Source organism: Nelumbo nucifera, chromosome 1 (genome assembly GCF_055504915.1).
Source record: "Nelumbo nucifera cultivar China Antique chromosome 1, China Antique-T2T, whole genome shotgun sequence".
In the NCBI taxonomy this organism is placed as follows: Eukaryota; Viridiplantae; Streptophyta; class Magnoliopsida; order Proteales; family Nelumbonaceae; genus Nelumbo; species Nelumbo nucifera.
Window position 1 is genome coordinate 126895081 of NC_142649.1, and position 144179 is coordinate 127039259.

At 39.8% G+C, this 144179-nt stretch overlaps 4 protein-coding genes, 2 long non-coding RNA genes and 1 pseudogene across 12 annotated transcripts in view; 6 read left to right on the forward strand and 1 right to left on the reverse strand.

Annotated features, from left to right (window-relative positions):
* The first annotated feature begins 19319 nt into the window (after window positions 1-19319).
* LOC104613119 (phosphoenolpyruvate carboxylase, housekeeping isozyme) lies at window positions 19320-27860 on the forward strand. Of its 4 annotated transcripts, none has more exons than XM_010280819.3 (11): window positions 19320-19680; window positions 20028-20335; window positions 20953-21344; window positions 21531-21615; window positions 22757-22979; window positions 24286-24389; window positions 24544-24631; window positions 25048-25202; window positions 25846-26844; window positions 26951-27337; window positions 27434-27860. In XM_010280819.3, the coding sequence occupies exons 2-11, from the start codon at window positions 20171-20173 to the stop codon at window positions 27728-27730; spliced, it is 2895 nt and encodes a 964-aa protein (XP_010279121.1). In that variant the 5' UTR covers window positions 19320-19680; window positions 20028-20170; the 3' UTR covers window positions 27731-27860. The 4 variants fall into 4 exon arrangements, with proteins under 4 accessions (XP_010279121.1, XP_019055983.1, XP_010279120.1 ...); XM_019200438.2 differs by having other exon boundaries at window positions 19462-19617; XM_010280818.2 differs by having other exon boundaries at window positions 19502-19760.
* Window positions 27861-33053: 5193 nt separating this feature from the next.
* Window positions 33054-33759, forward strand: LOC104613118 (dof zinc finger protein DOF1.5-like). The gene has a single exon (XM_010280817.3). The coding sequence runs from the start codon at window positions 33146-33148 to the stop codon at window positions 33626-33628; it is 483 nt and encodes a 160-aa protein (XP_010279119.1). The 5' UTR covers window positions 33054-33145; the 3' UTR covers window positions 33629-33759.
* Window positions 33760-42913: 9154 nt separating this feature from the next.
* On the forward strand, window positions 42914-60659 carry LOC148803800 (uncharacterized). Its single transcript, XR_016080114.1, has 2 exons — window positions 42914-44149; window positions 51934-60659. It is a non-coding gene; the product is annotated as an uncharacterized LOC148803800 (long non-coding RNA).
* A 10292-nt stretch (window positions 60660-70951) lies between these two features.
* On the reverse strand, window positions 70952-71362 carry LOC104613117 (protein AGENET DOMAIN (AGD)-CONTAINING P1 pseudogene; annotated as a pseudogene).
* A 501-nt stretch (window positions 71363-71863) lies between these two features.
* On the forward strand, window positions 71864-97795 carry LOC104613116 (uncharacterized). Of its 3 annotated transcripts, XR_016080115.1 has the most exons (5): window positions 71883-72350; window positions 83976-84610; window positions 96552-96879; window positions 97211-97359; window positions 97448-97795. It is a non-coding gene; the product is annotated as an uncharacterized LOC104613116 (long non-coding RNA). The 3 variants fall into 3 exon arrangements; XR_016080116.1 differs by having other exon boundaries at window positions 71864-72350; window positions 83976-90600; window positions 96552-97359; XR_737888.3 differs by having other exon boundaries at window positions 71887-72350; window positions 96552-97359.
* A 17177-nt stretch (window positions 97796-114972) lies between these two features.
* LOC104613115 (heavy metal-associated isoprenylated plant protein 28-like) lies at window positions 114973-116344 on the forward strand. The gene is made up of 3 exons (XM_010280815.3): window positions 114973-115128; window positions 115517-115592; window positions 115688-116344. The coding sequence occupies exons 1-3, from the start codon at window positions 115000-115002 to the stop codon at window positions 116044-116046; spliced, it is 564 nt and encodes a 187-aa protein (XP_010279117.2). The 5' UTR covers window positions 114973-114999; the 3' UTR covers window positions 116047-116344.
* Window positions 116345-140403: 24059 nt separating this feature from the next.
* Window positions 140404-144179, forward strand: part of LOC104613114 (14-3-3-like protein D) — a 7546-nt gene continuing 3770 nt past the window's right edge. Inside the window, exons 1-5 of one of the 2 annotated variants that reach the window (XM_010280814.3) lie at window positions 140404-140615; window positions 140730-141036; window positions 141144-141231; window positions 142451-142560; window positions 142640-142788. In XM_010280814.3, the coding sequence (XP_010279116.1) occupies window positions 140543-140615; window positions 140730-141036; window positions 141144-141231; window positions 142451-142560; window positions 142640-142788 (727 nt within the window). In that variant the 5' untranslated portion in view covers window positions 140404-140542. The remainder of the gene's footprint in view (window positions 140616-140729; window positions 141037-141143; window positions 141232-142450; window positions 142561-142639; window positions 142789-144179) is intronic. The other variant, XM_010280813.3, reaches the window with a different exon arrangement.

Here is a 144179-nt window from a genome sequence, read left to right on the forward strand (position 1 = left end):
GCAGACAGAACGCCGCTTGGCAAGGGATCCAAGTAAAGCCACTGGATCCGGTAGGTACGAATGTCAGGCAGGCACGGATGTCAGGCAGATCTCCCTGCAGTCTACTGAGCTACCGTACATCGAACTACCTGGGGCAGATTTGTCTTGCACCGAGGTGCCGAGGTACACCGAGGTGCCTGCATTGGAGGCGAGCCTTAAGCAAGTTCAAACAGAAATCTCGACGGTGCTGCCTCGAGGTGTTTCTCCCTCGGGACACTTAGCCAAAATCCGGGGTGCTCCCTTCTTAGGAAGGGAGATCTCGGGACCCAGGAGGAGCTCGGGCCCTAAGAGGAGTTCAGGATCTCCCACACTTGGTGGGAGTCAAGGTTGGCCGGGCGCTAGTCGCCAGCGAGTCGCTTAACCCGCCGAGCGGCCAATGTTGGACTCGGCGGGTCCCTCCCGTCGAGTCACGGTTGTGTTGTTAGGCTAAGTTGTTCGTCGAGCCAGGTCACACACACGTGGCCCTGTGCTACGAGGTCGGGCCAAATCACCCTCCATTAATTGCCCCCCACTCCCCGTGCTGGGGGTGCTAACCTAACGCGGGGAGTTCACGGTGCACTGGGTAGATTTGGCTCGACACTTATGCCACCCTGTCGGGCAACCCGTTGGCCAGACCGGTCTGGCACTCGACTCACTCGGAAGGAAAAGCCCGGGCTGCATACAACTCACGCGCGGACATCACGCGATCTGGACTTCACGGATGCCAAAAACTGCGCTAAACTGATTTTACCTCGAGAGTCTCATAGTCGGTTTTCAAGAGAACCGTCAAATTGCTTCGATCTTGACCGTTGGTGCCCAGGCCTAGCGGCTATAAATAGTGGGGGACCCTGGTCATTAAGTATTCTTCGTCTAGCTTGAGCTCGTGTCTAGTCTTTAGCTCGGGTCTTCTAACTCGTCCAGTTCTAGTTCGGTTGCATTTTTCCTCGGTGAGTCCCCGAGCCTCCCTTTCTCCTTTTTCAGTTCATTTCATTCAATGTCTAGGGATAGTCTCTTAGACGAGCCTGAGGTGGGTACCTCGGGTCAAGGTGACCCCGCTGTTGCCCAGCCGTCCCACAAGGCACGGGCGACCTCGGGTAGGCTGGCATCCACCTCCCACCAAGGTCGGGTGCCAGATCAGTTCGGTCCGTCCACTATGACGCTGGAGAGACTTCAGCACCTCATCCAGCACTTCAACCTACCTCAGGAATACTCATATAGTCTTCCTACCGGCAACTTCCCTTTGGAGCATGGTGTGGATGAGATCGTGATCTTTAGGGAGCAGCTCGTTGGCGGGGTTCGTCTCCCTCTTCACCCCCTTATTCCCAAGGTGTTGAGACGCTTTAACGTCACGCTGGACCAGCTCCATCCAAACTCTATTCGAAACGTGGTCGGGACTATCTCCCTTTGTTTCGAATACAACCTTCCCTTAGATATAGATATCCTTTGTTCTATTTTTTCAATAAAGAAGAGCGCCTCGGGCGTTCTCCCCGAGCACAGGCGGACCTACTATCTGTCCCCTCGCCCGAGCTTCAAATTGTTACATAAACTCCCAAGCAAGGTCCCAGCCTGGAAGCGGGACTACTTTGTAGTTCGGAGCAGCACGGGGTGGCCCTTCCTTACTAACTGGAGTGTGGCTACTCAAGACCCCGACATTACTCTCGATAGGAAGACGAGGGAAACACTCCACTCATGGGCTCAGGTTGGTTCAATCACAAAGATTACATTGCCGAAGAGAAGCTCATTCAAGCCAGTTTGAGCCCGGGTAGGTCTATTTTTACCTTAGCGTCTCGCTTAATTAGCTGAGTGTTTTCAAGCTTACTAACGCCGAGCTCTATTACAGGTCCCATTGAGGAAGAGAGGATTACCGGTCAGAGGCTCCTTCGCCAAATGAAGAAGAGGAAGAAGCGAGCCGCTAAGAAGGCACGCGTAGAGCCCTCAAGTACCCCCACCCCTGAGCCCGACCTCCCATAGGTTTCTTCTTCGGGGCCCGGGCTCCCACAGGTTCCCATCTCGGAGCCCGAGCTCCCTAACGCCCCTCCAGTGATAGATTTGGAGGGGGACTTACCATCTCAGGAGCCTGAGGTGGCGGCAGAGCTGGTCGCTGAGCCAGCTGGGGCTGTTGCCGAAGTTCCTAATCCCATCGAAGTTGCTGCTAAGGCTTCAGAAGAATCGGCTCATCACGCTACTGAGACGGCGGTGTCCGGCTCGGGGAGCCAGGAGGAGGAGGAGAGCATCTTGATCCCCTAGTGTAGCCTCAAAAAAAGTAAAGAGGTTGTCTACCCCGCGGAGGTTAGAGACTGGGCCGATCTCACCCCTGGTCAGCTTGGGGCCCACGCTATGGTGGTGAGTTCACATTCTAAGAATCATCATTTTCCCATTCTTTCGTTCTTTTCTCTTTGGTACTGACCGACCTCCTTTTGCCAGGTGAACACCGCCATGCACTCGTTGACCATTCAGTCTGACAGATATCTGACGCGGGGTTTGGCTGCTGAGGAGTCATCTCGTGTAGCTCATACTGATCTGAGGGCAGCTCAATGTAAGATCCATCAGTTGGAAGGTGATGTTGCAGCTCAGAAGAGCTTCATTGAAGTTCTGTTGTCAGAGAAGGAGGAGGTAGCCCGCGAGAGGGACAGGCTGAAGGTTGAGGTGAACGGGCTCAGAGCAGGCCAGGAGGCCTTAAAGCTCGAGGTGGAGAGCCTCAAGGCGGGTCAAGAAGCTTCGCAGCTCGAGGTGCAAGAACTTAAAGATGCCAAGGGGGCCTTGGAGCATGAGGTGGAGTACCTCAAAGCTGATATTAAGGAGAAGACCGAGATCATCAATCAAGCTCTCGGGGAGACGAAGGTCCAGGCCGTCATCGACTACATCAAATCATCTAGGTTTGACGATGTGATGTCATAGGTCTACCGTAGGGGGTTTAAGCTCAGCAGGTGGTTGATAAGGCATCCATACCCCGACCTCGACACAAGTGCCATCACCACCTGGAGGATCACAGACGACATGGCCCACCAGGCCATGGATGACCCAGACCTTTAAGAGGAGGGAGGCGATGAGGAGGCTGGTGCTATCGACCTGGCTGACACCCCCGAAGAGGCTCCGAGTGAAGTCGACAAGCCTTCGAAGTAGTGTGCTCCTTGTATTCTGGGCCTGCAAGCTCAGTTTTACTTTCTCTTTTTCTTGATCCTTTGTAATGAAAGCACATATTATGTAATGAGAGTACATATTTTGTTAAGTGTTTGTGTAATTCTCTTCTGACGAAGTATTTGTCTTATCCCAAGCTACCGAGCTAGCGAGTTTAGTTCTTGAGGTGGGCGTCCCTTTACTGTTGTCACCCCGAACTGTTTCCCTGTACTTAGTAGGGGTAACCATAATATTTTACAACGTACGCTGAGGTGGACATAGTAAGGCACGTGCCCGACCTGTCTACTTGGCTACTTAGGTTGGTATTTACCCCTAGCCGTGTATACCGAGGTAGGCTATGAGTCAAAGAGTTTGTACCCGGGACGCCTTTTGTCCTTGGCATACCAAGCCTATGCTGGCGAGACGGTTAAGTCATGCATAGCGCCGAGGTCTTTAGTTAGTTTGGCACGTTGGTCCTTAGGCTAGAGGGAGCGACTCGTGGTCTACTCAGTTCGGTGATTTACGGGTAATATTGTCTTAGGATGACAATATTCCACGCCCGAGGTACATGTCTCCCTTCTAGGGTCTCGAGCTCGTACGTTCCTTCCCCGAGCACTCGCTTGACTCGGTAGGGTCCTTCCCAGTTTGGCCTGAGCTTGCCAACACCGGGCTCAGGTACCATAACTTTACGGAGTACCAGGTCGCCGACGCAGTGGTTCCGCTTCTTGACCCTGGCGTTATAGTACCGAGCTACCTTTTGCTGGTAGGTTGCGGTCCTGATGTATGCGAGGTCCCTTACTTCATCAAGTAGGTCAAGGTTGGTGCGTAGCTCATCCTCGTTCGCCTTATCATCATATGCTTCCAACCGTAGTGAAGGGACTTCGATCTCGGCTAGGATGACTGCTTCGGTGCCGTATGTAAGGTTGAAGGGGGTTTCACCTGTGGCGGTCTTCTTTGTGGTTCGGTAAGCCCATAGAACGCTGGGCGGCTCGTCCGCCCATTTTCCTTTAGCTCGGTCTAGGCATGCCTTTAACCCGCGGAGAATAGCCTTATTCGTGATTTCCGTCTGACCGTTTGCCTGAGGGTGCACCACTGAGGTGAAGTTCTGTTGGATTCCCATGTCTTGGCACCAGTTTTGGAATTTGATGTCTTTGAACTGTTTACCATTGTCAGAGATCAGTACCCGAGGTAATCCGAAATGACACACTATGTTCTTCCAAAAGAAGTTCTGCACATTCCGGGCCGTGATTGTTACGAGAGGTTCAGTTTCAACCCACTTTGTGAAATAGTCAACTTCCACCACTAAGAACCTCCTTTATCCTGTTGCTAGTGGGAATGGCCCGAGTAGGTCAATCCCTCATTGTGTGAATGGCCACGGACTAGTGAGGTATTTTAGGTTGGTAGCAAGCCGGTGGTGGATGTTGGCGTGCAACTAACACTTGTCGCATTTTTTGACGAGCTCGGTCACATTTGCCTTCATCGTTGGCCAGTAATACCCCTGTCGTAGTGCTTTCTGAGCGAGGGCTCTACCCCCAGGTGTCCACCGCATAGGCCCTCATGAGTATCGCGGAGGACGAGCTCGGCTTCAGAGGGTCGCAGGCGGCGCAGGTAGGGGAGCGTGTAGGATCTTCGGTACTGCCGTTCGTCTATCATGACGTATTTGGCTGCCTGACGCTCTATCCTCCCGGCGGCATTACGATCTGCAGGGAGGGTCCCGTGTAGCAGGAAGCTCGTGAGCGGATCAATCCAGCTCGACTCTGCTTGAACGACGGGATCGACCTCCTCTGCCCCCCTAAGAATGCTAGGCCGAGGCAAGTTCTCTATATACACAGTCCTCATGGTGTTATCTCCCGTGCTGGCTAACTGTGATAGGGCATCGACCTCAACGTTCTCTGATATCGGGATTTGCTAGATGAAGTGTGACCGGAAGTTGAGCAGAGCCTCTCTTACTTTGGCTAAGTATGCTACCATGGTTGGCTCATGAGCTTCGTACTCGCCCAGAACCTGATTGACCATGAGCTGGGAGTCACTGCAGACGACGATGTGCTTAGCTTTCACTTCCTTTGACAGATCCAGCCCGGCTAGCAGCGCCTCGTACTCTGCTTCGTTGTTGGATGCCGCGAACTCAAAGCGTAGTGCGTACTCCAATTTCACACCGCTAGGCGCGTACAGAACGATCCCAGCTCCGCTGCCCTGCCAATTTGACGAGCCATCTACGTGAAGGATCCAGGGTTCTTCATCCCAGTTCGGGCTTGGCCTAACTAGGAGAGATGCCGTGCTGGTTGCTACTTCACGGCGCTCGAGTTCAACCAGCCCGGGAACCCCGAGCTCTCCCGTACTGGGGGACTCGTGTTCTACCGGCCTGGGGACTTCGAAGCTAAAGGTGCATTTTGCGATGAAATCTGCCAAGGCTTAGGCCTTGATAGAAGTCTGCGGTTTATACTAGAGTTCGTACTCGCTGAGCTCGATGACCCACTTTGTCAACCTTCCCGAGACCTCGGGCTTGAGCAAAACTTGCCTCAGAGGTTTGTTGGTAAGGACAATGATTTTGTGAGCTTGGAAGTATGGGTGGAGCTTTCGGGCTGCTATAACCAGTGCATTGGCTAACTTTTCTATCTCTGGGTACCTTGTCTTTGCTCCCTGCAACACTTTACTAACATAATAAATGGGTTGCTGGACCCGATCTTCTTCTCTTATTAGTACCGAGCTGACCACCTCGTCACTTGCTGAGAGGTATAGCTCTAAAACATTACCCACTTTGGGTCAGGTTAAGACTGGGATGTTGGCGAGGTGCCTTTTGAGCTCGTCGAACGCGAGTTGGCACTCTTTGGTCCATTCAAAGCCTTTGCTTTTTATGGCCTTAAAGAAAGGCAGGCAGCGATCTACTGACTTGGACAAGAAGCGACTCAAGGTGGCTAACCGGCCGTTTAGCTTCTGAACCTCCTTTAATTTCCGGCGTGGTCTCATTTCTAGGATGGCTTTAATTTTGTCCGGGTTGGCCTCAATACCTCACCGGTTAATGATGTACCCTAGGAACTTACCCGAGGTGACACCAAAGATACACTTGTTGGGGTTTAGATTCATATTAAATCTACGCAAAATTTCAAAAACTGAATGTAAATCTTGTATTAATTCATGTGAAAATTGCGTTTTGATGACCATATCGTCTACATAACACTCTACTTTTTTGCCAATTAGTGGCTCAAACAGATTGTTTACAAGTCTTTGAAAAGTGGCCCCAGCGTTTTTCAACCTGAAGGGCATGACCTTGTAACAGTACAGGCCGAACTCGGTTATGAAAGTAGTTTTCTCTTCATCAGCTAGATCCATCCTAATCTAGTTGTAGCCCGAATAGGCATCCAAGAAGCTCAGCAACTCGTGCCCCGAGGTCGTGTCCACTAGACGATCGATCCTAGGAAGTGGGAAGCAGTCCTTTGGACAAGCTCGGTTCAAGTCGGTGTAATCGACGCACATGTGCCATTTACCGTTGGCCATTTTCACCAGAACGGGGTTGGCCACCCAACTCGAGTAATGAACCTCCCTGATAAAATCGGCTGCCATGAGCTTCCCGACCTCCTCGTCGACTGCCCTCCATCGCTCTAGGGATAGGTTGCGTATCTTCTGTCTAACGGGCCTAACTACAGGATCAGTGTTTAGCTTATGAGTTAAAATGCTGGGGTCTATGCCTGGCATTTCTGCCGCTGACCATGCAAAAACATCTAAATTTTCAAGTAAGAAACTTACCAATTGAGATCACAGGGGTTCCTCACTAGAAGAACCGATCTAAAGTACCCGAGTTGGGTCCTCTGCCGAAGCTGGGATCGGGACGGTCTCTTCGGTAGGCGCGGCTCGCTCCACGAACTGCTCCGTGGGTCGCTCTAGCTCAAGGTCATCTGCTACCTTTGCCTTTCCTTTGAGGGCGGCTACGTAGCACTTGCGAGACTCGAGCTGATCACATCGTGTCACTCCGACTCCGAAGCCTATAGGAAACTTCATCACCAGATGGTAGGTGGAGACTACTGCTCGTAAGGCGTGGGTGATGGGCCGACCTACTATTGCATTGTACGGGGAGGGGGTTGCGACCACCAGGAACTCATGGTTGAGCCTTACCACACTAGGCCAGGTGCCGACCTCCATGGGCACAATGACTCTCCCCAAAGGCCTGACCTCCTCACCGCTGAATCCCACAAGTGGAGTGTTTGTGGGCTTTAAGTCGCTCTCCTGGAGCTGTAGCTGATCGAAGGCAGTCTTGAAGAGAATATCTGCCGAGCTGCCTGAGTCGACTAGGACACGCCTGACCTCGAAGTCGTTGATCTTAATCTTTATGACGAGCGCGTCGTCATGGGGGTAATGGACTCCTCACGCATCGTCTTCGGTGAAGAAGATCGGTTCCTCCATCCTTGGCCGCTTTGGGGGGTTAAGCTCTTCTCTGGCAGCCTCGCGGGCTGATGACCGAGCTGCTGCCGAGGTGCAGCCCGCAACAATTGATCCTCCGACAATTACATGGATGGTCCCCAAGACTGGTCTCTCGTCGGGAGGCTGTCTCTGCGGTTGCTCCGCTTGTCTGCTGGACTCAAGAGCTTTCTTACTCTGCTCCCCATGCCGACCTGTTTTATTACTATTATTATGCTGCACAAAATTTCTCAGATATCCACGACGGATAAGTTCTTCTATCTCGTCGCAGAGATTCTTACAGTTTTCGGTACTATGACCGTGATCTCTATGAAAGCTACAATACATGTTTTTATTCCTAACATTGGGATCGGCCTTAAGCCGAGGTGGCCACTTCACATATGGGGCATCCTTGATCGCCATGAGGATCTCGGCCCGCCTTGTGTTGAGGGGTGTATAATCCCTTTCGGCTATTGGAGCTCGGAAAGGCTGAGGTGGCTTTGCCTCCCGTGCTTGGTCCTTCTTCTTCTTGCTGTCACTTGGAGGCGGGAGCTCCGGTTTCCTTTTTCTTTTTTCAAGGGCCTGCTCACCCTTTTGGTCAATCTCCTCCTTTGTCCCTATGAACCGATCTGCCAATTCGTGGAACTCGGTCACGGTCTTGGGTTGGTTGACAACCACGTGCCATCTGAACTCCTTGTGGGTGATGCCCCGCTTGGTTGCAGTGAGCCAAACTGCAGGATCTAGGTCGGGTATTTGCAGGCAAGCGTCATTAAACCGCTTGATGTAGTTTCGGATGGACTCTCCCTCCCTCTGGACTATGCTGAGGAGGCTTTCTTGGGTCCTCGGACACCTTTTACTGGTGATGAAGTGGGAGGTGAAGACCTGCGTGAACTGCGCCCAGGGAAATGCTCGGACGACTGTCGGTAGCTGTGAACAGAAGGACCTTGTTCCAGGTCATCGGCCAACACTTCAAACCGGTTTTCGGCAAGTGGAGGTCCGAACTGCGAGCGCTGAGGTGATACCGGCCTAACCGGTTGGGAGGCCCCCGACCTAACTACAGGTCGCGATGCGGGGGTAGGGGGTCTTTCCTTCCTTCCATGGGATGACACCGAGCTCTCTCCTCAGCGGGAAGGAAGTTCACTTCGGCGGTGAGGCTTGGTTGGCTGCGCAACTGGATGGCAAGGAGGGAGTGAAGGAAACTGTTGTTGATACTGGTACTGGGACACTTGGTGCAACGCTTGCTGCTGGTGGAACTGAAGTTGCTGGAACTGTTGCATTTGGGCCTGCATGGCTCACATGCACTGCATCAGGTCTTCGAGCTGACCTTGGCTGGCCACCGGAGGGAGGATGATGGGTTCTGCGAAGGTTGTTCCAACAGCAGAGGGTAATGGAACGGTCACGGGTGCCACCGTCAGGGGCACATTCAGACTAGGTACCCCGTCCATGGAGAGGGGGACGGTGAATTGCCCGATACAGACAGTGGGTAGCTGGAGTTGTTCCTCTGGGGTGTTCCGACGTCCGGAGTTGCTGGAGGAAGCCATGGTGATGATGAGTTCTTTGAGGGAAGTTTCACAGAAGTTAGAGGAAGGCCTTTTGAAGCGCTTCCCACAGACGACACCAAATGATGTTGCACAATCTGGGCACTCCGAGCTGGCACCTAGTAGTGATGGACGGCACCTAAGAGGAAGAAGAAGGTGAAGGGTTCCTTGGGAGTTCTCCCAAAGGGAACACTCTGATGGCTAAGTTAGAACTCTGGGGAAAAATCAAAGAAGACATAGAGAGTTAAGAGTGCTGAAAGTGCTAGCTTCAATACCTTCGCTTTGTGAGGGTTGGGGTCCTTTTATACTGGAACTTAGTCACATCAGGTGTAACCGCCAATGCCCTAGCCGTTACCGCTAGGGTAGAGGTGGCAGGTGCTGGCTGCTGCTACAGGCTGCTACTACAAGGTACGGACTTCGACAGGCGTGCCATGCTTTTCAGGGACGGCAGGCAAAACGCCGCCTGGCAAGGGATCCAAGTACTGCCACCGGATCCGGTAGGTACGGATGTCAGGCAGATCTCCTTGCAGTCTGCCGAGCTACCGTACACCGAACTACCTGGGGCAGATTTGTCTTGCACCGAGGTGCCGAGGTACACCGAGGTGCCCACATTGGAGGCAGCCTTAAGCAAGTTCAAATAGGAATCTCGATGGTGCTGCCCTGAGGTGTTTCTCCCTCGGGACACTTAGCCAAAAGCCGGAGTGCTCCCTTCTTAGGAAGGGAGAGCTCTGGACTCAGGAGGAGCTCGGGCCCTGAGAGGAGTTCGGGATCTCCCACACTTGGTGGGAGTCAAGGTTGGCTGGGCGCTAGTCCCCGGCGAGTCACTTATCCCGCCGAGCGGCCAATGTTGGACTCAGCGGGTCCCTCCCGTCGAGTCACGGTTGTGCTGTTAGGCTGAGCTGTTCGTCGAGCCAGGTCACGCACACGTGTCCCTGTGCTACGTGGTTGGGCCAAATCACCCTCCATTAGAGATGAAGATCTCGGTAGCAATATCATTTGATTTCTGCCAAGGTACTCAATGGAGATGGACAGCCCCCACAACATTCTCAGCAAAAGGTTTGGAATATTCAATCCCAAATCGCCACCGATCAGGTACTCACTGTCGGAGATCTAGGCCACTGATCAATTCCTTGTCTCTCTGCCATCTGCAACACCAAACATTTAGGTCCCTTGTACGTAAAGTTCACCTTTGGAAAACCTGAAACTCTCCTCCACTACCTACGCCACATATCGCATACTCTGCTGATATGGTTTCCACTCAGTGATGCCGTTGGATTCAGATAAGATCAGGTGTATTCCCTGATTAGGTCTCCTATCTTCCTTCCCACTGCCACCGCCACCACCGGGGAGCAAATGGTTGTCGGCCACCATCTCCTCCCCACTCGCTGCCGTGTTCGCCAATACTATTCCCAATCCACACCCATCACGTACAACCGCACTCTTCTCAGCCAAGGCGTTAGTCCCTCAATCACAGACCACCTTCCCACAAATTCATTCTTATTCAAGTAAATCGGTGGACAAGTACAAATTGCTTGATTTAGTAAATATTTTTGGTATTATTTTGAAAATTTGAAAAAAAAATAAAAGGTAAAATAGTCTTTTTAGTCTTTATTAACGGATCCTAACGATAAGGAAGTATTAATCAATTGTCAGAAATGATACACTTAAATAGTAAAGATACACTTAGTCAATAAAGGATAATTTAAAAAATTTACCCTTAAATAAAATTTTTGTCTAATATAACAACATGACAGTAATAGCAGAAGCCTTGGGGCAGCAATAATTAATGGAAGTGAGTGGAGGAGCGCTGGAGATGCAACACAGAGACAGAATACATCAGCAAAGGGGACTCACTTTTGACGATTTCATGCATTAACAAGAGGACTACACCCCTTGAAGGCTTGAACGTCAGATGGCATTACCAGAGGCATTCATAACCTGATAATCTTAAAACGGATTCAGATATATCTTTAATTTTAACATGTGCCAAGGGAAGTGAACATGCTGGCGGTGACCAGCAAGATGGGACACTTGGATATGTTTATGCAAGGTTCCAATCACTGGCAACGGTTTTTGCAAAAATCCAGGATTAAGGATGTTTGGAGTCAAACTACACCAGGTTTTACTTAGTGCAAGCTCTCTTTGTCAAATAATAATAATAAAATTAAGAAAAAAACCACCATATTCTCTCATTTTATCACCTTCTTCTCAAGTCCTATAACCAGCTTTTTTGGAGGCTTTAATTCCTCCATGATTCAACCCCCTCCTAATATTACAAGCAAATTAAATGACTAATGGAATGCAGGGATGCATACTTATACATTGATAGCATATGGTTTAGTGAAGTATTTAGAGGTGGATTCCAACCGAGCTAAATTAAATATCTGGTTATTTGAGTTTGGATCATAAAAAAAATGAGACTTGAGTTTGAGTTTAAAACTTGAATTCGAATTCAGATTGACTCAAAAAGCTTATATATTTGAGTTTGGCTTGGTCTGAGCTTAACTATCAGACAAGCTTCATATAAAAAGTAAAAAATTATACATAAAAAATAAAGAATATGTATACAATAATTATTTCTTATTTTATATATAAAAATTATGAATTATAATATATAAATTCTCAATTAGGCTTGTAAGTCTCATGAGATTTGGGTTCAGCTCAATTAACAAATGAACCTATATATTAGATTTGAACTTGGTCTTAGTCAAATAAAATTGAGCTTTTCACTAATCGAGATCGAATATTTCATAAAAAGTTTGAATTCATATCCACCCTTAGAAGTATCTATTGGGATGCAATATTAGTACATAAGAAATTCCACGATTCAATAATTTAATCTTTTGATTTTAAAGGTAACATCCAATTCTTGTGTATGAATCTTACCTATATGACAATCAATTAATTTTTACCTCCTTCCGATTTTTTCATATATCATCATGCAATCACAAATTGGAGGACTAAGAAGAGCCACTGCCATTTGTCAACGGTTTGGGTCTGCGTTGGGGTCAGTTAGATTCTACCGTGCATATGGAACATCTTCCGTGTAAGTATGGAAAATATTTTCAATGAATGTGCTTATGACATCGGTGTGAAACGCCATGTGTGAGGAGAAAGTCCGATCTCTACAAAACTGCCACGTAGTTGAATTGACTCAGTTTGGCACATGTCTTGGATTTATTTACTACGAAGTTTCACTTTCAAAGGTCATGGCAGAGTGATAGGTAGCAGTATTGAACTCCCCAGGGCACAAACAGAGCCTACAGGCCCGAGCTTCAAGTTTCTAGATGGGAGAGGCTGCATCTGCTTATTAGATAAGTGGAATACAAGTCAAAAGAGTTTTCTTCAATCAATTGTTCTCTTCTCTAAGCGTGCCTATATGATAAATTGTTGACCTTATCATATAGGAATAGAAATCAAAAGCTTTCTATCTCCAATAATGCAACCCACTTACAATTTTCTTCACATTGAAAAGCTATTTTTTTTTTATTAAAGAAATAAAAAAATCAATTCAGACAAGCTAAGGTTGTGTTTGGATGCATTTTGAGATTTGTGAAAATCCAAAATCACAAAACCCCAATTTTATGCTGTGTGATTTAGGGCTTTAAAAATTGTTGGTTTTAAATTGCCATGTTTCTAAAATCAAATCTTACCAAACACTCAAAACAATTGCAATTAAACACTCTACTTTGTTTCTCACAGCTCAAAGTTCAAAGGGAAAAAAAACTATCCAAACAGAGTCTTAAATTGCAATTAAACATGTCCAAAATGACAAATGGATTTTGTAGGCTATTACTTCTCTTATTTATTGATATAGCATCTTCCCGTGCAATTAGATGTACAATTAAGACCTGTTGAGGGCTTGGTATGATTCACATGGGCCATCGTTTGATGTAATTGTAAAATTTCAGGCTGATAAGCATGAGACTGAGCTAGAGTTTGAGTCTAAGATTGACCACTTGATTTTAAAAAACAAATGCCAAAAGTAAGATTTTTCTCGATCACCCATTGATAGGGGATCATCTCCCTTCTCCATGACCTAATAGTTAAAATTAAAGGGCAAATATAATGCTGCTATTTACCTTTATAAAAGTTAAATCAAAGTATTATAATACTATCTATCTATGTATATTCATCTTGAAATCTGTGCATACCATAAAAGTTAAGTGGCAGCATTATTTACATTCATATAAAGTTGTTTGTTTTTATCCTTCGTCTTGCATACCGTGCATAACATATGCTCTTGCACTAGCCATATATAATATAAATACTTACAAACGACAATTTTCACAAGTGATCAGAGGCATGGCTGAGTAATAAGTAGCAGTATTGACCTCCCCACGGCCCAGATAGAGCCTACAGGGCCGAGCTTCAAGAACAAATATAGTTTAAGTTTCTAAATGGGAGAGCTTATAAGTGGAATGAGGGTCAAAAGAGTAGTTGAAGGAATTCTTTTTCACGTCTCTCCTTGCTTCTCATTAACTGTGTCTGGTTATATGATAAGTTGTTGACTTTATTAACGCTGATCATCTCCAATTAATAATGCAACCAAACGATCAATGTTCTTCCATTCAAAGGGAATTCTTTTTCATTTTCTCCACGAGTTGAACATAATTAAAGAAACAAAAAACAATTGATAATATAATAGAATAACGCAACTATTGCTTAAAGAGCCTGTTTGAGAGGGTTTCTGTAGTAGTGATTGAGCTGCATTCTAGAGTTGTGTTGAGTATGATAACTTCATTGGAAACTCTATCTTTGGGCTTATGTAAGCTTATTTTCAACTTAATTTCACCAAACGAGTTTCATCACTTTTCAACCTTTCTGCATATGAAAGCCCTCCCAAACGGCCACTAAGTCTATTTACTGCTTTACATTCCCTTTGTTTAATCATTTTGAACGGAGGCCACATCTCCGCCTCACAAAGAGCCATTCTACAACGTTTCACAGTACATCTTCATTGTATATTGGGAATATCTCCCGATGATGATATTATCAGGACTGGTACATCATTGAGGGCGTTATGGGGCGAAAATGTAAACTCTTTTCAAGGTACGCTGTAACAATTTAAAAATTTTCTTCACAGTTTTTTTCATTATATTTATAATGGTGTGGGTTTTGAAAGTGACCAAGACAGAGGAAAAGAAGAAGAAACGTGAAAGAATATTTCAGGATTCATTGGATTGGGACGTCTGAAAAAGTCGGTGCCATTTCTTTGACTTTTTCACCAAAAAAATTGGTGGCCTTGGCAACAAGATCCACGATGGATGGTAGCTTGGTAAGGGTGGCGCGATAAGTCAATCAACTTATATTCACACAAATATTTAATGTAATAACATGAAGTTTCTCCTATCTTTCTTTTGTCTATTTGTGCTGGGTTTTTCGTAAAATTTGTTAATTCCCAGCTTCCCTAACGTCAACTCTTGAATTTTCTTGGTGTCAAATCCTGCAACTTAAATGGGCCAGACTACTTATTAGCCACGACTAGAAGGTTTAAGGAAACCTGGCTTGAAGAAGACTCAAAGCGGATATTCGAAATTAGTAACAATCAAGCAGGTTCAAAACATCATAACATATCAATGATACATATCGGTTTTTTGGGGTCATTGATACGAAAAATAATGGAGGTTAAAAGATTACAATTGTGTTGAATGTTAACATTTTATTGGGAGAATGACGGTTTAACCCAATCTTAGAATCTATAGGCCAAAAGTACAATTAGGGTAGATGTCAGATTGGAATTGATGCTAATTCACGGCAGACATTGATGCATAAGATGGGGGTAATTAATATTTTAAAATGTTGTAAATCTACAGTTGAAATCAGAATTCTACATTGGGCCTATCTGTACTTTTTTATAACAGAAAGCCTATCAAATGTTTTGAATGTTAATGTTTAGATCAATTTAAATTCTTGATACACAAATTTATACTACTAATAAAAGAGCAAATAGCCCCATTTTTTGGACTTTTCATTAGATATTTTTACCCCTTATCAAAGCAACATACAACGGGCATAAAAAAAGGGCATATATATATCATTTACTCTCATTCCAAAAACTGCTCACTTATAACTGTTAATAAACTGTCCACTTATAACTGTTCAAAAACTGTCCACTTGTAATAATTAAGAAATTGTCCACTTATAACTATTCAAAAACTATCCATAAATTATAAATAATTTTGTTTTAGAGATTTGCACGTATATATTTACTAATGTATACAAGAGTACCAATACATTGAACCTTAAAAAGCAACCATTCATGATGGAACTTTGATTCACCAAAAATTTTCAAGATTAAAGAATATATTTCCAAGTCCACAATTAAGTATATATGCATGATATATAATTAATTCTGTAGACTTTTCACGTCCGATAATTAATAGGATTTGACCATGATGTGAAAATACTTATAACCAATCAATTGGCATCATAATTCATAAAAGTAGTAACCAAGTCAGGTGGGTTTTCATCAAAATTCAATGTTAGGGTTTTAAATGGACAAAGTCTTTTAGGTATTATAGATTTTTTTTTCTAATTGATATTTTCTTGCCTAAATTAAACTGAGTTGACAGAAGGACCATAAACCTCATGTGTTTTTAAATGTCCAAATAAACAAAACCCTAAACCTTATGACTCAGTTTGAAAAAAGTATAAATACAAATATGTAAAACGCAAAACCTTATATTTTGTATTGTTTTCTATGTATTTGCACATATTTGTTGGTCAAGTATTTTGCTCATTTACTACAAATGCATTTCTTGGATTAAATGATGGCCGGGCATCATCTAATGTTGGTCTTGGCTATACCCAAGAGGTGATGGGAGGGGTGGAGTAGATGTAGATCCTAACCTTAGTTATTTTTCACACACAAGGTGATTAATTTCATTGAATCGTTTCCGCATGCTTGTCATTTGTCAACCCAAGATGTTATCATTTTATCAAGCATTAATTGTATATAGAAGATATAAGGGTACAAAAAAAAATTTAAAAATTAAAAAATGAAAACCGGTCAAAATTGTTCGAACAATTAACCATCTGGGTCAGTGATTTACTGATCAAAATCAAAATTTTTTATGAAAAACCTGATTTTGAGGGAAACCGGAATCAGTCACCTGACTGATTCCCGATTTTTCCAGTCCGACTGTCCGGTCTGGTCCGGTTTTGAGAACCATGGCAATTAGCAACGCATTTCCCTACTCCTGGGTTAATTTGAGTCAGTTTCAAACCTTTTTCAGTGTTCAATGACTCACAACACTTTAGCTGAACAACTCGTTCAATTCAACCCCATAGACACAAATTGCAGTACTCGAAGTGATTAATCAGAGAGATGAGCGACACTCAAAATTAAAGGGTATTTGGTTCTTGACCCTAGCTACCTGCCAGACCATTCTTTCTGTTAACCTGACCAGCCCACGTGGTTCACAGTGTTCCAAACTTCCAATCCAATTAACAAGTTGGGTTTTCCCAATTTAGTCCTTTTGGGGGGTTGCTCATTAACTCGGGTTAGGTTAATTTGTGTTGTACATTTTCCAGCCCGACCAGGAGATCAACCTGCCCAAGCCCTACTAGGTCTGTAAATGAATTGGTTTCTGATAGGATCTATCTATATTTTGAATCAGACCCTTTATTTTGATTGGATTAATTCCCATTTTTAATCCAGACCCTAATCCAATTATAAACGAATTTGATAGTTTTTAGATCAAAATCTGGTTTAATCAAATCAAAATTTAAACCTAGACTCTGATAATTAGGTATCATTAACATCCCTATGCCCAACGAAGCACCAGCCAAGTGAACATAATCATAATAGATTCTCAAATGCTTCAACTAGTTTCATTACCAAGAACGAACAACCCATGTGACAGAAATCTTGGAATTGTCTCCAAAATGGTACTACCTACTAACAAAGATTGTACCCCATACTTAAATGATATGGGCCATGCCTTTCCCAATCTTATGTACTACACCCATTTTCATATCAAATCCAAATGAGAAAAACGGAAATGGGTCCATCATGGCCCACTTAACCATCAATATGAACCATTCATTTATTGGACCATGCATGAAACATAGCCTCAAGAGTAGGGCAAACTTATAAAGCTGCTTTATACCTTCATCAGCCATAGATTTCTACTGACAAAGAAACAGAGCATGGGTATTTGGGTTTTGGGCCTTTTGGCTTCACCAATCAAAGTTGAATGTTCCAATCCAAAGTATCTCTCCAAGAAATTTCTATTTTACAGAAAGCAACCAGTGGAGTGGATCAGACGTTTTGTTTTGTTTTTTGTTTTTTCTTATTTCTTTGGGGGGGGGGGACCAAATATTAGTGGTTCCAAACACTGCCCTGAGGCTTTTCTTTAATAAAATCTATGCTTTCTATCAGCCATATTTAATTCTGTGACCTAAATAGTACTATAGAACTGGATTGATTATAGTTTGTTTTCGTTTCCTTTTTTTTTTTTATTTTAGAAAGTTGTCTTAACTCAGCTTTGTTTACTTGATTTAAATTATTCTTAAATGAATAAAAAAAACACTAAATCCTATAAAAAATAAACACAAGATATCTTAGTCAGGAGTTGCATTTGACCGTATCATCTCTGATAAATTAAAACTTGAATGAAAATAATAAAAAATGATTTAAACATTCATAATTTAATTTAATGATAAATATAACATGGGACAAAAAAAAAAAAACAAAACGATGGAACGGAATTCATAAACCGACCCCATATAATTGGAAAAAACTTACAGATCCTGTGGGTTAGAAGGTGTTGAAACCCAAAGTCAATCCGTTTAAGTCGGGCTCAAATTAGATGGGACCCTAACCAGTTAGCCCAATTTTTCTACCAAAGGTGCCAGGTTGACTGGGTTTACCCAGTCCCAAAGGCAGCTCTAGATGGGCTTCCCACTTTTTCTTGAAAAGATTCCAAATTTCAACTATAGCTAATAAGATCAATACATCATTTCATCTAAATTCCAACTTACAAGTGAGTAGTGAGTAATTATAGACATATGGGGGCATCTAGGATGTTAACGGGGTTGGGTTTGATTCGATCTGAACCGAATCCAAGAGTACATGTTTCTGGATCCAATCCATCATGTACTTAATTAATGAATGGCTATATTTATAGATTTTTGTTTTCACTATATAGAAATAAATTTTATGAATAATTCACTACAAAATAATGAAATATCCGTGACTTCATTGTTTATTCACGAAAGTTTCAGAACAAATTACGTTACCAAACGTCATAAAATCTCTGTTCATGTCTTGTCAAAAAGTAATTATATCATCTTTGTCAGTGTTTTAAAAATCGACGAACGTCTATACCATTCTGGTTGCTGTAAGTTATTTAATTAAAAGAGAAAATCTATGATAAAAAAAATATGGTATATGAAAAGAGTTTTGATCGATCAAAATCCATCCATGATTTTAATAAATAATACTATATTTTTTACCACGTTTATAATTCTATTTTATTAGTAAATTATTTTTTGGATATCATATCTATTTTATATCATAATCGGACCTAATTAAAATAGCTTGAACGACTATATTTACGTACTGAATACTACTTCAGAGATGTAAAATCGCATCTGAAAAGCACTCCCAACTGGGCACTAATTTCTTCTTCCCAAGTCCGAGAATAGCGGATCTATTGTCCAACCCAATTCCATAATTTGGCCTTTTGCTCCTAGTTTAGTGTGACTATGAACCGGTTCTCATTTCTCCTGGTTCGATTGCTCCTCCTAGCACAACCCGTTTTTTCGTGCCGCCTGCATTGTAACGGGCCGGGCTAGGCCCTGTAGCAGGCCATGCCTACCTGGCTTGTGGGTCGGCAAGATTTTTCTTTCTCAAAGAAATTGAAAATAATAAAATTAAAAATTAACAAAACAGTCAACAAAATGAAAAAAGAATCTTAAATATATACCATTGTTCATATACAAAATAATAAAGTAAAATTAAAATTAAGAACTTATATACTTATATATTTTATATATATTACCGTACCAGTCGGTGGCTTGAACCCTAGACCGAGATCAAATATGCGCCCCACAAATGTCCTACAGTATATCTTAACTGTGTATTCAAAATATCTTTCAAAGTTGTCAGTGGAAAATGTTCTCAATACACTATTGAGATATGCTGTGGGGGCACAGATGTGAATTCCCCTAGACCCGGTTCGCTACTGTAGAACAGGGCCGTGCCGTCCACTATGAAAAAGTAAAATTAAATATTGAACAGGAATGGCAGTACACAAATTTACCACCCATTACAAGATTTTGGATTTTTCATCAATCACCTTCCCTAAATAACATCTTAATTTTTTGGTAAAAAAAACATTTCAATATTTATGTTTCTTTAGTAGAAGGAAAAATTAAGGAATTTGCCATCTTCAAGTATTTAAGTTGGAGGAGTGTAAGGGAGAGACGAGGGGTATAATCAAGGCATATTCTTTGACACTTTACAGGGACAGGAAAAGAGGAGAGACAGAGTGAGCGAGGAATTCGAGTCAAAAGACACTATAAGAGAGTATTTTATTTTCTGGTATTCCCAGTTTTTCTGAGCTTAGTGGTCTTGTGTTTCTATAAATAGGGACCCAATTCTGAGGTTCGGATCATAATCTTCTCCTGTTCTCTTCTTCTCATATGTCTTTTTTATTTTTGTTTCTGCGAGAGAGATCAATATAGGTACTTTTTACTGTAATTCTTCTTCATTTTTCTGGGTCTTACTAGCATCACTATCATCTCTTTACAATTTGACGCCGACCCTTTTTGTAAAATATTTATTTTGATTCTCATTGGTTTTGCATTCTGTCTCCATTGAATTGATCATCTGGGTTTGTGTTTTTGTGGCATGTTGTCGATTCAATTCGTTATATCTTAATGTACTTTTCCTTCTTTTAATTTGTGATCTGATTGATAATCAAGGACGTGGCTCCTGATTCACTTTGGCAGGTTTGATCTCTTTTTGGTTGAGAAGAGCGTAATTCTCGTGCATTCTTAGCTTTTTTTTTTTTCCTGTGGAAGACGAGGAGAAGTTTCCAGTTTCGATTGAGTGGTAGAGGAACCGAGAGAGGAGAGAAGCAGGCAAGGGAGGAATGGCTCGGAACTTAGAGAAGCTGGCGTCGATCGACGCTCAGCTGAGGCTTTTGGTCCCTGGGAAGGTCTCCGAAGATGACAAACTTGTTGAGTACGATGCTCTTCTGTTGGATCGGTTCCTTGACATCCTTCAGGATTTACATGGAGAGGAGCTCAAGGAAACGGTAATCTATTCTTTCTGTCTCTGCAAAATCTTTTTTTATTTGTTTAAAAGATTTTTTTTTTTTTTGGGGGGGGGTTCAATTCGGGTCTATGTTAAAACCAATGATACCAAATCATTGAAATAGAGCAACATACGGATACCCATATGTGTATGAATTGCAGTTTTGAAGTTTTTGCTTTTTTTCCTTAGAATTAAAATTGGCTCATTGTTTGGTTGCAATGAATATCTTATTTGCAAAATCTATGACGAAAAGCATAAGATGAAAACACAATATATTATTATCGGTTTTGCAGTTTTATGTTTTTTATCTTAGATTTCCTGCATTTATTTTTATTTTTATTTTTGTTTTTCATGCAGCAAATGATTACTTGCGACATTGCATGTATGTTGATCTTAGCTTCATGGAAGAAAGAAACTAGGAAAGGGAGGCCCCTGGAAATTCATTTTAAAATGGAAATATGCATAAATGCTTGATTTTTATCTTCCAGCTGTTATATGAACAGGATTGTCTGACTAATAAATCATGGATTCTTGATCTAAAACTTTCCTGCTTTATCATATGTTTTTACATGCAGAAAACCATTAAGTTTGACGGTAGTTGTATTATATATTTTACAGGTTCAAGAGGTTTATGAGCTTGCTGCTAAGTATGAAGGGAAGCATGATTTTCAAAAGCTGGAAGAGCTTGGAAATGTATTAACAAGTCTGGATCCAGGGGACTCTATTGTTGTTGCCAAATCATTCTCCCACATGCTTAACTTGGCCAATTTGGCTGAGGAGGTTCAGATTGCTCACCATCGGCGGACCAAACTTAAAAAGGGAGATTTTCATGATGAGAACTCGGCAACAACTGAATCAGACATTGAGGAAACTCTGAAAAGACTTGTTGTGCAGCTAAAGAAGTCACCAGAAGAAGTTTTTGATGCACTGAAGAATCAGACGGTGGATTTGGTCTTTACTGCACATCCTACTCAATCAATTCGTAGATCTTTGCTCCAGAAGCATGGAAGGTTTTTCCCCCTCTTAAATACTTTTGACTTTTGACTTTACAATTGAAGAAAAGAAAAAGGTCATATGGTGTATGTGTGTGTTCTTTTGTATTATGGTCCTTGGGTTTGGATATCACAAGGTCTTTTTTCTGCGTTGGTTCTACTCAGTTTTCTTTCTATTTATCTATAGCTTCCTTTTGGTCTCAGGATAAGGAATTGCTTAACCCAGTTGAATGCCAAAGACATTACTCCTGATGACAAACAAGAGCTTGATGAAGCTCTACAGAGAGAGGTAAAAAATAATTGGTGCTATCGTGATTTTTTTCTTTTCATTTCTGTCAGATTCTTGGCTCCAATATCTCTTACTTTTATAAGGTACTTATAGTGAACTATCAACTTGAAAGGTCAATTCTAACTTCAGGATTTTATCTTTTTTTCCCTCCTTGGTTAAAACCATCAGTTTTAACTTGTGCAAGTAAATTGATTTAGAAATACTTGGTATTGGATAGCTTGCTAGAAGTCCTAGTGTCATTGTAGATAAAACACCTTCGAACCATCACTTCTCTGTTTCTACTTTTTAGTTTTCTCATACACTTTACTATAGTTTTCCATTTTCCTATTTAAAAAATCACTCTCCTGTTTGGGCCCCATTACCCTAATATACCTAAATAGTTATCTATTACTATATAAAGCGGATGCTTGCCTTGGTTTTGGTGCAGGTCATAAAAAATAAATTTGATTGTGCAACATTAACTTATATCTTTACCCTTTAATTGCACACATGCATAGCACGTGCCCTCAAACTAGTTATGAGAAAAGCTAATATCATTTATGACCTAACACCAATCTCAACTGTTGTTGTTCATTTTGACTGGTATCCAAACTAAAGTCATCATGTACGTATAATTTTCCACCCAATATACATAACCAAAATGGCAAAACTAGACTTTGTTATCATATTTTTGCTTCCTGAACCAAAACATATTTTGTTGTTATAATCATCATCTAAGCCTTAAGCCAACTAAATGGGGTCAGCTACATGAATTCCGCCCTGTTCAATGCCATACTCTGTTATAATAAATGCGCAAAGTTGTTCTGTTTGAGATTGAAATTATATTTGAAGGTGCAAAGTTGTTCTGTTTGAAATTGAAATTTTATTTGAATCTGCCAACTGGTTCGGTTAGTAAGGTCTCTAGCTGGTTGTAGCGGAGACTTGAGATCAGATTCTGTTTTCACCAAAGTTGGGGGGGGGGGTTTCATGGGTTTAGGGGATGGACTACCCCCTTTGTGTAGCCCCATTGAACTAAATAAAAGTTGTATTTATATTTAGAAGTTTCTGAAAAGATAGGGAATATTTTCTTGAATAAGCAGCCCTCTTTATTCTGTTTTTCTGCTTATCTTTTCTTGTAACCTTTCTTTTCTGTTTTTTACAGATCCAAGCTGCATTCCGTACTGATGAGATCCGGAGGACTCCTCCAACTCCACAAGATGAGATGAGGGCAGGAATGAGCTACTTCCATGAAACACTCTGGAAAGGTGTCCCGAAATTCCTAAGACGTGTGGACACTGCTTTGAAGAACATTGGAATAAATAAGCGTGTTCCTTATAATGCCCCTCTCATTCAGTTCTCTTCTTGGATGGGTGGGGACCGTGATGGTATGCTCCTTCTCAGTGAATAATTCTTCGATGAGCATTCTTTTTCTTGCGCTATCTTGGTAATCAAATAAAAATATAATTTAGAGTTGACAATTTTATTTACCAATAAAAATTATGAAATTCATAATGAATTACCTAGGGGATGATGTAGTAAATGGGCATCAATTCCATACTTAAAATGTTGAAAGTTTTTCTAGTTTGTTGGGATGTATAGGTTATAAAAACCAGTATGAAATTTCCCATGAGGTTTAATTTTATTGGGTGAAGCAAACCAAACCCACAGGAGAAAGAACATCTTTTCTTTAACATGGTTTCTTATTAAACTGATAAAAATGTTAATATTTTAAATGGGATCATCATCATCATCATCATCATCCAAGCTTTATCCCAACTATGTGGGGTTGGCTACATGAATCCTGTTTCTTCATTCTGTTTTGTTTAATGTCATATCCATTTTTATATTCATAAAAAAAATGGCATATCTATTTTTATATTCATCAAAAAAAATGTCATATCCATTTTTAAATTATTTGCATTTAAATCATTTCTTACTAAGACACATGTCCTTTTGATCCACCCCTACCCTTTCTAGCCCCTTCAACTTGCAACAGATCACTTCTTTACTAAGACCCATGTCCTTTTGATCCACCCCTACCATCTTAGTGTGCTTCCTCTCATTTTATCCATGCTTATATTTTAGGTGCAGTTTCTTTACTGCCCAACAGTCTGCTCCATAGGTCATAGCTGGCCTTACAACTGTTTTATAGAATTTCCTTTTGACCTAAGTGGTATTCGCCTTCACATTAGATTCTGGGTGCACCCCTCCGTTTTGCCAATCCTGCTCTAATTCTATGAATAAAATTCTCCTCAGTCTCTCCCTTGTTATGAACTATCGAATATGCTCACTATTTCTTGTGCTAAATTTAGTTATTCTTTTTGTTTGCATTCATTGTACATACATATATATGTATCATCATCATCATCATCCATGCCTTATCCCAACTATATGGGCTCAGCTACATGAATCCTGTTTCGCCAATCCATTCTATTTAATGTCATATCCACTGTTAAACTATTAGTGCTTAAATCATTTCTTACTACTTCTACCCATGCCATCTTAGTCTACTTTCTCTCATTTTATCACCTATTGGAGCTATACTTTATGCCATATATGTATTACATAAACAGAAATTCCAAAACGGTTTTTCCTTATATTAGTTCTCATTTAGTTTTATAAGGGTTAATTAGTACATGCATAATGTACTATGACGACTTCTCTGGTTAACATTCTTATTATGGAATGTAGGAAATCCAAGGGTAAATCCTGAGGTTACAAGGGATGTATGCTTGTTGGCTAGAATGATGGCTGCTAACTTGTACTTTGCGCAGATAGAGGATCTTATGTTTGAGGTATTAGAAAGTTTCTTTCAATCTTAAGTATCATTATGCTTCTCACATCCCAGTAAAGAAGAAATTTCTCCCTTCTATGGAAAAGCTTTTACATGGTATATTCATTACAGTCTGGTATTCCTATTCTAATTTATTTTGTTTTTCTTCCTTGTAGTTATCTATGTGGCGTTGCAGTGATGAACTTCGTGTCCGTGCAGTTGAACTCCATAGGTCCTCAAAGAAAGATGCTAAACATTACATAGGTATTTGATTGGTGTGAATGGGGGGTTTTTTCTTGTACATGTCTGAATTTTGAGCAGAGCATAAGAGAACATCTCATTTAGAAGGGCTGAGCCTGAGTCTGAAATAGTAAGGGATCTTTGCCAACATGCATGATTTTGTTTGTCAAAACAAAACTATACATATTGTCCAACACCCTCTAGATAGATCACTAAAACCTGCAAAAGTTTTCTGTAGCTGTATTTTCTGTGTGTATATTCTGAAACCCTATCTGTTTGCAAACAGCTTAATATTTTATTTATCCATTTTCCTTTAGAACTCTACTTTTCATATCCAAAAGGAGGATGTGCTCCACTTCAGGAATTTTCTTGCTTATTTCGGAAGGAGTGGTCCTTTTTTTTGGGTTTTAATTGCACTCCTATTTTTGTCCTGGTTGCAGAGTTTTGGAAACAAGTTCCTCCAAATGAACCTTATCGTGTTATTCTTGGTGATGTGAGGGATAAGTTATATCATACACGTGAACGCTCTCGTCACTTATTAGCCCATGGAATCTCTGATATTCCTGAGGAGGCAACCTATACCAGTGTTGAGCAGGTACCTATAATTCATCAAGTTTACTCATTTTTCTGGTTGGAGATAATTAAACAAACGGCCTTTGTTCTTATTGCTAAGTACAAAAATGTGCTTCTGTATTTTTATTTATTTATTTTTTGACATGGTTAGAAAATGGTGCTGTGATTCGATCATTTATAGCTTTGAGGACAACCTTGGTTTTTTTTGGAGAAGCCATATTACATGTGCTTATAAAGAAAATTTCTAGATAATCAATGAAACTAGTTAGAAAAGTAAAGCTATTTGTCTTCTCAACATGCTGCTTTCCAAATGGAAGTTCTTTACTCTGGTTAAAACTACAAGTATACAAAAGGTGTGATTCTGGCAAATATCTAATTCTCGGTTAATTAGGCACACCCTTAATGTTAGTCAAAAGGTATATCTTTTCGAATAAAAATGTATGCCATATTTTTTTTCTTTTACTTGGAACATACCGGATTGACATGCCCCAAACAGACCCATAATAAAATAGTATGAACTAAAAATTTTCACTAATGCAGTGTGTAAATTGTCACACATCATGAATAACGTGAACTCAGGGATTCACTCGATATTTTTTTTCTGCTCTCAGCTAGGTTGAATTACTAAATACTAAGTGATTCTTTCCTTTTATTTACTTGTGTAGTTCCTGGAACCTCTTGAGCTCTGTTATAGATCACTCTGTGCTTGTGGTGATCGGCCGATTGCTGATGGAAGTCTTCTTGATTTCTTGCGTCAAGTTTCAACATTTGGCTTGTCACTTGTGAGACTTGATATTAGGCAAGAATCAGACCGGCACACTGATGTCATGGATGCCATCACCAAACATCTGGGTATTGGATCTTACCGGGAATGGTCTGAGGAACAACGCCAGTCATGGCTGTTGTCTGAACTAAGTGGCAAGCGCCCATTGTTTGGGCCTGATCTTCCCAAAACAGAAGAAATTACTGATGTGTTAGACACCTTCCATGTCATAGCAGAACTGCCCTCAGACAACTTTGGGGCATACATTATCTCAATGGCAACTGCACCATCAGATGTGCTAGCAGTTGAGCTTCTACAACGTGAATGCCGTGTGAAGAAGCCATTAAGGGTTGTACCATTGTTTGAGAAACTTGCTGATCTTGATGCTGCTCCTGCTGCTGTCGCTCGTCTCTTCTCCATAGACTGGTATAGGAACAGGATCAACGGAAAGCAGGAAGTAATGATTGGGTATTCAGATTCTGGGAAGGATGCCGGGCGTCTCTCTGCAGCTTGGCAGTTATATAAAGCTCAAGAGGAGCTTATAAAGGTTGCAAAAAAATATGGAGTGAAGCTGACAATGTTCCATGGGCGAGGTGGGACTGTTGGAAGAGGAGGTGGTCCTACCCATCTCGCCATATTATCGCAGCCACCAGACACAATTCATGGGTCTCTCCGGGTGACTGTTCAGGGTGAAGTAATTGAACAGTCTTTTGGGGAGGAGCACTTGTGTTTTAGGACACTTCAGCGTTTCACTGCTGCTACACTTGAGCATGGAATGCATCCAGCAGTCTCACCAAAGCCAGAATGGCGTGCACTCATGGATAAGATTGCCGTCATTGCTACTGAGGAATATCGCTCTATTGTCTTCAAAGAGCCCAGATTTGTAGAATATTTCCGGCTTGTAAGCATTCTGAAAACCATATGCATCTTTTTGTCCTTTGTCATTGTTTAGCTTGCCACAACTAATGGTAATATTTAAATAATCCTATTTTTGTTTCTGATACCAGGCTACGCCAGAGATGGAGTATGGTCGTATGAACATTGGTAGCCGTCCATCTAAGCGAAAGCCAAGTGGGGGCATTGAATCACTCCGTGCAATTCCATGGATATTTGCATGGACGCAGACAAGGTTTCATCTCCCAGTATGGCTTGGATTTGGTGGAGCGTTCAAGAATGCCATTGGACAAGACATCAAGAATCTTCATATGCTGCAGGAGATGTACAATGAGTGGCCTTTCTTTAGGGTCACCATTGACTTGGTTGAGATGGTGTTTGCCAAGGGAGATCCTGGCATCACTGCTTTATATGACAAGCTCCTAGTGTCAGAAGACTTGTGGCCTTTTGGAGAGCGGTTGAGGGCCAACTATGAAGAAACTAAGAAGCTTCTTCTCCAGGTAAAATCAAGGGCTCAAGGCATCGTACTTCTATTCTAGTAGTCTTGGTTGAGTTATTAGGAATTTTGTAAACTGATTATTTCTATATTGCTGCAGATTGCTGGTCACAAGGATCTTCTTGAAGGTGACCCATACCTGAAGCAAAGACTCCGTCTTCGTGACTCATATATCACAACCCTGAATGTTTTGCAAGCCTATACACTAAAGCGAATCCGGGACCCCAGCTACAATGTGAAGTTGAGGCCGCACTTGTCAAAGGAGATCATGGAATCAAGCAATCCATCCAATGAACTAGTCAAGTTAAACCCCACAAGTGAGTATGCACCTGGCCTGGAGGATACCCTAATCTTGACCATGAAGGGTATTGCAGCAGGCATGCAAAACACTGGTTGAAGCTTTTTTTTTTCCTTTCTATTTCTCATATAGTTTATCTTTATCGAAGGGTAATTATAAATGTCATAAGAGAGCTGGAACTGAATATTTTGCTTTGATAAAATGTCCTTTTTCATGTCTGGTTTACCAATCCTTTGGCAAACTGTCTGTCAACATTGCATTTGTGCACTCCTAAGAAATTAGGACAACAAATCTCTTTTAGGTGCAGTCATAAAGACAATCCAATTGAGATGGAAAGGATTTCTATCAGTACTCCAGTCTGCATGTAGAACAATACTATTTGAAATCTTTGAGCAAGTGTTTTCATGTTCTTTTTTTTTTTATATCAAAAGATGAGCTACACAAACCTGGGGGTAGCTCTTCCCCTTGCATCCGCATCACAAAAAAAAAAAAAAATAATAATTTTCATGTTCATTTCTTAGTTGGGCACCCTCGAACCTTGACCCTTCCTGGCACAACCAATTTGTAATTGCCTAAGGATTTTCATCAGTACCCCAGTCTGTATGTGAAGTCATATCATTGAAATCTTTGAGCTAGTGCTTCCATGCTCATTTCTTAGTTGGGTACCCTTGATCCATCCTGAAAATGTATTTGTACTTACTGAACCGGGCAAAAGTAGTTCAACTGATATCAACTAACCATCAGTAGAAAAAGTAAAAGCTATGTTGGTTTCCCTCTATAAAATAGCTTTATTAAAGTTACTGATAGGGAACTTTTCTACTGACCATGTGTAGAAAAAGTAAGAAGTGTGTTGGTTTCCCTCTATAAAATAGCTTTATTAAAGTAAACTGAAGATAGAACCATTGGCAAACCAAATGCCACTTTATTGGATAAGCTTTCTGAACGTTCGGTAAGAACTGCGTAATCTAAAGCTATTATACTTTTAAGTCCCAAAAGCACAAAGCCTAAAAGCATGTTCGGGAGGGCTTCTGCATTTGGATTGAGCTGTTACAAAGAAGCAGATCATGTTTGAGCATGAGAGCATCCGTGTTCGGGTACTCAGACTCAAGAGTAGCTTCATATTTTAATCGTTCAAGTGGTGTTTTGATTTGAACACTAATTTGGGCTTTTCGGATTTTCACTAAACACAATTTCTGATATTTTTGTGTGGGGCCTAATTTGGAACGCCAAACGCAAAACCATGTCTCCAAATTGTAGCTTTATGCTTTGGGGCTTTAAAAGCACAATTCCTGAATCTTATCGAAACGCAACTTAATTCATACAGAGTTATGCACTACCAATTACCAGGTGATTTCCTTTGATGATGCGTGTGTCAAGTGATTTTCCTAAAAGTTTCCAGTAGCTTATGATGAAAAAGCAAATAGGTTCATCTTCATGGATTACTTTCTGATTGGCCTCATGTTCCAAACTCTTTTTCTTTTTATGGGCCCATCCTATTCCTATGATTCCGGCCCATCCAAACTCTTCGTAGTTCATACACAACTAACCTGGCAGAGTCCGTATACATAACTTGCAAGAATTCATAATCTTACGACAGACTTAATGCCAAACATGCATATAAAAAATGAAGTATTTTCCTAATTAATCCTTACATTGGTCATAATTTTATGGGTTCTTTGAACCATTACTTGTTTTTGGTTGCAATAAAGCAAAGAAATGAAAATGATTTCCTTGGAAAATGATACTTAATAGGAAAACAAATCTTATTATTAACTTTCCTGGTTTCTTAACTTGAAAAAACAGTGCTTTAAAAACTAACCTAGAACTAGAACCACTTCAGCGGTTCAGCCAATGGTTCCGGGTCAGCAGTTCAACTGTCCGGTTCAAATGGATCATCTGTGATATTGGCATGAAAACAATTACTCGGGTTGAATGAGTCAATAGTTCAACCACTTGAGTCAGCCGGTCGCCGGCAGGTTTTTGGGCTGAACGGTCCATCCGGGCCAATGACAGTTTTAAATCCTTTTGAAAAACATAAATCATTTTCCTACTATACAATTGGTACTTGTTTTTGAAAAATATCCGTTTCTCATAATACATTTTACGTGTTGCCAAACATGGTGTAAAACACTGTTCAGGAAATCGGTTGCTTTTATTCATTCCGATTTCCGAATATAACAAAACTGGAGTCCATATGTCAGAAAAATGCATAGAGTGCGGCAGACATTGATATCTTCCTTCACAAACAAAACACTGTTCTTCTTTTGTTAATTAATCGTGTCTTCTAAATTTCCGGTGGCAGTCCTTGACCCGACCTTCATCTGGCATCCGGGATTCCCTTGTTTTTGGGCGACCGTGACTCAGCCCAGTAAACAATCTCACTAGATCCAGGTTGGCTCCCTCACCTAAAGCAAACTTTTCCTATCAACTTTTAATATCTTTTGGATTAAAGATTAGTTTGTTTGGATTAGTTTTTGCTTTAGAGATTTGGGCTGCAGAAAATATAACTGTCAGAAAGTGTTTTGAATGTTTGGTGGAAGTTGCTTTTAAAAATAACAATCTGAAGCCAAAACACTTTTAAGTTTTAATTAAGCCACAAAACATAAGCCTTAACATTTGGATTTTGAACTTTTAGGCTTTAAAAGCAAAAAATGCTGAAGCTTATCCAAACATAATCTTTAAGTAGAATACCTTTTTTAGGCCAGGCATTTCCAAATTCTGACTATGTGACAAACGGCCCATTTTGTTTCTTTTTCAACCTTCCCATTTCCTCTCATCTGTTTCTGTTCCACTGTGACAAGCTCTCAAAGCTGCAGAAAAAAAATTTTCCCCTTTTTTTACCATGTGGAAACATGAAGTTGAGTAGAAGGAAATTCTTAAGGATTTGAACTAGTGTTTTCAAATCACTGTTGATCTGGTCGGTTGAACTATTCAAATCATTACCCGGTTAAGATCTTAGGTTTGGTTTGAGTAAAACTTGGAGAAAGGTCAAAACCCATTGATATATATAAAATATGTATTTTATAGATTGTAGAAAATAGAAAAATGTAAAAAAAAACAGAAATTATAAAAAACATTAGAAATTATAACAAAACACTAAAATGTAAAAAAAAAAAGAAAATTGAAAAATGAAAAAGACCCTTTTTCCTCTAACTCACCATTCAAAGGTGATTTGGTCATAAGAATTGTTATTTATGCTGACATGGACACCTCTGTTAACAAACATTAACGATGTACTAACAGAAGGTGAGCTTTGGAAAATAAAAACTTATTGACATGGTGAGTTTTAGACATTTTAAAAAGTTGTAGTGAATTTACGAGAAATGCTGAAAACTCATGATAAGTTTTAGATAACATTAAATATATGTTTACAACAGCCACGCCTCATAAATATATGCTGAAAACTATTTGAGGTTACAACAGCCCAACGTTAACTGAAACATTAAATATATGTTTCCTCCAACGGCTATCAAACTGTTGCATCTGAATTGGTGTAGTGCTTACCTGGCTTATTATGTGACAGGTTATGGATGTGATTCAAGTAAATGGTTTTCTACAACGCCTGATCAGCATTCATCCAAACCAAACATGTTTTAGGAGGAAATAGGCATATTATGCATGGATGCGGTGTATCTGATTCATCCTCAATCACATCACCACACCACACCTCAATACCAAACACCCACTAAAAATTCAGTGTCTGAAGTTGTATATCACCAAGCTTAAGGCCCCTTGTGTGAGAAGAAGCCATTAATTATTGAATTGGAGTAAGATGTGGACTAATAGGTATGGTACTAGTATGGAATTATGGATAGGAAAGAGTTGTTAGATATTAATAAAATTACTTTTTGGTAAATATATAATTGGGAAAGCGCTGCTGGTAGGCAAAGCTCCAATTCTCAACTCCCTTTATAAAGAAAAAAAAAAAAGCTTAAAATAATTAAGGAGAAGACTGAAGACTTTCCATGGAACATTAGTTAAAGCAATTTGTTGATGAGCTACAAAAGCAAACAACAATATGCTCTTTAAGTCTAATTTCCAACCCACCCAACACCAACTTTTCTTTACATTTTCCTCCATTCCAATATTCAAATGAAAAGATCCTCTAAAGTACCCAAAAAGTTTATCTTCTCCAAGTAAAAAGAAAAGCAGATGCTTCTTAGTTTAGTATTTTTATGAAAGTTCATAGAAATGAGCTTACTTTTGCATTGATTGAATAAGATTCCTCAATAAATAAATCCTATTTTCCTTGACACTGAAGCTCCACTTTCCATTTCAATTGAATGCACCCAAAAACCATATCCTTTATTTAATTTGTGGAAAGAAACATCAAGATTATAAAATCCATGTAAACCCTCAAAAAGATGACTTGAAAGTCGAAACAAGAACAAGAAGAAAAGAAAAGGCTTCAGTATAATAATAAAGTCTCCAACTTTGAGGATCAGACTGAACAGACTCTCCTTTTAAAAGAGAGTACTGTGCTCATAAAGAACTTTTTATATGGGCTCTAAAGTTTCTCATGGAGGTTTACAATGTGGTAGCTCATACACATACATGGAGCTGTATTTGGATTGGGTCCACCCAATAGAACTGAACTGATCAAATTGAATATGTCGGTTCTGGTTCTCCTTATTTTCTTGTAAATTTTGTTACATTTTGTCTAAAAGGGTAATATAACTTTGATTAAAAACATTTGTTTGATCAACATATAAACAGTTACATTTATTCTCATTTTTATTAAAGTTATATTTATTAAAAGTGAAGTTCCAACTTGTAATTATCATGGGTATTTATAGATTTCAACTGGATCAATCCTGCTGATTAATAATTAGTTTGGTTTTGAATTTATTTTATAAACAAATTATTAATCAGATCAGGACTGGTCCATCCTGTCCATCCTAAACTGCAATCAGAATTCATTCCCAAGTGAGAACTTGGCCTAGATTCTCATCAATGGAATGAAAATTGAGGATGTTAAATCTTATGGCCCATCTTACATCTAAGGGAAGAGGAGCCTCAAGAAACTGGATGGCTAATTAACATGGAACCACTGATTTCTAGATGAAAGCAACCAAATATTAAAATCGGAGAATGACATTATTGGCAATGGGATCCACAAAAGTAGATAATGAGGGTTAGTAAATAGAAAAGGTATATCTCTTTATGCTCCCATCCACCATCTTCATTACTTAATATATATATATATATATATATATATATATTAGGAGACCAACCCTGATGTGGGAACCACTATTGAGGTCTACTGTTACCACGTCACATGGTATGCTGACGTGGACTAAAAGCTCCACGTCCACTTTTACTGAGTGGGTCTTTTGGCATTCTTGGGTGACACAAGGAAGCTGTCTTTGCAGCCGTCACATGGCCTTTTTCAATGGCCTCTTTCCTCCTATATATACAAACATTTCCTTTGGCTTCTCCTTTGAGAAAATATCTCTAACATTCAATCTCTTCTACACATAGATCTCTCTCTCTCTCTCTCTCTTGGTTTGTGCCATGGCCGACGTAGATAGCAGCGGAGGTGGTGCGCCGGGAATCAAGCTTTTCGGCACGACAATCGCTCCGCAGGTGAAAGGAGTTGAGGTGAAGAAGCCAGCAAAGGCCGATGACACAAATGAAAAGAGGGCGGAGAAGACAATTCCATGCCCAAGGTGCAAAAGCATGGACACCAAGTTCTGTTATTTCAACAACTACAACGTCAACCAACCTCGGCATTTCTGTAAGGCATGCCAGAGGTATTGGACGGCCGGAGGGACGCTTCGGAACGTACCGATTGGAGCCGGGCGTAGGAAAAACAAGCCTCCAAGTCAGGGGACAATTGGGTTCCCCAACAACTGTGTGTTCGATGCTTCTGGGGTGAACCAGTTTGACTTTGAGGGTGTGATGGAGCAGTGGAGCATAGCCACGGCCAGGGGCGGATTCCGGCAAGTTTTTCCGTCGAAGAGACGAAGCAACACATCTTCTGGTCAAATATGTTGACTTTTATATTTCCTTGTTGCCCCAACGGATTTTAAAAAGAAACGAAAATTGCTATTGGGGTCATATATAATTGTATATACAGGCTTGTATGAATTAATTAATCATGTTACAATGTATTCTCCATTAAAATGGCCTCTCAAGCTCAAAATCAATGATGTGCTGAACAGTTCTTCTCTGAGGGTGTTTGACAAAGTCTCATGCCTTGCTATGAACTTCCATTTTTCCTCACTCACTCATTATTATATAGCTGTCTCAGATGGTCGATCGATTGTATTGCATATGCCTCTGGCCGGCCCCACCTAGAGATGAAAGATTGAAATCAAATCAAATCAAATCAAATATACATAATCAGGTGGCGGATCCGATAGATTAATGCTTTGAGATACTCTCTTGCATGTGTGCCATGTGCAGAGAAGATATGTTAGGAAGTGGTGACTTTCTTTACAAGGGTACAGCATAAAACATTGTATCTGTATCTTGTTGTTTTTGTGGTTAGAGAAGAGACATGATATCTGTATCTGGTATAACAATATTTAAAGTAACAAGAGAGTCAGAAGATACCAAAACAGGCTTCTTATTTTATGGGTATCAAAGGATTAGGCTTAGTTTCTGTACCTATAACATATCAACAGGTCACCCATATGAAATTCTAAATAAATGGTTTTCAGAATTATGCAAACAAAATCATAGCCGGAAAACCTGGAACTAGATCAATATTTTATACATGTGGTGAGAGACTTTTTCAGAGGGCCAAAGGTAGCTAGATGCGTAGAACCTCAATATTTGCTGGCTCTGGTTGTTAAACGATGCTGTTTCCCATTTAATGAGGGAATTGGCAAGAAAATAATGGGATTTCACATAAAAATGGAGAATGGGTGAGGGGAAAACAGGAAACAAAAGGGAAAAAGACTGCCTGTGGATATTCTTTGGAAAAAGCCCAAGAAAATTTTTGTTCAATGGAATTAGAATTCTCACTCTGTCATTCCCCAGCCAGCTTTAATTTGTTGGCCTTTACCACATGTTTTTGTGGGGGTCTTCTCCACCTTTCTTCATTTATTCTACTTCCATATCTAAAATCACTTTCAGTTTTTTTTTTTTTTTTCCTATACCTAGAAACTGTGGTTCTAGGGTTCTTTCTTCTTGGAATAAGCGACCACTCCACCGGCTAAGGATACAATTATCAATGTATGCAGGTTAATTGCGTTGATCACCTCCCCATATTATTCTGTGTGGACACTTGTTCAGAACTTTTTTGTTTTCTTTTCTCATAGTGTTTCTTCTCTTCAGGTTTAGAATCAAACACTATTAATAAACTAATACTAGAATAACCTCCTCTACTTATTATAATAATCAATAATTAATTTGTAAATAGAGATCCTAATTAATGGTTAAGCTTTAATAATAGGACTTCCTTGTAGCTCGTTTAGCATGTTTGAACTGTTCCTACTGCGGTCTTTTGTTTATTCATTTAGGAAGTGTTTGGCAAGTCTTTTTAGGAAAATCTTTAAAAATTTAAGACCTTAAAAGACTGATGAGCTTTTATAGCCTTTAAAGACCAAAGACTATTTAATTTCAATTTTTTTTTAAAGGTCTTCTTAAAAACTAAAATGACCAAAAGACCGTTTGACAAATATACTTGTCGATCTCTCTTATATACATATGAAACGTTAAGTATGGAACCCAGTAATAGTAATACATTCAAACATGTAAATAGTACTTATGGGTTCCACTTATACATTTACATTTACAAAATATTAAAATAAACCCACTCATATATTTTCTTATACAATATAGTGTAAATTACAGACCCCCCTGTGCTATGGGTCTGTGACAAATACCCCCCATACTTTATGACATTAGACAAAAGCCCCATTTTGTTAACTTTTCATTAAAATTTGCCATTACAATTCTTTTAATCCCCATAATACTACTCTTGTAATATCTATAAAGACAATTAGGAGAAAAATACTGTTGATCTTCCCTAACTTCACAATACACGAACAGCAACAGAATAATCCCTTCTAAGCGTAGGGATTGGGATTACCGTCTCTAAGAAAAGGCAATAAGGGAAGAGCTAACCGAATCCCAATCCCAACCCATTCTTCTGTCGACTGTCGAGACATATAAAATTGAGGACTCCACTTCCATCTCTCCTCCTCCTCCTCCCTTCGTGAAAAAGGCCATTAATTAAATTAATATAATAAATGAAATGAAAGAATCTTCTCTCTGAGTCTCCGCAAAGGCATTTTAATCGTGTAAACTCCAAGATTGATAAACAATGAACATAATTTATTAGCAGGGCTGAAAGCGTATAATCTAGATCTTTCCACAACCTTCCTATTTCCTGTGGGTGTTTCTCTTTCTCATGTCTTTATATTTTTACCTTTCCGTCTTTCACCCCCTCTCTCTATTCCTTAATAAATATCTAATCATCGTCATCGTAATCTCTCTCGTTGCCTCTTTCTTCAACTGATTTCTGTTTTTTTTCCTGTATCATCCATGGCCTCCATACCAGAAATGTCCGAGGCATCGTTTGTAGATCAACTAATCAGTAGTAGAAATAGAGATCTCTCTCTTTCTTCCTCTTATACTGGGTTTCACAAGCTCACCGAGGGGAGAATCCGATGACTCTGATCGGGAAAGTGAAGGACGGAGCCACGAGCGGATCATCCTCATCAACCCCTTCACGAAAGGCATGATCGTCATTGAAGGGGCTGGAAGGGGGTTTTTGTCTCCGTCCTTCACGATACACAAACACGAACAGCAGCGGCACTTATCCTCATCAACCCCTTCACGATACACGAACATGAACAGCAGCGGTGCTTATCCTCATCAACCCCTTCACGATAAACACGAAGGGGTTGATGAGGATAAACACGAAGGGGTTGATGAGGATAAACATGAACATGAACAGCAGCGGTGCTTATCCTCATCAACACGAAGGGGTTGATGAGGATAAACACGAACAGCGGTGCAAAATTAACAGAAGGAGGTGTTTGTCTCACAGTCATAATACAGAAGGGTTTTCGTGGCAAAACAAAGTAAAGGAGTGTTTGTGGGTCTTTATAATTTACCCTACAATATATCAATATAATCTCCATCTACATATTGGCATGTGATTATCACTTTTACAGTACACCAGGTAAGCAGATCGACTCATCTGGCTCAAACGTTTGCCTCAGTAAAATTTGATTCTCTTAAGATATTATTGTCTTCATGCGGGAACAAATCCCTAAAAATATTCATGGAGCCAATAATCAATGCAGCAACTAAGGCAAATTATACACATTTGGCTAGGGGGGAACTTGACCATATCATATACAATACTTGTCTATATCATATGTGGTATATGAAAAAACCCTTCATCTCCCACAACCAGTTTCAACCCCCAAAAAGTCCTCCAAATATTAATATACAACAAAAGTTTGGTGGTTGCCAGTACTGTCTTCTTGTAATGCACATCTTGTCGCTGTTTCAAGGCAATGAGGGAAACCTTTTCTTCCAAGTAACTTGTAAATTTAATATTCATAAAAACTATAAAAACTTTAATATGCAGAAAAAGCATAATTTTTAGATTATAAACCTAAAATAAAAACCAATGAGAATTTAGTTACATGCTTTTAAGAGCTATCAAACAAAGAAAATCTGGCTGCATGATACACAAAAAAAATGCCTAGTCTTGGATTTGGGTATTCTTATTAACTGCAGTCAGAACATCTTCAGTGGCTTTGGATACTTGGATAAATGTGGGGATCTTGGAGGTGGGTGAGAAACCTCACAACCATTGGTATCAAATATTGGTTAGGTGAATGATTCCATATTTTGAGTTTTAGAAAAAACACAAAAATCATACTCTATGTGGGAGAATAAAATCTATTCAAGGATTTCACTTAACAACTTAAACTTTTAGGTTGAATAGTTCTTTGAGATGATATCAAAGTCATTTTGACTAAGTGGTCTAGTATTCAATTCTCGTCACTCCCATTATAATCAATTAAGTTTCAGCACAAGGTATGGGTGGGCCTGTGCTGTCGACGTTTCAAGGCCATAGGCTTTCATGTGAGGGGGCATATTGGAGAACAAAACCTATTCAAAGACTTTACTTAACAGGTTAAGTTTTTAGGTTAAATGGTTCTTTGAGACTCTGGGACAAGAAGCCTATATCATGATATCAGTGAACACAGAAGGAAATAAATAAAGAGAGCTAATATTCTAAAAGATGATAGAACTACAACTAATGAGGTAAAAAGGCAAATTAAGAAACATGAAGGTTGAAGTTTAACTTGAGAGAAATATAAAGAGAATAAGAAAAAAAAAAGAGCAAAAACCGGGAAAAACTTGAGGTGTTGGTGTCTCATCGTAAGTTTATGAAGTTTGAAGGATAACATCCTTCACATGATAATCGACCAAACGAATTACAATGTGAGAGCATTATTCTATAATGGACTTTTGAAAGAGTTCACAAATGGAAACACAAATCCGATATCATCTGTTGGACACTCCATAAGGACTTCCTCTAAGATGCAGGAGCCTCAATTTTCTCAACTTCTTAATTGATTTTGGAGTTTCTTACTATGCAGTGTAAATTTTGTTTGCATTCGTATAACTGCAAAAGAGTGCAAATGGGCTGAGTATAAAAACCTAGTGTACCTTTGCTTGAGAATTGACGTTGTTTTGTTTGTTTGTAAGAAATAAGATTAGGGATGTCAATGGGTCAGTTCTACCAGATAGAACCGAACTAACTGATCAAATTTTTTATATTGGTTTTGGTTCTGTGATTTTATCCCGATTATTAATTGGATTGGGACCAGTTCTTACTGTTCCAAATCGATTAACTCCCTTGGATGGAGTTAATAATATATGCAGGTTTCTTAGATTTCTTGTAATTTTTATTATATTTTATGTCTGAAAGTAAAAGGATAAATTCGATAGAAAATATATAAGAAAATTTTGGCTAAAACATTTGATCTATTAACATATAAACAATTTATTATTTTACTGTCATTTTTATTAAAGTTATATTATAAAAAGTGAAGTTTCAAGTTGTTATTGACATAGATAACTATAGATGTCAATATAATCTGGGCCAGACTCCATTATCCTGATCAATAATCAGAACGGTTTTGGAGGTCTATGATGTACTGATTAATAATTGGTTTGAGACTGATACATCCTTACATGCGGTCCCCAATTTATATGAAATAGAATGGAGACAGGAAGAAGGTTAATTGTTTGAGAGGACCAAGATAGGAAGCAAATAGATGTTGTTCCCACTTTATATAAGAAAGAAATAAGGTAGGATGAAATATTGCAAATTTTGCATCAGTTTTTCAGATGCAAAAATTGCACTCACAATGGGTGTAAATAAAAAAAAAAAAAACAAAAAAAAGAAGGAAAAATTGCATCACGTAAGAGTGCAAAAATTACAGTAACAAATCCGGGTGCTAAAGTTTATACCTGGTTCAGATTTGCAGTTTATCTAACAGATGAGGTTCAAATTAGATATACCTAGATCTAAATTTGATCTATTAATATTCCGATTAGAATTATTGAATCTAATCCATTAATCTGATTCAAATTGCACTCATTTTGGATTTGGATATTGTGTACAACTATACATTTAATATGTTTAAACAAAAAAAATGATAAAAAAAATTATGTTCTATTAATGAAATGAACTACAAATGACTTTTTATGTTGTATATCATGAATAAATGACAAAACAACTTCCATGGACTTGAAGCTGACTCTTTAGCAGAGAAATAACATCCAAACCAACTTTGCTAAAGATTCATAGTAAAAGTAATAATTTTTTTGCAGAGATAAGCATAAATATTTAATATTTAAGTATAATTGGAATGGATTGTATTAGATCAGTTTGGGGTGGATTCGTATTTGATCCAATTATAAATTAATTAAATTTGAATCACCTTTAATAAGACTAGTAAGTGTGTATGTGCTTTGCACGTGGTATTTCTAGATGATGACAATGATAGTAACAATATATCCAATTTTTTTTATAAAACTCATGTATTTTTTATTTTTATATTTTTGTTTTTTTCATTATTAATTGGATGCAAATTGCAAAATTTGAATATGATTATGTAAACACCTCATGTTGGGTTAATATATCCATTTTTTTTTTATAAAACTCATGTATTTTTTATTTTTTATATTTTTGTTTTTTCATTATTAATTGGATGCAAATTGCAAAATCTGAATATGATTATGTAAACACCTCATGTTGGGTTGCAAAGTTTTGGGTATTATTGGCAAGCCTACCTACTTGGCTACACTCTTCTTTTTGTAATGTTTTATCTTCTTACTGTATTTTTTTTTTACTTATAAAAAAAAGTAAGATTTAAAGAGAGAGAATTTAATGATGTGAAAAGTAGTAATTCAAAATACATTTTAAACCTTACAATCAAATAGGGATTAAATTCAAAAAATGTGTATTTTAGTCAAAAGAAAGTTTCACAATCTTATTCATATTTTTAATGGTAGTGTAAATATAGAATTATAAATGTTTTCTATTTTTTGTACAATTTTTTTTATTTCTATGTGTATGTGCCAAAATAATTCTGTTTTTTTTTTGTAAAATTTATATATTTTTTTCTTTTTTATGTTTTTATATTTTATTAATTTCCATTATTTAATTATGACATTAAAGTTTGACACATTTGACCCAAAAGTTGAACTATTGATCTCTACCAAAGAGATAAATAATTTCATTTTTTATTAGTTTTAGATTATGTATTTAAATTTCATCATCAATAAAAATAGTTCTTATTTATTATACTTTTTTCAGTTTGATTAATAAAAAAATCATAAATGTGTCTAATTTTTTCTATATGGGTTAACCAATTTGATTTAGATGGTTGAATCACTTAATCATCACTTGGATAAAGAGTGGTTTGGTTTTCGAGTAAGTTTTAAAATATATGGGTTTATATTGTTAAAAGTATTGGGCATAGATTTAATTAGTAGCATTTATTAGTGAAAAAATAACTTTTAAGTATATGATTTAATAAGAGAGAATGAGAGTTAATACCTTAAATATAAGACTTAATGAGAGGGGATTAAATGAGGTGAAAAGCATTAATTGAAATTATATTTTTAACCCCCATAATTAGAAATGGATTAAATATACAAATATGGGCATTGTAGTCAAGGAAAGTTCCACACTCTCATTGGTACTTTTTACAATAATATAGATAAAATTCGAATTTGGGCTCCAACAGAGATATCTATCATTTGCAGCCCTACTAGACTAGATTCTTTTAAAAAGGGTAAAATCACATAGTGAAATGCCATCCTCTACATTATTTTGCTTGGTCAGTGCTGCTAACACTCTTCTAGCTACATACACGGTTTCTACTAACTAATTTCCACTCTTTAGGCTGAGTTTGGAAAGAGTATAAATGCAAATATGTACTGTACAAATACATACAAAATAATGTAAAATATAAGGTTTTGCACTCTACATATTTGCATTTATTACTCCTTCCAAACTCAGCCTAATTGTCTGGATCTTTTCTCTTATGATCAAGAAACAAAAGGCAAAAAAAAGAAAGAGAAAGGAATAGGAAGCCAAAAAGATCACATCAGTGCCTCGTAGAGCACACTCTCCCACATGCACATCTCAGCATGCATCGGGAACATTTTCCGTATTTATTATTGGTAGATGTTTCTGTTGGGATGTACTGTGGGACCTGCCCTGTGGGGCACCGATGTGGCGATGTGAATTCCAAGCCAAGGGCTTAAAACCCCCGAAGCCCAACCAGCCAGCCTGGAATCTCAAAGTACCAACAACGTAACCAATCTGATTAATTCGGATGTGGGGTGATCCATTTACGCAAACAGATAAGATAAGACACAAATCCTATTGGGTTTTGGATCAGATTTGAATTTCGTCTTTTAATAATCGAAATCCAACCCGATTATAGCCCTACTCATTAACATTAATGTTGGACAGAAAAGAAGGGAAACAAAAGAAGAGAGGAAGAACTCAAAAGACCTACCAAGCCCAACGCTGGCCCAACAATGGGATGGGAGGGGCCTATGCCCTGATCAACCCAATCTTGACCCATAGCCCTTGTACTCTCTTTGGAGCCCGGAACATATGGGCCCATAATCAGCCCTACATGAAGCTGACACAAGATTGACTTATCGAGATGAATGCAACAGAGATCTAACAGACCAGTGGGCAACAAATGAAAATGAGACAACTAAAACCCCACCAAGATCATCCAAACATAGACACCAAATGATCAAAATCCACTGAAGATGAGATTAATTATGTCCACCCTCCCTTTGCCCTTATCCAATGTTTTGATGTGATCCTTTTAATACAACTAGACCAACATGGTGGGCGACCAAATCCATTGAAAATTTGCCATCATAGGCCCAGAACTGAATTCTTTGTCATGGGCTCATGGCCCATTAGCATCAATTAAAATTCATTCACTCTCAACCACAGAGGACTTTCTAGGTCTTAAAATTCATTCATCAACGTTGATAAGTTTTGAGCCCAATCCCAGTCCATTTCATATGCAGGCCTGATGTGGACCCAGATCGTACGGGTTTGGACTAAAAACATAATCCCGAAATGGACCTTAATGGAGAGGACGTAGTGGGATGGCGTGAAAACAAGGTCTTAAAACTGTCATTGACGCATAGGGTCGGAACATTTGGCAGAAACCGGTCAAGGTCTTAGTTCCATTAACCCAAACTGTTATGTTCTCACCATTAAATTGGTCAGTGTTCCGATAATCCGAGCGGTTGAGTTATCAACCTGTTCGATCCAGGCAACAGTTTTGGCAATTTTTATTTTAATTATTTTGTATTTTTAAAATTTTTAAAATATCACATGTGGATCCATTCAGACCAAACAGTTACATCACTAAACCAAAAATGTAAAAGGATAAAATGTAGAAACCTCCCCTGAAGTTTCTTACAATCATAAAAATCTCCCCTTTAGTTTCAATTTAATAAAAACTTCTCCTGAACTTTTAAAAAACTAGACAAATACCTCCCTTCCGTCACTAACCTAGACGGAAAACGTTAAACTGATAAGTCTAATATTTCCAAATACCAACTCTACCCTTTTGTAAATTATTCTAACCCAAGCTAGTAGGAGATTGATCTAGAGAAGGCTCTAAGGATTTGTATTATCTCAAATTATTGTATTATGATTGGGAGTGTGCAATCATTCTCCTAATCGAACTCTAATACTTGTACTATAAATACATACACTAACGAGAAGCTCGAAATCACACAATTTCTACTCATCACTCTCTCCTCTCAATTATTTCTTCATTGTTATTCTTGCTTTTCACTTTTGCTATTATCATTCTTTCATGGTACCAGAGCCAATGGCTTCATCGTCCAACACCGGTTCAGTTCTTCCCTCTCTCGGTTCTACTTCACCTTCTACATCAAGTCTCTTCCAATCAAACTGGCCGGTGGCGACAATCATCTCTCATGGAAGGCACAATTTCTTTCCATATTCAGTCTACATGAAATTGAAGGCATCGTGGATGGATCTCTACCTTGTCCAACAAAATTTATCCCTGATCCAAGCGACCCAACCAAGACTATCATCAACCCAGAATTCACGACTTGTAACAGGTTTGATAAATTAATACTCAATTGGATTATTTCCTCTTTGTCTGAAAGTGTAATCAGTCAAATTGTTGGACTAAGCACTTCACCAGTCTGGAAAGCATTAGAGAATGCTTATGCGTCCCCTTCCCCAGTTAGAATTCTCCAGTTGAGATTTCAATTAATGACATTGAAGAAAGGCGATTCCTCCGTCACCGAATATACAAAAGGCAAAGTGCCTATTGGATAAACTTGCAACAGCATCAGAACCCATAACCACTCGTGGTCTGTTATTTCACATATTGGGCGGACTAGGTGCGGATTTTGATTCATTTATCACCTCTCTTACAACTCGTCCCGACATTAGTTCTCTCACTGTGGACGATCTACAAGGTTTTCTTTCCAACCATGAGGTCTAGCTTCAACAGAGACATCTTCCAGTTGAATCTCTGTTTCAACCCTCAACTAATCTTGCCAAGTCTTAGTCTCATCCCTCCAACACCAATAACAACAACTTTGGCCAACAAGGTAACCCTTCTCAATTTAAGATTCAGAATAATTCCAATTATTCTAAGAATTATAGAGGACGAGGAAGAGACCGCAGGGGTCGAGGGAGAGACAATGGCAATTATCAAAATTTCAGACCTCCTAATTCCAATGGTGAATTGAGATGCCAACTATGTAACAAACCTATTCATCATGTACTCAACTGCAACAAAAGATTTGATATCTCATACACCGGTGAGCAAAGTCAACCTCTCTATAATGCGTATCAAGCAGGGGGTGCGCCTAGTACTTTCGATCCAGCATGGTATCCACACACTGGTGCCGCAAATCATTTCACGCCAGACTTGAATAATCTGCAAACTCGTTTAGAGTACAATGGTTCAGATGAGATTCACATTGGGAATGGAACAGGTTTGTTTATTGCACATGTTGATAACTCATCCTTTACTTATAATGATCGGCTATTTAATCTAAAAGTTATTTTTCATGTTCCTAACATTGCCAAAAATTTTTTCTGTAAACTAGCTTGCTCAAGATAATGATTGCTTCTTTGAATTTCATCCCTCTTTCTTTCTTGTTAAGGATCGATCCTTGGGGAACACCCTTCTGCATTCAAGACTTGGTCATCCAGCTTTTAGAGTTGTTCAGCATGTTTTGTCTAATTTTCAACTTCCGGTTAATGGTTCATTGTCTAGTTCTTTTTGTCATGATTGTAAGCTTTCAAAGAGCCATCGGCTTCCACACAAAAATTCTCATATCCCCTCACAAAAACCACTAGATTTAATTTACTCAAATATTTGGGGACCTTCCCCTTCCCCTAAACCTTCTGTTAATGGTTATAGATATTATATTTTGTTCATAGATGACTATAGTAAGTGATGTAATCGTTTCTGATCACGTACCAATTTTTTTTGTGATGTACCACCTTTTTGGCTAAGTACCTCGTCATTTGACCTGTTCCCAGGTGGCCTGTGACTCAGAGGATGATGGAGCTCCCTGGTGGCGAACTGCCTGGTGATGAGCTACTTGGTGGCGAATCCCTAGTGGTGAGCTACCTGGTGGAGAGCTACCTGGTGACGAGCTCCCTGGTGGTGAGCTACTTGGTGACGAGCTCCCTGGTGGAGAGCTACCTGGTGACGAGCTCCCTGGTGGAGAGCTACCTGGTGACGAGCTCCCTGGTGGAGAGCTACCTAGTGACGAGCTCCCTGATGGAGAGCTACCTGGTGGAGAGCTACCTGGTGACGAGCTCCCTGGTGGAGAGCTACCTGGTGACGAGCTCCCTGGTGGAGAGCTACTTGGTGGCGAACTCCCTGGTGGAGAGCTACCTAGTGACGAGCTCCCTGGTGGAGAGCTACCTGGTGACAAGCTCCCTAGTGGTGAGCTACTTGGTGACGAGCTCCCTGGTGGAGACTACCTGGTGACGAGCTCCCTGGTGGAGAGCTACTTTGTGACAAGCTCCCTGGTGGAGAGCTACTTGGTGACGAGCTCCCTGGTGGAGAGCTACTTGGTGACGAGCTCCCTGGTGGAGAGCTACCTGGTGACGAGCTCCCTGGTGGAGAGCTACCTGGTGACGAGCTCCCTGGTGGAGAGCTACTTGGCTTCCATTTGCATGAGGTGATCTCCTCTCCTTTGTCGGTGGCGGGAGCTGAAGGACCTACGAGAAATGAATCAGAGGACCCGGGGGTATTTTCCCGGCGGGGACTCTCCGATGCCTAAGTTAGCATTCTGATTGTAGGGAGCTTTGAGAGAAATGAGAGAGCTAGAGAGCAAGCATTACCTCCACTTTTTCATTCTCTCCCCCTTGTCTTTGGGGGTCGGAGTCCTTATATAGTGGTGTCCTGTCAAATCAGGCGTAACAGCCTCTGTCAAGTTAGGCATAACCGCCTCTGTCTCTCTGCTGCAGCCGTTACTATCAGAGCCGAGGTGGCGGGTGCAGGCGGCTGTTACAGAGTACGGCTCTACCAGTCAAGGGACAGCTCTCAGGACTAGCAGGCACGGTGCCGCCTAGCGAGAGACGTGGGCGCAGGTCTCCGGATCTGTCAGGTACAGTTGTCAGGCAGGAGATCTTCCTGCGATACGCCGAGCTACCCCTAAGTGTCGGGCTGCCTGTAAGTGCCGAACTGCCCCTAAGTGGCGAGCTCTTCGTAAGACGCCAGGCTGCCTATGGAGTGGCCAGCTGCCTGTGGCCAGCTGCCTATGCCGAGCTACCTGTAAGTGTCGAGCTGCCCCTAAGTGGCGAGCTCTTTGTAAGACACCAGGCTGACTGCAGAGTGGCCAGCTGCCTATGCTGAGCTGCCCTAGCTATACCGAGCTGCCTATGCCGAGCTGCCCGAGCTGTACCGAGCTGCCTATGCCGAGCTACCCGAGTTGCCTAGTCGTCAAGAGGCTGCACTTGGTTTGCATGAGGTGCCAGGTGTCACAATTTCATTGGAGGGCCAAATCCGCCCTCATCATTTGCCCCCCACTCCCAAGCTAAGAGTAACTCAGCGAAGGGAGTAGATTTCTTCTTTTGGCCCGTAAGTCGACGAGCTAGTAACTGCTGATCCAATTCCTTAGGCTTTGGGAGTTGCCTGTATGTGGCGAGCTGCCTGTAAAGTGAGGAGGTCTCCGCCAGTTCAGTAGTGTAGCCCTTAGGCTCTTGGGGCAACTTATAGTTCACTTTTGCTGATTTTGCTCATGCTGAGGAAGCGACTAGGTATTTAGCAATAGTGAGGCCCGTAGGCTTTGGGAGCGACTCGTAGTCCACTCTTCTTGACTTTGCCCATGTCGAAGAGGCGACTGGGTCTTAAGCAGTAATGTGGCCCGTAGGCTTTGGGAGCGACTCGTAGTCCACTCTTCTTTGACTTTGCCCGTACCGAAGAGGCGAGTGGGTCTTAAGTAGTAATGTGGCCCGTAGGCTTTGCTTGTGAGGTGCCGAACTGACCAGGTGCTGAGCTGCCTGCGAGGTGCCGAGCTACCAGGGAGGTGCCGAGCTGACCAGGTGCCGAGCTACCTGCGAGGTTCCGAGCTGACCAGGTGCCGAACTACCAGTGAGGTGCCAAACCGACCAGGTGGGTGCCTTAGAGCTATGATTGCGCTGCATCAGCTTTGTAATGCCGGTCACGCACTCCTACAAGAAGCTACTAGGAGCTCGACCTTCGGGGGCAGCACTACTAACTTTAGGTCGCCAGCTCACACGGGAGCCTTAGAAGGCTCGACCGGTAAGGGCGCCTATGTAGTCCGTTGGCCGCCAACTCCCGCGGAAGCTACGAAGAACTCATCTCTATAGGGGGGACCTTGCGGAGAGGACTGATGAGGCTTTATCCGAATTGAAAGTAAAGTTACTTAGTCTGTTAGCTCCCTGCATAGTCTTTGAGTTCATAAAAAATGTAAACTATAGAGCGAGAGCTTTAATTTCTAAAAAGTGATGACTTAGCTTTCTAGGAGAAGAGGACTTAGCTTTTGTAAGATGAGAACTTAGCTTTTGTAGGACGAGAACTTAGCTTTTGTAGGATGAGAACTTAGCTTTCTGTGGCGTGTTCCCACAGACGGCGCCAAATGAGTGCAATCCGGGCACTCCTAGCTGACTGCTGACTGGCTCCTTGTTGGCAACAAACGACACCTAAGAAGACGAAAGGAAGGATTGCCGGGGATTTACCCGGTGGGAATACTCCGATGCTTAAGTTAGTACTATGTATAGGAAGTAAAGAGAAAAACAAAGGCTAAGAGTGGAGGTCGCGCTTTATCACTATATCCGAGAGATTAGAGGTTTGTTTTTCCAGAAGTCGTTTCTCCTCTGCCCTGAGGGCTTTTATAGGGGCGCTCTTGTGAGATCGGGCATAATTGCCACTGAGCCCCTGCCACAGCCGTTACCTGCCAGGGCTGCGCAGGTGGCCGTTGGGATGTGCCCCTTGCCCGGGCGAGTGACACGTCCCCAAAGTGATAGGCACGCCTCCGCCTACTAAGAGACGTGGGCGCAGACTGTCGAAAGGATAGGAACTGCACCGTCAGTTAGGGACGTGGCGCAGTCTGACTGTACAGCCTGTTAAATAGAAGCTTCCTGAGGAATGCTCGTGCGACCCATTCGCGAGCTACTTTGCAGCGAGCTTGGAATACTTCAGGAGTACCCTTAGTAGAATTGGTCCTCGGGATGACTTGTCTGTTTGGGAGCTCGAGCGAGCTGGTTTTCTTAGCTCGCAAGTTAGAGTTGCCTCGGAATATCCCTTTAGAGGTAGCTCGGGGAACCCGGAGCTCGCGTTGTGGTGAGCTCCTCCTTTAGCGCGCTACGATGTAGCGAGCTGCTTTATGGGCCCATTACCTAGTTGTACTGGGCCACAATGCTGAGCTGTTGCTTACGCTGAGTCAGTGTCCACGTGTCACCGTTTCATAGGTCGGGTCAAATCATCCTTCATCAGTAAGTTCATTTGGCTCTTTCCTATTGCTAATAAGTTTAATGCATTGCCAACATTTATTCAATTTCAATTACATGTTGAAAGATTGCTTTCTTCTAAAATCAAACAATCTCAATCTGGCTAGGGTGGTGAGTATCATTCACTCTCATCCTATCTAGCTCAACATGGTATAACTCATCATGTTTCCTGCCCCCATTCACATACACAAAATGGGGCTCCTAAGAGGAAACATCGTCACATCATTGAGACTACTCTTCCTCTATTGTCTCATGCTTCTATGCCTCTCTCCCATTGGGATGATACTGTCTAGACTACTACTTTCCTTATCAACAGGATGCCTACACCAATACTTTCTAATATCTCCCCTTATGCCAAATTATTTGGACGATCCCCTGACTACTCTCACTTAAAAGTTTTTGGGTGTTCTTGTTATCCATTTTTGTGACCATACAATAAACATAAACTTGAGTTTTGATCCTCTCAATATGTCTTTCTTGGCTATAGTTCCTCACACAAGGGGTATAGGTGTTTACATTTACCCACTAGCCGTATCTTTGTAAGTAGGGATGTTGTCTTTAATGCAATTATTTCCCTTTGCTACTACTACTTCAGTACATGTTCCATCCTCCATGTCTTCTCCAATGGAACAACTGTTATCACCCTCCCCATCGTAGTCCTTGTCACAGCTTGCATCCGCTCCAAAATCCTCTTCTGATGCTCGTCCCATTCAGCAACACATGCACACGATCGATTCTCTGTTGCGTACTACTCAACCTGTGCCACCACAGCGCACCCATCCAATGGTGACCCACTACCAAACTACCAGCAGTCGTGCCAATGCTCATCTCTCGACTCGGCACCCACTTCCTACAACCTTTGCCTCTCAACTAAATACCTCCACCATCAAGCCTACCAGTTTTAGTCAAGCTTCCATTCAATGATGCAAAGCATGATTACTCGCGCAAGGTTATTCATAGTAGCCTGGCATTGATGTTGGGGAGATGTTCAGTCAGGTGGTTAATCTGATTACCATTAGGCTTATTCTATCTCTTGCTCTCACATTCAATTGGGAAATGGAACAAATAGACGTCTTGAATGCTTTTTTCCATGGTGATTTACAAGAGGAAGTCTATCTTTAGCAACCTAAAGGCTTCGAGCATTCTTATTTTTCCAATCATGTTTGTCGATTGTAGAAAGCTCTTTATGGGTTGAAACAAGCACCCTATGCTTGGTTTTAGAAGCTAAGTCAACAATTACTTAAGCTTTGGTTTACTTCTAATGCCAACTCCTCTCTCTTCACCTAAAAGTCAAAAAAAGTGCCATCATTTTCTTTCTAGTATATGTTGATGATATTATTGTTACCTCTAATGACTCTCAGCTCCTTTCTCAGTTAATTTCTTCACTTGCTGATGCTTTTGTTATCAAAGATCTTAGTGCTCTTCATTACTTTCTTGGGATCGAAGTGAGTCGCTCCTCTACTGGACTCATGCTTTCCTTGAAGGGATGAGAGATCCATCGTATGGACGCCCAAATCTTGCGGAATAAGTTGGGCGAATTAAAAATTTTTCTCTCCCTTTCAACTGAGAATCGAATTCCCTATTTAGAAAATTATATTTTCAATGATCAATCTTGAACCATAAATTGAACCAGATCTGAACAAAAGTAGTAGGAGAGAACTATACCTGATACGGAGAAGTAATATCTCCCAATGGAGGTGTTCACACCCAATGAAGGATCCAAACACTGCTCCCACTGAAGATGGCGCAGTGCAAGATGGAACAGAATCAGCAGAGTTCTTCTCCAAGAACCTAGTCCTTCGCAGGAAATAGCAGGATGGCACGTAAGCACAGCTTCCTATCAGTCCTTTCACAAAGAACTAATATCAAGATCAAATCTTGACTTCTCCCACTGAATTGGAGATCGAACTGGCAAGGTAGGCGGCAAGAAAGAATTCTGCAAGGTTGCTTGATTCTTTCTTTTGTGATTTCAGCACTAGAGAGGATGTGAATATGTGTCTTCTAAAGGTTGCCGCCCCTTCCTTCTTTTGTAACCCTAAAGGATCAGCTCCCAATCCAATTAGGAGTTGTTGATCCAAATCATATTTGGATCAGACATCCCTTTATGTGATAAGGATAAGCCCTTATCTTATCTACAGATTAGATCAGCCTTCTCCTAATCTTATTAGGATGTTTCCAGATTCAAATCACATTTAGATCTGGACTCTCTAAGTGGATAGGGTTAAGACCCTATCCTATCTGCTAATCCATCTCAAAATTCGCCCCATATTTAACTAATTAAATAGCCCATTTCGAAATGGGCTTTATGCCCATTAAGGTCCAGTGCTCACTTAGCTTTCCTAACTGCTACCCAGTTGGGCTTCCTTGTATGGCGTGGGACTCAAGCATTGATCTACACATCAGCCACATGGGTTCAGCCCAGCCTTTGTTACAAGGTCTGGCCAAATACACTGTTATGGACAGTGCACCCCCTAAAACCCATCAAATGGGCTCTATGGGCCCAACACTTACCCTAAGTGGTCCCTGGGCCAAGCCACCTTGTAACACCCAGGGACTGTGGGCAGATGCAAGATTAGCCCATCAGGTATTATCCTCAATGGTCCTACACTCAACCTCTCAGCCCATAATGATCAAACACTGCCCGATAAGAGATGACCTCTCCCTCGGCTACAAGGAACAATGTTGCACTCTCTATTTATATGGATCCCGGGAATTAAAACATTTTGCAAACATTTTAGAAACCATAATATATATACTTTTATATCTCATATAAAATATATTTTGCAAAACAAATCTCAACGATTGAAATCAGTCTTGGTTTCCATCAGAGAGAGTCCATCCCCGATCATTACCTTTGTCCGACAAAGGGGCTGATCCTGTCACTATGATCACCCACTCAGATGAATTCTCAGACTGTCCCAACATACCCAAGTTTTGACTCCCGCTAAGGATCTCACTGATTGGTACATCAAAGACAGCCCAATCCGACACCTAGTGTAGTATCATAATCGAGTCTAGGGGTTGGGTGTAACTTTCCAGTTTTGCCCATTAATCTCCAAGGTCCAGGGCAATACTGGAAATCTGGTCCGGTTCAAAGATTCAATTGATCCTACACTGCATGTGCCTAGGGTCTCACCCCGGTAGCTGAGACAGACCACCCCAACCGACTTTGTGGCACATCAGTGTCAGCCTTATCAGGATAGGTCTCCCTAGACCGACCCACTGGCTGTGAACATTCTAAACTAACACGAGTCTCATTAAGTGTCCAGTTTAAGGGTATTACACAGAAACATACCAAGGGAATATGAATCAAATATGTACTTTTATTCATTTACAATAAACTCATAATGTACACCATTCTGATTGAAGCTAAGGGCATACAAAACTGTCCAACAACTCCCACTTGCACTTAGGTCCAATCAGGTATAAGCCGGAGTCCCATGCTTTCCACGTGTTTTTCAAACACTTTCTCTGCCGGTGCAATCTAGATGGAGTAAAGCCCGTTTCTATACCAGTTGCTCTCAATGAGAAGCTTTCCAAGTTCGATGGCACCCCCTTATCTGACTCTTCTGAGTATCAAAGCATTGTGGGAGCACTTCAGTATGCCACATTGACTCAACCCAATATTGCATTTGCAGTTAATCGTGCCTGTCAATTCCTCCAAAACCCCACTGACACACATTGGACCTTTGTTAAAAGAATTCTTCAATATCTCAAAGAATAATTGACATGGGACTTCATTTTCGGCTAGGTGCTCATCTCACACTTTCGGCCTTCAATGGTGCAGATTGGGCAGGAAGTCAGGACGATAGAAAATCTATTGGAGGGTATGCAGTGTATTTTGGCCCAAATATGATCTCTTGGAGGGCCCGCAAACAAGCTACAGTTGCACAATCTAGTGTTGAATCTGGATTTCAAGCTCTTGCTGAGGTTGTTTTAGAGGTAGTATGGTTACAATCCTTACTTAAAGAATTCAGTGTTTCTCTCTCCTCACCCCTACATTGTTTTGTGACAACACTAGTGCCACATACCTCGCCGCCAACCCCATTTATCATGGACGTACCAAACATGTGGAGATTGATTTCCACTTCATTAGGGAACGGGTGATGTCTGGCCAGATTCTTGTTTGTCATCTCCATACTGAGGATCAAATTGTTGATATATTTACCAAGGGTCTCTCATCTTCTTGTCATGCACTTCTCCACAGAAAACTTAACGTTTCTTCATCAACGTCAAGTTTGAGGGGGTGTGTTAAGGAAAAGGATCCAACTCCAAGGGATAAGGACTAACCCAAGCTAGTAGGAGATTAATCTAGAGAAGGCTCTAGGATTTGTAGTATCACAAAGGATTTGTATTATGATTAGGAGTGTGCAATCATTCTCCTAATCGAACTCTAACACTTGTACTATAAATACATACACTAATGAGAAGCTGGAAATCACACAATTTCAACTCATTGTTCTCTCCTCTCTATTATTTCTTCATTGTTATTCTTGCTTTTCACTTTTGCTATTACCGTTCTTTCATGCCTACAACTTTGCAGTTTTGTAGAAAACCTCCCCTATCCATTCATTTGTTCTCTTATCGCCAGTCCCATATATACTAGAAAGGAATCCACCTCCCTCTGTGTGCGTGTTCGTAAAAACCCTTCAACAAAACTACCATTTTTACTCTTCTATAGTAGAAATAAAGCAGAGCCCTAGATAAGCAAAGATATTTCTGTCATTGTCGTACAAGAGCAGCAGCGAGAAGGAAGTTCCGTTGAACCATGCAACCTGTTGTACACTACACGCCTTGTTTGTAGTGGATTCGTAGCTGAATTTGGTGCCACTGAATGTGCCCAAGTAGATGTCTTTGAAGCAATAACACATCTTAGAGAATTGGGACTCAGATGTTTTACATAGTGCAACTAATTCTGGATAATCCGTCCTCAGGATTTTCTTGTGTAGGGAGAAATTTTAACCAAAAAAATTAAAAAATAAATAAACTAAAGGGATCAATTGCTCTTGGACACCTCCAGTACCAGATATAACAAGCAGAGCGAGAAGTCAATGGATGTTGTGGGGGATCATTTGGCATTTGCCACCTCCAGTACTAGATAAGAACTCAATGATGTTAATGCACAACTTGCCATCCATCGACAACATCAAATTGCCTCTTCGCCTCAGCATCATTCGCCTTCTTTGCAATTACAATTGGGCATGCCTTCACCACCATTCTCACCATCCCTACAATGCTGTGGCAACTGGGATCTCTCTTGGGCCACATCACTCTTTCTCTAATGCCAACAATGCTGCTACCAAATTATTATCGTTGTTGTAAGGATGCAGGATGCTGAACCCATAAAGGATTCACTAAATTGTCCTTGGGATCTATGTACACTGCTGTTTTGTTTTGCTAATGAGGAGGTTAATGACAGAGATGGGCATCTCTATTGAGGCCAAGAGCAACAACCAAAGCTGGGGTTTGGGTCTTCTCTTGGTGTTCTTCCCAAACGACGACAATGGCAATGACCACAACAGATACATTCACAAGAAGAAAAAACTGCCCATCTCTTCATCCTTCAAATCTTTTGGTTACAGTAGATATGGTAGTTGATGAGGGCGGATTTGGCCCTCCAGTGAAATTATGACACCTAGCACCTCATGCTAACTAAGTGCAGTCTCTTGACAAGTAGACAGTTCACCACTTGCAGGCAGTTCGCCACTTACAAGCAGCTCGACATAGGCAGTTCGCCACAGGTAGCTCACCACTTACAGCCAGCTCCCTACAGGTAGCTCGCCACAAGCAGATGGCCACTTATAGGCAGCCTGGCATCTTACAAACAGCTCGGGTGGAAGCACCTCGGCACATTATCGACAGCTCGGTGAAAAGCAGTTTGGTGAAAAGTAGCTCGGTGCAAGGTAGCTTGTTGCAAAGCAGCTTGGCGTATTGCAGGAAGATTTCCTACCTGACAACCGTACCTACCAAATCTAGAGACATGCACCCACGTCTCTCGCTAGGCGGCATCATGCCTGCCAGCCTTGAGAGATGTCCCTTGTCTGGCAGGGCCGTACTCTGCAACGGTTACCTACGCCCACTAGCTCAGCCCTAGCAAGTAACGGCTGCGGCAGAGAATCAGAGGTGGTTACGCCAGATCTGTCAGAACACCGCTATATAAGAGCTCCGACCCCCCAGAGGGGAGGGAGAGGAAGAAAGGAGGTAACCCCTGCTCTCTAGCTCTCTCATTTCTCTAATATCATCTTCAAGCTCTCTACTATCAGAGTGCTAACTTAAGCATCGGAGTGGCCTCGCCGGATAAACACCCCCGGGGTCCTCTGATTCAGTTCTCGCAGGTTCCTCGGCTCCCGCCGTCTACAGAGAGGAGCAGATTATCTCATGCAGATGGCAGTTGGGTTGCACTACACTAAGGAGCTCGCCACCAAGGCAGCGCACCCAGCAGCTCATCAAGGTATCTCACCACCAGGGAGCTTGCTACCAAGTAGCTCACCACCAGGCAGTTCACCACCAGGGAGCTCCATCATCCTCTAAGTCACAGGTTTCCTGGGAGCATGTCAGATGACGAAGTACTTAGCCAAAAAATTGATATATCACAAAAAAATTGGTACGTGACCAGAAACGACTACATCAATAGTAATAACCTCCTCATCAACAAAGCTCAACCGACAATGTCCATTTGTGCTCATATAGTCTTCTTTACTCTCCTCGTCTTCACTCTTAGCACTTTCGAACCCACTTTATAATTTTCTACCTCCACCCAAGACCAGACTCCTCAAAATATGGCTCGCTGAAAATTCCAAAGGCTACCAAAATTATAAGAGCAAGCGGCCTTCCTCCTCTTCTTCGTGTTTTCTTCCAATTGCAATGAGTGATCTTGTTGTCATTCGTATCAAGAAGGACGCTACGGATGATGAGTTATCTGGTCTCACTGCACAATCAGATGTTGTGCTTATCTTCCCTTCTTCCTCTTTAGCTTCCCCACTTGGCATTTCTTTGAATTTTTCTTCTGTAATTCTACAAGAAAAGGATTTGTTCTTGAAGCTCGTCTGCCATTGAAGAGACAATAATAATAGTTTGATTACTAGGCAATTGGTGGGTTTTGATGTAACCTAGTTCATGAAATTGGATAAGAAGGAGAAGAAGGTGGGAGAGCCATTGCTTCTAAAAAATGATGGACAATTTGCATTGATTGCTTGGTGTTCGTTCAAACTCCCAATCTTGCCCTCCATTTCTCTCGCCTTTTATTCATACCTCATCTTTTTTGTTTCAATGTCGGTAAATATTAGTTTAGACCTTTTTCAGTCTGTAACTCAAAGGATCAGAAGCTTAAAAAACACCCTAAAATGAAACTAAAGGCCAGGATTTTATTATTGTCAGAAAATTCTAAAATTCAGGAGAGGTTTTTGTATTTTATCTAAAGCAAAAAAGAAAAAAAAAAAAACGGAATCTGAAAAACCAATCCATCACCCACAACGGAAGCATGACGTCGTCATCCATCGGACCGTTTAATAGCAACAAAAGGAGTCTGCATCTGTTAATCCCTTGGACTAGCATCTTGCTAGCCCCCACCGATAAAAGGTCTCCACGCAGCAGCCCAGACTCTTTAACTCTTAATTGAAAAAGTAACGAGAGTCCAGACTAATGGCAGTCTTGGACTCCAAATGAGATTTCAATTATTTTAAGACCTGTCATTGAGTTCTAACACCGATGACACAGGTCTCTTTCTTCTCCAGAAAACCGACTATCTTTGAAAACCCTTATACCCTCCTCCCTGAACTGTGAACCATGAACTCCGGCAGTGGACGACAGCGACCATTTGAATAGAACAGTTTAGACGGCGATTACAATTCCGACGACAATAATGAGGACAGCAACCTGTGTACTTTATAATTTCTGTTAGGATATCTTTGGTTTAAAGGAGAAAGTAGGGAAAGGAAGGAAAAGGTAGAAAAACCTTTACAAACCTTGTATGAGTTTCTTTATCTCTCCTTTCTTTTCCTTACTTTTTCCTTCAAATCAAACACAGCCTTAGGTCTGTTTGATTGTTGAGAAAGGGATGAGAAAAGGGAATATTCCCAAATGATTCTCCCTTTCTTGTGTTTGTTTACTGGTAAACAGTATTTTGGGATGAGAAACAAGAGGGATGCGGGATCCCAAAATTTAGTGAGCGGGGTTGCAGTCGCACTGTTTTGGTGCGACCCCGGTGAGAAAAGAAAAGGCTAAGAAAATTGCTCGGGTTTGTCAGAGCAAGAAGTCGACAATCTCCTCTCCCCTTCGAAGTAGCAATCCAACAGCCATATCTCCGGTAGCTTCTCCGGTCATCTCTGTGGAACGTAACACAAGATCCATGAATCTCTCTCTCTAGCGGTCCTGTTCTACCCTTTTTTGTTGTTTTTCGGTCCATGGTTCTTGCTCAGTGAAATGTGTTTTCTTTTTGATGTCTTTGTTGATCCGAGCAGGAACAGCAGAAGGCTGAACACCGCCCCTTCTCAGCGAACAGTTCTCTCTCTAGTAGGAACAGCGGAAGGCTGAACACCGCCCCTTCTCAGCGATGTGTGTTTTCTTTCTGATGTCATTGTTGATCCGATCCAAAATTTTAAGATAGAAAAACCATCTTCTCTCTTTGAATCGAAGAAATAGGGATTTTGATGATTATAAGTAGAAATGGGGATTTTGAATATGTTAGAAGGTTAAATGTAGTTAGAAATTATTCATGTGCTTAGAGTATTTTTAATGGTTTGAGTTGTGATGATATACGGTGCTTGTTTATGAAATCGATGGGAGATATTTGGGTTTGGATTCATTTTATTGCAAGTATAAGATATTTGGGTTTTGTTTTTTCTCTCTTCCTGTGATATGTAATCGTGCTCCGGAAGTTTTTTTTTTTTTTTTCTTTCTTGTTTTCGGTTTAGCTGGGTTATGCAAGGGCGTTGGGTTTGGTCGTTCTTATTTGGAATGAGCTCTGCCATTTTGCATTTTTTTTTAATTTCTTTCTGGAAGTAATGTTCCTTGATTGCATGATGAATAATGGAGCATTGGTATGTTTTTGCACTTTTGATGGGATTCTAAAATCTCATATTTTCTTTATGATGAATAATGGGCCATTGGCTTGACCCAATGGACCAATCGAAAAGGAGGCAAGGACTCTTAACAGCTCATGAACTGCCAATGACCCATTACCACTAGCTGGGATGGTCACTCTGCACCTCTCAATGGTAAGGTCAGTGGACCTCACCTGGACCCTTTGTCCCCAACCCTTGATGCCCCTGGAACACAAAAAAAGAAAAAACATCTAAAGTTAAATCCAAGTCAAGCCAACTGAAACTAAGGATAACACCATTTGGAGATCAGAAGTGCTTCCTCTGCTGCCCAGCAATATAAAGACATAAATTTCCCCATTTCCCTAGCCCTTGCATCCTTATCATTTCCCCACCTGGAAACACATGTTCTCTATGAGTACACGAGAACTTGGTCGATTGACACCTGTATTCTTATCTTCTATCAATTGAGTCAATTGATCAGATATTGGCTAAATCCCATCTAGTCCCAATCCAATCCAATAAATACTTTGGGCCATTAAGTTTGGACTAATCCAATTCAATGTCTTCTTGGTCCATCTTACCCTTTCAAGTTGATTTCGATTTGGATGGATCCAGCCCAAATCCGATCCATTGACACAGAAGGAATATGTTTGATAATGAAAAGCCTACTCAATATGGAAGGAAGAATAAAACCCATTTTTCACTCTTCTAATCCTCTTCACTACTCAATACTAATTACATTTTTATTATTTCTTATTTGTTTGGGTTCAATCGACACTCAAATTGTTTTGAGGCCTTTAATATTTCTAAAAAGAAATTGAAGAATTTATCCAGTGAGAACACAAGAGAAACCTAGGAATTATTATTGTTATTTACTAATACTAACAAACAAGGGCTCGGTGCTTATATCTTCTTTACTACTAATAAAACAAGAGCAACCAAGGAATTATTATAATAGGTATGTTGATTTTTTTATGTTTTTATATGAGGATTATACTTATTTCATGAAGATTGTGGTGATTATTAGTCAAAGATTACTGCTAATTACTATAAAACCTTGGGAACTACCCTGGGATTTATAATTTTTTATTATAAAAACCCATTGCCTGTGAGATGGTTTTTGGGTCGGTACTTTGGTAGTGGGTCCTAAGAGAACAGTTGTAATGATGACTAGGTATTCCTTTTATGGTGACCATTTTAGTCTTAAATTGGGTCATCAGTTATGAGAATTTGGAAACTAATTATATTTGAAACACTCTTTTTAGCAGTATAGGTTAAAGAAGATTGTATTAATTATTTATAAAAATAGAAGATTTTATTAATTAAAATATGGTTTTTAAGGCACGGAAAAGATATACAATATGGACATCATATTGAAACACAATTACTCCATGATAGCTAGACAAAAACAGCAAAAAGAGAATATTCTATACATGTGATCTAAGGCAATGAGGATGTGTTGTGCATCCTTCCTCTGTTCACTCCAGACCTTGTTAGCACACCAGCAGTGGAGTTTAAGCCTCTAATTATCTGTCTCAAAACAGACTTGCATGTGCCCAATAATTGCGTTACCTCACTCAGCTTGCTAGATAGCTGCCATTGGTGCCTTACAAATACAAGTGTTTGGAAGTTCAAGTCAACTCAAGACTCAAGATGATGGTTTTTCATTGAATCTATCTTCTACACCTTATGAGCCCTTTCATTTTCTTTTGTGTTGCTTTATTTTGCAATCGTATCTTTAGTGAAATAACTTATTTTATTTTTGAATGGTTGCCCCTTTATCAAAATTGTAACTTGGCATCCAGGTTGAATCCTTAGTTTTGTTAGATTCCATGATATGCTAATTTGGTTTCTGGTAGACTCAAATTGGGGGGTGGGGGGTGGAGGGTGGGGAGGGTGTCAGAAAAGTCATTATTTTACTCTTTGCAAAGAGGTTTGTTAGGTATCAAGTTAGCATAGCAGGGTTGTTTCTATCTTTTTTTTTTTGTTTCAAATCTCTCTTTTTCTTCTTTACCAAAGCAATTTGCTGACCAGCATGTTGTGTTATGGTTTTATGATGATGTTTTGTTGAATTTCTTGTCCTTATTTGTGGTGTCTTGGTTTTTCCCCTTCTCCATTCAATGAAGAAAACTTTATTAATCAAAAGACCAAAGCAATACAACCATCCCTAGGAGAGGCTTTTCACTGATTGTAGTTTATGGAGATGAATGATATGGTTTGAATGATGATGGCATTTTTTTTGAATGATGATGACATTCATGTAGTCCCGTAATCATAATGCCATCATGTATATTTTTAAGGGTTGTTAATTGGCATCTATTTTTAATGAATTCTTTGATTTTTTTTACCAATAAAAAGGATGGTTGTTCAATGGGGAAAATGGGGCATTGATCAAAAAAAGGGGAAAATGGGATTGTTGGGTATTGGCTGGCCTTTATGATGAGTTCAAAAAATAAATACTAGTATACTTAAAACAAGAAGAAGACCCATCTAGTAAACCTGAGAACACATTAATTTGATAGGCCATGGATCAAATTAATACCAGTATACTTAAAACAAGAAGAAGACCAATCTAGTATTGTGTATCAAATTTGATAGGCCATGGCTCACACCTCCCTGTGAAAGTCCCTTCTACTGATGTTGCTAGGTTTTGAGGTCGTAAATCTTATCCCACACAAAATATCATTGCTGCATGCACTTTTAATTTGTGGTTCACATATGTATTACCTGGTTGGGAGGGTGCCGCATCAGATTCTCACATACTTAACAATGCTCTGAAGAGAGAGTATAAACTAGAAGTCCCTCAAGGTAGTAATAAACTCTCACAAGAGACATTTTTATTTAATAGGTAAGTATGTACGTGTTTTCTAACTTTTTATAATTTAAATAAGTAAATATTATCTTGTAGACGCAGGATTTTCACTAAAGACGGGGTTCATTACACCATATCGAAACACACGATACCATCTAAAGGAATGGGGTGCACATCAACCTGAGAACCCAAAAGAACTGTTCAACCTTCGACACTGATCACTTAGAAATGTCGTTGAACGGATCTTTGGGATATTGAAGAAATGTTTTCCAATCTTGGTATCTCAGCAACATTACATTTTTAAGTCACAGGTGAAGATTGTGTCTGCATGCTGCTTCTTACACAACCATGTCATGGGTGTGGATCCGTATGTTTTCATCATGCGTCAGTATGATCGAGAAGCAGTTGATACTGAGGATGATGCATGAATTGATGATTTAAATGATGATAGAGCAGACAATACACAAATCTCCCAACTATCTCAACGAGCTAGTAGAAATGAACAATCAAGGGAAGGATTTCGTCTCAGAGAAGAAATAACTACCCAAATGTGGGTGGATTATGTCTTATATCGATCTAGGACTCGACATTAATTTCTTCATGTTGTTTAACTCTTTCTTTCTAATATAACTTTTTTTCTGTGTGCACTTACTTCTTTAACTGATTATGATGTTTGATTTTATTAATTGCCTATTGCTATTTATACAAAAATACCTTGTATTAATTAGTGTTATGGATATATATTGTTTATTTGCATTGTTCATTTGATTGGCATGAAACAGAAATAGACTCTTCTAGCTTTCAGCCTGAAAACAAGACTAGAAAAACAAATATGAATTGGACACAAGACATGGATAATTTACTCATTGACACACTTACTGAACAGGTCAACCTTGAAAACAAGGTTGACAAAAGTTTCAAATCATCGGCTTACACTGCAGCGGCACGTGCTATTAGCACTAAGTTTTCAGTTGAATGTACTCAAGGGCACATACAAAATAGGCTGAAAACAATCAAGCGAAATTTTGCAATATTAAAAAACATTTTGAATCAAAGTGGCTTTGCGTGGAATGATTCAACCAAGACAATAGATGCAACACCTGATGTTTGGGCTACATATATTGAGGTAAAATAGATTAACAACACTTATACTTTAAACACTTGGTTTACAAATTATACGAAAGATGACTTATTAGTACAGAAGGTGACTTATTATGGAACTCCCATGGTAAATGAGAAGGCACATCCAGAGGCAAAGCAGTTTAGATGAAAAAGCATTCCAAACTATGACCTATTGGCATTGGTATGTGAAAATGATCAAGTGACAGGAAATGGTGCCTTTACAGCCAATGAGCTAAATAAGCAAGATGCAATTTCTGCAACTACCGCTAATGCAACACGGAATGTTGAGCATGTGTTTGAAGACATTGATGAGGCTAAGAATTCTGGAAATCCTAACTTTCAAGCAAAGCCGGTGGAGGGAAATAGTTTTGTAGAAGGAAGAATTTTAGGAAAACGGAAGTCATATGCTTCAATTGTTGTTGAACAAGTGCAAGACATTGCTACACATCTCGGGAAACTTGCATCTGTAGTTGAGAGAGGATTTGGTTTATTTAGCAAGGAAAAGGTGTATGCTGATGTTATGAGCCTAGAAGCATGTTCAGTGGCATTTTTTATGAAAGCATATGACTTCTTAGCTGAGTCTGAAAGTCGAGTTATGACATTTTACGGAGTGGAGCCAAATTTGAGGAAGGCATGGCTTCAAATGAAGTTAGGGCCTCCATATTGAAGGAATGGATAAAAGACTTAAACTATTATAACTCACATTTATTAACAAACTAGGTACTAATTATATATGACAAAAACTTGTTTTGATGGTTGAGCATTTGCGTCCATTTTGTATATTTTTTGGGGATGCATTGGCAATTTGATTGTTGTCCCTTTTTTTTGCGATGGTCAATCTATTTGTACTAGGTGGAATGAATGGTTATATTTTACCACAATGGATTTATTGGTATATGGATGATTATGACTACATGGAATGAATAGGTTGAACTATTGGCATTGATGAACTAATTACAAGTTAAAGACAAATTCAAATGATTTATTGATGTATGTATGACTTTTTGAATGAAATAGGTTATTGAATGCAAGTTCTTTGATGTACCAAAAGGTTCAAATAATAAAGCAATTTTAGTTCTTAGTAGTTTTTTTTATGAATGCATGCACAAGTTTTTTATGGATGAATACATTGAGTAGACCTATGAACAAATTCTATGATGAACGAGCAGGTACAAATAATTAAGCATTTCTTATTCTTTTTAAGTAAAATTTTTGAATGAGCAAGTTTAATAAAACTATCATGCCACGTGGCAAGTTCAATCATATGTGTCATACATTTGGGGGTGCAAGTTGTCATAAAAGTAAATTACATGTTTTTTTTTTTAGTTTAACATGATTTTTCTCCTATAAATTTTCTTGCAAAACAAACACTAGAAAGTGGATTTTCTCACAAAAAATTTCTCAGCAAATAAACACATTATAACTAACTGAGAAAATAAATTTTCCTCTTCTCATCCCAACATTTATCATCACATTCTTTCTCAGTCCAATTTCTTAGCAATCAAACAAACCTTTAGTGTTAAGCATAAATAACTCTATAGTGAAAGCTTATTTAAATCGATCGTTTAATGTGGATTTCTTTGTGATTTTTTAAGTATTTTTGTTTCTGTATCGTAAACCCAGCAAACTCGTTAGATTTTTTAATAAAACCCTAATTCTCTCTACCGAAAACCATTTATGAAATACAGAAAAGGATTTTTACAGTCATATTATTTGTAAATTCTATTGGGTGCTATACTCCATTTTATAGTTATACTCATTGCGGCAAACTAATGAAAATAATTTTTTAGGGGTGGGGAACTGTGTAAATACGCCACTGAAAGAGAAACGAAATTTTATAGGGATGACTCTAATGACAATGGCATATGTAAGTATAGGTAGGTAGAATAAATAAGGGTCCGTTTGGTTAAAATTGGAATCAAATCAGGGAATGTCATTCTAATTCTGATTCTAGGCCCCATTCTCATGGACCAAATAGGCCCTAAAGCTATGTTTGGTTTTAAGGAAAAAGTGGGAAAAGGAAGGGTTTCTCACCAAACATAGCTTAAGTGATTATGATTCAAGATATTGTTTAAATAAAACTGAAAATTTGCCTATATTTATAGTCACACTTATAAATTTTTGGAGGGTTTCTCACCCTTCCTTTTATCAATATAATACCTATGGAGATTTTGCACTTCTTTAATTATGTTTGTATAATTGTATTGTTAAAAGGCCCAAAATAGGCACTTCATTATTTTGGTGTTAAAATGCCCCTATGTGACATCTGCCTTGGTCAAATCTACATGCACATGTGGTCAATGCATCAAATATTGAATATGCTTGGTTGCATGGTTTTCAAAACCGGATCGGACCAGACGGTTGGATCAGAAAAACCAGGAACCGGTCGGGTGATCAGTTCCGTTTTTCTTCAAAATCGGATTTTTGTCAAAAAACATTGATTTGGTCAGTAAACTGTTGACCCGAACGATTGAACCATTCGACCATTCAACGGTTTTGATCTTTTTTTAATTTTTAAATTTTTTTTTTTTCAGAACAGACCAATCATTCAGTTTGAATGGTCGAACCGTTCGACTCGAGAACCAAACCCCTGATCGATTCACCATCTGGGTCAGTTTTAAAAACCTTGCTTTGTTGAATAACTCCAAATCCCTACCGACTAAATCTCTCTCTCTCTCTCTCTCTCTCTCTCTCTATATATATATATATATATATATATTTTTTAATTGGTTCGTCCATGTCAGCATATCTCTCCTTTGAGAGAAGCTATTTATCTATTTTATCATTTTTTTGTATTTTTTCTTATTTTCTTTTGTTTTAAAAATATAAAACAATAATCATTGCTTATCTTGATTAGATTAAACAACCAATGAGATGCACTTTCCCAGAACCTAAATAATCTCTTCTAAAATTTCTCCTAAACTACCTCCCCCACTTTCTCCGAAATTATCTCTAATTTCTATTTATCTCCAAAATTATCTCAAATTTAGTAGAGAGTTTCTCTCCTAAATTATTTAGAATTCCTATTTATCCTCTCCCTACATTTTATCTATACCTATCTAAAGAAAGTTTGGATTAAAAAATTTAAGAATTATTTAAATATTTTCACAAAATTATATAATAACTTTAAAATATTTATCAAAAACACAAAAAATAATTTTATATTCTTACAAGATATATCACCAAATTATGTACTAACAATTTAAATTATGTTTTTCCAGATTATCAATTTAAATGCTTTTCAAATATTTAATAATAGGCAGTAGTTTTAAATAAAAAAAATCAAATAACAAAAAAATAAATATTTTATAGATTATTTAAATATTTATCATAACTAGATTTTAAATAGTTAAAATAATAGAATTATGTAATAAATTAAAAAAATTTCTTCAAAGTAGAAACATAATTATAACATAATATTGAAATTAATAATAATTTAATATATTACATAATTCATATGAAATTATGTAATAATAGTATAAATTATGATTTTATGGATAATTAAATTCAATAAATAATTAATATTTTAAAATTTAAATATTTTACATATTATTTAAGTATTTAAATAATTAAATATTTTAAATAACAAAATATTTAACATAACTAGATTTTAAATAGTTAAAATAAAGAAATTATGTAATAAATTTAAAAACATTATGAAAAGTAGAAAAGTAATTATAACATATTATTGCAATTAACAATAATATAATATTTTTACATAATATTGTAAATAACTAATTTCACTTATATCAAGTAATAATTTGAGAAAATAAATTTCAAAAACATTAATATTTATTAATAATAATTTTAAACTCTTAATCTGTATTTATTATATAATTATATATACTAAGATTAATATTTATTGTATTTTAGTAATTATTTATTGTTTTTTGTAATAAATGTATTTTCAATGATTATGTATAAATTTATTTTGTTTTTTTTTATTTAACAAAAAACTTTCAATAATTATTGGAGATTAAACTACTGTTATTAAATTTTTTAAATTTAATTTATTGTACTTATTGTATTTTTGTGATAACTTATTGATTAATTAATATTTATTAGAGATTAAACTATTATTTGAGATTATATTATTTATTGACTAAGTTAATATATTTTTAGTTCTTATTGTATTTTTGTATTTTTTTCATTATCAATATATTTTCAATAATTGTGTATTTTTGCTATAAATTTTTAATAATTATTGGAGATTAAACTATTGTTATTTATCGAAGATAAGACTATTAATTTAGCTAAAATTATGAGTGTTCATGAGTTGGTTCGGACCGGTCGTAAGCTATTTGGCCAACCAAATTGACTTGGTCAGGTTGAGGAGTTGGTCAGTTGAAGCCGATTGACCTTTTGGGAAAACTGACCCGCTCAAGTTGTATCGGTTTGGGTTGATTTTCACAAAAGGTCAGTTGGTTCAAAAAATTTAAACTTAAAAATTTAAATTAATTTTAAAAATTATAGTGCGGTTGTAGGTACATGGTGATCACTTAGACCATCAGAATAGAGGTGCCAAACTAATACTATGCGGATGCCTGTAATGAGTCCATAACTCATCGTACATCTGCGATGAGTTCATAACTCATCACACATCTGTGATGAACTCATAGACGAAACAGGTTGCGATGAACTCATCGCAAAAGCACGATGAGCTCCAGACCCGCACAAACTTGCGATGAGTTTAAAGTCATCACAGAATCGCAAAGAGCGCAGACTCACTGCAAAAGCAGAAATAAATAATAGAAATGTGTGCATCATTAAATAATGCGCGTAACGAGATACCCCATGAGCCTAACGAGGGTGTACAAGCTAAATAGTAACGCCACCCATGACACGTCTTTTTAAAAGGGTCATGAAAGGAAGTTGTACACGTGTATTATGAGAATCCTTAGACGAAAGGAAAGTTCGTCATTGAGATATCTCATAAGACACATGGTGAAACTCTAGCAGTGTTCCCTAACGACTGACACCAAATCCAAGATTCTCTTTCCTAATTGGAACCAAACACTTTTGGCTCCTTCCTTTCGGGACCTCGGGGATCCCTCCCTATAAATAGGAGTCCAATTCATAACGAGATAATCATTCTATCACCTCATTTGCCCTAGCCTTTAGCATACCTCCTGCACTCGGCTTTCCTTTGTCCATCAAGGAGACTTCCGTGCGTAACCTAACCACCTCATTCACAACAATTATTAAAAAATAATTTTAAAAATTAGATTTATGAAATTAAACATTTTAGACTAAGAAATATGGGAATTTTGTCACTTTTGCATATTAAAAATTACATTTAAAATATAAAATATTAATATATATATATATATATATATATATATATATCCATGGTTAGTTCGTTCGGTTTTGGTTGGTTTACAAATGGCCAAAGTGAAACTGATCCAACTTGGTTGAATTGGGAATTTTTTGAACCAAAGCCGACATAAAATACTAGAAAACCGACCAACTCGGGTCGAGTTGATCGGGTTGGTTGGTTTCATAAGTTTGATGAATAAACCTAACTGAAATTAATTATTGTTATTTTTGTATTTAAAAAATTTATTAAAAGTAGTATATAAAATATGAATAATTATTAATTATTTAAAAAGTTAAAAATATAAAAGAATAGTATATTCTTATGTGTTTCTATTATGGTCATTTACTAGAACACCTTATAGTTTTACATATTTACTTAAACCTACTTTATAATTCTCATTTTACTAAAATATCCCATATATTTTACAAATTATTTACTTAATCAACCTTTTATTAAGGAGTGTTTGTTTTGCCATTAGACCCATGATTTTTTCTTCCAAAAAATACCCTTAACACTTTTTTATACAAAAAATAAAATTGGCCAAATATAGCCAATAGAGTAGTTGTTCGTGTCTTATTAAGGGTAACATGGTATTTTTATTTCTATTTTTTTACTTAAATTTATTTAAATGAACATTAGGGTCAACACTGTCATTTTCCACTATCATCTAATGGAAGATTGTTTAAATCCATTACAAATTATAAGTAGTGTTTTAGTAAAATGCTAACTATATGGTAGATTTTTAGTAAATCCATAAAACTATAAGGGTATTTTAGTAAATGACATTTCTACTGTTTATCTTTTGCTTAATAAATCCCGTGTAGTGCATCACACGAGTCCCCGCTAGTATATACTTAATAGGCACCATTTTTTTCATAAATGCAACAACTACATAAAATAAAAAAGAATACCAATACATCTTTAATGGCCTAACAATTTCAATCTCCCTACGAAAATCTTCAACTTGTACATGTAAAACCTAAAGCCACTCTTCTAATGCTCTAACTTCATGCTTCAATTCAATCGATCATCCTTGAATACCTTAAGTCGGACCACCCTTTGGCTTTTGCATAATATGATCTGGGTCCTCAACCTCTCCATGAAATGTTATTGGGTTGCATCAAGAAAGAAAGTTGCACCCTTCATTCTTTGTATTTCTGTGACAATTAACAAGATACTCAATATTCAGTAATAGTAAATCCACCATATAAATTCCAAAGAAAAAAATGAACATATTCCTACATTTTACTGAAGAAAAAGCAAGGAAATTTAAACTCAACAACAATTAGGACTTATTTTAGCATGTTGCTAACCTTTCCATTTGTTACTTTGCATTGATATATATGGTACTGTTTTAACATTTTTCCTATAATATATCTCTTCCACTGCAAGAAAACTTCAACATTATTTGTGAGTTTGTATTATTTCATGTGGAAAATATCTTTGGCATTAAATTTGATTTACAACACAAAGCTTTTACACTAGTCTCCATACTAGAATGTAAACATTTTGTCTGAATCTTTTGGATTATAGTAGATAGAACACTAGTTTCCAAATTTGAGCAAAATGACTTAGGGAGCAAAAGTATCATCATTATTTTAATATTCGCTAGAAGTAGTTAAAGAAAAAAGAACAGCGAAAAGTAAATTAATCTATTTAAGAGGAAACCAAATGAAATGCCAAAACCAAGAAAAAATATAATATATAAAATAGAAAGAAGATGAAAGAAAAGAGACCACCATATGTCGTTTATAATAAATGTACAAATTAAGAAATCGTTGACAAAATATTCCTCAACATATTCAGGATCTGGGTATCAAAGTAATACATACACATTCAATTCATATGTTTACTATAAATTTCATTCTAATCTAATAATGAACACCAATCAGCAATAAAACAAGCAGGCAAAAAATTTCTTACAAATAAATGAGGAAACTAAATTAATCCAGTGAGTTGCGCAAGCTTGCATTTGAACAAATAAACCTTGAACAAACTGAAGTGAATTAGCTACAACCCAAAACGGGGAGTATTTAGATGCATTCAGGAAATCGATCCATGGAAAGAAAATAAGCAGCAATCTTTACGTTCAAACAAAATTTGGGAGTAAGAAAGTAGATGAAAAAGAGAAGTTGATTATGTCGGAGAAAGCTTGGGGGTCTACTGTGGAAGAAGAAGAAGAGGAGGAGACTGGAGGGAGATATACCTTGTTATGACCATTTGAAAATATCGGTGCAAGCTTTCTTGATTTTTAGTGAAGATGGCCTTACCGCCGGGGTTCACGATTCACAGTTCAGGGAGGAGGGTATAAGGGTTTTCAAAGGTTAATCGATTTCCTGGGGAAGAAAGAGACCTGTCGTTGGGGTTGGAAGTTGGAATAGGATTTAAATCTCATTTGGAGTCCAAGACTGCCGTTAATGAGTCCGCATAACGTTAGCAGTCAAACACTTGTTAACACGGGTTAGGCAGTTCAACTGACCTTAAACCAGCCATTAAATGACAATAGGTAAATAAACCACATTTTACATTCCCCCTAGATGCTTTTCCTCCCTCCACCGAACCCTACCCACACACCGGTGACCATACCACAACGAGTGACCCGAACCAGTGGCCATCAGTGGCGACAGCGAGAGCTCCATTAGTATGCTTCTGGCCGCCTCTTCTTCTTCTTCTTCTTCTTCTTCTTCTTACAAAGGGCTTTTTGTGTCAACAGAAACCACCCACCTGGGTTCTGGGTTGTCACTTGTCACAATAAACACTGACCAGTTCTGAATATCGGCACATACACCTGCAATCGTGATTGCTGAAATTCCAGTTGTTTTTTCAAGTTTGAATGCTTCATCCTTCAGCAGACAACTGAGCACGGGTTGCACTATTTCTGTCAATGAGACTGACTAACTATTGATCTGTAGCTTGAGATATTATAACTGCTCCATTTAACCGAGAAAAGGGCCAAAGATAAGATTGTCCTCAAATGGTGAGTGTGTTGCAGAGAGGAGCTTGGGTGGTTTGCCCAAATACTGTCATTTTGGCTGGTAGAAGGGCAGATGATTTGAGTAATGTCGTATTAAGTATCTCAGGAAGACCCACTAAGACTCGCTGTAAATCTGTAATTTGTACCAGCTAGCGAAAGTATTTGACAATATCAATGCTCAGCTGTCAAACTAACTGGATTTTTTTTTTTTTTTTGAGAAAACAAATTCACTCTGAATCACTGAATTGTATTTCCAGAGAAAAGGATTTGTTTCCTACCCTCTTCTACATTGACAAAAATGCAGACCAATGGAGACATTTCTTAATTTAAAGATTTAATTCATTGGTTTGATGACTAATTTCACAACTAAATATACTCTCCTTTTTTTTTTTTCATTTTCCCATTGTAACCCAACTGATGAACTGGTTATATGGTTACTGTAATCTGGATCCCTCTACGTTTAGGGCAATTTTCCTGCTTGAACAAATAGAAACCAAGGGTCCCATTACCCAAAATAAAGGGGGACATGATTTTCCTTTGAGAAGAACTGATAAATGTTGCTAGCAGATTTGTCAATTAACTCCTTGTATTTTCAGTTTTACTTGTATAAACTTAAGTTTAATTAGCTCAGTTTCTTTTTCCCTTCTCAAGTGCCCTGCTCTAGCTTGGCCTTCCATAGAGATCTTCATTGTATGAACTAAAGAATGCATCAGAGAGATCGATCTCATAGAACCCTTAGATCGGTGGAATCAACCCATGCAATTAGATTTCTCATCTGAGTATGGTTGTGCCGGTGATTGTCCAGGTGGGTGGTTGGTTTCTGTTAACACAAGAAGCCCCTTGTAAGAACAAGAAGAAGAAGATGAAGAGGAGGAGGAAGAGTCAGCCAGAAACATACCACCCTCGTGGTATGGTCACCAGTGTGTGGATAGGGTTCGGTGGAGGGAGGAAAAGCATGCAGGGGAAATGCAAAATGTGGTTTGGCTTCCTTTTATATACCTTTTGTCATTTTGTGGCCGATTTAAGTTTGGTTGAACCGTCGAACCAATATGTTAACGGGTGTTTAACTGTTAACGTTATACGTCCTTCCCCTGGTCGACGTGGTCGAACGTGATTCGTGGATTCACTCGATCTGGACTCTCGTTATTTTTTCAATTAAGAGGCTCGGCTGCTGCGTGGAGGCTTTTTATTGGTCCAGCAAAAGTGTTTCCGGCAGCTGTAGTTTCCATCCGAACCACCAGTCCATCACCCACAACTTTTCTCAATCGCTATATTCATCAAAAACCACAAATCACGATTAAGATTGTAAACTAGAGAAAGATCGCATTCGATCGAACAGCAAACAAGAACAAAATGTTGCAGTTTCGAGTTTTCTACTATTTACAAAAGTAAGCCATGAAATTTGAAAAGAGCTTAAAATCAAATACATCACCATCATCACAAGACCCACTTCACGACAAAACCATATAAACACCCCAAAAGAAGAAGAGAAGTTGCAGAGTGTGAGAGAGAGAGAGAGAGAGAGGTTGGTTAAAGAGCTCAACGCCTTTTCAATAAAGGAACCCATTTGCCCTTCTTCCACTCCTGATGAACCCTCAGCTGCGAAAAGGGGTAAGCAATCTCATCTGCAGTGTTGGAGAAGTAGACGTAGTACAGAGGACCTTCTATATGGGTTATCCTTCCGACCCACCAGCCATCGTTGTGGAAGGCGTCAACTTCGTCGAACACAGAGAAATCAGATACTTGAACGTCAGGAGGGGTGGGTCTCACTTCGGCTGCACGGATGATTTCTCTCAACGGCATCGACTCATCGCTTGTTAGCAGAGTCTGATACTGCACCAAGACTCGAGACTTCCCCACCGGCGAGATGACGGTCGCAGCGTAGTAGGAACCCAGAAAACCCTCTTCCGTGCTGCAAATCTCAACCGCATCGCCCCTGTGAAACGCCATTTTCTTGAGTGGAATGGCTTCAGTTCAGGGTCTTGAGCCTTGAGAAGAAACCCAAGAGTCCCAAGAACAAAAAACGATTCAGGAAACCTTTGGTTGACTGCTGCTCTGCAGGGAAGGTTAATAAATGAGACCATTTATTAACTCAGGGCCGAAGGTAAGACAGAGGTGTTATTAGTCGTTGGATTCTTGTAGTAAGTACCTCAACCAACGGTTAGATGTATTTCTCGGAATGCAAGATCCACTGGAACCATACAAGGTTTGCATTATTAGATTCCAATCTGACGTCCAAAGAAGCGTTTACACCAATTACTGGTTAGGACTTAGGACCGATGGATGTTAGCGGTTGAATCTGGGCTGGGCCTGGGTTTCGTTCTGGTCACATTGAGGTTTTCGCCCACCCATTAGCACCCACCCTTGAATTTGAATTCTGAAGTTCTGAACGAAAAGACTTATCTTTTTCAGTTTCTCTAGTTGCTTCCTTGGAATGTCAGTGCTTTCACATCGAAAAGAAACGAAGGAAAAGAGCGATGGAGATCGGAGAAGCCAGATAAGCTCTCCCTACTCCCTAGTTCCTAGTTCGTACTCATTGTTTTGCTTATCGGTTCTCGCTCTTTCCGAGGCAACGAGAACAAGAGCATTCATGATTTCTTCTCTCTCGTGACGTTTGAAGTTTGATCTGTAAATTGTGAACAATTCGGTCACCAAAGTAGGTAGCTTAAATAGCTCTCTCGACGCGGCAGCGACGTCCTCTCGACGGTGAACCATCTGGATCGTCCTCGTCTTGTTCCAAGTTCGACAAACCGGATAAATCAGATGGGAGAGAAGAAGACAAAGGTCTGAGCTGGGTGCTGCCCTTAGTTTTTCTGGGGATACTGAGATACATGAGCGCCACCTCCAACATCGTTCACAACTGCGACGAAGTTCTCAATTATTGGGAACCCCTTAATTTCCTTCTCTACAAATCTGGTTTCCAGACTTAGGAATACAGGTATCTCTTTCGGTCTATTTCATCAAGTATCTTGTTATTATATTTGATGTTGTGTGATCCGGGCACTTCTAGTTGGCAGTTGATTTAGATGGCAACGGACCGTACTGAGAAGAAGATGGTGAAGGATTCCTGGGAGATTTGTCCGATGGAAATACTCCAATGCTTAAGTTAGAACGCTTCTGAGAGCAATAAAGAGTGCAAAGAAGACTAAGAGTAGAGGTAGCGCTAGATCAATGAGAGTTCGAGGTTTACTCAAGATTAGACCTGTTCATGGGCCGGGTGGCCCGACGGGCCGGCCTGGCCCAGCCCGACCCCTAGACGGGCTTGGACATTTTTATAGGCCCGCGGGCTTAAATTCGGGCCAAAAAGCCTGGCCCGCAATAAATTCGAGCCGGGCTCGGGTTTTGTCAAAATAGCCCGGCCCGAGCTCGGCCTGACCCAACCTAATATTAAACTTAAAATTATTTATGTGATTATGTCTATTTGAATAATTTTTTTTTATTTAAGAATGTAAAATTGTGTTTTAAAATATAAAAGAAATGGAAAAATACCATCTTGTAGGCCCATTGTTCATTTAAATAGAAAAAAATACTTATCTGAAATTTTAATTCTAATTTGAATAGGGAAAATTGTTTTTTTTTTCAATTTGGTCGAGCTTCGGGCTTTTTACCAGGGCCGGGCTCGGGCCCAAGTTATAGGCCCGTTGGTCGGGCCGGGCTCGGGCTCGGGCCTAGTATATTTTCATTAGTGACAAGTGAAAGCCTGGCCCATGAACAGGTCTACTCAAGATTACATCAACATATGTTTAAGATACCTTTTACCCCTTCGACCATGGGGCTCTTAAATATGGGTGTTTTTTGTCAAATCGGGCGTAACCGCCACTGAACTTCTGTCACAATCGTTATTTACCAGGGCTGCGCAAGTAACCGTTGCAGAGTACTACCCAATCGAATGAGTGACACATCTCGAGAGGACAAACACGCCACCACCTGTCGAGAGACGTGGGTGCAGTCTGTCGGGTTGGTAGGGACTGCGCCGTCAGTCAGGAGACGTGGTGTAGTCTGACGGGTACGGTCTTGTCAAATAGAAGCTTCCTGAAAGCGTTACTTCGCTTAATAGCGAGTTGCCTTGTAGCGAGCTATTCCGTAGCGCGCTGCCTTGTAGCGAGCTATCCTGTTACGAGCTCCTAGGGGCACTTCGAGGCGATTCCTCTCAAGGTTGTCTTTGGGGTAGTTTTCCTGCCTAAGTACCAGAGCGAGCTGGGATAGACTTGTCTTGGAGCATTCCCCTTCAGTACGTCGGGGGTCCTCGAGCTCGTGCTGTAGCGAACTCATCCTGTGGCGAGCTGTAACGTAGCGAACTGTCCTGCGAGCTCGTTACTTAGTCGCAGCTAGGCCATTGTGTTGAGTTGTTACTTCTATTGAGTCATGTCCACATGTCATCTTCTCAAGGGGTTGGGTCAAATCGCCCTCCATCAATTGCCCCCCACTCCTCGGGCCAAGGGTTCTATTCTGGTGCGAGGAGTTCATGGAGTGTGACGGGTGGATTTGACCCAAAATTCAAACTTGATTGACTGATCGCATTAAATATGCGCGCAAAAGTCAGGGGGTCTCAAGACCTTTTGAATGCCAAAAGACGTGCCGAAGCGGCTCTCAATTCCGGAAGACGTGCAGCCGTCATTACCTTAATCATGGGAGACGTGCAGACAGTCACGTTTCAGCTTTAGGAGGCGTGCGGTCAGCTTGACTGTGAACCGTCAGATCCGTCTTAATCTGAGCCGTCGATTTAAGGGTACAATGGCTATAAATAGGAGGGCCCCAGGCCTCATTTCTTTTACGCTAACTTGCCTTGCTTTTGACTTATGAGGTCGCGTCTTCATCTAGCTGCCCGAGCTCTTCTTCTGTTCACACCATCTTTTCGGTTCATCTCTTCCCTGGTGAGTCTTATCATTTTGTTAGTATGTCTGGGTATCCGTACCACGTCTTTTCTCGGGGTGATGACCAAGATGACGCCCCTTCAAGCTCAGGGGGAGCTTGGGGGCAAGCTCTAGAAGCTCGGGAGGCTTCTGGCGAGACTACTTCTACCTCTCGGGGCAGGGAGCCAGATAGCTTTGGTCCTTCCTCCATGTTGATGGAGAGACTTAGGGCCTTGGTTCTCCAATTTAACCTCCCCAAAGACCTTGTCTATAGTCTCCCTTTCGATGACTATCCCTGGGAGCACAATCCTGATGAGATAGTAATCTTCCAGGAGCAGCTCATCGCTGGCCTCCGTCTTCCTCTGCATCCTTTGATAATGGAGGTTTTGAATCACTTCAACGTCACTGTTGACCAGCTTCACCCCAACTCCATCCGAAATGTAATTAAGACTATCTCTTTATTTTATGAGTATTGTCTTCCCCTTAACCTTGAACTCCTCTCCACCATTCTTTGCATTAAGAATGCTTCCCCCGGAGCGCCTCCAGAAAGGCGTTCATACTATTTTTCTCCCCGCCGTGGCTTTAAGCTCTTATACGAGCTGCCAAATAGGATCCCAGCCTGGAAGTGGGACTATTTTGTAATTCGCAACCCCGAGGGGTGGCCCTTCCCAACTCACTGGAGGGCCGCCATCAAGGATTCGGGGATCGACTTGGATCCCAAAGTTCGGGAAACGCTGCAGTCCTGGGCAGCAGTTGGCTTTCATTGGTCGAACTACTTGACCGAGGACAAGCTTGTGCAGGCCGGCCTAAGCCCTAGTAGGTTGCCTTTTAGGTCGCGTAGTGTCTTGCAAGAAAATTTTTTTTGGACTAATGCCTTTGTGATTTTTGGCAGCTATCATGTCTGGTGTTGACGCACGCGCCTTCTATCTAGCAACCAGAAGCGCAAGGCAAAGAGGTCATGTCCTGACCGAGCTTCCACTTCTGGGGGTGTTGAGTTCGATACTGCTGATCCAGCCTTCGTTTCTCCACCACCTGAGGTACCCCCAGTCTCATTTGAGGGAGTTGCCACGGAAGGTGGCCTTGAAGAAGGTGAGCTTCCGGTGCAAGGGCAGTTCCCTCCACCTGAGCAATCCCACTCCCTCGCTTTCCCGTGGTTCCCTACCGGGAACTAGGAGAGTGTCACCGACTTCACCGTGGCTTAACGAAGGAGCCGAAAGGTGGTCTCCCACGAGGAGGTCGCCAGCTGGGGAGGGATGAACCCTAAGCAGCTCGCCAGGCTAGCCTCTACTCACTACATGGTGGTAAGTGACTACTTTTTCTTCTTTTCACTTCTTCTGTTTTTTTTCTTTTCTGACATCGACCTTTTGTTGGCAGGTGAACTCCACCATCCATGCCATGGCCCTCCAGACCAACATTCACTCCGGCGATGCTCTCGCTCAGAGGTCAACTGTGTAGAAGCTCCAGGGCGAGCTCGATCGGGCCCGAGGTGAAGCCCTTCAGGCTCGAAAGGGGAGCGAAGCCCAGGAACTGCTTGTCCGGGACCAAGAGGCACAGATCACCCGGCTATCCGAGGAGAGTGCTCGCTACCAGGAGGAGTCGTCAAGGGTGGCAGCGGAGAGGGAGCTTCTTCGCCAGCAGGTTTAAGACTTGGAGTCTGCACTTCAGGACCGAACTCGGAACTTCGACACCATGGTGGAGAACTAGCGGGCTAAGGCGGTGTGGGACTTCAATGACTCCCAGGAGTACCACGACCTCCAGGTGGAGTATGGCTCGAGCTCCTACTGCTCTGGATTTAAACTCTGCCGCTGGCTGGTCTGGAAGAAGTTGTCCAGGCTTAACCTCAACGGCATAACAATGAAGGGTCTGGATCCTGAGACGGCAGACCTAGTGGAGGAGGAGGAGCCTAACTCTCCAGAGGATGACGAGGATGTGGAGGCGGTGGATCCTTGAGGCCGGTGGCTCCTCTTCTGTTTTTTGTTTTCTCTGAATGGATTCTAGTGGTTCTTGGGTATTAGAACCCGGTTTTAAATATCTCTTTTTGCTGAACTCTCTTGGGCGGTTGGGCCCTACTTTTTATTTGTTTTCTGTTGAACTTTTCCTGGGCTATTAAGCCCAATTTTTTGTTTATAAAAATGAAATGTTTTTTTCTGCTAAGCATGGTGTGCTCTTTACTTTCTATCGAAGCGACCTTATTACTTGTGTTGTTAGAGCTACCTACCCGAAGTAGGGTTTTTCGGTAGTTGTTACCCCGAGCTACTCCTTGGTGCTTGAGGTAGTGTACCGAGACGAGCTATGCTTCATAGGGTTCATACCCGAGCTGCCTGCGCCTCTGGTACTAACACTTGGCCTTTGCCGATGAAATGGTTATACCTTATACAGTGTCGAGGTCTTCGTTAGCTCAGCATTCTAGCCCTTAGGCTAGGGGAGTGACTCGCGGTCTACTCAGTAGCTCGCCCATGCCATAGAGGCAACTGGGTCTTATCGCGCCGAGGTCTACGTTAGCTCAGCATTTTGGCCCTTAGGCTCTGAGAGTGACTCGTGGTCTACTCAGTAGTTATAGGTAATATTGCCTTAAGTTGACAATATTCCATGCCCGAGGTACTTGTTTCCCTTCTAGGGTTTTGAGCTCGTATGTTCCTTCCTCGAGCACCCGTTTTACTCGGTAGGGTCCTTCCCAATTAGGCTTGAGCTTGCCAACACTGGGCTTAGGTACCATAACTTTACGAAGGACCAGGTCGCCAACGCGGAGGTTCCGATTCTCGACACTGACGTTATAGTACCGAGATACTCTCTGCTCAAAGGCTGCGGTCCTGATATACGCGAGGTCCTTTACTTCGTCAAGTAGGTTGAGGTTGGTACGTAGCTCGTCTTCATTTGCCTTATCGTCATACGGTTCTAGTCGTAGCAAGGGAACCTCGATCTCAGCAGGATGACTGCTTCAGTGCCGTAGGTGAGGTTGAAGGGGGTCTCTCCTGTGGCGGTCTTCACTGTGGTTCGGTAAGCCCATAGAACGCTGGGTAGCTCGTCTGCCCATAGTCCTTTAGCTCGGTCTAACCGTGCCTTCAGTCCGTGGAGGATAGCTCTATTTGTGACTTCTACTTAACCATTTGCTTGAGGGTGTGCAATTGAAGTGAAGTTCTTCCGAATTCCCATGTCTTGGCACCATGAAATTTAATGTCTTCGAACTGCTTACGTTATCAGAAATCAGTACTCGAGGTAACCCGAAGCAGCACACTATATTTTTCAAAAGAAGCTCTGTACGTTACGGGTTGTTATCATTACGAGAGGTTCAGCTTCTACCCACTTGGTGAAATAATCAACTGCTACCACTAAGAACTTCCTCTGGCCTGTCGTTGGTGGAAATGGCCCGAGTATATCGATGCCCCATTGTGCGAAAGGCCACGGGCTGGTGAGATACTTGAGGTCGGCAGCGGGCTGATGGTGGATATTGGCATGCCTCTGCCACTTGTCGCACTTTCTGACGAGCTCAATAGCATCTATTTTCATTGTTGGCCAGTAGTACCCCTGTCGTAGCGCTTTTTGGGCGAGGGCCCTGCCCCCAAGTGTCCGCTGCACAGGCCCTCATGAGTGTCGCGGAGCATGAGTTTGGCTTCAGAAGGTCGCAAGTAGTGCAGGTAGGGGAGCGTGTAAGATCTTCGGTACAGTCGTTCGTCTATCATGACGTATTTGGCCGCCTGACGCTCTACCCTTCTGGCGGCATTGCAATCTACAGGGAGGGTCCCGTGTAGCAGGAAGCTCGCGAGCGGATCGATCCAGCTCGACTTTTCTTGAACGACAAGAGCGACCTCTTCTGCCCCCCTCGAGAATGCTAGGCTGAGGCAGGTTTTCTATGTACACGGTTCTCATGGTATTATCACTGGTGCTGGCTAACTAGGACAGGGCGTCGGCCTCAGCATTCTCTGATCTCGGGATTTGCTTGATGAAGTGTGATTGGAAGTTGAGCAGAGTCTCTCTTACTTTGGCTAAGTAGGCAATCATAGTTGGTTCGCGAGCTTCGTATTCGCCTGTGACTTGATTGACCACGAGCTGGGAATCACTGCAGATGACGATATGCTTGGCTTTCACTTCCTTGGCTAGAGCTAGCCCGACTATTAATGCCTCGTACTCCGCTTCATTGTTGGATGCCGCAAACTCAAAGCATAGTGCATATTCCAATTTTGTGCCACTTGGGCCGTACAGAACGATTCCGGCTCCGCTGCCCTGCTGGTTTGAGGAGCCATCTACGTGAAGGATCTAGGGCTCCTCATCCCAGTTCACCCTTGGCCTAACTAGGAGAGATGTCGCACTGGTTGCTACCTCACGGTGCTCGAGCTCAACCGGCCTGGGAGCTTCGGGCTCGCTCGAACCGGGGGCCTCGTGCTGAACCGGCCCAGGGATTTCGGAGCTGAAAGTGCATTCCGTGACGAAGTCTGCTAAGGCTTGGGCCTTGATAGCAGTTCGCGGCTTGTATTGGAGGTCGTACTCACTGAGCTCAACGGCCCACTTCGCCAGTCAACCAGAGACCTCGAGTTTGAGTAAAACTTGCCTCAGGGGTCTATTGGTGAGGACAACAATAGTATGAGCTTGGAAGTACGGACAAAGCTTCCGGGCTGCAATAACTAGTGCGTAGGCCAACTTTTCTATCTTCGGATATCTCATCTCTACTCCTTGCAACACTTTGCTAACATAGTAGATCGGTCGTTGGACTCAACCTACCTCTTTTATTAGTACTGAGCTGACCACTTCGTCACTTGCCGAGAGGCACAACTCTAAAACATCGCCCTCCTCAGGCCGGGTTAAGACCGGTATGCTAGCGAGGTACTTTTTGAGCTCGTCAAATGCGAGCTGGTAATCTTCGGTCCATTCAAACCCTTTGCTTTTAATTGCTTTAAAGAAAGGTAGGCAGCGGTCTACCGACTTGGATATGAAGTGGCTCAGAGCAGCTATTCGGCCATTCGACCTCTAAACCTCCTTCATTTTTCGGGGTAGTCTCATGCCTAAGATGGCCTTTATTTTATCCAGGTTAGCCTCAATGCTGCGCCGGTTAACAATGTATCATAGGAACTTACCCAAGGTGACAACAAAGGCACACTTATTCGGGTTCAATTTTATGCTAAATCTACGCAGAATTTCAAAAACTGAATGCAAGTCTTGTATTAAACCATGCGAAAACTGGGTTTTGACAACCATGTCGTCTATATAACATTCTAATCTTTGGCCAATCAATGGCTCAAACAATTTATTTATCAGTCTTTGAAAGGTTGCCCCAGCATTTTTTAGCCCAAAAGGCATGACCTTGTAGTAGTACAGGCCAAGCTCGGTTATGAAGGCAGTCTTTTCTTCATTGGCTGGGTAAATCCTGATCTGGTTGTAACCCGAATAAGCGTCTAGAAAACTCAACAACTCATGCCCTGAGGTCGCGTCCACCAGACGGTCAATCATGGGGAGTGGGAAACAGTTCTTTGGGAAAGCTCAATTCAGGTCAGTGTAGTCGACGCACATGCGCCATTTACCATTAGCCTTTTTTACCAGAACGGGGTTGGCCCCCCAGCTCGGGTAGTGGACTTCCCTGATAAAATTAGATGCGAGGATCTTTCCGACCTCCTCGTTGACTATCCTCCATCGCTCTGGGGCTAGGTTGCTTTTCTTCTGTCTAACGGGCCTAACTACAGGATCAATATTAAGCTTATGAGTTATAATGTTGGGGTCTATGTCGGGCATTTCTGCCGCGGACCATGCATAAACATCTAAGTTTTCAAGTAACAAGTGTACTAGTTTAGATCGCAGAGGCTCCTCGATGGAAGCGTCGATCTGAAGTGTCCGGGTTGGGTCCTCCGTTGATTCCAGGATGGAGACGGTCTCTTCTGTGGGCGCAGCTCGCTCCTCACACTGCTCCGTAGGTTGCTCCAACACGAGGTCGTCGGCCACCTTGGCTTTCCCTTTGAGGGCGGGTGACGTAGCATTTGCGAGACTCAAGTTGGTCACCTCGCGCTATCCCAATTCCGAAGTCCGTGGGGAACTTCATGACCAAGTAGTAAGTGGAGACCACAGCTCGTAGGGCATGGGTGATCGGCCGACCTATTATGGCATTGTATGGGGAGGGGGTTGCGACCACTAAGAAGTCGTGGTTGAGCCTCATTATTCTAGGCCAAGTGTCGACTTCCACAGGTACTGTAATCCTTCCCAGGGACCTGACTTCCTCTCCGCTAAAGCCTACCAGGGGAGTGTTCGCGGGCTTCAGGTCGCTCTCTTGGAGCTGAAGTTGGTCGAAGGCTGCTTTGAAGAGAATGTCTGCTGAGCTACCCGAGTCGACGAGGACACGCCTGACTTCAAAGTCGTTGATCTTTACCTTTATGATGAGCGCATCATCATGGGGGTAGTGGACCATGTGCGCATCATCCTCTGTAAAGAAGATCGGGTCTTCCACCCTTGGCCGCTTTGGGGGGTTCTGTTCTTCCCTGGCGGCCTTGCGAGCTGATGTCCGAGCTGCGGTTGAAGTGTAGCCCACTACAATCAAACCTCCGGCAATCACATGGATGGTCTCCCAAACTGGTCTCTCTTCAGGGGGCTGCTTTTGCGATTGTTCCACTTGCCTGCTGGGTTCGAGAGCATCTTTACTCTACTCCCCATGCCGACCTGCTTTATTATTATTATTATCTTGTACAAAATTTTTCAAGTATCCACGACGGATGAGTTCCTCTATCTCATCGCGGAGGTTTTTACAGTTTTCGATGCTATGACCGTGATCTTTGTGGAAACTACAATACAAATTTTTATTCCTTACACTAGGGTCGGCCTTCAGCCGAGGTGGCCACTTCACGTACGGGGTCGCCATGAGGATCTTGGTCCACTTCGCATTGAGGGGTGTGTAGTTTGCCCTTTCTGTTGCTAGAGCTCGGAAGGATTGATTTGGCCTTGCCCCCCGAGTTGGATCCTTCTTTTTCTTGCTATCCCCTTGAGTCAGGGGCTTGACTTCCCTTTTCCTTTTCTCAAGGGCCTGCTCGCCCTTCTGGCTGATCTCTTCCTCTGTCCCTATAAACCGATCCGCGAGCTTAAGGAACTCGGTTACGGTCTTAGGCTGATTGACAACCCTGTGCCACTTGAATTCTTTATGGGTAATACCTCGCTTGCCCGCGGTGAGGCGAACTGCAGGGTCTAGATCGGGTATTTGTAAGCAAGCGTCATTGAACCGCTTGATGTAACTCCGAATGAACTCCCCTTCCTTCTGAACTATGCCGAGGAGGCTTTCTTGGGTTCTTGGGCATCTCTTGCTGGTGACAAAATGGGAGGTGAAGATTTGCACAAACTGCACCCAGCTTCTTATTGATCTGGGTGCGAGATTTTGGTACCAGGTGCGGGATACCCCTTTGAAGGTGGTGGAAAAAGCTACGCACATACAAGATTCACTAGCTCTTGCCAGGTGCATCTGGGACTGAAAGGCATCTGCATGATCATTCGGACCGAAGGATTCATCGTACTTACCCAGAGGAGGGAGCTTGAAGTCCCTTGGCATGGGGACAACAAGAAGTTCTGGTGACAGGGGGGAAGGAACTGAAAGGAGAGGAGTAACCTTTACTTCATCTGAGCTTACCTCCTCCTTACCTCTGAGCTCGGGCAAGACGCGAGTAGCAGTTCGGCGAGCTCGTCGGCGCCTCCGATGCTGCTTTGTCGGCTCAGCGTTAGTGCTGCTTGCTTCATTATTACCGAGCTCGATGGGCTCAGACTGCTAATGGTAGTTCTAAACCGAAGGGCCCAGCCTGTAATTTGCGGCTAGGACCTTGAACTGGTTTTCTGCGAGCGGGAGCTCGAACTGGGAGTGCTGAGGTGATGCGGGCTTAACTGGATGGGAGGCCCCCAACCTGCCTGCAGGCTGCGAGGCGGGGGTGGCTGGTCTCTCCTTCCTGCCATGGGACGAGGCTTGGCTTTTGGAAGGATTCTGGGTTTGAGAGGCCTCCCCCCGGTGAGGACGTTCGCTCCGGCGGGACAACTTGGCTTGTTTCGAGGCTGGATGCTGGGGAGGGAGTGCCTGTTAGGCCTGAGGCAGTGATGGGAACTGCTGCTGGTACTGGTACTGAGAAACTTGATGCAGCAATTGCTGCTGGTAGAGTTGAAACTGTTGGAACTACTGCATCTGAGCCTGCATAGCTCGCATGCACTGTTCTAGATCCTCCAATTGGTTTTGGTTGCTCACTAGGGGAACAACGGAAGGTTCAACGAAGGTTGCTCCAATCGCGGATGGGAGTGGAGCATTCACGGGTGCCATTGTGAGGGGCATGTTTAAGCTGGGAATTCCGTCCACAGAGAGGGGGACGGTGAATTGTCCAATGCAAATAGTTGGGATCTGGGATTGTTCCCCTGAAGCGTTCTAGTCGGTTCTGCGTCTGACATTACTTGAAGAAGCCATGGATGCTAAGTTTTTAGAGAGAGAGTTGCAGAGATTAGAGGAAGGCTTTTTGAAGCGTTCCCACAGACGGTGCCAAATGATGCTGTGCAATTCGGGCACTCCTAGTTGGCAGTCGACTGGCTCCTAAATGGCGACGGACTGTACCTGAGAAGAAGGTGGTGAAGGATTCCCGGGGGACTTGCCCGGTGGGAATACTCCGATGCTTAAGTTAGAACGTTTCTGAGAGTAGTAAAGAGTGCAAAGAGGACTAAGAGTGCAAATAGCGCTAGATCAATGAGAGTTCGAGGTTTACTCAAGATTACATCAAGATATGTTTAAGATACCTTTTTCCCCTTCGACCATGGGGCTCTTAAATATGGGCATTCTTGTCAAATCGGGCGTAACCGCCACTGAACCTCTGTCGCAACTGTTATTTACCAGGGCTGTGCAGGTAACCGTTGCAAAGTACTACCCAATCGGATGAGTGACACGTCCCGGGAGGACAAACACGCCACCACCTGTCGAGAGACGTGGGTGCAATCTGTCGAGCTGGCAGGGACTGCACCGTGAGTCAGGAGACGTGGTGCAATCTGACGGGTACAGTCTTGTCAGATAGAAGCTTCCTGAAAGTGTTATGTCGCTTAATAGCGAGCTGCCTTGTAGCGTTCTATCCTGTTACGAGCTACCTTGTAGCGAGCTCCTAGGGGCACTTCGAGGCGATTCCTCTCGAGGTTGTCTTTGGAGTAGTTTTCCTGCCTAAGTACCAGAGTGAGCTAGTTATCCTAGCTCGCGAGCTGGGATAGACTTGTCTTGGAGCATTCCCCTTTAGTATGTCGGGGGTCCTCGAGCTCGTGCTGTAGCGAACTGTCCTGCGAGCTTGTTACTTAGTCGCAACCAGACCGTTGTGCTGAACTGTTACTTCTGTTGAATCATGTCCACGTGTCACCTTCTCAAGGAGTCAGTCAAATCGCCCTCCATCAAAATTCTTGCAGGAACTTTTAGAATTTTTTGTTTCTCATGGAATTACGTTTGAGGTTTGAACTTTCAGAGTTTTATGTTTCTAGTTGAATCTGTTGTAATATATGAAATTGATATTAATTGAACGAACTTTTTCGCCTTGTGTGGAAACATACAAAATCAAACTATTATTTTCAAATTATTTTTTAAAAGGAGTTTCACTCAGAGTGTATGGAGATGAAAATAAGGTTGATTGTTTGTCTATATGGATCCATAAAAATGATAGTGCTTGATTTTATTAGCTTCAATTGAAATCAATGTTGTTAGAGGAACTTACGGGAAAAAGTTAAACGGAAACTGTTAACTGTAGGAGAAGGGAGTACCAGAACCTAGGAGAACTCAAGAGACTGGTTTTAAGATGATTGGAAGGGGAAACGAGATTTCAATTGATCACCTTCGAGGTTTGTTCTAGAGTAGCTGTTTTTTTGGCTAAATTACAAATAAACCTCCGTACTATGGGTTTTGTGACAAAGAAAGACTCATTGTACACCGCTAAGCAAAAGACCCCTTTCCATCAGTCTTTCATTAAAAAACCCGTTACAATTTTTTAATTCTCATACTATCCTTATAATAATTATTTGGACGAAAAAAATACTATTAATATGGGCCGGATAATCCAACGGGCAGCCCTATCCCCGAACGGACTTGAACAAGGACTTGAACCCGCGGGCTTGACTTTAAGCCAAAAAGCCTGACTCGATTTTTTTTCGGGCCGGACTCGAAATTTGTCAAAATAATCCGACCCGACCTTTATACGAATTAAACCCTAAATATCCTATCCCCTCTCTTCTGTCACTCGTCTCATTCTCATTTAGCTGAATCTTATTTCTCACTTCTCACAGACAAACACTCTCAGGAAGACACTCAGGAAGACAGCATCCGGTGAACACTCTCAGAGGCCAGTACGGCGAACACTCTCACTGGCGCCACCAGTGAAATCCGGCGGTGAGTCCTCTGTTTCTCTTTTCATTATTCCTCTTCTCACTCTCAAAATCTCAGCTCAGGCTCATTTATCAAATGCAAACTCAGGCATCGGCGCCACCAGTCGTCTCTCTCCGGCGTTGAATCCTTTCTCTCTCTTGTTAAATTTGCCCTTTTGTTCTATTACGAAATTATTAAGTTCACCCTTTCTCTCTGTATGCTATTAGCCTATTACGAAATTATTCTGGGGACTTTTCTTCTGGACCTTCAAAGAACCAGAAGAACCAGTAAGACCAGGAACCAATGCTTTGCTTGCTTTTTCTCGCCCCACCTTTCCCTTTCCTCCAATTGTGGAATTTTTTTCACTCTGTCCATTGGCCGACCTTTCAATAATTTTCCTGATTTAGAGTCAGGTTTGTTCATCCTTCGGTTTTCAGTACCACTAACCATATTCTTGTGCGGCTCATTTTTGCGGGAATTTTCAACTTTGCGTTTCTTTTCTCTCCATAAGCCCTCTTTTTCCTCCACTTTGGAGATGTATCTGCAAGTTCCAATGCCGTCTCAGTACTACCATCTTTAGAATTTCTCTTTCCATGGCGTTGCTCCAAAACAATTTTGATAAACCCCTTGTATTTATCTGGGGACTTTTCTTCTAGTTTCCCCTTTTGTTTATCCTGTAAAATATTCGTTTCAGGCAAGTTTAGGTCGGGCCCGTGCTTCGGGCTTTTTATGAGGGCCGGGCTCGGGCTCGGGTATTTTGTTATTTTTTTGGGTGAAATGTAGTATGCTCTGTATTTTGTCCACCTGGGACTGGTCGTATGCTTGTTGTCCTACGCAGGTGAGCACAGTTCGACCTCTGTTTCTCTTTGCTTCTCTTTTTTATTTTCTCTCTCTAGATCTCTAGTTCAAACTTCTGTTTGTTGGGTTAAAGTTCGAGCTGTTTCACTAGTAAGGTGCTCGGTGTTTTCCAGCCTCACGATCCCATTCCCATACGAGAATTACCGCCGTTGTTGTTCGTGTATCGTGAAATCGGGGAAGATGAACAGTATTTTTTCTCGTCTGTAGGAGATTAAAAAATATTGTAACAGCTTTTTGAAATTTTGAATGAAAGAATAACGAAAAGGGTCTTTGTTTTACGGTCATAATATAAGGGGTCTTTGTCGCAAAACAATGTACAGGGAAGTCTTTGTCACAGAGCCCCATACTACAGGAGGTATTTGTAATTTACCTTTCTTTTTTTGTGAATGAAGCACTTATACAACTCACTATTTGTAGCTGTTGTGTTTTGTTGACTTTCCCAGCCGATACTGAATGAGGGGCTTGGCTAATGTAAATTATGGCATTGGTCTTACTTTCTTTAGTTATACAGTAAACCTTACATATCTGACATGTTGCAGTCAGCATGTGAGTCTTGCCCCTCAAGGCTCACACCTCAAATTCATGTACCGAACCTTGTTCAGGATTTTTTTTCTCAAACTGTGACTCTCATCCTAACACCATTCCCAAGATCAGTAGTTGTTGATTTTTTACACAAACGTATTTCTACCATAGCTTCTATTACTTTGGATATTAATTGATTATCAAATGTCACTTCTTTTCAATTTTCATTATTGCAATTTGCAAATAAATAAAAAAGGACACAATTTAATTCAAGCAGTTTCACCGTTTTAGCTTTATTTGTATGCTTTCTGACTAAACATTCATGTGTTTTCCCATATAAAAATGAAGTCATAGTTTTTTAAAGCATATCTCTGGGAATAGGAACAGCAGGGGGCTAGAGCTAATAAAAAATACACCCCAATATACTTTTTTTCTCATTTTAATTCATTGTTCCTTTGGAAAGGAGATCTCATGAGGCTTAAACCTTATATCTTACAGATCTGAAGGGTGCCCCTTGCCCCTTGCCTCATGCCTTTGCTTTTTTTTTTTTTTTTTCAAACATTGTTCTCTAGGATATAAAATAATTTAAATGATAATGTTGATCAGTTGATCACTTGCATTTATTTACTATTGTAATTTATTTTTGTTTCTAGTATTAAATTTAAGGTAGAGTTTACATTTCATCTACAGAACCAGATGACAAAATTTTTGTAATCATCGTTTGCTTCTTATTTGAATTCCATATTTTAACCTATTCTTTTGTGTAATTCACCGCATTAGCAATGTGGAGGGATCATTTGGCTCAATCTATGCAGGTGACCATTTGGATTGGTCTGCATTGTACATGATTATCTTTCTTTTTCAAATAAAGAAAGATAATGTATATCATTCATTTGGATTGGTCCGCATTAGCAATGTATATCATTCATTTTGGTTTTGAATGATATACATTGAAAATTATCTTTCTTTTTCAAATAAGAGATGGTCATGCATTGTACATGATCATATAACTACCTACATGGAGATAGTGACATAACAAATATGTCTGACCATTTCAAGCATCATATAAGTACAAGTCACCAGGCTCTCCAAACTCCTTATGGAGACATTCATTCCACAAATATATATCCTTTTTCAAAAATTAATTGTGTTATATATTTAGGTAATTCGATGTTCTGAAAATAGTTTGAAGCCCTTGCGGTAGGCCTCAGTCATCACGTCGTCAAACATCGATGACTGGACGCAATCAATAACAACCTGCACCTTGGTCTCTTGAAGGGCGTCCTCAAAGATTTTTGTCTTCTCTTTGAGGTCGGCTCGGAGGTACTCCACCTCGCGCTCTAGTTTCCCTTTTGCTTCCTTGAGGCCTTGCACCTTGAGCTTCAGGGAGTCTCGATTTGCCTCGAGACCATCCCGGTCTGCCTTGAGACTATCAACCTCAAGCCTCAAGGCTTCTTGGCCAACCTTAAACCCGTTCACTTCGACCCTAAGTCTGTCCTTGTCTCGGGCCAGCTCGCCCTTCTCTGCCAACAACACTTCAATAAAGCTCTTCTGAGCTGAGGCATCTTTCTACAGGCGGTGGATCTGACCGCGAGCTGCCCTCAGCTCGGTATGGGCTGCGTGTGATGACTTCTCAGCTTCCAAAGCCCGTCTCAGGTGCCGATAAGATTGAAAGGTCAAGGCACGCACGGCTGAGTTCAACTACAAGGAGACCAGTCAAAAAAAAAAAAAAGAAAAGAAAGAGAAAGAAAGAGAGGGGGAGAATCTTTCACAGGGAACTCACCACCATGGTATGAGAAGCAGCCCGGGCACCGAGCTGACCAGGAGTGAGATCAGCCCATTCTGTGACCTCCTCCGGGTACGCGGCCTCCTTGCTCTTCTGGAGACTACACTGGGGGTTCAGAATACTTTCACCCCCCTGACTCTCCGAGCTAGACGCCGTCATTCATGCCGCATGGTCAGACTCCTTGGAAGCCTCGGCGGTAGCATCCATAGGACAGGGCCCGGCTGTAGCCCCAATAGGGCGTGCCTCAGGAGCGGCTTCTGTAGCACCCTCGGCGACGGTCTTGGCAGGCTCTGTGGTGGGCTCTGCTGCCATCTCGGGACCCCAAGGCACCGTGTCCCCCTCCAGGTCGATGACGGGTTGAGGACAAGGGAGCTCGGGCTCCAGAGCCGAAGCTTGTGAAGGTTGAGCCAAGGCGGAGGCCTGCGGAGACTCAACGCTTGCCTTCTTGGCCACGCGCTTCTTTCTCTTCATTTGGCGAAATAGCCTCTGGCCGTCAATCTTCTCTACCTCCATGGGACCTGCAGTGAAGCTCAGCGTTAGTAATCCCGAAGTAAATGTGGACAAAAAGCCGAAGTGAAGGAAAACCTACCCGGGCTCAAGCCGTCCTGGATGAGCTTCTCCTCGGCTGTAAAGTCTTTGTAATTTAGCCCGAGCTGAGCCAACGACTGGAGTGCCTTCTTGGTCTTCCCATCTAGGATGACATCGGGGTCTTGAATGGCCACCCTCCAGTCAGTAGGGAAGGGCCACCCTGTGCTGCTCCGAACCACGAAGTAGTCCTGCTTCCAGGTCGGGACTTTACTCGGGAGCTTGTGCACGAGTTTAAAGCCCGGGCGGGGAGATAGGTAATAAGCCTGTCTGTGTCTGGGGAGAGTGCCCGAAGCACTCTTCTTTATGGCCAAGACAGTACTGATGACGTCTAGGTCAATGGAGAGAGAACGGTCAAAGTAAAGAGAAATGGTCCCCACCACATTCCGTATGGAGTTCGGGTGAAGTTGGTCCAAAGTGATGTTAAAGTGCATCAACACCTCGACAATCAGGGGGTGAAGAGGAAGTCGGAGTTTGACTATCAATTGCTCCTTGAAGACCACGATCTCGTCAGGACCGTGCTCCCATGGGAAGTTGCCGGTAGGAAGACTGTATGAATATTGCCCAAGGAGGTTAAACCTCTGTATAAGATCCTGGAGCCTCTCTGGAGTCATGGTGGAAGGGCCGAACTGATCTGGCACCCAACCTCGGTGGGAGGTGGATGCCAGATGACCCGAAGCCGCACGTACATCGGACGATTGGGCGGCAGAGGAGCCACCCTGAGCTGAGGTACCCACCTTGGGCTCATCGATGAGACTATCTACACTAGACGACATTGCAAGGAAAAAAGGAAAGAGTACTCGGAAAAGAAAGAGGAGCTCGGGGACTCACCACAATGCGAACTGACTAGAGGAACAAACCGAGCTAGAAGACCCGAGTTGAGAACCTCAGATGCGAGCTCAACATTGACGCTGGAGGCTTTGTGGCGAAGAGATGGCCAAGGGTCCCCCACTATTTATAGTTGTTGCGCCCGAGCATTAACGGTCAAGATGAAGACAATCCAACGGCTCTCAGAAAAACCGGCTACGGGTTCCTCGAGGTGAAATCAGTTTAGCGCGTTTTTTCGCGTCTGCAAAGACCAAACCGTGTGACGTCCGCGCCTAAACTGAACACGACCTGGGTTCCTTTTGAATGAGTCGGGAACTAGACCAGTCTAGCTGGGCGAAACGCATGATGAAGCGGCACGAGTACCGAAGCCAAATCCACCCGGCGCAACGTGAACTCCCCGCGTTGGGTCAACACTGCCAGCGCAGGGAGTGGGAGCAATTGATGGAGGGTGATTTGGCCCGACCTCGTAGCACGGGTACACGTGGGCGTGACCTTGCTCAAGCGATGACTTAGCGTGACAGCACAGTAGGCATAGCCACAACTCGGTGGGAAAGTCACACCGAGTTCAGTCCAGCAACTCGGCGGGATAAACTACTCGCCGGGAGCCGCCTAGCCTGCGCCTCCTCCCCGGGGCTAAGGCATCCCAAGCTGCCTCCGAGCTCGGGGCCCCCTGACCTCTCCTAATACCCGAGCCCCTCCTAGTGGATCTCAAGCCACTCCCAGACAGGGGGCACACCGATCCGCCTCTAGATGCCCCGAGGTGAAGACACCTCGGGCCAGACAGCTTGGCATAACTTGTCACAGGCAGCTCGCTGCTTACGGGATAGCCCGACACAGGGTAACTCGTGAAAGAGTAGTTCGGCATATTGTAGGAAGATCTCCTGCCCGACCACCGTACCCGACAAATCTGGGGACAGCAGCCATGTCCCTCATCAGACAGCGTCGTGCCTGCCACCTTTAGAGGGTGCCTTACACCTGACATGCACATACCCTACAATGACGGCCCCGCGCGTGCCACCTCAGCCCTGCCTGTAACGGCTGCGGCAGGCTGACAGTGGCGGTTATACCTGCCCTGTCAGAGGCCAGTGGGCCTGATGCAACGGAATTCTGTTACAAGGAGCCCACTCTCAAAGAACAGAGGTATCTTCTATCACTCGCGCTATCTGCACTCTTAGCCTTTACCTTCTCCTTGCTTCTTCCACAGGATACTAACTTAAGCGTCGGAGTGTTCCCGCAGGGCAAGCCCCCAGGGATTCTTCTTCTTCTTTTTCATCTCAGGTACCTTTCGGGAGCCACACAAGTGCCAGTTAGGAGTGACCGGATTGCGCTCCATCAGGACTGAAGGGCCACTGTATTATCAGATTAGCTCCTGCAAAATCTGATAGAGAAAAAAATGACAAAGAACAACTTCAATCTATATTCCTACTTCCAAAAGGTATAGAGAACTCTTTTAAGTAGACCTAGAACTAATAACTAATTAACTTCCATGATAACATGTTCAGCATATCTAGCTGAATTTTCTACCAAGTAATAAACAAACAAATGACACGAGCAATAAAATAGAAACTGACTCTAAAAGGCTGGAACTAATTGTGACTTGAAAGATAACTTCCTACTGAACTGAATCATGGCCCAACTGGCACCACGGTTTGAATTATCCTAGCATAGCTCCTCCTTAATTCAAATAGGGGGCAGAGCTTGCATCCCCAACTTGTTATGCAATTTTTTGAACCGGTGTTCAACTAGTGCCTTTGTAAATATATCATCCACTTGATCTTCAGTACAACAATGCTTTAACTCAACTTCCTTTTTTGCAATAAGTTCTCGAATGAAATGATAACAAATCTCTATATGTTTGGTTCTTCCTTGATGGATTGGATTTTTTGTGAGAGTAACAGTGGATTTGTTGTCACAATGTATCCAAGTTGCCTCATTTTGCTTATCATTCAAATCATCCAAAACCCTACGTAGCCAAATAGCTTGACATGCAGTTGTAGTAATAGCAACATACTCTGCTTCTGTACTTCAAGGTGCAAACGTAGATTGCTTCTTTGTTACCCAAGATATAGCTCTTGAACTGAATAGGTAACCTGTGGTGCTTTTCTTGTCTTCAATACTACTTGCCCAATCACTATCAGAAAAAGAGACCAATTTAAAGTTAGTGACCCTTGTATATTGTATGCCAAAGTTGAGTGTGCCACTAATGTATCTCAAAATCTTTTTTGTAACTCCAAGATGATGTTTGCTTGGATTATGCATGAACTTAGAAATAATGCTTACTGCAAACATTATATCTGATCTTGAATGAATAAGGAACAATGCACCTCCAACCATGCTTCTGAAATATTTCTTATCACATTTCTCAACACCATCAGTCAAAGAAAACTCCTCATTCACATTCATAGGAGTCTTGGTAGGTTTACAGTTTAACATGCCAAACCTTCTCAAGATATGCATAGCATATTTCCTTCGATAAATAAAAATTCCATTAGCATGTTGAACAACTTGAATTCCAAGGAAATAGTGCAACAACCCCAAATCTAACATTTCGAAATTATGCATCATATCCTCAAAGTTTTTAGCCATTTTAAGAGAATTCATAGTATAAATCATGTCATCCACATACAAACATACAATCAAAATATTATCACCATGAATTTTTACATAAAGAGTAGTAGGTTCACTAGCATTCTTATTAAAACTATTTTCTATAAAACACCTATCTATTTTACTGTACCAAGATCTTGGTGCTTGTTTAAGCCCGTAGAGTGCCTTCTTTAACTTATACACTTTATGCTTCATGCCTTTTCAAATCTCTGTGGCTGTTCAACATATTTCTCTTCCTCAAGCTCTCCATTGAGGAAGGCTGATTTGATATCAAGCTGAAATACTTATCAATTCTTTTGGGCTGCCAAGGCCAAAACAGTTCTAATAATATCAATTTTAGAAACTAGTCCAAAAGTTTCAAAAAAATCAATACCTTGTTGTTGCACATACCCCCTTCACAACTAAGTGTGCATTGTGCCTTTGAAGACTTCCATCTGAATTAAATTTGGACTTGAATATCCATTTCAGTCCAATGGCTTCTTTACCATGAGGTAAATCAACCAATGTCCGTGTGTCATTCTTTACAGTAACATCTATCTCTTCTTGCATTGCAGTACATCATTCTTCTTTTGTCACTGCATCTTCAAAACAAGTAAGTTCCATAGCACATAAAGCAAATTCACAAGAAGCATGTATCTCATCAAGTCTTTTCATCTTTCTCGGAGGGGTTGAAGGAGGAGAATCAGATGGTGTTATATCATGCATATGCTCAATAAAAGTTTCATTTGGTTCAATACATAAACGCACATTTTGATTAGTTTCCCAATTGCAAGCTTTATTTTCATAAAAAATTACATCACGACTTATGATTAATCTTTTGGGAGTAGGACCATAGAGTCGGTATCCTCTTGTCTCCTCATACCCAATGAAAATGCATTTTGTAGTTTTAGCATCTAATTTTCTCCTTTGTTCTGAATGTACAAATGCATAGGCTATAGAACCAAAAATTTTTAGATGACTTACATTGGGTTTTCTTCCTGTCCAAGCTTCATATGTAGTTCTATCTTTGATTGCTATTATGGGAAATTGATTTATCAAGTACACTGTTGTTGCTACTGCTTCCGCCCAATATTCATTTGGTAGTCCTTTTATCTTATAGCATGCTTTTTGCTGCTTCAATAATGGTCCTATTTTTGCGTTCAACCACACCATTTTGTTGTGGTGTATAGTTAGCTATTAACTGCCTTTGAATCTCCATGCCACTACAAAACTCCTTGGATTCTTTGGAAGTAAATTCACCACCACGATCAGTACATAAAGTAACAATAGAACTTCCACACTTTAAATTATTTGAAAATGGAAAAGGCCTCAAATTTTTCTTGCATCAAATATACCCAATTTATTCTTGTGTAATCATCAACAAATAAAATGAAATACTTATTCCCGCTAAAGGAAGCAGTTTGCATAGGACTACATATGTCAACATGCACAAATAACAATGGTTTATTTGCTCCCCATGATTTTCCTATTGGAAACTTCTCACAATGTTGTTTCCCATGTACACATGCTTCACACACTTTTCCATCATTTTTAACAAGTGGAAGACCAACAACCATATTCAGTTTATGCATCACATGTAACCCACCAAAATGCAAATGCACATACCATCTATGCCAGACCATGGAATCTTCACTAGATGTAGTAAATGCATTGATTGCAAGCTTTGAAAACACTATTGGAAACATCTTATTTTCTGTCATGCTAAAGGAAAACATCAACTTTTTATCATTCTTATATTATACCATGCAACCACCATTTTCAAAAACAACATTGTAACCCTTCTTCATCAATTGTCCCAAACTTAACAAGTTTTGGGCTAAACCATGAACTTACATTACATCATTAATAAATTTCTTTCTAATCAGAGTGGTGATAATAACAATGCCAATTCCACGCACTTGAACTTGGTTTTTGTCACCCATTGTCATTTGTCTTTTGATGGATTCGTCAAGTTCAACAAAATAAATTTAGTTTCCAATCATGTGATTACTATACCCACTATCCAAATACCATGTATCATCATTTACTCCATCATGGGCAATAAGGCATGAGAGAAATAATTTGTCATCACTCTCATGCCAATCTTCTTCTTTCTCTTCAAGAAAGTTTGCTTGTTCCCTAGATTTTTTGAAACAATTTTTCTCAATTTGGCCATATTTTTTACAATAATAACACTGGTGAATTCCTATTTTAATTGTTGTTATTCTTATACCAATAATCCTTTTCAGCATGATTAGTTTTCTTGCAATATGAACATGCAACAGAGTTGGAACCATGATTACCTCCATTTGAATTTCTCTGTTGGCCTTTAGATTTGCCTCTATCTCTTCCTCGGAATCCACCAAGTCCCCAACCTCTTCCATTATAACCTCTTCCAGCATCTTCAGACCATTTCTTGGGGTTCAACTTCATCTGTAATACTTGCTCTGATGGTGTATCAACAACTCTATTTAGTCTTTGTTCATGTGCTTGCAAAGAACCCTTTAATTCATTCATAAAATAACAAGATAAGTCCTTAGACACTCAACGCTTTCTCAACAACTTTCTGATCAAATAATTCCTCTCCATATAACTGAATTCGATTCACAATTGAACCAACTCTATTAAAAACTTCTTGATTTTTTTTCAAAATTTTTCATAAATAGATTTTCAAATTCACGACGGAGAGCTTGCAATTTAATAGCAAGTATCTTACATGTACCTTGATACTGAGAATATCTCATTCTTCATTTGAAGTGATGGCATTCATAATTTTAGGAAAGATGTTGTTCACCATGGCTTGATGGATCAATGACAATGCCTTGGCATCTTTCCTCTTCTTCTCCTTAAATTCATTCCACTGAGCTGTTGTCATTTGATCAGGTTCTTCAAACCCATTTTCTACAATATCCTAGGCTTTAATTGACATAAATATTGTCTTCATATTAATACTCCAAAATAGATAGTTAGTGCCATAAAAAATAAGAACAACCAATGAACCATTCACAACATTACCTGCCATGCTTCTACTATATCTGAAGTAAATGGAATGCCCAACTTCTGGATCAATAAGGCTCTGATACCAACTGTAAACTAATAAGCTCCTGTAAACTGTTGTTGTCTCTATAGCAATTTCACAATCAGGTTGTGATAAAAAATTTTAAACAAAATAGAGCAAGCTACTAAACATTATAGAGGCAAAATCTGATAGAGAAAAAATGATAGACAACAACTTCAATATTCTTGCTTCCAAAAGGTACAGAGAACTCTTTAAATAGACCCTAAACTAATAACTAATTAACTTTCATGATAACATGTTCAGCATATCTAGCTGAATTTTCTACCAAGTAATAAACAAACAAATGACACGTGCAACAAGATCGAAACTTACTCTAAAAGGCTGGAATTAATTGTGACTTGAAAGATAACTTCCTACTGAACTGAATCATGGCCCAACTGGCCCCACTGTTTGAATTATCCTAACAGTAGTCTCACCCATCTGCATTTGGCTGGCTTTTATGTCTTTGCAGCCCCACAAAGAAGAAAGGTTAGAAAAATGACAACATTTTCCCTCTTTTTCTTTGCCTTCTTGGAGCTTGGATGTTTCATTTTAGTTCTAAATAAGCATCTTGTAGCATATCTAATCTAATAATATTTTTTTCTTGAAATATGGTAATCTTGTAAATAAAGAACACAAGAGTCCAAAAGAAAAAAAAAGAAAAGAAAATGTTGAACAGGTTGAGCTCAACAATCATAGTCAATTAAAGCAATGAACCCATAAAATACAACGAGGAAGAGGCCTGCACTTCAAAGAATTAGCATATGAAAGAAGTTAAATTTTGGAAGTTGTAACGTTCTGCTTGATTATCTATTAAGGAACTAGTCAAACACATTAAAAGCCTTCAAGGTGGATGCACATTTATATCATTATTGTTGTGAAACTAACAAATTCAGGAACAAGAAAACAATTGGCAAGTAGAGAAAACATAAAGAAAAAAAAGAAGAGAGGAACACAAAGCACAGAAAGAGATTTACATGTTTGGTATCCTACATCCACGAGTTAGAAGAGAAGAAATCCACTAAAACAATAGAGATTACAGTTAAAGTGTCCACAGCCTTCCTCACCAAACCCTAGCTCCCAGTACACCCAAAGTTCCCTCTCTCCATATCTCACACATTCTCCGGGTTTCTTTTCTTGTCTCTCAAGATACAAGTTTACTTTCTGTGCAAGAAGATACAAGGGTATTTATATGAGAAAACCCTAAACTGGGTCAGCCCCAGAAAGTTGTTGTGTAGGGGTGGACATGAATTGAGCTTTTCATGAGCTATTTGAGCTCAACTTATGAAAAGCTTGATTTGGCTCAGTCTAAACCAAGTTTTGAGTTAAGCTCAAGCCCAATGAAGCTTGTTTCGTGATGCTTGTGAGCTTAATCAAGCTTCGATATATATATATATATATATATATATATATATATTGATTTACTAACAGCAGCTGTCATTGAGAGTTCTCCAGATATTTTCATGGACAAGGACGATTCCAATGAAAATTCCTGGAGAGTCATTAATGAGTTGCTAGATCTTTTCTTGCCTAAACAGGTAGCAAACGCCCTTTGGACCTCTAGTTCTTAGCCTCATATTATGTGCTTCTCATAGCCGCAGACTCTCCCTGATTCATGGTTACTTTACACCTTTGAATGTCTACAAGCATTTGAGATGTGATATTTTTCAAGTAAGCACTCCATGCAATGTTGATATTATCAAGGATATATATTCTCATATATCTGATTTTTTTTTTTGCAGGTTCTTTGGTCTGAATTGGGTAGTGAATGGCATTGCTTTCCATCATCTTTCTTTATCCTTGGCTACGTTGGTGAATTTTGTTGGTTAGGTGATGGCTTCCAAGGCCTCCTTCCATTCCCATTCAATTCTGTTTTGGGTGGTACTGCAGCTGCATCACATTATTCCAATAACAAAAGCAAGGCATCTGATGAGCAATATTTAAATATCCCACTCCCTTCTGAGACAATTCATTTATTTTGCACACTTCACTCTCCAGGTTGTTGGTTTGACCTGAATCTGGGCCGCTAAACAAGTTCAGTTTAGAATGGAAGTTGCACCCTCATCCATGGTGCATATTGGATTGGGCATATATATTATGCTTTTTTAGGATTGATTTTGTGGTACATTTATTGACTGCTTTAATTATGTTGAATTTCCTGAAAATCAAGGCCTAAACAACACATCTCATTGCATCCTGATCAATCTGATCCATCTTATTTTATTTTGGGTTATGATTTAGTGAGTTTTTGGCCAAGCTTGCTTTAGGTTAACTGATCATCTTGGATTTGGCTATGTTTTGACAGTTACAAATTACTATGTTGTCCACATTCACTTGGCCCTAACCCAACCAAACCTTTTCAAGCTGTGCCTTTAATTCTGATTTTTCTTTTGTCTTATAGGTCCTCTTATGTGAATGATCTTCCCATATATTCAATTCTTATTTAATCCGAGGTTACAGCTCAGGGATGTTGATGCCAGTACTTTCCTCACTGAATTACAACTAAACCGAACTTACCCTTCTTGTGGAAGTGACCTTTCAACATGGAAGGTAAATATCTGTTTGAGAAGGGTATCTATTTTCTTCTTTCAATACCTCCGCCATGATTATGATTATATGATTACTGTGTGGGTTTCAGGTTGTTGCTGAAATACCTTTCCTGGACAGGGCGCTTTCACTTCCTTTGTGCCGGTCATTCTTCATCCCACATTCATGGCAGCACAAAAATGTATTTGGCATGTACAAACTACTGAGGAGAATACCAAAGTGATGTAGGATTGACAATAAAATGCTACTATGGAAGAACAGTTCTTATCCAACTTTTCTGGTTTTGATTGAGGAATGTGGTTAATGACCATGAAGGTGATCTAGCCCTACTTAAGTACATTGATTTGGCCAGCTTAATCGTTGTAAACTAGCATTTTTCTTACATAGTGGCCAGTGTGTTTAATCTTAAATTTTTAAAAATTAGATGGTTTTTAGGTCATCGATCTTCTATGCCTTGGCAAACGTATGGCATCAGCAATGGTTAGTCTAATCAGAAAATTTTAGGTTAATTGATGAAAAGGGGGCTCCTGGTATTTATGATACTTGAACGGTTGAACCATTAGTTTTTTTATCCACTTTCACCTAATTTATAACTATGTCTTTATTTAAAAAAAGTCAGGATTTTCATATTGCATTATTGCATGTATTTGTTCCTAGAACCTGTTTGCAGTTTGTCACCACATTCTTCTGCCTACCAACGGAAAAGATAACAACTGAATTTCGATCATGTTATGTCTTGTATTGCCACTTGATGTGAAGGCGGGTAGTGGGATAAACAGATCAGTTGGCTGTTACCCAATTGCAAAAGCAACATCATACACATTATTCTGGTCCATCCAAATAGGTGGATGGGAATTGTCTGAGATTCACTCGTGGCCAAGCCAATTTGCTGGTTCACTTTTATGAGCATCGTTCTGCATGATCTCGCTAGAGTAATCCTGTAGGAACGAGATCAATAAGTTACATCTTGTGGGGGCCATTCCTTTTAGGGATTTTCCTCTATAAATAGCCTTTTTTGCATGAAAAGTTATCTTGTATATTGGATTCCAAAACAGAAAACAAGAAAATATGAGAGACAATGGAGCTAAAGTGGTGACTGTATTGAGAGCAAGGAGGGGATGTCTTAGATTGGAATGAGGTTCCATAAGAAGCTTTAATATCTGAAAGATAAAATTAAGGAATGGAATCTCTTAGAGTTTGGGAGGGTAGAAGAAAGAAAAAAAAACTGTGATTGCACAAATTGAGCGTTCGGATTTGAAGGGAAGGGATGTCTTACAGAAGAGGATAAGGAACAAAGGTGGAGGCTGCGGAAACAATAAGAGGATTATCTTCTTAAGGAGGAAATTAATTAGAGAAAAAATCAAGATGTAAGTGGTTTAAAGAGGGGGATAGGAATACTAAATTCTTTCATGTAGTGGCAAATGGAAGGAGAAAAAATTTCATTTTAAGCTTGGAAATTGAAGGGGCAACTTTATCAAATCAAAGAGAAACTGCTAGAGCCTTTGCATATCACTTTATATTTATCTTTAGAAGACCATTGAATAATCGGGTGTGGATTAAGGGATTGGATTGGCCAAACTTAAGGGGTGAAGAAAGAGAGTGTTTGGAGAGAAGATTTGATTTGGAGGAGGTAAAAGAGGCAATACTTTCCATGGATAATTCAAAGGAACCAAGACCATGTGGCTATACAATAGCTTTCTATCAAGAATGTTGGGAGATTTTGAAAGAGGATCTGATGATGGTGTTTGAGTAATTTCATAAGAGAGGAGTGATAAACCCGGGGTTGAATTCCACCTTCATTACCTTGGTTCCCAATAAGAGAGAAGAAAACCATCCAAGGGACTATAGGCCAATCAGCTTAGTAAATAGCCTATACAAGATTATTCAAAAGGTGTTGTCCCTTAGAATTAGACAGGTGCTTCCTACCATTATAGCTAATAACCAAGGATCTTTTGTGAAGGGGAGGCAGATAACTGATTAAATCCTCATAGCAAATAAGTGTTGAGGATTTCAAAAGATTGAAGAAAAAATGGGCGGTTTGTAAGTTGGATTTAGAAAAAGCTTATGATTTGGTAGATTAGTCGATTTTGCTGGAGGTGACAATTAATTTTGGGTTTGGAGATAAGTAGTGCAACTGGGTGATGGGGTGCATTAGGACTTGCCACTACTCTGTCTTGGTGAATGGGACAGTAGTAGACTTCTTCTCGGCTATGAGAAGAAGAAGACAAGGAGACCCCCTTTCTCCTTTTTTTGTTCACATTGATTACAAAAGTGTTGGGGAGATTAATCTCTAGAGTTGACTCTAGAAACTTAAATAGAGGTTAGAGAGTTGGAAGGGAGAACATACCACTCGCACACTTACAGTTTGCAGATGATACAATATTTTTTTGTGAAGAAGAAAATTTGGATTGGATTAGAAATTTGAAGGTCACTATACAATTCTTCGATTAAATATCAAATCTTAAAGTGAATTTTGAGAAAAGTTGTATAGTAGGAGTAAATTTGGGGGGAGAGGGAGATACTTGAATGTATAGATATTTTGTAGTGTGCAATGTCTAATTGGCCCATAAACTACCTTGGCTTGCCTTTGGGAGATAATCCTCAAAAATGAGGGTTCCAGACTCTAGTTGTAGAGAAATTTGAAAAGAGACTTGCCTCCTAGAAGAAAAATTACCTCTTTCTTGGGGGGAGAATCACCCTAATAAGATTTGTCTTAGTTAACTTGCCTATTTATTATTTGTCGATCTTCAAAATTCTGGCAAAGTGGCTAGTAAGTTAAAAAATTAATGAGAGATTTCCTTTGGGAGACATGGGAGGAGAAAATGGACCATAGGGTTGGGTGGGAAGTGGTAGCAAGAGAGATGGAGGCCTTGGCATTGGGAATATAAGGAAGTGGTGTGCAGGAGCAAGAGAGATGGAAGCTTTAGCATTTGGAATATATGGAAGAGAAATTTGGCACTACTTGGGAAATGGTTCTGGAGATTCTCACTAGAAAAAAAAAAGTTGTGGACTAGGATAGTGGGTAGTATTCATGGGCTTTCTAAGAATGGATGGGATTCTAAGATTCTGGCTAGGACTACAAGGGCATCACCCTAGAAAGCAATCCAATCTATTTTGCCATTATTCTCTCCATGGATCAGGTATGACTTACACTCGGATAATCTCATTAAGGAACATGTTTGGGTTAGAGATAGTCCTTTAAAAGATTAATTTCTAGCACTCTTTGCTATTTCTACTTTTAAGAATAGACCAGTATCCTCTTTCCTTATACCTTTTAATTTGAATTTTGGCTTTGGTTGGAACTTGGGTTTGAGAAGAGATATTAGGGATTCTGAAAATGGAGAGTACCTTGTCTTTGTTATCTATCCTTAAGGGGGTTTTTCTAGAACCAACAAAGGTAGATAGTAGAATTTCAACCCTCTCTCCTTCAGGTTACTTTACTATTTATTCCTTTTTTAAATCCCTGGCACAACCAATTGTTCCCTTTGGTTTGTCTTTTCCTGTCAAAAAGGTGTGATGTGAGTCTATTCCTCCGAAGGTTGGGAGTTTCTGTTGGGAAGCCTTTTTGGAAAGAATATGCATAAGTGATTTGCTTCAAAGAAAGAAGCCCAATAGATGTTTGTCTCGTCACTGGTGTGTCCTCTGTAAAGCTGATGGTGAGTCTAGTGTTCACTTACTAATCTCGTGTTAATTTGCAAAATATATTTGGGATTTGTTTGCTTCTTGGTTTGGGTGCAGGAGGAATCCTCCAATGAATGTGCAAAGCTTGTTTACTTCCCTTCCCTCCAACTGGCCAACAAAAAGGATGAAGATTATGTAGAGATGTGTTAAGGCAGCCATATGTTGGACTATTTGGGAGGAAAGAAACTCAAGGATTTTTTTCAAAAAAGGAAAGAAGCAGGGAAGCAATTCTACAGGTGACTCACATAAGGGTAATTCAATGGCTTAAAACTTTGGATATATTTGCAAATTTCTCAATGGATGGTTTGCTTAGAAAGTGGAAAGAAATTACAAATTTAGCTTCAATTAGGATGGTCTTAAGTTTCCATTGGAACCCTCCACTTCTCGGTTTTATCAAACTGAACTTTGATGGCAGCAGTATGGGAATTTAGGGCCCTCTAGAATAGGGGGAGTACTAAGGGATGAAAAAGGGTTTATAATAGCTTTGTACTCTGGCCCAATTGGAGTTGGAGACTCTCTGAGGGTAGAAATACTAGCAGCTCTGGAAGGGGTACAAAGGTTTAAAGATCTAAATGTCAATGAACATAGAAGGAGACTCTGAAACTGTACTAGATTGGTTAAATGAAGACACCTCTAGGCTTTGGAACTATAGCAATGGAAAGAGGAAATTAAAATGGTTTACTAGGGACATAGAAGTTCGGTGCAAATGGGTAAAGAGAAGTGCAAAATATGGTCAATATAAGAGTGTTATGCAACTTGTAAGCAAAGCTCAAAATATTAATATGATCGATATTTGGTGAAAACCCCCTCAGTTATTTTAGACTTCGATTGATTTGTTATAATTTATGTCATCATTCTTATTTTACAGTTTAAAGTCATGGTAAAACAATTTCAAGAAAGTGGCATATGACTAAACTTCACTTAATAGGACAATGTAGTATGGAATATATAGATGATTTAAGTGATAATACAGGCTAAACATGAGAGATGCAAATACAAGACAAGTGAATCGGTGAACCATCCACTTAGAAAAATTGATTCATCCTTTGGGTTGGATTTTAAAATTGATAGAGATTAAGTGCTAGTTTGGGAGGGCTCCTATGTAGGGATGGAAATTTCTATCCTATGTGGTGGGTACCCACCCCTATCTTCTCCGACGGGGTGGGTTTTTTTGTTTGAAGAATTGGTTTTGGGATTCTACAACCTGTATGGGTATGGGTAAGGTATGGCATTAGGCTAAACCTGACCCTCCCCAATCTGCATAGTGTTAGAAAGCATATAAACTTTATGTACTAGGTCTTGAATTTAATAATATTTTAAATTTTACATGAAGGATAATGGATAATTTATGTGTTTTTTAATACCTTAATCAAATAATTGAAATTTTTGTTGTTTATTTGCATTATTTTACTTAATTATTACTTTCATATGACAATAAATAATAGGAAATTAGATGTGAGTTCTAAACTCAACTCGCCCCTACCCTTGAATATGGGGAGAGTAGGGTCGGGGAGAGTCGGGGAGAGTCGGGGAGAGTTGGATTCTTAAAATCCAGCCCACTACAAATCTTGAGGTGGGTACGAGTTGAGAGGTTTAGGGAGGCGGGTAAGGTTTAGAATTTACAAAACCCTCCCTGAACCTTCCATGTTGCCATCCCTACTCTTAGGACATGGCTTTTAGCATTCCAAGTTGGACCCACATGGAGACCTTTGAAGCTATGTCTGGTAAAAATTTGGAAGGCCAATTTGGGTATTTTGGTCACTAGAATCTCAATTGTAACATGAAGCTACTCTGAGCAGCTGATCCTGAACATGGATGCTCAACCAAAGTGGCTCAGTTAATACAGCTCACCGCAAATGCAATTTCCAAATAATGCATTAACAAATGTTAGTCCTAGACTCCCAACTATATGTTTTTTGTTTTTTTTTTTTTGGCTAAATTACAAGGACCCTCCTATACTATGGGGTCAGTTACAAAGACCCCCTGCACTTTTTTTGTGACAATGACCCCCAAACATTGGCCATTATACAAAACCCCCCTCTGTTAGCATTCTATCAGTTAACTTTGAATAAGATTCTCATATGATTGTTTAAAGTTTTCTAAATGCCCAAACTACCATTTTCTAATTTATTTTACCTTTTTCTTTAATTTATGAAATCATCTTTTTTTTTACACTTTATATTCTTTTCATACTTGAGTGCTTGCCTTGGGACCAAAATGATGATGTTGGTTAACTCGGTTAGGATTAGAAGAATAGAGGAATGGAGAGAAGAACAAAGGAATAAGCAATCATTGTAAGGGTCCTTGTGTTCACTAGAGAGACACTCAAAATGCCAAAACTCCTAAGACCAGACACAACAACCTTTTTGCTCTCATTTTATTAGTAAAAGAAAGCTTCTCAATCGGCCTTTAGTTATTGCAAAAGAAAAGATGCAAAAAAGATTAAGCAACTACAATGGTTCATTCTAACTTCTAAGTTTAACTAGATTAAATTGAAGAAAAATACATAAAAAGAGGAATGTGGCTTCAGGGAGTGAAATAGAGAACTCATAGAGCTACAAAGAAATTTGATTAGTACAATGAAATACAAACTGTGAAAGATATGAAGATGGAAGAATTGGAACAATGTTATATAGTGCATGAACTTCGATAAGAATTGATAACTGTCAACACCTTGAAGGCTATAAGGAAGTTATAATCTTTGAGGAAGAACATAAAGAAAACTCAGAATTGGCTAGAGCCTAGATTCTAAAAATAGGAAGCTTCAAAGTAGAACAACCAAATCTCAATGAACAAAACAACATCAACGAAAAGACTAAAACTAGAATTAGAAAAGACCTAATACAAACAAACGATGGCAAAGGATGAAGAAAAGAAGTTATACCCTTGTTAAAAGGACCTACATCAATATGATTACAATCAAAGAATTGGGTATAGAAATGAGGCATTTATAGTCACACATTTCAAAAATTACAGTAAGCACCAAGTACAAAAGCCTGGGTGAATCAAACATTATAGAGATTTTAAAACTTGAAGTACTTATAAAATGAAACGTAGGTCACTCAAACTCTAAGAGTTTTTAGAAAGAAAGAAGTAAATATATGTATGTTACCTAAAATGAGATGTGAAAAGTGTGTTTGATGGGAAGGGGAGGAACAAAGGAGATTGGACTTTGCTCTCTTCATAGCTCAGCGTACAGAAGAGTAAAGCAATTGGCATGCTTAAATAGAGAAAAAGAATGGGTTGTTAGGCTTCATCTAAAAAGCCCTGAATATAAAAATGATAACACAACCAATTAACTTGACACCAGCTCAGATTCTTAGAGACAAAGAGCAAATGAGTTAGCCACTTCAACCAACTCCCATGTAATATGATAATTGGTGTTGATGGTTGTATGTATTATAATCAAACAGTAATAGTGCCGACCTCCCTTCCCAAGTAAAAGTCCCAACCAAAACTTGATCATTCTTACTGTGATAATAGTATAGCTATCACTTTCTAAATTCTAACTACTAGCATTGATGAGTCTTTAAATGCTCATCCTCATTCCTCAACCAAATAGGAATTAGATAGAAACAAACTACCCATAATATATTATATTATATGTAGAATTGCACAATCAACGATGGGTAATGGGCAGCACTGTCCCTTGGATGCTGGTATTGCTCACCATCTTATATACATATATGTATATATATATATATATATATATATAAAGCAAAAGGAGTGCTTTCTCCTTTCTCTATTTGGAATCTTATTGTTGTAGTATTATAGTTCACTTTAAATCAATGACTTGCACGTGTGAACAATCCTAGTGAAAAAAATATATATTTTTTCATTACATGAGAGACAAGTGTCAATACTCTATCTCTCTCTCTTTTGACTACTTTTCTCTTTTGGTCTTTCTTTCTTCAACCCTTCTTCCCACTCCCCCTATCTATCTTCTCGTTCTCGCTGTCCATTTTCATCTCTCTCTGCCTCTCTCACTCCCTGATTTAGTAATAAGCGAGAACGAATAGTTACACTGAATGTTCTCCAACGCATGGGTTTCTTCATCTACGGCAATGATTTTTTGTTTACGATTCGATTTGATGAAGGTTTGAGTGTAAAAACAGTCAACCAAAGGAGCTTCCATCGAGAAGAACTCGACCAAACCCCTTAGAGCAGTAGATTGATGAAGAGGGGCTTCACCCCATCTTCGCTTTGAAACCCTCTCTCTCTCTCTCTCTTCTTTCTTTCACTTGCAAAGCATCCATAATAGCTTCTTGGACTGATGCAGTGTTTCACCTTTGTTACAGGGGGGAATACGGAATGAGTGACTATAGAGTATGGCACTCCAAGCCCAACAAACAATGACTGCATTGGAGTTTTTTCTCCTGTAAATTTCAGGTGAACAGATTGCATGGTAGTTATTTTTCACCTAAAAAGAGTAATCTAATTTGATTGAGCATAAAAATTATTTTTTAAAGACTTAAAGTTGTCAAATACTTTGATTATTATGCTTTCATTATCTCTAATACTCCTAATAAAAGGGTATTGCAATTCCAAATTGTTTCAGTGCTTCTCTTTGTCATGCGGAAAACAATAGAGTTTCTCCTCCATTATTGTATACTACACCTATTAAGGTAGGTCCTACCTCGATTTGTCTTACTATTACCATGCATTTCTGATGTAAAACTTGGGTTTTCAGGGAGTTGAGCTCAATCGTGCTTTTCTAAGCTCAGCTCAGGATCATGCTCTATGGGTTTCACTTAGAAGTCTTAGATGGTCATGGGCCTCCTGGCTCCTAAGAACATCTCATTAAAGAGCTAGGCTTAACTTTCATGGGCCTAAATTTGCAAGATTATGAAGCCCTTCATCCATATAATAAGCCCACTTGTACTATATAAGAATGATGTTTTTATAACCTTTATAGTTTTATGTGATGATGCATGTAGTACCAATTTGCAAACTACTCAAATGGAGTTTATTTGACTTTTTTTACACTATTCACTAGTGGATTCTGTAGTGTATGACACTATTTAAAACTCACAGAAAATAATGTTGCATTCCTTTGTTTATTGATTTAAGAGTTTTGTTTGCTTCCTTTATAGACTAATTATTTGGTTACTTTTGCTTTCCCAATAGGCTCAATTCTAACCAGTTTTTAAATGTATTGTTGTTGATGAAATAGCCGAAGTTGTTGGCAATTTCAAATGCAATAGCTTTTGCAAATCCAAAGACACCAGTTTACCCATGCTTGACCCAAGGCAAAGCATGGAACGAAGTATGCCAGTTCCTATTTCTTATTTATTACTTAAACTTGGGATTATTCAATCAAACACAAACTGGATTTTCTCTCATGGCATTCATGGGAATTTTTTTGTTATAAAATATTTTGAATAAACTCCCATTAATTCTCCCACTAATAAAAGGACAAAGTAGGACTATTTTTTCCTTGATACTAACAACTTTTTTTCTTATATTCATTGTTTCATTTTCTTTTCTTTCTTTGAGTCCTATTAATTTGGTAAGAATGTGATGGGCCACTAATGATGTGTATATTTTATACTTGATAGTTGACACTCAGATGACTGTAACTTGGACAAGCAGGTACAATATCAATGAGGCGGATCTTTTATTGAATGAGGTAAGCAAGGAGGAAACCAAATGCGTTCACCAGCTAGGACACTGAATTTCAATCATAATAGCACGTGTGGTATGCAAACTTCCTCTTTATCCTCTTGGAGTATTTTCCTTGCATTTACTCAAAATTGATGCAAAATGTGGATTCGATGAAGGTGTATCAACCTTGTTTTGTTGATACATATTCAAATAAAACAATGTAGTTGCATAAATAAAAGCAAAAGATTTTGTTATTTAACCTTCTTTATGACTATGAATACTATATGTGATATTAAACTTCAAGGCTAAAAGCCTGAAACACATGGTTTATGGTTAAAGAGATAAATACACATGATTGACAACTCAGTCAAATAAGGAAACAATGATTTATCCACAAATTATGACAAAAATTAACCTTTTCATGGAGCATATTCCACAACCTTGTTATGTTGCAAAATACATGTTGGGTGAACTCTTACTATGAATCCCTTTGATCTAAGATGAATGCTACCTGACGTAGGACAGGTTAGGGGATCTTACAATTTTTTTTTTTTTTTGATCTGGTGATGGGCTTTTTGGGTTGGAGGGGTTTTGAGTGATTAATGATGAAGAATAGGGATGGAGAAGTAAAACTTGTTGATATGGTAAATTGCAATGAGATCATAGAAGCGATAGAGAGTACACTTTTTGAATAAGTGTATTTATATAATGCAAAAAACCATAGTTACATGGGCTCACACCTATTGAACTATAGTGCCATTCTAGTTTGGTAGAAAGTAGCAGGTTGTGTCTGGATTTGAAAGAAAACATGCAATGTCAATAAAATTGTTTCTTAGCTAATGGGAATTTAGTTGCAAAAGACTCATGTTGTTTCCTCTGAAGAAGACTTTTATCTTTATAATAGGGTTGACGAAGAGAGATAGGGAATGACTTTTATGCATATAAGAGAGAGAGAGAGAGGGGGGGGGGGAGAGAGAGAGAGAGAGAGAAAGATCCTTGAAGAGACTTTCGGGCATACTCAAATACAAAATAAATATAGGTAACCTATTTTTAAACGACGGATCTCAATAACAATAACAAACTTGGTAATAGGCCATACTCTCCAAGTCTTCTATTTAAAACTACAGTGGCTAAGCTACCTCCTACAATCAACTCCATCTTCAGATAAACACGACACCCATGTAACTAATTGTTTATTGAAATAATAGGTGATTTACATACATTCATATATTATGAGTGCCTTCTTTTTATAAATATATTATGAATGTCTATGTGAATATTAGTTCTCTAAATTCAGTTGCCATTTGTTAATCTAACTATTTAGACCATTTTTTGTACATAGGAGGAAATTGTTACTAGCAAAAGATTGGTGAAGCCATGGTTGGTATTCCATATCTCAAAAAATGCACATCGTTCTACAGAAATTATATAGAGATTCACTTCTCTTTTGAATCATGGCAACATGAGGATACCTGATTGAAAGGTTCAAATGACAAGCAATCATGTTTTAGATTGTTGTGTTCTTTACCCCCTTTGAGAACCATTTTGGAATTTTTGTAAGTTATATAGTTAATATCTTCTTTTATGGAAATATTAGGCTATAGTTGTTTTAACGTCATAGAGGTGAGAATGAGACCTACACAAATGGAAATATTAGGCTGCAATTCTTTCTTTTTCCAGTGAATAATCTTCTTTATCCTTTAGAAACTTGTATTAATCTTATTAAAGGAACACATCTTTATATATTAACTATTTTTTCTTTATTCTATATTATTTCTATTATGAAGAATCAAGAACTAGGACTACCAATGTAATTGCTATCAATTTTCTTCATTTTTTACTCTCCCAATTATTCAGTATTATTCGCCCGTGCTTAGCACAGGCACCACTCACTAGTGCATCATTATTCCATAACTGTTGATCTTGGATAGTGCCAATCATCAGATATTCCATGAAAATAAAACCATGACAGTAGCTCTAGTCGATTTTGTCTCACACGCACACTTGACACTCCCCCCACTTCTCATTTTCGTCTCTTTCCTCTCTTTTTCTCTCTTAAAATAAAATAATTCGTAGGATTCAGGTTTTATTGCGGGAATGATGAGATGTTCCGCACTACACTCATTGCATTCTTTGTGCGGCATGTATGCAGCCATTAAAAGAGGCTTACAATGACAAGATGTCACCAATGAACTTATTGGAGATTTTTTCCTTTTCTGACTATGATCACTAGTGAGAAAATCATTTTTTTTCCTTTCACAACAAAGATTAAAGGTATTTTTGGGTCAGTTAGGTTTTAAGGGAGAATGGCAAGAAAAGGAAAATAGAGAAAGTTTATTGGGGTATTTTAGTAATTTAATGCCTTACATCATTTGACTTAATGGCCAATGGAGTATTTGTCGCAACACAATAGTTTGGGGGGTCTTTATTGCAAAAAAAGTGCAGAGTTTTTGTCACTGACCCTATAGTGCAAGGGGGTCTTTGCAATTTTACCTTTTTTTCTTTTCAGCAAAGGATTGCTTTTACACTCGAACTTATGTAATACGTTTCAGACTTCTCAATCACCCAAAGATTTTACCATCACAATAAGGTTGCATTTGGCATTCCTTATGTTAAGGACTTATCTTCGTTTTGTAGTTAAAAACTCAGTGTGAATAGGGGCATTTTAAATGCAAAAAGGAGATAAGTCCTTAAAATTAAGGAATGCTAAATGTTGCTAAGTGTGAATAGGGGCATTTTATATACTAAAAATACTAAAAATTTAAAAAAAAGCCAACAATTATTATGGTGGATGGCAAATTGACAATCACAAGTCAATAACATTGCCCAAATTAGTCTTATTATTATCTAATACATTGTGTGAGTTTTATATTAATATCTTATTAAATTATTGTTTACTTCCAAGTCTTTATATAGCATTATATATAGCAAAAACATTATTTTATTTCAGGATCTAAATATAAAGATGAGCTATGAATGTCTCATATAGGGATGCAAATGGATCGGATTGGATTTGAATTATAGGGTATATTTGAATCCGATCCGACACTATTCGTGTCAGATCCGATCTGATCGGATCTTATAGGACTCAATCTGAATTCAAATCCTAACGGTTAGTCGGATCTTCATATTTGATCGGATCCGACTTGTTTTATTTAAAAATTAATAAATTTTTAAAAGAAAAACAAAATATAATAATTTAAACAAAGTAAAAAACAAAATATAGTAATTTAAATAAAGTAAAAAACAAAATATTTATGACCACCAACTTCGGCAACCATTGACCCGAGGATCACACTGACCACGAGAGCTCGAACCTGCATGGTATGTTCTCCCTTATTCACTCATATCACTTATTCGCTCATATCAATTAATATTTATACTAATTCATATTAATTATTTCATATATATAATTAGTATTAATTATTTACATTATTGTTATTATTATTATAAGTAATTATAATTAACAATATTATTATAATAAATACTATTATTATTCTCCAATAAATATTTCATTTAGTGAAAGTTAAATTATAAAACTTTCAATTATTCAATATTGTTAAACTAAAAGAATTATAAAAGAAATTATTATTTCTTGAATTAACTAAAAATCATAATTATAACAAATTAATTACTTAATAATAATAATCATAATAATGATAGTAGTAGTAGTAGTAGTAGTACTTTAATATTATTGGTTTCAAAATCAATACACACATAATAAGAATATATTATTAATTTATTAATAATACTGATTATTATTAAAAATGTTAATAGCAAAATTTAATTACTTAAAATTATTTGATAAAATTACCCATTTTAATTCGGATAGATAATTAATTATTAATGTTAATTTCTTAAAATTATTATTTATTGAATAATTTTAATTACTCTTTGGTTAACAAACTTATTTTGAATAATTGGTTTTTTATGTTCAATAATTTTTTTTGCAAAAATCCAAATAATTTTTCATTTGCAATGCTAACCATTTTATTTTTCTCTTATTCAATTTTCCAAAAGATTAGAAAATAAATTAATGATATTTACCTATTTTTATCAAATTATGTATTTATCAAGTTGTTGTCATTGATGATGACAATGATGATGAGTCAACTTTTTGAAACAGAGGGGTACTAATAATAACTAATGACTTCTAATTAATTAATTCTAGCTATTAATTACTAATAATAATAACTCACTGATGATAGTGCGCGATCTGGATACTCCTAGCTGGAAGATGATTTGAACGCTAGTCGCATGGCGAGTTGGACCAAGCTGCAAGATAATTGATCAGAGAACTCGGGGAGGTCGCTCCGATGCTTAAGTTAGTACTATATTATGGATGCGAGCTGAATACTTGAATGCTAGAGTGCTTGTGAGAAAATAATCGCGCGTACCTTCGCTTTGAGGATTGATGCCCTTATATAGTTGAGTAGTCGTGAATCTTACAAAAAGGCTCCAGGATCTCCAGGCTGCGTAGATAAGATCCATTCCATTTCCGAAGGAGAGCAATGCGCTAGTTGATAAGGTTTATCAATTCCCTCCGATTCGGGCGGAGTGAGGATGACTCTTGTTAATAAACGCCGTGATCCCAAGGAATTCGAAGTCTGTTGGAGAAGCTCCTAGAGTCGATTACGTGGTGCTTCGGTTCTTTGGCCCCAAACTTGCACCTCAATTCTTTGGCTCCGAATTGGATTAGGTACCGAGGTGCTCAAGACCCCGAGCTCCCGAGTTGCTGGCGAGGCTCCCTTGCTGAGTTGTCATCCTAATGGCTGATCGCATCCACGTGTACTTCGGTTGCTAGGTTGGGCTAACTTACCCCCCATCAATTGCCCCCCACTCCCCGTACCAAGGGTCGCAACCCCGGTGTGGGGAGTTCATGGTCAGTGCAAGTAGGTTGGCCTGATTTCTTCTTGGTTCACCTCCCAGTTTTTTGGTCGGACCGGTGTAACCCATGTGGCTCAGTGGAAAAAAACCAGATTGCGTGTCAAGGACGCGTGGACTCGATGTGATTTATAAACTCCACGAACGCCAAAAACCGCGCTCAACCGAAATCTCTCCTCGAAGGGAGTGTGGCCGGTTTTCACGAGAACCGTAGGATCGCATTGATTTAAACCATCATTTCCTGGAAATGGTGGCTATAAATAGGGGGGACCCAGGTCCCCTTTTCTTCATCCTTCAAAGTGCATTCGAGAGTTGAGGTCGCGCATCCGTTCTCCAGCTCGCCTCTTGTATCCGGAGTAGTTCGCTTCCTCTTTCGTCTTTTGGTGAGTTCGCCTTGTTCCGCCCCTTTTTACTTCAAGTTCGCTGGTTCCCTTTTTGTTCATTATGTCTGGCCTTAGTTTAGATTGCCTTCTAGATGGGAGCGGTGAGTCTGCTAGGGCCGAGGTGGGTACCTCGGCACAGACCGTGGGACCTTAGGGGAAGGTTGATTGCTGATCTTGCCTCCTGGTGACGTTCATCTCGATGCTTTTCCCGGTGTTGCTGGAAGAATCCATTGAAATAAATTGAAAGCTAGAACTGCAACTGAAATTGGGGTGACCTTTTGATCGGTTCCCATAGACGGCACCAATTGATAGTGCGTGATTTGGATACTCCTAGTTGGAAGATGATTTGAACGCCAGTCGCGTGGCAAGATGGACCAAGCTGCAAGATAATAGATAAGAGAACTCAGGGTGGCTAACCCGGCGAGGTCACTTCGATGCTTAAGTCAGTACTATATTATGGATGCGAGCTGAATACTTGAATGCTAGAGTGCTGGTGAGCAAATAATCGCGCGTACCTTCACTTTGAGGATTGATGCCCTTATATAGTTGTGTAGTTATGAATCTTACGAAAAGGCTCCGGGATCTCTGGGCTGCGTAGATAAGATCAGTTCCATTTCCGAAGGAGAGCAATGCGCTAGATGATAAGGTTTATCAATTCCCTCCAATTCGGACGGAGTGAGGATGAGTCTTGTTAATAAACGTCGTGATCCCGAGGAATTCGGAATCCGTTGGAGAAGCTCCTAGAGTCGATTATGTGGTGCTTCGGTTCTTTGGCCCCGAACTTGCACCTCAATTCTTTGGCTCCGAACTGGATTAGGTACCGAGGTGCCTTTATGGCAAGGTGCTCAAGATCCCGAGCTCCCGAGCTGTTGGCGAGGCTCCCTTGCTAAGTTGCCATCCTAGTGGCTAATCGCGTCCATGTGTACCTCGGTTGCGAGGTCGGGCCAACTTACCCCTCATCAACTGATAATAACCAATTACTGATAATAATTACTACTAATACTTAATTGCTGATATTAATTTATTACTGATAATATTGACCATTATTTCAGAATGATAATTAATAATGATTTTCATAATGGTAATTAATAATTCGGAAATAATCATTTATATTTATATTAACTCATATTAATTATTTTGAAAATAAATATTTAATCTTAATTATTTACATTAGAATTATTATTAGAAATCATAATTCATACAGTTATACGAAATAACTAATTATATTATTATTATCAATAATTATAATTAATTATTAGTAATAATAATGATTTATGATAAAAATTAATTACTTATTGATAATTTATTCCTTATTTATAATAATGATAATTATTACTTTAGAATGTTAATTAATTAATGATAATTAATAAGTATTTTAATAATGTCAATTATTAATTGGGATATAATCATTTTATATTTATATTAATTCATATTAATTTTTTTATAAATATATAATTAGTGTTAATTATTTACATTATTATTATAAGTAATTATAATTAATGCTATTATTATAATTAATACTATTTTTATAAAAGCAATTATTATTTCATTAATTAACCAAAGAAATTAATTATAACAAATTATTTAATTAATATACACAAATTAAGTACATACATAATAAGAATATATTATTTCTTAATTTAGTTTGAAGTTTACAATCATTGTCAATACTCATTAATAGTTAGAATTACAATCGTTATTAATAAAGGAAATACTTTATTAATTACAAACTTGATTTAACTTTTAGTAACCAACCTAATTTAACTTTTAAAAAGAAATAACTCAAAATAGATTTATTAGATAAATAGTAAATAGCAAATAAAGTGGGTTATTATTTACCAATAAGATCTTATTTAATATCTTAAATCAAATTAAAAAAAAACTTAAATTAATAGTGGGTTTCAAATAAAATAAGTCAGAATAGATTGCCAATTACAAAGATGAAAGACCCAATTTTTTTTTTTAATTTAATTTTTGATAACTGAATAATAAACTTCAAACTAAATTATACACACATTTAGTTATCCCGTACTTATGATAAAACAAGAAATGACCTAACTATTAAATAATAAATAAAAGCAATGAAGTATTAAACTCTTTTTGTTATTTTAAACACAAATAAGTCGGATGTGAATAAGTCCGAATCTGATCCGAGTCCGACTAATTGATCCAGCTCCCATTTGCCAACCGAAATTCAGAACGGCTAACGGCATTCAGTCTGGTAGTGGGTCGGGTCAATAATTGCTGCCGAAATATATGGTCATTGAGTCCTTTAACTTTCCTTTCTCTTTACAAAACGTATTAATTTAACCGGGCTAAAGTTTGAAATTTTGAATATATATATATATATATTGAATGGGTTTTTTCTTTGTGGGAGCGGAGGACAGATAAGTACGTTGCTTATGTCAGTGAATTAATTTTCCATAATTCTGTACAAGCGATCCCAAAACCGAGTGACCTTCATGTAAATTTCCCAACATCAACCCGATTCGGATCCTCTGAGGAATATGACACGCCACATCAGCCTGAGATGTGGGACCTATACTATTGAGATGATGATGTGGCATATAGTAATTGGCTCAGTATTACGAATTATACAACTGTAGAGGATTCAAATTCGATTCAAACTCACACCCACCTGTCTCCATACTCTCCAACGGTCTATTGCCCAACTGTCTTCCACCTTTTTCTCCCCCCGCCCTCAACGAAACATTGCTCATTTCTTCTTTCTATGTTGTCCACTTGTCGTTGAGAGAAACGGTTAACAAAAGGAAAAGGCGCCTACTATAACGTGGCAGACTTCTATTGGTTACACTGCACAGGTGGAAGCTCCTTAGTGGCCTTGAAAAAGGGAATTTTCTACCCGCCACAAAAGGGAGGCTGCTGTGGAACCCTTGGGGCTCCACCGGTCCACCCCCACGAGGCCACGCGCTTTCTTTTCAGTTTCCTTGAGGACCTGTCTCGCCAGAAGCAAAGCTAAAGGCAAAAAGTCGGTGCAATTCCATAAAATAAAGTAATTCCTTCTTATCAGTTATCCCTCCCTCCCAAGTAAAGCTACTTTTCCTCTCTCTCTCTCTCTCTATAAATATATATGAGAGGCTCCAGCCCTCATTATTCCAACGCACCATTCTTCTTCAGTTCTTCTACTATTGCAAGACTGCAACTCAGAATACCTTACGGCCAACAAAGATTTCTAGCTTTCTCAACACCCAAAATGACGGTTAGCCTCTCTCTCTCTCTCTGGTTTACTGCATCAATCAACCTTCATTAGTAGGATGTTACTTCAAAGCTAAATTTATACAGGTCTTTGTTTGTGCACGTCTTTCCTTCTTGGTCTGTTTGGTGTCCACTGTTTCTCAGTGTTAAAAGTTTATTCCATACGTTTACTTCTGTAGTAGTAAAATGTTTTGAACAAGCCTGCTGGGCAGGTTGGATATACCAAATGATCCCAACAAACTTTTTTCTTTTTCTTTCGGGATTGAAACAAAGAAGACTTCTGATCAGACACACTTTTCCCATGATGACATGACCCATGCATTACCATCATCATCATCATCACCATGGGCACATATGAATGAAATACTAAGCTCTACTGTTTGGATTTTCAGGTTGTAGAGATAAGAGTTCATATGGACTGTGCTGGCTGTGAGAGCAAGATCAAGAAGGCTCTTCAAAAGATACAAGGTATGCACTATGCAGCACAGCTATACATAGAGATCCTCCCTTGTTTGGTTGTTCTTAAAGACTTGAACTAAAGTATTTCTCATATGTTGTATCAGGAGTGGATGAAGTCGACATAGACATAGCCATGCAGAAGGTGACTGTAACAGGATGGGCAGAGCAGAAGAAGGTTCTGAAGGCGGTGAGGAAGACGGGGAGGAGGGCCGAGCTGTGGCCGTATCCTTACAACCCGGAGTACCATAGCTACACCCAACAGTACTACTACAACCAACACCATTATCACAGCTATCCGTACACATATTATGCCTCCCAATCATCCTCCTACAACTACAGAAAGCATGGCTATGATGGCCATGACCATGGCTACTATCAACCCCCTCCATACTCCACCATCATTGATGAAAGAACTGGTGCAGTGTTTAGTGACGAGAACCCTAATGCTTGCTCTATCATGTGACCATCACCCATCCATCCATCCATCCATATCAAGATGCTAATGCTATACATCATATTTATATAATGACCAACCGAGGGCTGGCTCGTTGGTGTGTTGGCTGGTTTGTTCAAGCGTTGATGCCGAGTCGAATCAAAAGGGGTCAAAGGGAAACTAGAAAGTTATTATCAAAAAATATATATTTATATAATGGCCTATCTTGGATTTATTGATTTTTTTTGTTTTTTGTTTGATTTTCCTTTTTTTTTGTATTTTTTGTGTGGAAAAAAACCCATTAATGTAACATAAATTTTTTGTGAAATCGAATCCAATTTGGTTGTTTCAAGTATGTATTGGATAAATTCTTAGTTGGTCCAGTTCAAAAAATTAATTGAAGATGACTCACTGAAATGAGGTTAAAATTGAACGATCATGATGGTAGATTAGCCGTCCGATGAACCAAGAGAAGTGGGCTCCCACTAAAAGAGGACGAGCGATGGGCCCAATGGGTGTATCCTTTCAAACATACACAACCCTCCGAACCTCGTAACGGTCGTATTGCGTCGTTTAGTTCGTTCTTTAAATTTCCATCGTGGAGTTATGTTTTGCAGTCACAGCAAAACCACAGAAGATGACTCACAGAATCAGAGTCTCGTCTTTGTCGTCGGCCATCTCTGCTTCCTCATCGGCGATGGAGATACCCAGATGCAAGCATCGCCGGAGAATTCCCCCTCATCATGGCACGACTACCCATGAAAGCTATGAAACCGAAGCCTCCCGATCCGAATCCTCATACCCTTACCAACACGACGTCGACGATGATGACCAAGATGATCAAAACACAATATATAGTCAATCGGATTCTGTAACTGGTACACCCAGAAACCGGTTTGTTCCCCCTGAGTACGACTCTGAGTCCGAGTTCATTACTGAAAGCAGCGCTGTTGATCAATCGGCAGCCTCCCTGAACTTATCCATCAATTCGCCCAATCTCAAACAAGCCACAACCTCCACCACTGCCTACGTAAACATTGCCCCTCTTCCGATCTTCCGAGGAACTCCCGAAGAGTGCCCCGTCACCCATTTAAGCCGGTTCGCGAAGGTCTGCCGTGCAAACAATGCGTGGTCCATCGACATGATGATGAAAATCTTCCCTGTTACCCTCGACAACGAGGCTGCTCTTTGGTACGATCTCAATATCGAGCCGAACCCGTCTCTCAGTTGGGAGGAAATCAAGGTTGCCTTCACCCAGGCCTACCGTAGAACAGAGTTCGTCGACCAATTCCGATCGGAGTTAATGAAGTTAAGGCAAGGCGACGGAGAATCAGTCCAAGCTTACTATCTTAGAATGCTGTGGATACTGAGGAGGTGGCCAGACCACGGCATTCCCGACGGGCTACTGAGAGGGATATTCATCGACGGGCTGAGAGAAGATTTCCAGGACTGGATTGTTCCCCAGAAACCCAACTCGCTGAGCGATGCGTTCAGACTCGCCTTAACGTGGGAACAGGCGCAAAGCATCAGGGCTGCACGAAACAAGAAGAACGTGACGCTGTCTAAGTGCGGGTTTTGCGAAGGGCCGCACGAAGAACAGACGTGTGATATTCGGGAGAGGATGAGAGAGTTGTGGATTCAGAGTAAGGAGAAGCGAATGAGAGGAGGGCTGTCTTCACCGGCGGAGTCGTTGCCTAGCAATCCGGCGACGGTGAAGGAGTTTGTGAGGTCAGTATCGGCGGTGACAAGTGATGGTGTGGGGCAGATTGGAGAGGGAGAAGATAAAGAAGAGGGAGGGTTGTTGGGTGGGAAAAAGAAGGCACAGTGCCAGTGTTGGAAACACCAGTGCTGGAAGAAATTGGAGAGGAACAACAGTAGCATTGTTGCAAGAAATTCTACAGCTGAGTGAAATTCTCCTTTCCAATGTATGTATTTGGTATTAACTATTAAGATTATCAAATTGGATTGATTTATAAATTTCCGCAAATTACTGCCCATCTGCATTTTTTTATTTTTTATTCTACTTAAGGCTATGTTTGGTTTGATAGATTTTTTAGGTGTTGATGACATGGCTTTAGGCGAAAAGGGATATAACTTAAAAGCATGGTTTTGAAAATCGGGTGGGACAGGACGGTTGGACTAGTTGACCTTCGAATTGGACAAGCAATCGGTTAAGTTCTTGGGCCAAAAACCATTGATTTGGTCAGTGATTAATTGATCTGCACGATCGAACTATCGATCCAAAAAATAATTTTTTGCTGTTTTTTATTTTTAATATTTTTTTATTTTTTAAAATCAAAATAAACTGTCCATTTGATCCAAACGGTCAGACCATTATGGTCCAATTTTTAAAACCTTGCTTGAAAGGGCATCACAAAACATTAATTTGCAATTCAAAATGGTATAATATGGGTTTAATGAAAGGGGCTATTTGGTAACAACTGAAAATGGGCCTTTGAATGTGTTCTGAGTCTTTTCTTAGTTGTATTTGGTTTATTAAGTTGTTTTGACTCTATTTTAAACTAGCCAAAGATAAAATAGAGAAAAAAAGGCACCTAGAGGTTTTGACCAATTTCCAGATGTAAAACGAATTTTCATTAAAAAAATTAAGTACTAGGCCCTTTATGGCGTCTACAAAGAAACATTTACAAGTATTGGGCTTAGAACCTCAGGCCAAGGCCATTCAAAATTTAACAAATGCTTAACCCAAGCCTAACCAAGTTGCAGCCCTAATCACAGTTTATCACCACCAACAGAGTTTCTGTTACAAAGAGAACAGGTCTAAAAGTTTGTTGCATCTCTTAGATCTCACTGTCCATTTCAAAAGAGTTGATCTTCAAGATATTAATTATAGTCAAACAATCACAAAAAATCTGAATTCTGTCGAACTTTAAATGCTTAGCTAGCTTTATACTATGAAGGATAGCTCTCGCTTAAGAGAAAAGAGCAGACCAAGGCACTTCTCCCAAGGCGGCTGCTGCTACTACGAATCTACCACTAGGGGTAATCAACATGAGAGAGGATGAGCAAGGGGTAATCAAGAGACTCATCAAAAAATCAGTTTATTTCTTCTCAACCAGATGCACCAGCAAATAGCCACTAATTAATATATTAAAGAATGACTATAATTATGATTTTGAAAGAGAACTGTTCAAGATCCAAGAGAGAATCCATTGTTTGAAGGCGGAGTGATGGTTAGGATCCAATCGAAGATTTATCCTAAATCAAACTAGATTGTTCTGTACTCAAGCAAAAGAGGAGGACATGCTCAATAGTTTCAGGGCAGCGATGGCAAAGGGGACAGTTCAATATGCAATATGGACCCTTTTTGCCAGTATACTTCTTACTGGGATCCCATTATTAAGAGCTTTCCACATGAAAGACTTAATCTTTGGGTAGAGATGAGATTTCCAAACAAGCTTCCAAAGCTTTGTGTCAATCGAATCAACCTCTTTGGTATCTAAAGTTGAGTCATTCTTAGAGGATCTTGCTAGCCAATAGGCACTTTTAACAGAGAAATCTCTATATTTGGTAAGGGTCTATCAATACCTATCTTGATGGTCATCTGAAGGGGATATATATTTTTAAGATTTTTTATGACACCACTTCAGGAAAGAGGTCTCTAACAGTTTGAGTTTTTCAAGAATTTGAACTCTGATCAATAAGCTCACTCACCCAATTTAGAGAGAAGTTCTCAGGCTTGGAGATTGGTATGCTATAGTTTCTAATAGAGGGGATCCAAGGATCTAACCAAACACTTGGAAAATATTTAGCCTTGAGAGCAGTTATTCCAACACAAAGGTTATGCCGGACCCAATGAATCTTTTTTCTTTGAGCTGAATCACCCCAATAAAAGGTTGCAAATTGATTGCGGGAATAGAAAGCAAGACATTGAATAAACTGGGAGGGCTGACATAACATATTTAATTAGAACTTCTTTTCCTACAGGTGACAGATTTTGATTTTTCCAACCTTGTAACCTCTTTGTAACTCTATCAGTGATGAAGCCGAAAGTTTTCCTCCTCGATCTTTGAACTTCAAAGGGGAGACCAAGGTAGAAGACAGGATGCTCAACACATTTCATGCCAAGGCTTTGAGCCAGTAATCTCTAGAACCTTTCAAGGGTGTTCATACTAAATAAGACCTCAGATTTCTAGAGGTTTACCTTCTGGCCTGCAGCCTTTTCATACAACTCTAGCACATTCGGGATTTCATGAACTTCATTCAAATCCGCAAAGAAGAGGTGGGCAAGAGTTGGTGCATTGCGGTTGAGCTTAAAGCCAAAGACCTCATTGTTTCTGGCTTTAACCGCTAGAGAGGCAAAGAGAACTTCTAAAATCAGCAAGAAAAGATAGGGGAAAGCGGGTCACCTTGTCTTAGACCTCTAGAGGGCTGAATTACTTTACTGGGTGAGCCATTGATGAGTACTCTATAAGACACATTACTTACACATTGCATAACCTAGTTTCTCCACTTGCTACCAAACCCCATCTTCACCAATCAATGCCTCAAGAAAAGACCATTCTAATCTATCATAACCTTTCATCATGTCTAGCTTGAGGGCCATGTACCTACATTTGGATTTAGATTTCTTCATTGTATGCAAAGTTTCATTGTTCAGTAGAATGTTGTCATTAATTTGTCTACCCGAAATGAAGGCACTTTGATTTTGATTGATGAGTTTGTTGATTACCCCCTTAAGTCTATTATCCAAAACCTTGGCTATAATCTTATAAGGGGTATTACAAAGGTTGATGGGTCTGAATTGTGAAGCCACCTGAGGACTTTGTACTTTTGGGATGAGGGTGATGAGGGTATTATTGAGTTCCTTAAGCATCGTACTTGATTTGAAAAATTCATGAATTGCCTCTAAGACATCTTTGCCTACAATCTTCCAATACTTTTGAAGAAAGAAATTTGGGAGGCCATTCGACCCTAGAGCTTTGGATGGAGGCATCTAATTGAGTGCTTCCAAAAGTTCTTTATTTGTGGCTTGTTGATCCAACAACATACTTTCTTCTTCTGTGAGACAAGTAGTGATGTTGTTTAAGATCTCACTCCTACTATCATCTCCATTACTAGTAAAAAGATCATGGAAAAAAAAATAGAAGTGATTATCAATAGCCTCGGATTTTCTAATCCATCTTCCATCGTTGCCTTTTATTCCTAGAATGTTATTTCTACATCTTCTTTGGAGAGTGGAGATGTGAAAAAATCTAGTGTTTTTGTCACCTTGCTGAAGCCAAGTGATTCTAGATTTTTTTTTCAATAATTTCCTCTTTCTTGAGCTCATCATCTAAGCATTTTTCTATATCTCTAATTTTTTTTTAACATCATTTCTCATCACTAGACTGTTATTGGCTCTTCTCAAAACTTCCTCAGCTTTTTGTATGTTCTGAGATATATTCCCAAAAACTTTCTTATTCCAAGTTCTCATAGCGAAACCAATTGCACCAACCTTCTTTGCAAGGTTAAATATTTAAGATCCCCTCTGGGTGCCACTCTAGATTTCACTCACTTTGGCTTCATAGTCCTTGTGAGTGCACCACACTTCTTCGAACCAAAAGGGTATGGGATTCCACTGGTGGCTCATACAAGAATTTACTAAGATAGGATAGTGATCTGATTTGGATTTCGGAAGGTGGAGGATGAAAACAATTTCAAATTTGAGGAGCCAGTCAGAATTGGCATAGGCTCTGTCGAGCCTTTCACTACCTAGCTCACAATTTCTTTTTCCACACCAAGTGAATGGAAAACCATGGGAACCCAAATCCTGAAGACCACAACCACTGGGCATTGAATTCTAATCAGTAATCAAGTTAGCACTTATAGGCCTTCCACCCTCTTTGTTATCATTACTAGTTACAAAGTTCTAGTCACCTACACGGAGCTAGGGACTTCTAATTGTGCTTGCCTAGTCTTGAAGTTGATTAAAGAAAATTTGTCTTCACCTATGATCATTTCCTCCATAGACAAAGGAGGAATACCACTCATACCCTTCTAGTTCTCTTATAACTACATGAATGAGGAATTCAATGACTCTGAGAAATGTTAAATTGACCTCAGAATTCCAAGCAAGAATCAATCCTCTTGATCTCCCAACAACATCAAAACCAATAAAGTTTTAAAATTTAAGAAAAGAAATATTGATTTTTAACAAGCCAAACTACACAAGGGTCTCTTATCCCCTGTATTTCTAGCTCAAATGGATCATTGATCCAGATGGGGTTATTAAGGGACAACCTCCTGAACCCTTTCTTCATACCAAAACATATAAGGAGAATCAATTATGAAGCATTCCGGAGAGACATAGTAATATCCGCTCCTAGTTATAGAGTTAAGCTCCAAGAGAGTAGTGGGATTTTTCAGGCTTGATACTTTATAACCCCATTTTATTTGTTTTTGAGTACCCACAGAAAGATGCATCTTTTTTCTCCATTTAATGGAGCAAGGATCATTTTTTCTTATTTTTTTCCACTTCTGGAGGAAATAATACCAACCAAATGTACCATAACCATTAGAATTTAATTAAAATTGAAAAAGAGGTACCTAGTTTCCTTAGGGATGGTCAATGTTGATCTTTGACTAGTTTAGGGTGGTCATCTCCAAATCAATATGGTTTAACTTGGCTCATTTCTGGTTCAAGTTAGGCTAAAGGTTTTCTTCATCAAGAATAAATAGAGCTCTCTTAGCACGTGCCAAGTCTTTGGTTTTTGTGCCTACACTAATAGCTTTTTCCTTTCTTGGGGTAAGACTATCAACATACATCAGGCTTGGGCTCCTTCCAAATATAGCACCGATCATGTCCTGTGAAGTTGAGGAAGGACTGAATTCAATCTGCTTGTTTGAGCACATAATGTCCATCATTTGCTACTTTTCTATGTTTTCCAGGAAGGGCTCACCACTCTTAGCTTTAGTCTCTTGTAGTTCGATAGAGAAGAGAGAAGAGAGAAAAAGAGATTGTGCATTCAGATCTAAAGCTGGCGGCACCTAAGTTGGTATATATACTTAGGGCGACAACTCATAAGAAATTACAAGAGGAAAGGGTATAAATGCCCCTACTAGGCCACAACCGCTACATATTACAACACTCCCCCTCAAGTTGGAGTATATACGTAAATCATGCCCAACTTGTCACATAGTTCATTATGTCGTAGATAGTGAAGGCCCTTTGTAAGAACATCTGCTAGTTGTTCCTTGGAACTAATGTAAGGAGTACAGACTTCGCCCTTTTTGAGTTTCTCCCTTATGAAGTGCTTGTCAACTTCATATGCTTGGTCCTGTCATGAAGAACTAGACTGACAGCAATGTTAATGGCTGCCTTGTTGTCATAGTAGAGAGACATTGGGCCATCAACAAAGAGACCCAACTCTCCAATCAAATTCTTTACCCATAGTATTTTAGCAACTTCATGTGCCATGGCTCTTTATTCGGCTTCAACAATAGATCTAGCCACAACACTTTATTTTTTGCTTCTCTAAGTAACCAAGTTTCCACCAACAAAGGTACAGTATCCACTAGTTGATTTTCTATCATCAACTACTCCAGCCCAATCTGCATCTGTATAGACTTCCACTTTCATATGATCATGTTTCTTGAAAAGTAACCTAGTTCCTGGAACTTCTTCAGATACTTGAGAACCCTCTCAGCTGCCTCTAAATGAGAGGATGTTGGTGCATGCATAAACTAGCTAAGTACACCATCAACATAAGTTATATCTGGCCAAGTCATTGATAGGTAGAGAAGTCTTCCTACCAGCCTTTGAAATTTCTTGACATTTGCCACAGATTCTCCAATACAATCACCACGTCGATGGTTTTCCTCAATAGGAGAATCTACAGGTTTTGCTCCTAACTTTCCTGTGTCTTGCAAGAGGTCTAGGATATACTTCATTTGGGAAATGAAAATGCCCCTTTTTGAGCGAGAAACCTCAATACCAAGGAAATAGCGTAGCTGTCCTAGATCTTTCACCTCAAACTACATAGTAAGGGGTTCTTTTACCTTCTTAATCTCAGAGTCCCAATTCCCTATAATCACAATGTCATCAACATAGACAATTAATACCACAACATTCTTCTGATTTCTCTTGACAAATAGAGTATGGTCAGAATGGCACTGCTTGAACCTAATTTGCTGAAGGGCCAAGTGAAATCTACTGAACCAGACTCTTAGGGATTGTTTTCAACCATATAAAGATTTTTTTAGTTTGCAGACTTTCCCTTCACACCCTTGTGCTACAAACCCAGGAGGCTGAATCATGTACACTTCTTCTAGATCCCCATTTAAGAATGCATTTTTTATGTCCAGTTGGTGGTGCTCCCAATCAAAGTTAACAGCAAATGATAGTATAATCCGAATAGTGTTCATTTTAGCAAATAGGGAAAAAGTCTCAGCGTAGTCCACCTCATACACATGAGTATACCCTTTTTCAGATAACCTAGCTTTATACCTCTCAACTAACCCATCTGCTCCATGCTTTACTGTGAATACCCACTTGCATCCCACTGGCTCTTTTCCTTCAGGAAGATTCACCAACTCCCAGGTGTTGTTTTTGTGAAGAGTACTAATTTATTCTTTCATTGCCTTTGTCCATTTAGGTATAGATAAGGCTTCTACAAGACTTTTAGGAATGGAGACACAATCAATTACAGTAAAAAAGGCACAGAATGAGGGAGCAATGCTTTCGTAGGACAAGAACTGAGCAATAGGATGCTTAGTAGTACATGATCGAACCCCTTTTCTATGAGCAATTGGGATATCAAGATCATTAGTAGAGTCATCAATAGCAATAGGTTCAATAATATCAAAAGGAACAAGGGTACTTGGATTTTCCTTCAAGGAGTCAGATAGTGCTGGATGTATAGTCTCAAGTTGCTCCATAGCCTTTGAGTTCAGTTGTCCCTTACGGTGCCTCAAGAAGACACGAAATGGAGAGGAGTCAGGAATATAAGGAAGAGGAATTTGAGGAGTTGGAGCTTGCCTTTCCTCCTTCACACTATTCTCCCCCTAAGAAAAGGAATAGAAGAAGGGTTCAGATTCAAAGAATGATACATCCATCGATGCAAAGTACTTATGTGTCACCGAATTGAAGCATTTGTAACCTTTCTGGGTAGAGGGATAACCCAAGAAAACACATGGAATAGATTTGGGATCCAATTTACCCTGGTTGGGAGAAAGATCATGAATAAAACATTTACACCCAAACATATATAATGGAATGGAAAATAAAGGGGATTGAGGAAAAAGAAGTTGATGTGGGGCCTTGTATTGCAGGAGGCGCGATGGCATATGATTAATAACATAAGTTATAGTCATCACAGCATCACCCAAAAACGTTTTGGAACATGCATGTAAAGCATCATACTGTGGGCAACTTCGAGGAGGTGGGGGTTCTTCCTTTTAACAACGCCATTCTGTTGTGGTGTTCTAGCACATGAGCTTCTATGAAGAGATCCATAAGAAAAGAAGAACTCGGCTAAGTCATGATGGAAATACTCCACATTATCCGATTAGAAGATTTGGACTTCAACATGAAATTGAGTGAAAACCATATGATGGAAATCTTGCACAATCTTGGGAACCTCTTCTATCGAATGCATGGAATATAGCCAAGTGTATCTCGTATAGTCATCAATAAAGCTGATAAAGTACTTGTACCCACCCTCAGTAGGTATGTTTAAAGTGCCCCAAACATTAGAAAAGACAACATGGAAAGGCAAAGTAGATATTTTATTATTTGAAGAAAAAGTTGTTCTACAATGTTTGCTCCACTGACACATTTGACAATGCAAACTAATAGTAGATACTGACATAAACAATTTAGAAACACAACTTTCAAAGACTCAAAGGACAAATGACCAAGGCGACTATGCCATAACCACAGTTGACTGTTTGTAGACTGACTCATAAGACTCACAAAGGTTTATGCCATAGGACCAGCTTTATTCTCCAAGGCCATTAACTATATTTCCTTTACGAATCGTCCTCCTCGAGGTTAAATCCGGGAAAACACAAGAATGGGGAAAAAAGGTTAAACAACAATTTAAGAACCGAGTAATACTGCTTATAGATAACAAATTAATAGGAAGCTTAGGAACATGAAGGGTATTCAATAAGACAAGGCCATCCGGAAGGGATACAGATCCATGACCAACAATGGTAGATAGAGATCCATCAACAAGTCTCACTTTATCCCTTCCAGAGAGAAGAGTGTAGGTCTGAAAGAGATTGGACTTACCAGTCATATGGTTTGATGCCCCTGAATCAATGACCCAAGATGACTCGGGAGCAGAGGTACACACATGAAATGCAGAAGCACATTTACCTGATGTAGAAGTAAATGAGGTAGAAGGGGTAGGAACCAACCTATCTATCTGTCTGAGTGTCCTACCATACAATTCCAAATGATCTTTGAAGGAGTTGATGATGTCTTCCTTGGGATCGGAACCACTGGGATGTTCTTGGGGAAAAATAGTAGTATGATTATTCTGCTAATAGTCTTGTGTGGTTAGATTTGCAAAGGTAAACTTCTTCTGAGGAGGCTTCTTTGAAGTGCCTTGATTATCGGTTGCCCACTTGGGCTTCCCCACTAACTCCCAACAAGTTTCTCGGGTGTGTCTAGGCTTCTGGCAATGGGTACACTACAATTTGTCTTTATCTTCACCTTTCCTTGGTTCCCCCTTTTTCATTCCTATGTTACCCTTCTTGTAGCTAGGGCAACAAGTTGCTTCCCCTAAGAAACATTCATGAGATTTTTCCTACTCTCTTTAGATTGGATTAAAGCATATACTTCCTAAATTGAAGGAAGTTTCCTACTTCCCAAAATCTGCACCCGGAGAGGCTCATAAGCCATATTCAGCCCATGCAAGAAAGCAAAAACCCACTATTGGGAGACAAGTTTTTTATAGTCCTGTGCATCTTCATCATTCCTCCAATCAATAGTCTGATAATAGTCCAGCTCCTTACAGACAAATGTAAGGGTTAAGTAGTATGTAGATAGGCTATGGTCCCCTTGTCTACATGCAGATTTGCTTGAAATTGATAAATCTTGGCAAAGTGCCTCTATTCAGAATAGGTTGCCTTGGCTTGTTCCCAAATTTCATAGGTTGTGTCAGCCCATATGAAAATTTTCCTTACATGAGGTAACATGGAGCCTAACAGCCATGACATAACCATGCTATTTTCTTGATCCCATCGATCATGTTTAGTAGTACCGAACTTTGGTTCTTTTATTTTTCCACTTATATAAACAACCTTCCCCCTAGCTGTAACATAAAGTTTGATGCCTTTGGACCATTCCAGATAGTTCAGACCATAAAATGGAGTAATGGACATGGAAAAATTCATGTCATCCATCCCCCCATTTATGTTTCCTTGCTGGGAAGTAATACTAGAGGTTGTTGAATCCTCAGTAGCCATTTTCACAGAAAATCCACTGCTGTTTTTTCAAAAAACCGAATCTGATATAGAGGGTTTTTGTCTAAAAAAATAGTAGTCTCCAAAAACAAAGTTTAATAATATTGTAGGTGATACCTTTTTGATGAAACACTTTGGTTTCCAGGAGGAAGAGGCAACCAGTCCCTACAATCCTCAAAACTATGACATTCACAGTGGTCAAAAGCTTACGTGTGAATGTAACAGTGCATACCTGTCTTCCATGACCCACAGTACATAGAAAAACTCCTTAGAAAATTAAGTTTTGTTGCATTTGATTGCCACCACAAACCCAGAAAATCACCTTACTGCATTCGGTTACCACCATAGATCTAGAGATATCTTTTGCTACATCCGGCTGCCACCACACCCTTCTCCTTGGTACAACAACCAAGAGAGAAGAGAAAAATAAAATTAGGGCTGAAGGTTGCATCTAGAAGAAGAAATCATGATTATGAGAAGAAGATAGAACTTGTGCCCAGATTAGAGATGCACTGATACCATGTATTTTGATAGAGAAGAGAGAAAAAGATGTTGTGTATTCAGATCTAAAGTTGGCGGCACCTAAGTTGGTATATATACTTAGGGCGATAGCTCATAAAAATTACAAGAGGAAAGGGCAAAAATGCCCCTACTAGGCCACAGCCGCTACATATTACAACATCTCTGATTTGCCTGAGTTTGACCCCATCTGAACTCGAGATCCATCTTGTAGGTCACAAGTGCCAGGGATCTAGTTCAGGTGATTTCCAACATGCCCTATAGCTGATAATTCCTAAACTTCTTTCCCTTTTTCATGGTCGTAACCTCTTGAAATGGTAATGTTGGAAGCAATGATTTTGGCTTCAACTCTGATCACTGTTGGCATGCTCTGTCAACGTATCCTTCCTCAAGAGGCCCACTTCTAGGTTGTCGTTCCAACCTTGGTCGTCCCCGGTAGTACTCGAGTTTTCTCGCTGGTGAGATTTCCATATGTGATGGCCAACTATTCCTTCTCCATCTATTGGATGGCTAGATACCACTTCCTTGGAAATTTGGCGGGGGGGGTGTTTCTTCCCCATCTTGACTATTTGACTTGTTCATGGGCTAGTCTTGAGCTTAGCTTTTTCTAAAATTTGAGTGGGGCCCAGCCCGAAGCCTGAGCCTGGCATAGGGTAAGTCAGGCTCGAAGCCTAGTCCGTGAGCAAGTCTGCTGGTTATCTGCCACAACTTAAGGTTATTGGGGGTTATTTTCTAGGTGAGGAGAGGGATAAAGGAGTAAAAAGCCAAGGTCCATAAGCTCTAGGGCCAGGCTCAATTGCTAGTTCGAACTGAAATGGTTTTCCATTCTTCAAAGCATTTTCTTCATCTTCAAACTTCTTTATGCATCTTTGGTGTTCGTGCCCAGAGATGCATAAAGTAGGGGAAAGGAGGTATAGATGGAGTTATATTAGAAAAACTAGAGGTTTGTGAAGGCTTTGAAAGCTCTTGGATATTCCTTTTTGTGCTCGATTTACATGGTCAAATAGAGAAGATGTGGAGGAAAAAATCAAAGTTAAACTAGAGATGCATGGCTCTAGTTTGGAATGGCATGAAATTTTCCCAAATGCTAAAGTTTTTTTCTATTGACATGCATGGCTCAAAGCACATATACACTTGTTTGGACTTATGGCTAATAGGCAAGAAGAGAAGGACACCATTTAGATTTGAAGAAATGTGGATGATTTATGAGAAATGTAAAGAGGTGGTAAGAAATAGTGTAGCAATTTGATCCAATCTCTTAGTAAATGGAATAGAGAGGAGTTTGGGAAGGTGCAAGTTGAGCTTGAAAGAGTGAAGGTGAAGTTTGCCATAGAAAAAGGCAAAAAGTAAAACAATGATCCAATTATGACAATAGAAGAGTATAGGATCTTGAGATTGACTTGAATACTACCCTATAAAGAGAATAAGTCATATGGACCTAGAAATCTGAAGTAAACTAGTTAGAGGCAAGGTGTGTGTTGTGTTCCAAGATTTTTTTTCAACAGTAGCTTTTGATAAACGACCTAATAGTACAAACTTGATCTATATTCCAAAATGTAAGAACCTTAATTGGTTAATCAATTTAGACCAATAAGTTCATACGATGTTTTATATAGATAATTGCAAAATGTATGGTGAATAAATTACAAAAATATTGCCCAAAATCATATCCCCAAACTAGGTAGGATTTAGACGAGGTGACACCCTCTTAGCCAAGGTATCTAACAAATTCCTTATCTCATCTTTGTTGCAAATTTTGGTAGCAATACATCACATGAAAAAGAAGAAAATAGGGAAGAGATGGGTTGCAATAATTAAAATAGACATGTCAAGTGCATATGATAGAATGGAGAGGGAATTTGTGGAAAGAGTGATGAAGAATATGGATTTCTTGGAAAGGTGGTGTCAAATGGTGAAAGACTATATTAACACATCACAATTTGCAATTAAGCTGAATGGTTCCCTAAGAGAATCATCTTACTTAGACAAGCTGACCCATTGTCACCATACTTATTTATTATATGCTTGTCTTTTTAAGCATGACGGATGTCAAACAATTGACAATTGACAATGGTGAAGCAAGTTTAAGACAAGTGGCAGTCTCACATTTTATTGCTAATGATTGTGTGTTGTTTTGTAAGGTTGATGTCAAACAATTGACAATGACTAAAGAAGTATTAGAGAATTTTGAAGAAATAATGGGTAAAAATATGAATTTGCAAAAATCATGAATGTTTTTTAATACTAATATTCATAGAAAACATAGGAAAACTAACTGAGGGGTATCCCAATGGTGGTGTGGTTTCAAATCCTACTATTATCATCTCTGTAAGAAAAGAATTGTTGATGTAATGTTATAAAAGAGTAACAACCCCTATTGGGGTTTCGGGTAGTGAAAGACATAAGAAAATGTTTCAATGGGACAAGAAATTCTAGCTTTTACCGTGGAGTAACACTTTTTCCAAAAAAAAAATGTTAGGAGAAGATACAACAAGATTTATGGTGTGGGTGGTAAGAATAATAATAGAAAGATTCATACAATAAGGTGAGACATTGCTATAGAACTAAAATTTTAATGGAGGATTAGGCTTTCAAATGGTAATGAAATGAACAAGGCCTTGTTTGAAAAGTAGATTTAGATTATCAGAAGAACATGAAGCATTATGGACTCAAGTGGTGAAATCTAAATATATGAGGAAAGGATCTTTGTTCAAGTGTCAAAAAAAAATTTCTAATTCTAATCGGTGGAAATAAGTGTAACAATTAAGTGTAGAAATGAAACAATATTTGTGCTAGCATGTTGGAGATGGGGAGAGAAAATTCATTGGTTTGGGGACCCTTGAATACCTACACTTTGGATAGAAGGGATAGACAAGAAGAATGGAATAATAGTAGGAAAGTGAAATATTTTGTTAAGGAGAACCAAGAGTGGGATGTAGAAAGGTTAAAAGTAGTAACATAACTCAAAAACTCTCTCATATCTTACAAATTATGCCATTGGGGAAGCCATCAAAGACATCGATCAAATATTATGGGAAAAACATTATCAAATCCACTTATCAAGCTTTATTGCAGAGACATGCATGCATCCACATCAATGCGTAAAGTAGGGTGGAGAAAAATATGGAAATCAAAAGTTCCATTTCCTTTCCAACTTATTTCTCTAGAAAGTGTTATGGGAAGGGGTTTTAACCATGGAAAAACTAAAATTTCTATTTTAGAAAGAAATCTTGTATTTTTTACAAGCAAGAGATTGAAACATTAGATCATGTTTTATTTTTATGTGCATTTGCAAGGTCAACATGATGGGTATTGGACAATAGGAATGAAACCCCATCATATATGGAAAATGTGGAGATTTTTCAACTAATCGAGGTGTCGCAAAACACAATGTTGAATGTGTGTAGCATTATGAAATAATAGAGAAGCAAATGAGGAAGATGTTTTTGTATATCATTCACAATGAGATTACATGACTATTTATATACAGGTCATAGATAAGTATTCTAGGAAACTAACTAATTGATTTACACTATCAACTCCTATAATTCCTCTTGACAGATAATTACAGAATAATTAGCTAATGACAACTATCAGTTGATATCTTTTCTTCAATACTCCCCCTCAAGTTGGAGCATGAAGATCCAAAATGCCCAACTTGTCGACATGTGATTGGAAGGTTACTTGGCCTAAAGGCTTGGTGAATATATCAGCTATTTGTCGTTGAGTCTGAATGAACGCAGTTTTAAGCTCCCCTCTTTGAATTCGTTTGCGTACCGTGTGACAATCTAATTCGATATACTTGGTTCTTTCATTATAAACCAGGTTTGCTGCAATGTATATGGCTGCTTGGTTGTCACAAAATAACGTGGCTGGTTGTTGGTGTGGCACACATAATTCATGCATCAAATATCGCAACCAAGTGAGCTCACATGTTACTGCTGCCATTGATCGGTATTCTGCCTCTGCTGAAGATCTAGACACCATTGTTTGTTTCTTGCTTTTCCATGAAATTAATGATTTTCCAAGGAAGACGCAATACCCTGTGATAGACCGTCTTGTGGTGGGACAACCGGCCCAATCAACATCACAATATCCAACCAATTTCAACTCATTAATTGATGGGAAAAACTTTCCCTGATCTAGAGATTTCTTTAAATATCGAATAACTCGGTATACTGCATCAAGGTGAGGTTTCCATGGTTGTTGCATAAACTGACTGAGAGCGGATACCGAGTAAGTGATGTCTGGCCGTGTGATAGTGAGGTAGATTAGTTTCCCGACCAACTTGCGATAGTGAGTTGGATCCTTAAGTATTTCACCATCTGTGGAAGTTAATTTCAAGTTCTGCTCCATTGGAAAATTGGCCGATTTTGCACCAAGTAAACCAGATGTTTCAAGAATATCCAAAGTGTATTTTCGCTGGAAAATGGAAATCCCAGCTTTAGAATGAGCCACTTCTACCCCTAGGAAGTATTTCAATGGCCCAATGTCTTTGATTTTAAAGCATGTGTTGAGGAATTTCTTGAAATCACTGATTTCAGCTTCATTATTTCCTATAATGATCATATCGTCGACATACAATAATATGGCAGTAAAAGAAGTACCTCGTACCTTGGTGAATAAAGAGTAATCTTCCCTTGACTATTTAAAACCAACACTCTGAACTGCAGATAAAAATTTATGGAACCAGCTTCTTGAGGCTTGCTTTAGGCCGTATAGGGATTTGTTTAGTCGACATACCATATGCTCCCCCTGTCGACAGAGCCCCGGTGGAGGTTGCATGTATACCTCTTCAGTAAGGTCGCCATGGAGAAAGGCATTTTGAACATCCATTTGATGAAGATTCCAATTTCAGACTGTTGCCACAGTGAGAAGGCAACGCACTGTAATGAGCTTAGCAACAAGAGCAAATGTCTCCTTGTAATCAATTCCTTCACGTTGTGTGAAGCCTCGAGCTACAAGGCAGGCCTTGTACCGTTCAACAAGTTCCATCGGCATGATACTTAATTTTATAAATCCATTTGCAGTCGATTGGATGATGACCATGAGGTAAAGGGACCATAGTCCATGTATGCTCATACGTAAGTGCTTGAAGTTTGGTTTGCATAGCTTCAACCCATTTAGGATCCTGACTTGCTTGTTCATACGTAAGTGGTTCGGCTAACAAGGAAATAGAAGAAATAAAGTGGCGGTGATCAACTGAAAAATTAGAGTAATTGACATACTTGGAGAGTGGATGTTTTGTACTACATGTGGAAGAGTTGATTGTACCATGGGAAAGCAGCATAGAATTGTTGATGTGGTAGTCTTGAAGGCGAGTTGGAAGTTTTATTGGGCGAGTGGAATGTCGTGGGGCAACTGGGTTGAGAGAGGAATCAGGTGATGGGGTAGAAGCTGCATGTGGTTCGTGTTCTATGGGTAAAGTGGTAGATGGAGTGGGTGCTGGTTGTTCAGGAGATGTTATGGGTGCTAATTGTTCATGTTCCATAGGTGAGGTGGTGGGTGCAGTGGTTGTGATTGGAGTGTTTGGGATTTGGGAGAGTAGTGGGTTGTCATGATAGGTGGTAGAGATCATTGAGTGGTGTTGAAAAAGTGAGTTGGTTTCGGTTAGTAATGGGTGCGGAATTAGTAAAGGGAAATAGGTGTTCATGGAATGTGACATCTCGAGAAGTAAAAAACTGTTGTGTCTCAAGATCATATAGGCGATAGCCTTTTTGACCAAGTGGGTAACCCATGAACATGCACCGATGAGCTCGGGTGTCAAATTTGTGTTTGGGCTTAAGATTTGTGGCATAGCACAAGCACACAAAAGTACGAAGGTGAGTGTATGATGGAGGCTGATGATGAAGTCTTTCAAAAGGTGTTTTGTGATGAAGTAAGGGTGTGGGAAGACGATTGATGAGATAGCAAGCGGTTTGGACACTTTCGCCCCAAAATTGAGGTGGTAAATTGGCTTGAAAATGAAGGGCACGGGCAGTATTTAAAAGATGGCGATGTTTGCGTTCCACTACCCCATTTTGTTGGGGCATGTAAGTACAGGAACATTGAAAGTGAGTGCCATTTTCATTAAAGAAATATTGCATAGAAATGAATCCAGTACTGTTGTCAGCACAAAAAGTCTGAATAGAAGTATGAAATTGTGTCTTTACCCATGAGAAGAAATATTTTAATAGAGGCTGCGTTTCAGATTTGAATTTCATCAAATAAATCCATGTGAAACAAGAATAATCGTCTACAATTGTAAAAAAATAACGAGCTTCTGAATGGGTTTTAAAATGGCGAGGTCCCCAAATGTCACAGTGAATTAAATCAAAACATGCACTAGAAGAAATTGAACTAATTGGAAAAGGTAGACGAGTGTGTTTAGCACACGGACAAATATCACAAACATTACTGGTATCATAAATAATTTATGGGATAGATTTGGACAATGCTTGAAGAGGTGCAGAGGATGGGTGCCACAAGCATTGATGCCAAAGAGAGGAGAAACATCTGATGGAATTGGCTAGGTGGACATTCTGCTTGGGTTTGAGATAATACAATCCATTATGTTGCTTGCCCAGGCCAATCATCCTCTTCGTAAGCACGTCTTATACAATACAAAAATCATGAGAGAAGGTGACAAGGCATTTTAAGGCATGGGTGAGTTTACTGACCGAAATCAAATTGACTTTGAAATTGGGAACATGTAAGACACCATCAATGGTTAAATTAGGGGTTAATTGCATGGAACCAATTGAGTGAATAGTTGTTTTATCTCCATTAGGTAAGATCACAAGATCATGATTAGGTAATATATGAGCAGAAGTGGTAGGTTTATGAGATATGTGGTGTGTGGCACCACTATCAACTATCCAATACAAATTTGTTGAAGAATTAGAGTGAGAAGTAGTATCAGGAATACCTGTAGCATTCACAACGGGTTGGATGTTACCATTATCTTTTTGTAGTAAATACATGAGTTGTTTGTATTCTTCATTGGTGAAGGTTGCTGTTTTAGAGTTGGGATGTGAAGTTGGTGAAGCTGGTGTATTGGCCTGAATGTTGTGGGCCATAGACTTCCTTGGTTTCATGTTTTTGCCATGAAACTTGTGACCTACAGGAAAACCCTTGATGTAGAAGCAATCCTCAACTCCATGGCCTTGACGGTCACAATAACTACACTTTAGATTTTTCTTTGAAGGACTTCTCCCATAAGTAGAGCCTTGTTGTTTTGTTGTATCTTGAGTGATTTGCATGGCATGATGACCTGGATTTATGTCACGATGTGCTGTTGCCTCAGTTTGTCTTTCATGTTGTAGAACTAGTGCATGAACCTTGCGAGTATCTGGAAGAGGACTCATCATCAAAATAGATCCCCGAACAGTTGCATATGACTCATTTAAGCCCATGAGAAATTGCATGACACGGTCATTTTCTTCTCTGTCAACTAACTGTTTCATCCCACCACAAGTACAAGAAGGAGGGGTCTGATATGATGATAATTCATCCCATAAGGCTTTGAGTTTTGTGTAATAAATAGAAACAGATTGTTGGTCTTGCCTAAGTTCTGCAATTTCTTGTCGAATTTGGTAGATGCGAGAGTCATTACCCTGGGAGAATCGTTCATGGAGATCGTCCCAAACTTCTGTTGCTGTGTCGGCATAGATAACACTCCCTGCAATGTCTGGATGAGCCGAGTTTAACAGCCAAGACAACACCATGTCGTTGCATCGCTGCCAAGTGGGAAACTTCGGATTTGTGGGTTTGGGCACTTTAACAGCACCTGTTACGAAGCCAAGTTTGTTCTTGGCGCTCAAACTAATGACGCAAGGCTCGATTCCATTGCCCATAATTGTATCCTTCCAAGGGTTTGAAAACCAAGACAAGTCCTGGATGATCCGAATGATGAAGAGTTAGGGGATCTAAAGGATCAATGGTATTTGTTGTGAATGAAGACTTGGCCATGATTATTGGAATTGAAGAAAATGTGTGAAGAGTCACCAGGAACAATGCTCTGATACCATATGAAATAATAGAGAAGCAAATGAGGAAGATGTTTTTGTATATCATTCACAATGAGATTACATGACTATTTATATACAGGTCATAGATACGTATTCTAGGAAGCTAACTAATTGATTTACACTATCAACTCCTATAATTCCTCTTGACAGATAATTATAGAATAATTAGCTAATGACAACTATCAGTTGATATCTTTCCTTCAATAGTTATGTTCCAATAATAATCATGAATTGCTTGAAGAAACAATAGTTTCACATGGCATTATATTTATGTTCCAATGCTTCAACGTTTGGTGTATGTTAGATGGATCTTTTGATCTAAAATCATACTTGGTTGCCATAGGATATGTCATTTTAGCAAGAAATGATCAAATTGTGGCAACCCGAGGAAAACTTAGCAAAGCTAGTAGCAATACAGATGCAAAATGAAGGGCAATCTTTAAAGGTGTAGAAGCAGCTCGAGGGATGAGGATATAAAGCATCTAATTATACAAATCAAGGTTTTTAAAATCGGACTGGACAAGGAATCATTATCGGGTCCAATTCCCGTGTTGAACGATCTGACCATCTAGTATGAACAAACGACTTGCTCTGACAAAAAATAAAAGAAATTAAAAAACCTAAAAAATGGCCAAAAATTGTTCCTGGGTCGAATGGTTCGATGGTTCAACCGCCCGGGTTAGCAGTTTGCTGATGAAATCAATGGTTATTGGACAAACAACGATTTTAGGGTAAAATGGAACTGGTTCCCAGTTTTTCCAGTTCAACCATTTAGTTTGAACGAACGGTCTGCTCTGACAAAAAAAAAATATAAAAAATTTAAAAACCCAAAGAAACGACCAAAAACCGTTCCTAGGTCGAACGGTTTGACCGCCTGGGTCAGTGGTTCGCTGATCAAATCAACAGTTTTTGGCCAAACAACAGTTTTGGGGTAAAACGGGTGACTAACTCCCAGTTTTCCAGTCTGACCATCCAGTCCGGTCCCGTTTTAAAAACATTGATACAAAACAGATAATTTTGTAGTGGTAAATAAGATGACTAATCAAGGGCAATAGTGCAACTTATAAATTAGAGGTTTAGTTTGTGCCATATTGGGTTGAGATAGTCAACATAAGGTAAGAAAAGCAATATACCTTAAACATAGAAAAAAAAAACAATAATATTAATGTAATAATTAATCTCTTGATCCAAACCAAATCTACTTGAATGTTAAACTAACATGATTATTTTACTTGCTTGGTGATCAGAGTATATAATTAAAATTCTGACTATGATACTTGAATTAAAGGAGAAAGGATTTGTTATAGTTAAAAATCTTGTAAGTAGTTAGCTCTTATGATCTAATAAACCTTCATATTCCCCACCATGTCTCTCACCTTCAATGGACCTGGACCATGTTGGATAAGAAATTCTGCATTCCCAAAATCAACTTGATCAAATGATTATAGCATCTGATATCTCCATTATTTTGAGCATTTCTTCTTTCTTTCTCCATTTTGTCTAGTTAATCTCTTCTATGGAGCTCGCTTAAGGGCAGATTCAGCTGAGCATGAGACATGTACACAAATGTCTAGTAAATGTGAATCAGGCTGCAAGAGTTTCAATTTCAATGGGCTCAAGCCCATTGATTATTCAATAACTTACCAACCCAACTCAAATTGCATCCATAATTGGCTAGGCCAAACAGTTGTATGGATCTGTAGCACCAAATAAAAGACCTTTCCTTTCCACCAGGATGCCGTGAAAGCTTATTCCCCTTCAAATAGAGAAGTAGGTAATGTACTGTAAACATTAAATTGCCCAAATGATAAGCCTACAATACTAAGTTTAGTTTCCAAATTGGACACAAAATTAGAAAGCTGATTGAATCACACAGTTTAGTTTTATCTGTCAAATTGCTCAGTCCATACGAGGAGTAATCAAACCCAGAAGGCTCATCATAACTGGTTCAACCATCCCATCCGGTCGAACTGACAACAGTACTGCCTGAAAGCATTCATTGTTCAGCGTCAAACGCCAACAATCCATGATGCTTTCTATTATTTGTAATAGAAGATTGGTACATTCACTGTACACTTGACTGGGATGTGTTAACCTCTGATTCTTTGTCCATGCTCCTACCACTCAAATTCATCAAATCCCATCATATCGTTCACATTATTCATCATGGCACCAAACTGATCAGATGGTCAAACCAACACCATCATGGTTGGTTGAATAATTGGCCCTGGCCCCCACTCACCATCCTAGTTGACCCCCTAAGCTTTCTGCATTCCTTTTTCTTTTCCTGAATTCGTAGATTTCAGTGGTTGGTTTACCAGGGTGTTGGCTAATGAGAAGTGGGCCAAAAGCCATGACCCACTCTTTTATTTTATTGGAAATTAAGTGCCGGTTCATTCAACTTTGAGTTGGCTTGGGTTTTGTCAAAATTTGAATGGGCCCGGCCAGAGAGCCCCAGTGCAATTGTGCGTAGATTCTTCGAATCAGATATTCAACTTGCACCCCTATGGACTAGCTTTCTATCTGGCTTTATGCAGCAGAGGATTCAAAAGCTCTAGGTAGTGCTTGGTATGGCTGTGATTTAGGTTGTTGCATCCCACCATAACCATCAATACAATGCACCATCCCATCATAGAAACAGATTTAGTAGAGGCTATGCTTATGATGCCTTATTTAAATTTAAAGGACATCGATCACATAATAAAATGCCATTTTGCAATAAATTCAATGCATAAGGGGGGGGGGGGGGGGTATATGTGACGAATTGAGCTTTTCTGCCAACAAAACATGTTCCAGCCCTCTACTAACTTGATTTAACACCGTACATCTTACCATGAGACTGAGATTCATCATAAAAGTGGAACCCACTACATATAAGATGTGCGGTGTGAGATCATATTGATAGAGGGTTGGAATGTGTTTTATTGGCAGGTGATGTGGACATGTGACACGGTAGTAGGTTTTCTTACTTTAAATATTAAAAATCTTGCTCCAATAAAGTTGTTGTGACAACTTAAAATCAAAGAGGAAAGAGAGCATTGTAGTGACTCCTCCCAATTGAAGAAACATCAAGAAATTGATTCATCGCCTCTTGCCTGAAAATTTTAGACACCATGTTGTGTTCCAACTTTTGCATAATTAGGACTATCTACAGACAGCCCCACCTGTTAGAAAAATTAATATTCTTTTACAAGTTGAAGGGTTAGGGAGCTGGTGGCAGCAGGCCAAAATAGGCTTGGGTGAAAATAATAAGAAATGGTGTAAACACCCATAATTTAATACTGGATATGGGTATTAAATAAAAAAGAATGACAAAACAGAATTCATTTAGCCAATTCCTTATATCTAGTTGGTACAACGCTTAAGTGATGATGATGATGATGATAGTTTACAAAAAGATGATGATGTGGCAATTTCATATAATGTAATGGTTAGGAATTGCATACATACCAAACATCTTAATAAACAGTAATTTGATATAGTTGGACTGGAGTATACATTTTAAGTTGGCTCAATCAAATAGTTGAGCCATTCCCCTCGATTCAGACATAATAATACCCCAAAAAAATAAAAAAAACGAATAGCTAAAAACAAAAAATGGGGATGCATTCAAGTGATGTCTAGTTGGAAGAATTGTATGAAAGAAAGCCATTTGAAGGTCAATTCATCAGCTAGTCCTAATTTTGTGATTTGGGGTGATGCTTGAAGTTTCAGAAATTTTTAATAGCACAAAAAATAATACAAAAATCAGATATTAAAATCGTCGCCACCACTCACCAGTTGATGAGCTTGTAATTTTCCTCTGAGTAATGAAAATTGGCTTATGCCTTTTTAAAAAAATGCAAAAATTCTGGTGTGGGCTTCATTCTGGGCCTAATCTATCAAATGGTGGGTCACCGGTTCTCACTCAGGGTATACAATCAACTACCAGTCTTCGTGGCCTCATGGGTCCAACCGTCCAAGCCCAGGATGGACCCAACATTCGCCGTCCCCGGTTTTTCGTATTTCCGGGCAGCGCAAAGTATGGTTAAAAAACTGTCAGTTTCACGTGAAAACAACTTATTAGGAAATATTTTTACTCCTGGTAACACCTGTTGCTTTCAAACTTTCCGATAAAAAAAAATAAAAAAAAAAATCTTCTGATCCAGCGGGAGCGCTCACGCGAATTTCACCTGCGACTCCTATCGTGTTCGTCATCCATTGGCTCAAAATTTTGAAAGTATAGAGAGAGAGTCTATCCAAAGTGATCGCTCCCGCACTAACATTCCCCTCTTTCCAATTTCAGCGATGCCAAACAATACTCCAAACTGTACATCCTATACGTGGCTCAGTTTCATTGGTTATCAGTACCGGGAATCCGCCGTGGCGAACAGAGCGGTGGGACCAACATCCGCTTGCGTTTCTGGCTCCCAGAAATATTTCTGCTGCCGCCCGTGTGTCCTCTTCATAACTTCTCTCTCTTTTCACCTTTTATCTCCCCCCCCCTCTCTCTCTCTCTATTTGCTGTCTGACAGAGAGGAATCTTCAAACCAACAGAGAAACGAACCCAAAAAGGCGAGAAACCCTAATTTTGCAGATCGGCCATGGCTTCCCCTAAAGAGCGCGAGAGCTTCGTTTACATCGCCAAGCTCGCCGAACAGGCCGAGCGCTATGAAGGTTAGGGTTCTCTTTCTCCCTCTCTGGATCTCGTGTTTGAATTTATGTCGTTTCTGACTTCTGAGTTATCGATGAAAGATGGGTTTTTTACGTCACGTTTTTCGTTTTGGGCAGAAATGGTCGATTCGATGAAGAAAGTCGCGAAGCTCGACGTTGAATTGACTGTGGAGGAGCGAAATCTGCTCTCAGTCGGCTACAAGAACGTGATTGGGGCTCGGAGGGCTTCGTGGAGAATCCTTTCCTCTATTGAGCAGAAGGAGGAAGCCAAAGGGAACGAGCAGAATGCGAAGCGGATTAAGGAGTACCGGCAGAAGGTTGAATCCGAGCTCTCCAATATCTGCAACGATATTATGACTGTGATCGATGAACATCTCATTCCTTCCTCGACTGCTGGAGAATCTAGCGTTTTCTACTACAAGATGTGAGGGATCTTATTGCTTTTGAGTTTTGATGATCTGTTTGCAGTTTCTATTTTGATTTGGTGGGGTTTCGAGGTGTTTTAGGGCATTGAGTTGTGGTTGGTTGCAGGAAGGGGGATTACTATCGTTATCTTGCGGAGTTCAAGACTGGTAATGAGAGGAAAGAGGCTGCTGATCAGTCACTGAAAGCTTATCAGGTGTGTGGCTTTTGGTTTTCTGTTCTTTGTGGAAAGATTTTTGGGCATTCCAGTGACATTTCTAATGCGATCAAAGGGACCTCTTCTTTTGCCTAATATGTGCTTGTTTTACGCGGTGAATCAACTTTAGGTCTAACTGCTAATTTTAAATATGTCCATAATTCTATGTTCTAATCTTATTGTAAGATGGTACAGTGCTTGATCAAGACTACACTTTGAACACTGCCTCTTGGTAATTGCTTAGCTTGAATACACTCAAATGACTAAATTCTTCTAAGTATATATATATTTTTTTTTAAATTGAGAACTTTATCTTTGATAGAAACTCGTGTAATACTTATATTCATGCATTTCTAAGCATAGAAGAATGGCGTTTATTGAGATTTCTCTGGAGACACTTATGAATAACGTTTATTTATATAGTCTTTAATGTGCATGTTTATGCTATTTCTATTAGGAGCTGCACTCTTCTTTGGCCATTTAAAACAATTGTCATTCTTGTTACTTAGTTTTTTGAGATCTCTTTGTATATGCTGTTGTCCATTTAAAACAATTATCTTTCTATGCGCCTTGGTCATTTCATTTTTCTTGGAAATTCTATCAGAATTCATACCCCCAAAGTCAGGTTCTAGGAAAGTAGGAATGTTAAGTGGCCAGGAATGCTCAAAGACCTCTCCCCTCCCCCCACCTGTCGCAAGGGCAGGGCATGTTGTCTTGATTAACCCAATTAACCCTTGCTAATTGAGGTTAAGTTTTCAGGTCACAGTTGGCTCTAATCTATACTATACTTGCTACCCCACCAATAAGTGTTGTGAACCTTGCTAGTTTGTTAACAAAGATAGAAAAACAGTTAAACAAAATGACGACTTAGTACATTATAATTGACTATGAGGTTGGAAGTATGTGCTCCTGGTGAATGATAGCGTCAGTAGTAAAGCAAACACACACATTCCTTTGTGCTGTTTGATTCTATTGGTCTATGGTGGTTGAGGTCCAATTCCTGTTTCTACCCTGCTATGAAGATCCCATTGTTTTGCATTATTAGGATTTAAACTTTATATTATCTAGGTAAGTTTGTTGCTATTAATACCTTTTCAAGTCAAAGAACTGTTTAACATGATTATCCTTGCCAAGCAAACTTGGTTGTTAAACAATAAATGGAATGGATGTTGCTGCATAGCATTTAATGACTGCTTTTTGTTGTGTCATCTATCTGCAGGCGGCCTCCAGTGCAGCAGAATCTGGTTTGTCTCCTACACATCCTATTCGGTTGGGTTTGGCATTGAATTTCTCAGTCTTTTATTATGAGATTATGAACTCACCTGAAAAGTAAGCTCAAAAGTTTCTTAATCCTATAGAATTTGATCTTTTCATTGAACCCATATCTCAGTGAAACCTGATCTCTCAGGGCTTGCCATCTTGCCAAGCAAGCTTTTGATGAAGCTATATCTGAGCTGGACACCCTGAGCGAGGAGTCTTACAAGGATAGCACTTTGATTATGCAACTCCTGAGAGACAATCTCACTTTATGGACTTCTGACATTCCAGAAGATGGAGGTAATTTGTGTGTGTGTGTTATCCAAGGCTGAACAACTCGATTCTTTATGTTGTTCTATTCATATTCCATCCTTGAAATTTGTTAGTCTAATATAATTACCTGGACAATTCTTCTTTCTATTTTAATTACCTTTTTAAAATCTTGTTGACCCTCTTTCCAGTAGTTATTTTTAGGTTGGGGTTGTTTTGTTCTTGATTTATGTTTTGGAGTACATACCTTTTTTCTTTGTATGATTGTAGTTGCTATCTTTGGCTTTACAGCAGATAGTCTCTGATCCCTCTATAGGCATGCTAACCTTGCCAAGTGTTTATATGGGATATTGTATTGAGAAATCACTCATGTGATTAGTCAAATTGGATCTGGACCTAGATCATTTAGCTCCCCTTGGTCAAATAGCAAAAAGATTAGAAAATTTATAGTGCTATGGAATTTTCTTTTTGTCTGGATTTGTTGCTCAATGCCCATATATTTACCCCTGTTTATAAAGTTAGCTTGCCAAACAGTAGAAATGACTGGACAATGAATAATACTATGTTATGCTAATAAAAAAAGGTCTGCTAAGCATAATAAAAAGGCCATTATCCAATGTTGGTCCCAGCTATCTAGAGTCTTACAATTTATGATACAATTCACGAGTCAAATCATGAATCCTAAGGGTTTATATTAAAATATTTCTCTGAATCATTTTATACAAAAATCTTACATTTTTTTGAATCCTATGATTTGATTCATGAATCTCATGATTTGTGTGATTCATACTATTTGAATCAATTGAATTAAGACTTGGTCATCTACTTTGTCATCTCTCTATTTCTTTTAAGTTTTCAAGTGGGACTTGTTTTAAAACCCTACTAGAAAATGAACTTGATTATATCATCTTAGGTTTCTTGTGTACAAGTGCTAAACTCTAGCATTGTATGAATAAAATGAACTTGAAAATGAGATTAATATTTGTATGTTGTGTACTAAAATAGAAGTATACTATTGCACCTTAAGCTGTTTAATTTGAGGATCTTGTTTTCTTTTATTTGTCCACTAAGATTAGCACTTTGGAGAACCTTTGTGTTATCATCGTGAAGATTTTAATTGTCACTTATGCCTTTGATACGTTCTATATGATGAACCATTCGGTGGAAAGTGTATGATTGTGGTATGGGTGTTTCCGAAGAAGTCTGCACAAGAGTCCAGGCTATTGGTTCCCAGAACGTGGTGTTCGTCTCAGAAGAGGGATTGTAGGAATGCAATTTTTTTCTTAGATGTTGTCTGCTTTGTTGGTTCTCAGATCATTGTCCAGATGATGGAGAGATCAAATGTTGGGTTTCTCTCTCTTGGCTTAACCTGTCAAAGCCAAAATTTAGAAGGTTGGAGGGAAATAGATTGCTCCTCATCT

Coding starts and splice junctions, on each gene's coding strand:
- LOC104613115 (XM_010280815.3), top strand. CDS start 115,000: ATGAGAGGCTCCAGCCCTCATTATTCCAACGCACCATTCTTCTTCAGT. Junction 115,129..115,516: donor TCTCAACACCCAAAATGACG/GTTAGCCTCTCT, acceptor TTGGATTTTCAG/GTTGTAGAGATAAGAGTTCA. Junction 115,593..115,687: donor GGCTCTTCAAAAGATACAAG/GTATGCACTATG, acceptor ATGTTGTATCAG/GAGTGGATGAAGTCGACATA.
- LOC104613118 (XM_010280817.3), top strand. CDS start 33,146: ATGGCCGACGTAGATAGCAGCGGAGGTGGTGCGCCGGGAATCAAGCTT.
- LOC104613119 (XM_010280819.3), top strand. CDS start 20,171: ATGGCTCGGAACTTAGAGAAGCTGGCGTCGATCGACGCTCAGCTGAGG. Junction 21,616..22,756: donor ATGAAGCTCTACAGAGAGAG/GTAAAAAATAAT, acceptor TGTTTTTTACAG/ATCCAAGCTGCATTCCGTAC. Junction 27,338..27,433: donor CTAAGAAGCTTCTTCTCCAG/GTAAAATCAAGG, acceptor ATATTGCTGCAG/ATTGCTGGTCACAAGGATCT.